The 144179-nt window shown below is 37.0% G+C and overlaps 1 protein-coding gene across 3 annotated transcripts; it reads right to left on the minus strand.

Moving 5' to 3' along the window:
- Nucleotides 1-7177: 7177 nt before the first annotated feature.
- On the minus strand, nucleotides 7178-100617 carry UBE2E3 (ubiquitin conjugating enzyme E2 E3). 3 transcript variants are annotated; one of them, XM_047873039.1, is made up of 7 exons: nucleotides 100427-100616; nucleotides 99983-100014; nucleotides 98718-98936; nucleotides 96855-96905; nucleotides 13303-13435; nucleotides 9807-9954; nucleotides 7178-7816 (listed from the first exon to the last, which is right to left on the minus strand). In XM_047873039.1, the coding sequence occupies exons 3-7, from the start codon at nucleotides 98909-98911 to the stop codon at nucleotides 7719-7721; spliced, it is 624 nt and encodes a 207-aa protein (XP_047728995.1). In that variant the 5' UTR covers nucleotides 98912-98936; nucleotides 99983-100014; nucleotides 100427-100616; the 3' UTR covers nucleotides 7178-7718. The 3 variants fall into 3 exon arrangements, with proteins under 3 accessions (XP_047728995.1, XP_047728997.1, XP_047728996.1); XM_047873041.1 differs by lacking the exon at nucleotides 99983-100014 and having other exon boundaries at nucleotides 100427-100617; XM_047873040.1 differs by lacking the exons at nucleotides 99983-100014; nucleotides 100427-100616 and adding an exon at nucleotides 99568-99749.
- Between the last annotated feature and the right edge of the window lie 43562 nt (nucleotides 100618-144179).

The following is a 144179-nucleotide window of genomic DNA, read 5'->3' on the forward strand; positions in this document are numbered from 1 at the left end:
TGATTCCTTTTCCACACCACTTAGTTAAATGCACCACTAGCCAATCTTGTTAGCTCTACCTTCGATCAGAATCTGATCACTTCTTACCATGTATTATTAGCACCCACTAATGCTATTCAGGTAGGAGTCATCACTAGCCCTTACCTTGCTCTCCCCCTTCCTACTCTCCACCACCAAGGCCCTTCCCTAACAGTAATCAGAGATTCTAATAAAACACATCTTATCTTACCACTTTTTGGCTAAAAAAAAAAAAAAACCTTCCAATGGCTTCCCATCTTATTTAGACTACCCAAACTCCTTACAACAGACTACAAGACCTTATGTGGTCGGTCCAGCTGTCATGGTCCTGACCTTGCCTTCCACGCTTTTCCTAGTTGCTTCCTCTTTCTTCTCCACCTTCCCAACTCTTGTGGGCTTTGTGCATGCACTGGGCATGCTCTCAACACAGGGTTTTTCATTTGCTATTCCCTTTGCCTGAAATACTCTTCCACCATGTGGCTTATCCCCATCTTTAGCTCCTGATTCATCTTTTGGATCAGATCTTCTCTGACTACCCATTTTATGACTGCACTGCAACCTTCCCTTTCCCCTGCCCAACAACACCCTCCCTATTTTACTTCCCTGCTCTAATTTTCTCCATAACACTTACCATCATGGTTTTTGTTTTTAAAACTTTGTTTCCTTGCAATGTCAAGTAAACACCATAAAGACAGGGATTTTCATGTGCTTTGTTCACTGCTAATCCTGAGCACCTAAAAGAAATTTAGGAGAGTATACAACTAGTAACTTATTAACTAAGTGAACTGGATCCTTGATTTCTAGGGGCTCATGATCAAGACAGACAGACCACATACAAACACAAATGAACGTGTCATTAAAAAGAACATCATCTCACATGTATGTTTAAAATGACTTTTGGGGCGCCTGGGTGGCGCAGTCGGTTAAGCGTCCGACTTCAGCCAGGTCACGATCTCGCAGTCCGTGAGTTCAAGACCCGCGTCGGGCTCTGGGCTGATGGCTCAGAGCCTGGAGCCTGTTTCCGATTCTGTGTCTCCCTCTCTCTCTGCCCCTCGCCCGTTCATGCTCTGTCTCTCTCTGTCCCAAAAATAAATAAACGTTGAAAAAAAAATTAAAAAAAAAAAAATGACTTTTACCATTTGGGAGCTGAGTCGCCACAGTTCAGCAGACAGCAAAAGTGCTCTGAAAACATGATTAAGGAATCAGAACAGGGGTACTCGACATGTAGCTTTATTCCCTCACTCCCTCATGTTCTTCATAATTACTCTTCTTCCTCACTTTGTAGATGAAAACATGAAATGCTCATGTAAAGATTTGTCACAACACTCTGATTGTCGGGACATCTCTTGGTGCCCAATAACTCTCCGTAACCCATTTCTCCACAGTTTACCATTTTCCCCTCCTGGTCTGAGGTGGGCCTGGAGCAACAGGCAGCCAGCCTGAGTTCGCTCAGCCGATCCGTGAAATACTCATGTTACGGTGTGCGAGAAGTTGCTGGAATTACATTTCTGGAATTAGGGAGCTTCTACCCAGTCACCTTTCAAGTGTATCTATTGATGCAGAAATAACGGGGCAATAAAGAAAAAAAATGGACCCTTTGATTCTTTATTCTATCCCCTTATCTCACAGAAGCTAGAAGTGAGGAAGAAAAAGAAACAAAAAGACAGAGACTGTATTTCAATAACCACCTTTCAACGCTCAAGGACTGCCCCCTCCATACTATATAGTATACTAATTCCTTTCCCCTGAAATATTTTTTTTTTTTTTTTAATTTTTTTTTCAACGTTTATTTATTTTTGGGACAGAGAGAGACAGAGCATGAACGGGGGAGGGGCAGAGAGAGAGGGAGACACAGAATCGGAAACAGGCTCCAGGCTCTGAGCCATCAAGCCCAGAGCCCGACGCGGGGCTCGAACTCACCGACCGCGAGATCGTGACCTGGCTAAAGTCGGACGCTTAACCGACTGCGCCACCCAGGCGCCCCCCTGAAATATTTCTCTTAACAGAACTTTTCTCAAAGGCTCTAACTTTTCACTTTCCTCTTACAGTCTCCTCAAAGAATACTGTAAGCAGGTATTCCTTTGTATCTTTTTTCTTTTTACCAATAAAAAAGAATAGAAGAAATAGATCAGTTAAGAAGAGAGTTATGGCAATGGAAAATTATGTAAACTTTACAGGACAAAAAGCATTTTGGTATACTTAAGGTCTTTTAAAATTACAAGATTAATTCATTCTCCATTATAAACACGTTATGGGTTATGGCAACAACCCACTGAAACTTCTATTTCAAGTTGACAGGACTATGTCCAACATCTACTACATACTAAGCACTGAATCAGTATAAGGGTGAATTAAAGAAGACATGACTGATTTGCTTCACGTGGTCTTTGGATAACCTTCTGGAAAAGATTTATACCCATAATATTAATTCATGCAGCAAATATATATCATGTTAGATATTAGGCTGAGATAACAGAGACAAAGAGTATACCTATTCTCTTCCAAAAGCTCGCTATCCAGAAATGTGTATAAGGTGTTAAACTGAATGTAATAAAATGCCAAAATGCATGCTGCAGACACTGGGTACTAAGAGTAGTATGAAAGACAGTAATTCGTTTAAAAGCATCAAAAAGCATTAAGTATGTTTAATACCATATAGATTGGGTAAAACTTACCGATTATACTAATATTTTCATAACTAAATCAGCAGGGACATCTGTTCAATTTCTCATTCAACAGAAAATGGAAACACATTAGCAAAGATGTGTTCTCCTTTGCTAAGATGAGGCAAAAATCTTATCTGGGCAGGAGAACGATGAACTATTTAAGGATGTGACAAGGTATTCATCTCTGTATGCATCATAGAGCCCGAAAGGATCTACAATCAGTAAACAATCAAAATCTGTAGAATGAACTGGAGGTCAGTTAAGGGGTTGTACAGCATAACCAACCTCCACCTACCCGCCCCCCATTGGAAGAAAAAAAAAAAAAAAGGAAGAAAAAGAAGGATTCTTCCCGAGGAAGGCACCTGGCACCTGGAAATACACATATGCTTGACTTCCTTTTATTATATCTGAGATCTATGCACATGGGCTCTCTGGAACAGACAGACTAAAAGTATATGATAGTAAAACAGAAAGGCTTCATGAAAGGATGTGGACTTGAGATAAACTTTAGGGATGGAGGACTTCGGGAAGGAAAAAACCTGCTTTTCATGTTTTGTGCTGGGTAGGTTGGCATAATTGGCTTTAGCTTACTGGATTTCAACAAGGTAACCTATAGCTGTGGAAGATGTAAATTGAATTTACACTTGATCATAGCCAAAAGGCCGAGAAGTGATAGATTTAAATTGAATTTAAATTTCTCCAAATATACTCATTGGTAATATCTAGGTTTGTTGAACAATTCCGTTCCTATGTCACTGTGCTGCTCGTTTCTGAATATATCCAGGGCTAGGACGCAGAGCTCTGCTGCCTAATCATAGTCGAATCACTCTTTCTCACATACAACCAAATTAATGATAAGTAATGTCAAGGGATGTTTACACTGTCCTTGTACCTGTATCTGAGTAATCTATTGCCTTTTTTCCCCCCCAAATTTAGCATCTGAATGGTCTTACTAATATAACTTGAAAGACAGTAATTTATTTAGACATGAAACAAAACTATTTATTTATATACTCATCTCAATAAGGAATGCTAACTTTCAATAAGTGGATAATGTAATTATTATAGACTCATTATCTCAGCCTCAAAATAATCTGCAGTGGTTTTATAAAAATAATGTTTTCATATCATGCCATAATTCTGTCTAAAGATCACAATATAAATGTCAAGTGACAATGTGTTAATATACTGCACTAACATAACACAGCTTAATATACAAAGTCATAGGACTACAATTGAATTAAATTTTACATTATAGTCATTCTTGTATTGTTCTAAGAATGTACTTGGACAAATTAGTGGGCAACACCTCAAAGTTCTTATTAGAAAGAGCAGCATATACACGTGGGTCAATTCAAACCACTAGTGCCTAAAGAATTTTATCCCTGTGACGACTTAAGATTTCCTGCCTTAAAAAAAAAAAAAAGGCAATGTCTAATGTCTAGACAAATAATACATCTGTTATTTTGAAACAGGTAATTATTAAATGTTTGACAGACTTATCAATATAAACTTCCTGATGTGGTTTTTTGTGAATGGTAAAAAAAAAAAAAAAAAAAATTAAGATAACATTATTTAGGGGCTGCTGGGTTGCTCAGTTGGTTAAGCGTTCTGATTTCAGCTCAGGTCATGACCCCAGAGTCCTGATATTGACCCTGCTTAAGATTCTCTCTCCCCCTATCACTTCTCAGACTCTTGGCTAAGATCAAGTGAAGATTCTCTCTCCCTCTGCCTCTCCCCCACTCGTGTGTACTCTTTCTCAAAAAGGATAACTTCAGCTCGTGTTCCCAATTTAAAAAAAAAAAAATTTTTAATGTTTATTCACTTTTTGAGAGACAGAGCATGAGCATGAGCAGTGAAGGGGCAAAAAGAGAAGTAGACACAGAATCGGAAGCAGCCTCAAACTCACGAACCGTGAGATCATGACCTGAGTTGAAGCTGCACACTTAACTGACTAAGCCACCCAGGCACCCCTCGTGTTCCCAATTCAAAAAAGGGAAATTAGTAATGTTAAAAGTATTCCTACGACAAATGTCTAAAGTAGAAGATAAATAAACATGCCTCATATTCACTGGAATCAATCAATAAAATCTTATTTTGTAAGGTCACATTTGAAACTTTAAAATAGAGTATTAAAATAAGAATTTGATACAATGCAAATTTTACTTTATCCCATAGTCATTTTCAGAAGTTATCAACCTATATCTAATTTTACATATATACATATATATAATCAACATGAGCTATGATGTTATGCACTGAAACATGGTGAAGAATGGAGACTGTACTTCCTCATCATATTAGCTGTGTAATCTGGGCAAGTTATTTAACCAGTCTATGCATCAGTTTCACTCCATCAACCAAAGATCACTGGAGTGTCTCCTGTCCTAAAGCTCTTTAGGGGATATTAAAGGAGATAAGATGCATCAGTAACTAAGCGGTGCTGGCCTGCAGTGGTATATACCACATGGCTCCTCTGAGGGCACATGACCATAATCAGAACACTCCAGGTTCAATGGGATGCTCAGTGCCTTGCCTACTCTTGAACACTTACAAAGTGACATTTGGACTTTTACTTGTAAAAACTGTTCTTAATGGATAAGAAAAAAATCTGGGTTCTAAAATATCACAGCTTACATCTTAGAGCAAAGTTTCATGGGAATAAAACCTACCCTGTTTGTAGTATACATAGATGAATACTTATGTGACTAAAAAGCGGATCTACAGTTTTCCAGAAATAGAAAACAAGGTAAAAAATTCAGAATTTTAAGGGAACTTGATAGGAAGAAACCAAACAATAATTGTTATTTTTCAGTCCATTGGAAATTGTAGCCTGTTTCCTGAAAGAGAAAGCAGAACAAGTGTAACAATGTTACAGGATTAGAACTACTGAGTTTGAAGAAAATAATCAAATTCAACTTTCGTTTCATAGATGAACAAAATAAAACTCAAAGAAGTTGGGAGTGTTTTATTCAAGGCCACAAAGGTAGCTTGTGAAAGAGCCACAAATATTTTTAGGGAACCAGTTCCCTCTTCTCTGTCCCCAGTGAGTATGGGGTAGAGCCTACACATAGCAAAATAGGTTGGTGGTAGTAATTAGGGTGCTAACAAATAAAGGAAGTCCAATGACAGCATCCCAAACATCCTAATATTCAGTATGATGAAAGCCTTTCTAGCATCAAGACAGAAGTTCATTACTCTAGGATGCAGAATGTACATTACCGGAAGAGGGGAAAAAATAACCTTCTGCAACACACCTACACAGAAAACCTTACAGCTTACATAAAAGGTCCCCGGCTCTCATCACATTGACTTGAATTCCATTATAGATTATTACCACCTAAAATAGTCAAGGCTCAGAGGTTTTCATAGATCCAAGCCTGAATCCTTCAAAACACTACCTATTTGCTTGGGGGGGGGGGGGGGGGGGGGGGTAAGTGAAAAATAGGCATATAAATGTACTTTTATTTTTATACTAATTTAAGACTTCTGTTGACCAATACTCAAGTTGGAGGTCCACTATTCTTAGTAAGGGTGTATGCAACTATAAATGTTTTACTTTATGATCCTGAAGCAATGTATTTTTATGCTAATAACTCCATTCTATAAGTTTTAAAATGGTACTCTAAGAGGCTCCATATTTAGGACTGGAAAAGACATTTGTTCCATATTGCACAACCTTGGCTACAAGACCAGAAAATTACCTCAACAACTATTGTAGGAAAAAAAAAAAAAAAAATTAAAAAGGCACATCTATACTATTTACCAAACTTGAATATTGCAAAGTAATTAACTCCTATAAGAAATCTAACATTTAATAATTGTAACCAAAAAGAAGGAATTTATATGATCTGTAAAACCCTTAAAATTGGTTTTGTTTTGTTTTTTCCAATTGAGAAATAATGCCGCATCTGCACACTAATCCAGAGTTCTAGTCCACCTTCAGGGCAGACAATGGTTTCTATGTTCAACTCTGCCTCTAGCTCTATCTGCTGGCTAAGGGCCACAAAAAGAATGGTAATGCACACCATACACCACAAAAAAGCTAGACAGGATTGGAAGTGAAGTAAAAAATACACCAACACAGAAGCAGTATCAGATTAAAGTTATTTGACAATATTGTCCAATGGTGGATGTTAATCACCAATTTGGAAACAAAATGTTCTATAAGATAATACCAGATTCCTGAGGCAGGATTTCATATTATCTTGTGCTCAAATATGTTCTTATCAAAGTAGAGCTTCATATGTTTTGAGATCAATGGTTTAAAACCCAGTGTTGCATCTTTAAGCTCATTATATTCTTTCATCAGTACTTAAAGGGAAAAAAAAACTCTACACATTTAACAAGATTTCAAATGTTTTCAATTTAACAATTCATTTATTTGTACTGGTCCTTAGTAGTCAATCTTCATATCCGCATTTTTATTTCATCAACAATCATCTCAGACACACCTTCTAACAAGATTGACTTAAAATATTACGACAGGAAACTATGCCTTCAGGAGCATGTTTATTGTGTTTGAGATGATACATCAGGTGCTCTCTGAGCTACAAAGGGTAAAAGGAAATCCTCTCATTACAAACTGACAAAGGTAAAAGGTAAAACATTTTTCACAACAGCATGAACCACATACTCAGAAATAGATCTGGGTTTAATACAAATGACGTAATTCCTAGTCATCTACGGCTACTTTTATAACTTCATACAGATAATGAATTAGGCTAAAATGCACTATAATATTTGGTAGACTTCAGGACCAGTATCCTTAGTACATCACAAAATACATTTTGATATCCCAAAGAAGCAAGACTTGCAAGTAGGCGTTTTAAACATAACTAATCTACAGCTACAAAGTTCTACTCTTGATAGCATTTACCTTTTTGGGGAGGCTCCCAGTCTCCAAAGGATAAAAGCAGAGAGTAGAATCAGTATAACATATACACAGAAGTCCGTATTGTAAAGGCTATAAAGATTTGCAGCACAGTGAGAAGAGGCCCTCTGCTCCTTCACACTGCATACAAATTATGTGAATTATGTGGCGTATCTCTTGGTCCACTGTCTGGCTATCCTGTCATGTTCTGCTCTGTTGGTCAAATACTGAGTGGCTATGCTTCCAACCAGAGGATCCGCTGAAAAAGTAGAAAGAACATTAAAAGATATATTATATTATATGGAGTCTTAATGTCACAGTTTTAAGAGTTGATTAAATCAAAACACTAATTTTCAAGGCAGCACCTCGACAGATATATAATGGCTAAATTTTCAAAATTAAAATATTTAACATCACATAATCAGCTGTATATTTTAATATTCAAATTTAAAAAGCCCTTTTAACTAAAAACAATGCATGTTAAGTTACTAAATTTGATTTTAAATGTATGCCTTTAATAAAATATAAAAACTATTTTTCACTCTTGGCATTTTATTCAGTAATGCTAAGATGATTATATTTCTACCTTCTTATGGATATTTAAAAATGAAATTTATAGGGACGCCTGGGTTAAGCATCCAACTTCAGCTCAGGTCATGATCTCGTGGTTCGTAAATTCAAGCCCCGCATCAGGCTCTGTGCTGACAGCTTGAAACCTGGAGCCTGCTTCAGATTCTGTGTCTCCCTCTCTCTCTGCCCTTCCCCCACTCACTCACTCCCTCTCTCTCAAAAAAAAAAAACATTAAAAAAATTTTTTTCAATGTAATTCTTAAATAAAAACTCAAATCTTATAACATAGTGCTACTCAGAATGTTTCCTTCATTCTGCAATAGTAGGATTCAAATCCTTATCCTTATCTCCATTTGAAAACTTATTTTGTTTTAAACAGAATTCTAAACTAAAAACTGAATCTGAGCTGTAAACTTCTACTCTGAATTTGTTTTTCAAAAAGGTAAATATGTACACACAGCATAATATTTGAAGTGCACCAAAAGAAAGCCAGTGAAAAGTAAAGCCCTCTTCCCTCCCGACTCCCAATTACTCAAGAAGCTTTTCTACCTAGCAAACGATGTCACCTGCTAACAGCATCTCTATCCAGGGACAGTATGCACACGTACACGCATTTAGAACAGGACTGTTACGCATACATACTTTTCTTCGGTGCCTTGCTCTTCCACTTAGTATATCTTAGAAAGCTTTCTGTATCAGCTCATTTAGAGCTGCCTCACTCTTTTTAATCCTGTTTTTCTACCTTTGGCATATGTATAACTGTTGGGTTTCAGACAACAGTAAAAGCCTTTGGTGATTAGCCCAATATTTAGAAAGAGTAATTCTACTTCTTTAAAAATGACCACTTAGTTAGACAGATAACATATGCAAGATCTCAGGATTAAATGTCACTTTCTCAAGTCAACTACACATGTTAATGCATGGCAATTATGCATTTCCCTTTTTTTTTTTTAATGTTTATTTATTTTTGAGACAGAGAGAGACAGAGCATGAACGGGGGAGGGTCAGAGAGAGAGGGAGACACAGAATCTGAAGCAGGCTCCAGGATCTGAGTTGTCAGCACAGAGCCCGACGTGGGGCTCAAACTCACAGACCGTGAGATCATAACCTGAGCCGAAGTGGGACGCTCAACGGACTGAGCCACCCAGGCACCCCTATGCATTTCTTAAAAATGTTATGGATTATATATTAATGACTTTGCATTTCTATAATCATAATCCTAGTCCAACTCTCTCATCAACCATCATATTAATATCTACTATTACTACACCTAAAACAACCAACTGTAAGCCAAGAAGGGAGAACAAGAAGCTCTTCATTACTCATTGGTAGCTTTTAAAGCACATGGCAGCACGGAAGGAGCAAGGAAAGGATGCACTGGTGTCCGAGTCATTATTTTACTCCTGGCAAATATGACCTGTAGAGCTACACTAATTCAGAAAAAGTCCATCAAGGACAGAAAGAAAGTAACTATAGGTAGCAGGCCATTAATAAACTCAAGAAAGTTATTGTGAAACTTCTGGTCTATCTAACTGAAATGGCATTGATCATTTCCTTGCAAAATGCTTTAGGCTGATCTTTCCAGCAGTAGCACTTACTTTCTCAACTCAGTTAAGGTAACCAAGAAAACACGTTGGTTTCTGTAGCCTCACTGTATGTGTTAATAAAGATTTGCTTACCAGGGTTGCAATCTGTCAAAAGCGAACAAATCGACAGCAAAACCTTTGAAATAGTCAAAGCAGGACTCCAGTTGTCTTTAAGGATGTCCAGACAGATGACTCCCTGACTGTTGATGTTGCAGTGATAGATTCTGGTGCGGAAAGTAACCTAAGGACAGTTTCATTAAAAACAAAGAAAATGAATGCTTTATTACCAACTAAAACTCTCACCAACAAAAGTGAAGGGTAACACAGATACTAAATAGAAAATAATTTGACTGAAGAGCTAATTAAACACTAGGTGGAAATAATATCAAAAGTAAACGGTTTCTATTTATTTAATTCAGTTGAAAGACATTTCTTTTACCCAGGAGAGCAAGAACTTTCTTGATTTCACACCAAAGTGAGTAGCTGATTTGGATGGTTTTCTCTAAATGAATGATACAGTAATTATAGGTACCTATGATCATATATGTACCATATACACATACATGTACACACGTGCACATACAGCCCTCTGTTTAAACATGGCAAGTGAGAAGTGTTTTACTGCCAAAGGAAAGAAGGAACTGGTAAAGAATTTTTTTTTTTCACCATAAGACAAAAGTTAGATCAGTTTCTTAGTAGAAAAGATCAATATCAACTCTGCTAATATCCTGTCATGTATCAGAAAATACTGGACAAAGATTTAAAGGAAGGCTGATGAAATCACCAGTCTATTTTTCAGCTTTTCATTTCTCCAGCTAGTTCAATGTCTTATTAGACTAAGAGAATAAAATAAAACAAGCAAGGTACTTAAGATACTGAATAAAGGAAACTAATATATCTCGGAGATATATGAAAAAAGAATAAATCATAGGAATAAATACTGGCAAGTTTCAAAAACAGTCACAAACATTAACAGGGTGGTTAATTCTTAATTTGGAGTTGCAGAGAAAAACAAAACGAAACAAAACAGTTCCTGATGTCTTAGAACTAGCAGCGTACTATGATCACCCACATGGAGTCTAGAAAGAAAATATTAAAAGCCCTCAAAAGTGTATTTCTGATAATGGTGCATAATTAATTAAAAACAAGAAAGACAGCAGTGGTCTAGTAAGGGAGAAGGAAGAGACTGTACTTCTAGAACCTGTCTAATAAAGTACACATACTAGTTATATGGATCTTAAAATGTGGGCTAGTTGAAGTGGGCTAAAAATGTACCATACATACCAGATCGGATTTCAAAGACAGTGCCAAAAAGAGAATGTAAAACATCGCATTAACAATACTGTTACATTGATTTCATGTTCAAATGACAGTATCTTTGGTATACTGGGTTAAATGTTATTAAGATTAATTTCACTCTCTTTTTTTTTTTTAATTTTGGAGAGAGTGGGCGTGAGCAGGGAAGAGGGGCAGAGGGAGGGAGAGAGTATCTTAAGCAGGCTCCACAATGAGCATGGCTCAGCAGGACCCAATCCCCGGACCCCAGGACCCCGGGACCCCAGGACTATGACCTGAGCCAAAACAAAGAGTCAGATGCTCAATCAACTGAGCAACCCAGGCGTCCCTCTATCTTTTTTAATGCAGCTTGTCAAGTATTTAAAACTACACATGTAGCTTGCATTGTATTTCTATCAGACAATTCTGTTCTCGAATATGGGAATAATATGTTTAGATCATTGACAGCTGACTATTCAATAGATATGTGTAGTTTACAAACATGATGCAATAAATAACTTTGAATCCTTTCAGCTATTAATAATCAGTGAACAGAAGATAATTGTACTATTCCGTAGAAGTTCAATACTTTATCTGAACTTCAAAAATAATCAGAACTGTATAGAAATAATTGTACCTAACACCAAGATAAGAGCAGAGGTATTATTTCTTTTTCACTTGTCCAACTACAGATCCAAATAATGCTTCATAATACTGTGTAAGATATCTCAGGCAAGAAAAATGAATCAACATGGAAAGGTTAGAAAATTAAAATACTGAGACTTCAGCAAAAAAAAGTAACATGCTAAAATAAAACATAACCACTATATTAACCAAAACAATTGATAAATCATATACAGAACTATAGTTTGAAACCTGTTAGAAAAAGAAAAATAGACCTCTTTTCCTTTCCCTGATATACAAATATAGTTTTGTAGAAAATAAACCTTGCAAACTTTTTTCTGCTAATTTTGCTACCATATAAAAACCAATTTCAAGAAAAATGAGGCATGTAGAAGTATCACTATTTATAAATACAGCCATGAGCTATTTTGCTAAGGTTTTGTTTTCTGTAATACAGAAAACTTAACCACTGAATGCAAATTGAGCAGTTAATGATATACCAGCATTTAACATGTATCATTCTGAATGCGAATACAATTTGTAGTATTATTAACATGGGGGCTTTGTTCCTTTATTTGATCTAGCAAGACATACTCTACATACTTGGGAACATTAAATAAGACAATCATTTACAGATCTTAAATTCAGATGAGATAGTATAGTATTCAAAACACTGGTAATTCCAGTAGATAGCAAATACCTCTAGGTGATAGGGAACCTTGGTGTCTGTACTTTAAGGTAGATACCACTAGGTGGAACTGTTGTTACATTATTAGATAATGGAGAAATAACCCTGGGTTTAAATAAAAAAATCCTTAATTTTTACTCTCTCTCTTCTCCCACCCTCACCAAGCATGCATGTGCACACAAGCATTAAATTGCTACATGTGTTTTAAATAGTGTAGGGGACATAAGAAACTATGTTGAAAAGAAAAACATTTCATCATAGTTAAAGGCCTGATAACAATATACTTTTCCCTGACATGTCAGAAGTCTCTGTCACTAGACCATAATTATGTTCAGGCTTAATATTGGCAGTTTTTACCTGCTGGCTCTTGACCATTTTATAATGAGAAGAGGAGGAAACCATTCAGGTAACTGTTACATTTAAGACTTGAAAAATAATTGCCCAGGCACAACTCAACCCTTGTGTTACCCATCTAAATTCATACTGAGAGACAACTAAGGCTTAAGCCACCCAGCCCACCCTCATTCTCATTACTACATCCTAACTACAGAGGGCACAAAGCAAGCTTTTTGAATAATAGTTTCCTTCTTCTTTGCTGCGGTTTTCTAGTTTTGCTGTGAAGAGATGGTATTGAGCACAAAATTCAACTTATTTCTTATTTCTGCAAGTTGTCAAACAGCTTTACTTTTAATCCCGACAGGTATCTCCAGGAAGCTTCTTAGGATATTTTCCCTTATAACATAAATCTAAAATTTATCTCCTTTATTGGTGTGCAAAGTGGCATATTTTTATTTACAATTAACAAACTCTTTCTGCTGACTATAAAGTTATCTGTATAAGGCAGAAAGCAATTTCTGTCAGTTTCAAAATTCTTGGTTATAAGAGAGTTTCCATATCAATTCATGAAAAGCAATGCCATGAAAATGATTACATCAGTACATATTTAACCTCTAGAATTTTAGAGAAGGCTAAAGATTAAAGAATGGACTTGTAGGTTCTTACCTTTGGTGGCTTAAATGGATAATCGGATGAAAAAGTGATATCCAGAAAAAACACACCACCTTCATATACAGAACCTGGTGGACCAAGTATAGTCGATCTCCATTCATAAATGTTATCTCCTTTAGGCCCAGCACTATTTAAAAGAAATTAAAAATCAATGTGTATATCTATAAGCAATAAATGTTAACATCTTAAACCAATTAAGTATTAAAGGTAAATTAGCAACCTAGAGCAATAAGCGATAAATATGAAAAGTAAAAGAACTAAGTCCCAATGTGTGTATACATATATGTATAAACTTATTTGCAAACATTTCAAATTTCCAGAAAAACTGCAAAACCAAAGAACACCTGTATAACTTAACCCAGAAACTACCTGTTAGCATTGTACCCCACTAGCTTTTTCATCTTCTCCCTCCCTCCCACACCCTCTCTGTTTCCCTCTCTCTGTATGTATGTATGTATGTGCACATACACACTGACACCCAAGGCTTTATTTTCTGAGCTATTTTAGAGTAAGCTGAATGTATCTGGCCCTTTCCTCATAAATACTTAAGTTTTCACATTTCCTATATTACCCTCCAATATAATCAGAGTACAGCCACAATTTCTGTAAATTAAAAAAAAAAACAAACACTTTAACCAATTACCTGCAAAATAATGTTGTCAACTGACCCAATAATAATGCCTTTTAAAAAAATTTAATTCTCGTCCAGATACAGAATCTACTCTTAAGATCATCTATGGCCTGTGTCTTTAGTTTCCTTTAACATGGAACTTTTTGGCCTTGACTTTCATAACATTAACATTTTTGTTAATGAATACAGTCATCCTCCTTCCCCATCATCTCCTACTTCTTTCAATAGCATGCTCATCTTTTGGGAGTTATCTGATGTTTCATGGTTAGATGCAGACAGGGCATTCCTGGCCAAAACAGTGCAGAAGTGATGTGTTCTCAGAGTACCAAGGTATTCATTCACCTGTCCCTAACCGGTGTTGTTAATTTTCATTACCTGGATCAAGTGATATCTGATTTTCCTAATGCTTACTATCTTTTTCCTACAATAAGCAACCTTTGCTCTTCAACCAAATTTCTCCCCTACATTTAACATCCATTTGTGATTCCTGACTGAACTAAACTTTACTATGATGGTGATAAAAATCATAATTTTCCAACTTCAGCATTGACTCTACATTTACCAGCTGGCCCTTGATTCCTCTCTTCTCCCATTTGTATGAATGTGTGTATTATTCACATGGTCTCATGGATTCTTTTTTTTTTTTTTTTTTTTTAATTTTTTTTTCAACGTTTATTTATTTTGGGACAGAGAGAGACAGAGCATGAACGGGGGAGGGGCAGACAGAGAGGGAGACACAGAATCGGAAACAGGCTCCAGGCTCTGAGCCATCAGCCCAGAGCCTGACGCGGGGCTCGAACTCACGGACCGCGAGATCGTGACCTGGCTGAAGTCGGACGCTTAACCGACTGCGCCACCCAGGCGCCCCTCTTTTTTTTTTTTCTTAATGATTTATATAATTCATTACTGCCTTTAATTGTTTTGATGCTCAAATTATCCCAAATTTGGCTAGTGGGTGCCCCTTCAAAATGGCCCCTCTATTCTTGTGAGAAGTTGCTGTATTTTTATAAATACTTCCTTACTTTCACGGCATAACACGGCACAAAACTGTTCCAGGATCCCAGGCTTGGAATCAGCCATTTCCTCAAGAAGCCCTGGTTCCTTTTAGTCCCACATTTAGGGAATGTTAAAAAAGCAAAGTCTGAATGCTCGATGCTACTAATTCCCAGGTACACTGCATTATGCTCAACAACATCATTTCATTTATAAAATACAAACAAGAAAGATAATTCAAATAAAATCTAAACTCACAATTATTTGCTGGTAAGGCATACCCAATATTCCTTAAATTTTCTTCAAATTTACCTTATAGACTTCCATTTTCCCCTAACCTTTACATCATAAATTATCTTGACTTTGTGAACTAATGTACAATACATCTAGGGCATTTCTTCTTTTAAACTGACCTATTAGTTTATAAATGATCTGCATGTTTGATTTAAAATAAGGGCAAACCAGCATTGATAAATCAACCACTTGATAATCAACCTATTGTATTAATTATAATAGGACTTTCAGGTATAGTCAAAATACTGTGTATTATTAATTCTGTAAAACAAACTGAACTGTAAACATCAGGTAAGTGATGCTATCAAATCAAACCTATGCTCTAAAAAATAGTCCATACAGAAAGGATGTAGAAAACTTAATGGTATAATCAAAATATTTGCAGCATGCTTTAAAAACCTATATTTAAGGCAGGTGCATGAACAATAAAATCTCACTATTTTGGCCCATTTAGGGAAAAATATTTTTTAACATAAATACTGTTTTATACGTCTTAAGTGTACACAGCAACTGAAACTAATTACAGTAATGGCTCACTGTCCTGTCATCATTTGAGAATCAAGTATATTCCCTAAGTGAATTTTCATTGTAACTAAAAACATAATATTGAGCACTAAATTTGTAAACAAACAAAAAAGGGTTTAATCTGATTCAACAGCATTTCCTTTTCCAAGTTAATTTTTCCCTTGGTGGCTTAAGGTAATCATCATAAAATGAAATTATAGTGTCAGAAACTTTTATGGTAGAGCTGCTTCACTAAAATGATTCTAAACTATACATGTCACACACTGGTAATGTTAATAATAGTAGTCGTCGTCATAATAATAATAATAATAATAATAATAATAATAATAACAACATTAGTTAAGATTTACTCCATCCGTATTGCAAGCCAGGCATTGTTCAAAGCATCACAGCATAACTCATTTAATTCTCCTTACAAATCTATGAAGTAGGTACTATTAGTACATTACTATTTTTAGATGAGAAACAAAGGTTCTGAGAGTTAAACAACTTTCCATATGTCCCACAGTCACAAAATGACTCAGAAAGAACTTGGACAAAGTCTGTGAACTAGTCTGTATTGTCTTCAACAGTGTGCTGTATTGTATTTCTAATTTAATTTCCGGTCAAATTTTGCTAATATCTATTTGTGTAAGAACCCAAAGGGAGCTGTTATCCAAAAAACTAAAAAACAAATAATTAAAAAACAAACCATAATACAAAGTTCCTCAGTAATATTTCTTAGTTCTTAGTAGAACTATGTTATGCTTCAGAGAATACAAAGAAGTTGAAGTGGGGTTACTATACTTTTTAATGAATCACAGAATTTCAGACTGAAAAGAATCTGGTTGAAGCCAATCCCATCTCTTTATACTTGAAAAAACCAAGACAGGGGCGCCTGGGTGGCGCAGTCGGTTAAGCGTCCGACCTCAGCAAGGTCACGATCTCGCGGTCCGTGAGTTCGAGCCCCGCGTCAGGCTCTGGGCTGATGGCTCAGAGCCTGGAGCCTGTTTCCGATTCTGTGTCTCCCCCTCTCTCTGCCCCTCCCCCGTTCATGCTCTGTCTCTCTCTGTCCCAAAAATAAAAATAAACGTTGAAAAAAAAATTTTAAAAAAGAAAGAAAAAAAAAAAGAAAAAACCAAGACACAGAAAGTAAATGGTACATCTTAAACCCCCTCTGCCAGTTGGCAGTAAGAGCTGGGATTCCTACACCAAACTCGTATTGGTTCTTAAATTTGCTTTCTTCTCACTTATACTGTTTTGTCCCAGGGCAAAGGAAATGTTTATTACAGCAGAATATTAAATGTGACTTCCCTTGTTGTCTTAGAGAAGACTGGGCAAGGCCAAAGCTTATGGTAGTATGATTCCTTTAATGCTCTAAGAATACTGAGCCTAAGGCAAGCAATGGCTAAAATCCAGCCCTAGTGCTGGCTGCCTTATTTGGAATAAGGACACCCTTTGCCTTCTTAGAAGGTGCCACCTGCAAATCAAGACATTCTTAGTGGTGGTGGGGGGAGGAAGGTGTTGGATACAAGAACTGGCTCCACCCAAATTCAAGCAAAGCATTTTTTACAGGCTGCCTTCCGGTCTGCCACTGAGGCTTCACAGCTGAGGAGAAAATGAGTGATAAATGCTGACAATCTCAAGACAGGTGCTATTCATACCTTTTCACTAGTTAGTTCCATTCTCTCTGTTTTACACAAGGGTAACATTCCAGTAATTCCACATGCCATTCTAGATCATTTGTGTTTCCCTCTCTGGGGAATGATGTTCACAAGAATATCATGATAACATTTCCCCAATCTTTATTAAAAAAAAAACCTCTATTACTCTACCCCTCCCAGCTCCCATCTCAAAGATCTCTTAACAGGCTTTTTACTCCTTATCACTACACTGAAACAGCACTTATCAAAGGTCACCAGTGACCTCATCACTAGACCTAATGCTCATTTCTCAATACTCATCTTATTTGACTGCCCCAGCAACATGTTGACACATTCGATCATTTTTTTCTACTGGATATAAACTTCTGTTTTGTTACTAGAATAACATACTGGTCTTCCTCCTAACTCTCCTGGTCCCTTCTTCTCAACTACTAGTGCTATTCCTTATCTCCCTAATCTATAAATAGAGTCAGTCCTTCAGAACTCAGTTCCTGGACCTCTTGTCTTTTCTTCTCATATCTACCCTTTTGTTGATCTCATGCAATTTTATGGCTTCCAAAAGCACCAGTAGGCTCTTAATTTCCAAATTTGTATCTCCAGCCTATGTTCTTATGCTGAATTTCAGAACTACACATTGAAATGCTTACTAAACAGTCTTTATAATATTTTGAATCTAATAATTTTGAAAACTGCCTCATATTTAACATGTCCCAAAATGAGTTCATGTTCTAACTCCTCCTACAATCCTCCCTATTTCAGTTAAATGCCAACTCCATTCTTCTAGTTCCTCGTGGCGAAAGCAAAGACCTCTTCTTTAACAACACTTTACCTCGTATCCAGTATATCAGCAAATTCTATTGATTTTATCTTCAAAACAAACCCAAAATTCTACCTGACCCTGATTCAAAATACCAGAATCCCCTCCTGGCTAGTTACAATAGCCTCTCTGCTTCCACCTTTGGCCCCACTCCCACCATGGTAGTCTATTTGCAAAAGACAAGCCGGCAAGGCAACAGGCAGAAAGTAAGTCAGATCATGTAATTCTAGTCAAAACTTTCCAAAGGCTTACTACCCTCCTGTTCTGTGTTAAGATCAAAGCCTTCTGACCTACAAGGCACTGTATAATTTGCTGCCACCATTATCACCATCATCCTTCTTATCTGTTTCTCTCTTCCCTGTTCAACTGGCTCTAACAACCTGTTTCTCCAACACACAATGTACAGTTCCACCTCAGGGCTTCTGCACAGATGTATTTCTGCCTAGAATGTTCTTCTTCAAGATGGCAACATGGTTTGGATTCATCACTTTCTGCAGGTCCTGATTGCAAAGTCACCTTCTCAGTGAGGCCTTTCCTGGCCACTCTATCTAAAAATGTCATACATCATCTCCACATATTTTATTATTCATATTTTCTTCTCCATATAATTTATCACTCTCTAACATATAGTTTACTTATTTATCTTACTGTCTCTCTCATCATAATGTAAGCTCCATGAGGTTATAAGATGTAGATTAGGCTTCTTTCAGTGGATGGTACTTTTATGCCTTAAAAGTTAGAAGTATTTTGGCAACTCAAAGTGACTGAAGAGCTATGGGATCTGCCCAAGGTGAGAAGGGAGATCTCAGAGAGAAAGTTTAATAGCAGGGGGAAGGAGAAGGAGGAGAATGAATGGAAAGGGAATGTTTTCTTACCTTACCTCCCTCCGTAAAGAAGGTTCATTTATTTACTTCACTGATAACAGCAAAGTAAAATTTATTCCAGTTCTGAGTCAAATTATGAGAAAACAGAAACAAAATTGTTCACTGACACCTCACCATGCACAAATACCAAAAAAACAACAGAAAAGACTGTTAAATTCCATAATGAGAGCTCAATTTTTTGTTTAAATGTTATTGCGAAAATGAGAAGTACCTTTATTCTATTGCTTTTTTTCCCCCTACAAACATCCATCCCTCCTTTTAAATACCATATTTCCCATAAGTTAGTATACGTTCTACACAAAACAACAAGAGTAAAAAGCATGGAGAAAGTTTAGATTGAGTGACAAACTTAGCCTAAAATTTTTGTTACTAGCTGCTCTTACTGTTAACAAGTGATATAATTTTAAACATTAGCAGCATGAGGACAGATATCTCAGCAAAATTTATTTTCTCATTGCTTGAATATTAATTCAACAATTACTGTTACTGCAAGGGTCATTAACACTGTCTTTTTCCAGCACTGGAATAATTCCCAATACAATGTTTCAAATGCTCAATTTAATAATAGACTCATTTTACAAAAATGCATTTTTTTAACACAATGCTTTCCACACACACAACCTTTTAACCCCTACCAAACTAAATGCCAAGATTCCATATGCTTTCTATCCCAAAGGCAGGAAGTTCTACCTTGAGCTGAACTAATTCAAAGAGAAAAGGACATAACAATGACTTAAGCCAAGACCTGACAGAACTATGAAAACTGTGGTGTAACGGTGAAATGTTCCATTTTAAATAATTAAAATGCTAAAATGAACATTTCTATGCGTGCAGGATGCATTTAAAATGAAAAAAAAAAATCTTACTAATATAAAGTTTCTACTGAAGCATGGGTTACATAATGAAAGACCTTGAATTAAAGACGCCATATTGGCATAACGACTTATCCACCCTCACTGAAATCTATTAAAAATATAAATAAAACTAAAAAGGAACTAAATACAAGGAGAGATACCCTATGTTCATGCATAAGAAGACTCAAATGTCAAGATGTCAGTTCTTCCCAACTTGACCTATGTGATCAATCCAATCCTACTCAAAATCCCCCTAAGTTATTTTGTGGATATCCACAAACTGATTTATAAAGTTTATATATGGAGAGGCAACAGAAGAGCTGACACAATCCTGAAAGAGAACCATGTCAGACACTACCCAACTTCAAGACTTACTGTAAAAGCAACAGTAATCAAGTCAATGTGGTATTGACAAAAGAACAGAAAAACAGATCAATAGAAGAGAAGAGAGAGCCCAGAAATAGACCCACATAGAATCAAGTGACCTCTGACAAAGGAAATAGAATGGAGCTAAGATAAAGACAGTCTCCTCAAAAAAATGGTGCTGGAACAACTGGACATCCACAGGTAAAAAAAAAATAAAATTTAGACACAGACCTTATATCCTTCACAAACATTAACTCAAAATGGATCAAAGAATTACTCTAAAATGCAAAACTATAAAAACTCCTAGAAAATAACATGGGAAAAAACCTTGGTGACTTTAGGTGTGGCAATATCTTTTTAGAGACAACAGCAAAGGCACAGTCCATGAAAGAAATAACTGAAAGTTGGGACTTCATTAAAATTAAAACCTTCTGCACTGCAAAAGACAATGTCAAGAGAATGAAAATAGAAGCCAAAAACTGGGGGAAAAATATATGCTAAAGACACATCTGATAAAAGACTGTTATCCAAGATATACAAAGAACTCCTAAAACTCAACAATAAAAAAATGAATAACACAATTAAAAAATGGGCAAAAGACCTCCACAGACCCTTCACCAAAGGAGATACACAGATGGCAAATGAATTTATGAAAAGATGTTCAATATCATATGTTGTTATGGACTGAATGTTTGTGTATCATCAAAAGTCAGGTTGAAATCCTAACCTTCATGTTGGTATTAGGAGGGAGGCTATCAAGAAGTTATTAGGTTATGAGCATGTGCCCTTCTTAAATGAAATTAGAACCCCAGAGCTCCCTTGCCCCTTATGCTATGGAAGGACACAACAAGAAGACACTATCTATGCATCTGGAAGCAGGTACTCACCAGACACCAAATTTTGGACTTCCCAGCCTCCAGAACGTTAAGAAATAAATTTCTGTTCTTATAATCCACCCAGTCTAGGAGCACCTGGGTGACTCAGTCAGTTAGGCATCTGACTCTTGATTTCGGCTCAGGTCGAAATTTTACAGTTTGTGACACGGATCTCCGTGTTGGGCTCTGCACTGAGCATGGAGTCTGCTTGGGATTGTCTCTCCCTCTCCCTCTGCCCCTACCCTACCCCTCTCTCTTTCAAAATAAATAACTTAAAAAAAAAAGCCACCTAATCTATGGTGTTAGATACATGTCATGAGAGAACTGCAAATTAAACCAACAATGAGGTAACACTATACACCTATTAGAATGGCCCAAATCTAAAACACTGACAATATATTCCTCGCAAGGATGTGGAACAACAGGAACTCTCATTCACTGATGGTAGAAATGCAAAATGGTACAGCCATTTTGGCAGACAGTTTGACAGTTTCTGAAAAACTAAACATATTCTTACTATGCAATCCAGCAATTGTGTTCCTTGGTGTTTAATGAATTGAAAACTTAGGTCCACACAACACCTGCACACAGATGTTTACAGTAGCTTTATTCATAACGACCCAACAAGGTGAATGGATAAACTGTGGTTCATCCAGATGATGGAGCATCATCCAAGGCTCCAAAGAAATGAACTATCAAGCCATAAAAAGACATGAAGAAAACTTAAATGCATATTACTAAGTGGAAGAAGCCAATGTGAAAAGGACATAATGTATGATTGCCAACTATATGACACCCTGGAAAAGGCAAAACTATAAAAACAGTAAAAAGATCAGTACTTGCTAGGGCTTAGTGGGGAGGGAAGGATGAACAGGCAGAGAAGAGATCTTTAGGACAATATAACTATGATACCATGATACTACAATGGTCGTTACACATTTGTCAAAACCCACAGAACGAAGAACACCAAGAAGTGAAACCTAACACAAACTATCAACTTTGATTAATGATGCAGCAAATATAGGTTCATCAACTGTAAGAAACATGTCACTGTGGAACGGTAGTGGGGAGGCTGTGCATGTGGGGACAGTGGGTATATGGGAACTCTGTACTTTCTGCTCAATTCTGCTATGAAACTGAAACTGCTAGTAAAAATAGTTTATTTTTTAAATGTTTGTTTCTTGATTTTGAGAGAGATCAGGGGTGGGGCAGAGAGAGAGGGAAAGAGAATTCTAAGCAGGCTCTGCATGATCAACACAAAGACAGATGCGGGGTGCCATCTCATGACTGCAAGATCATGACCTAAGCTGAAATAAAGAGTCGGACGTTTGAAGAGCCTGGGTGGCCCAGTTGGTTACCTGTCCGACTTCGAGTCAGGTCATGATCTCGCGGTTTGTGAGTCGGAGCCCCACATCAGGCTCTGTGCTGACACAGTGCGGAACTTGCTTGGGATTCTCTCCCCGCCCCCCTCCTTCCCTTGCACGCTCTCTCTCAAAACTAAAGAAAATTTAAAGAAAAAAAAGAGACGTTTAACTGACTGAGCCACACAGGAACCCCTAAAAATAAAGTTTATTAATTTAAAAAATACACATAAAGTTTAGATGAAGTAGATGTTTCTATATTAAAGCAAGAAGTAGAAAGTATTTAAGTGTTGGTCTATTAAAAAGTTTCCAACCTACAAAAGGATGCTTTCCAAAATTTTGTTTTAAAATCAGGTACTTAGGAACTTGAACACATTTTAACTGTGGTAATATAAATGGTGGTTTCAATGTTGGCTCACAAAAGTCAATTTAAACCACTTCCCCCATAACTTTTGAAGGCCACCAAGAATACCTATCCTCCGCTACAAACTGCTAATTCAAACACCCATCATCCTTTTTCCCCCTCCCAGGTACTCTATTACCTTTCAGCTACAGGAAGGGGAACAAAGATAATCTTAAATTATCAATGAGTTCACTTTAACAAGATTATCAATAGTGGTCAGGGCTTTGGAGTATCTCTAGCATGAAGAAGAAATTTAACTACATTAAAGTTCTTCAAATACTAAATGGACATGTGTGAACTAGACTGGAAATCGAAGCAACCTTTGTATTGGGAAAACATGTGCTGTGATAGCAGCTTCAGCAACAACAGCAACTACCCGCACTGACTGAACACTTGTATGTTGCCAGGAGTCACTACGTTAAATGTTATGTATCTCATTTACTCCTCACAGTAATACTATGAGATAGACACTGTAACTATCCCAGCTTCAAAAATGAGAAAGCCAAGGCTCAGAGCAGTTAAGAAGCTTCCCCTGAAGTCTCCAGGTTAGTAGGAAGGCAGACACAGCAAGTATATCTAGAGAACAAATGCAAGCTTAACCACATCTATTTCTTTCCAAACTTTGGGCAATTTAAGTCAACAGGTGCTATTCCTGAGTGCTCTGGAAATAGCCCTATTTCTCTAGGTTGAGCGTAATTAGAAGTTCACAACTTACTAGGGAGAGATACAAAACAATGGAAGAGGGGAGATGGCTTAGGAAACAATACAAGGAAATAATTCTACTAACTAAAAAGACTGGTCTAGCTTTCTGCTAAGCAGTTCACCATTATCTTATTATCTTCCTATCCCCTCCCCCAGAATGACCTCTTTCCAGTAAACATAAGATCTGTGAAGTCTGGTGAAAAATGATGGTACTTACTGCTTATTAACCCATACTGTGCCTTGTTGAGCATATGAATTCACTGTGAATCTGAAAAATGTCTCTGAGATTTTACAATATCAAATTACAGTACTTTGTATACTTTCTACAGAAGATTCAATGGAGAAAATAGAAATAAATTCATTCATTCACTAAAGATTTAAGTGTTTACTATTTTGTGCTGAGCACCTACACTGGAAACTAAAGACACAATGGCCAGTGCCTTCATGGAGATTACCATCTAGCTGGGGATAAGATATTAATCAAAGAAGCGCGCGCGCGCGCACGCACACACACACACACACAAATAAAATAGAAAATTTGCTACAAAGGAGAGTTATACCTTGCTCAGTGTCAGGGGAATGTGACCTAGTTAGGAAGATCAGGGAAGTTTCACAAAGGAAGCAATGCTTGAGATAATATTTGAAACACCTAATGGTGTTTACTAGAAGGCAAAAGGGAAGAGCTGGGGAAGACTGAATAGCAAATGCAAATGCAAATGCCCTGAGGCAGTAAGGAGCAAGGTTGTGTAGCAGGGACTAGAAATAAACCCAAGATGGTTAGAAACAAAGAGAACAGGGGAGAGTGCAATAAAAGATGAACTAAAGAGGGAAGTAGTAACAAATGTCCATGCAGGACCTTGTCAGGCTATATGAAAGGTATCTGGCTTTATCCTAAAAGCAACAGAAAGCCAATAAACATTTTAAGCATGGGAGCGGGTCATACTAATATTCACATTTTGGAAAACTTCCTCAGATTGCTGTGGAGAATAGTCTGGAAGAGGGCCAGAGGGGCTGTGGGTGGACTACTGTGGTAATCCAGGTGAAGATGGCAGGCTGGACTAAATCAGTACTAGATACAAACAGAAAAGGATGGATTTGAGGGGGGATTTCGGAGTTTAAAATCAACTAAAGTTATGTTTTTGCAATATGGGACATGAAAAGAGGATATCAAGAATAGCTCATAGTTTTTTGGAGGGTACAACTGAGATGGATATAGATACCATTTACTAAGATAGGGACCCTGGAAACGAAGCTCATTTTGGACATACTGGGATTAAGACGTCTTAAAGATATACAAGAAATAGCTATCTCAAGGAGATATATGTACCTAAGACTCAGAGGTAAGGCCTGGGCTGTACATACACATTTATGAAACCTTGGTACTTAGGTGGGAATTCAGGTCTTGCAGGTAGGGTGGACCAAACTGAGATAAGGGACACTTGAGATGAGATCATGTGTCACAAAAGGCAGACCTGTAGTAAGTGTATATAAGAGAAGGAGAAAGAAAGTAAATGGAAGCAAAGCAAAGGAGAGATTAATTACCTGAAGAGATGTAAGAACAAACTGGGTTTGAAAAAGGATATCAGAAAGTAAGGAAGACTTCATCTGGTAAGGATAGGATATGGGGATCATACCAACTCACAGTGAGGAAAATAAAAAAGTAATCTAGAAATATCTCCAAGATATAGGTTAAATTTAAAAAAAAAAAAAAAGGAAGGTGCAGAGCATAGGTATGAACTACAAAAGCTTTCTGCCATGTGTATGCTGGCAATAAGAACAGACTCCTAGAAAGATACATAAGAAAATGCTAATAGTGGTTTCCTCTAAGAAGGATCTGATGCTATGGAATAAAAAGGAACCTACTTTTCATTGTATCTTCTTTTCTTTTTTTTTTTTTTTTTTTTTTTTTAAATTTTTTTTTCAACGTTTATTTATTTTTGGGACAGAGAGAGACAGAGCATGAACGGGGGAGGGGCAGAGAGAGAGGGAGACAAAGAATCGGAAACAGGCTCCAGGCTCCGAGCCATCAGCCCAGAGCCCGACGCGGGGCTCGAACTCACGGACCGCGAGATCGTGACCTGGCTGAAGTCGGACGCTTAACCGACTGCGCCACCCAGGCGCCCCTGTATCTTCTTTTCTATTCTTAATTATTTACTTGTTCAAAAAGCATTTAATTTAAAAAAATAAGGGGAAAAATCCCAGTGAGTTTTGTATCACTGAACATCTAAACCAAAAAGGATTTTAAATATGCAGAGTGAATTTATATGATAGGTTTTGTTATCCTCACACTTAAAACTGGAGAATTGTGGTACCAGAGATCCCTAATCCTGAAATAACATAGATCTATTTAAAAAAATGTTTTTATGTTTATTTATTCTGAGAGAGAGAGAGAGAGAGAGAGAGAGAGAGAGAGAGAGAGAGAAACACATAAGTGTGAGCAGGAGAGGGGCAGAGAAAGTGAGAGACACAGAATCTGAAGCAGGCTCCAGACTCTGAGCTGTCAGCACAGAGCTCGACGTGGTACTCGAACCCACGAACTGCAAAATTATGACCTGGGCTGAAGGTGGACACTTAACCGACCGAGCCATGCAGGTGCCCCTGAAATAACATAGATTTAATAAGAGCTTTTAGATATCTTAGCTAGTATTACTTACACTTTCTCAAGTACCTTCCTTCTTTGTACGTTGTAAAATTAAGGGCTCATCCAAAACTTAAGCCACTTTGCCAATATACTGTGAATTCATATCACAATCAATCACATTTGATTGGATCATCTCATTTTTATTTTCCACCTTATACTTTAAGACAGACTATGACTGGGTAAGATACAACTAACAAGATGATGAATGTGCCAAGCTCTAGTCTAGTTTACTGTGAAGTTTAAACGCAGACTCTAAACGTACCTGTTTGTTCACTAGTTTTTCTCTATGTTTTTGCTTTGACACTTGATATGAAGGCCAGGTATGCAAATGCATACTTCTACCAGGAAATGTTTGTGTTGTGAGCTGCATCTTTGTTCAAAACTTATGTCCACACAGAATCCCTACCTGAAAAAGACTTTCAAAATTCAATAAAGCTTATTTTCCTACTTACGTTCGGCTTTACATGAGATCTTTTTCCTCAGTGGATAATGTAATTATAAAGCTTAAGAATACAGGTAGTGCACATAGATATAAAACAGTGAGGTATTCCCAAAACTCAGTGTTAATGATTCATTCTTGTAACACTTACGGAGTACCCATTATGTGTTGGGCACGGACAGGTACTAAAAACAGAGTGATGAACAGAACAGATATGACATCTGCCTCATAGAGAATATGCAAATAGTGAACAAACAACATAAAATTATCAATATGAAATAACACCAGAAAAATGCAAAGTCACTTATGTAAGCAAAGTATCTACCAAAAAGAGTACAAGGAAACAGTACTTAACATATTGATCCTTTGGGTTTTTTGTCCTAACACATCTAAGGCATGGGCTATACTCCCATCAGTTAACACTGGTTCACTCAAGTAGTAAGGGGAAAAGGAAGGAATAAGGTGGAGAAATCTTCCAGGTGATTTTAATAAGCAACCCCTTAAGAGCTACTAAGTTCACCAATGGCATTACCACATCTAAAACCATGGATCACAACTCTGGCTGCGCACAGAGCTTTAAAAATTACTGATTCCTAGGCCCTACCTAGGAGATTCTGATTTAATCAACACAGCTGTAATCCAAGCTTAGAGAAGTTTAAAAACTTACCAGGTGATATAATGTGCAGCTGAGATTCAAAACAACTGGGGGAAAGAGATCTGATACGCAGGAAGAATGGGAAATGAAAGCATGGAAACATAAGAACATATTCCAATTCTCAGGTATGATATAACTATCTGGGCTCTGTATCTGTATCTGTATCTGTATCTGTATCTGTATCTGTATCTGTATCTGTTACTCCTACTGGGCAGACAGATGTAAGAGACTTTAACAACTTTTGCCAAACTCATTACAGTTTTTGGATTATAGTGAATTTACTAAGGTAATGCTACTCTGGCGGGCTCAGCCAGATGCATGCCAACCTCCCTGGACAACTTCCCTAATCACCACACCTTAAAAAGCTGCAGTGATAACCAGGAGAATACAACTTTTTTCCAAACATTGGTCACATAAGGGAAGGTCTCAAAAATATTCTTACTCATATAATGCACAAGTAGTTTTGCCTATGATATATTTGCCATTAAAAAGTAAGATCCTTGCTCTTTCTGCTCTATGCTGTCTCGCCATTTCCCTTTTGGCTTATAAAGCAGAAGCAGACTTAAAAGCATAAACACGAAGCAAAGCTATCAAAATAGGTAAAATCTTATTTCAAAATCCTACTTAAAAATATCTATTAAATTCTCTCACATTACATTCAACATTAAGAAATTTCTACATAATGGGAAAATATATTATTAATAATATGCAATATATAATTATTAAGTCTACAACATTCACCAGTAACATCACTAGTTACTATAAGATCGTTGTGCTACAAAATACTTTTAAAACAGAACTGAACAATTTGAGACCTGTACTTGCCATTCAAGGACTTTAGTAATACCTTATCACCTAAAAAAGCAAAGATTCACTAGGAAGATCAAGAATACATTAATCTAGGGGAGCCTGGGTGGCTCAGTCAGTTAAGCGTTTAACTTCAGCTCAGGTCATGATCTCATGGCTTGGCTCATGAGTTCAAGCCCCATACTGGCCTCTGTGCTGACAGCTCGGAGCCTGGAGCCTGCTTCGGATTCTGTGTCTCCCTCTCTCTGCCCCTCTCTCTCTTTCTCTTTCTCAAAAATTAAACATTAAAGTATTTTTTTTAAATTTTTTTTCAACGTTTATTTATTTTTGGGACAGAGAGAGACAGAGCATGAACAGGCGAGGGGCAGAGAGAGGGGGAGACACAGGATCGGAAACAGGCTCCAGGCTCTGAGCCATCAGCCCAGAGCCTGACGCGGGGCTCGAACTCACGGACCGCGAGATCGTGACCTGGCTGAAGTCGGACGCTCAACCGACTGCGCCACCCAGGCGCCCCTAAAGTATTTTTAAAGAAAAGAATACATTAATCTATGTGACACAGAATAGTTTTATTGGTATAATAGTGGAATACTGAGACTGGGTCAGAAATTTGATATTACAAAAGCAGCCGCTACACAATAAGCAAAAAACAAATACTCTTTAGGATATGCCTTACAGAAAATTTAACCTGCTACTAATGTAAACCCACATTGTCTATCATCTCCAGCATTCCCTCTCACCTTGAAAGATTCTTTTCTCTACTTCCATCCCACATTATCTGGGCTTTCCCTGATTGCAGTTCAGCCTTTGGCTTCCTACTTTTTGCTGTATGTAATGCCACAGATATCATCACCCATCCTATGTATATTTATTGCTTAGACATATCCTCTTTCATAGTTTCTGAATCTTCAATTGTAGCATTATAGATTTGCATTTATCATTCTGCTTCCTCAAGTACTAGACACTGTACTTGTCTGTCCTATTGTCACCTGAAACTCAACGAAGTTAAAATAATTTTCAAAACAAACCTGGGCCTTCTAAAGTCCAAAAATTATATAGCACTTGACAAAAGTGCAGGAGGGACAGTCATGCTTATCCACAACTGGTGGGAGGAGAAAGGAGTACAACTTCCCTAAAAACTATCCTAAGACAATGAACACAGATGTGGATGAAGATTTTTGTATAAGGAGGCTGAAAGCAATATAACAGTAGTGAGACTCGAAATAACTTCAATGTCCAACAAAAAGGTATTAGGTTAAATCATTTGTGGTTTTCAAAGAACAATGATAACTAATAATCAAGTGTTGAAGGTTATTTAGTGGCATGGAAAAATATGATAGATTAAGGTGAGAAAGGTCACAAAACTGTATACCAGTAGTAACCTATGTAAAATATGTATATGAATAAAAACATTAACAGTGGTTATATCTACAGTAAACTCATAGATGATTGTGTACTGTTTTGCCTTTGTGTCTTAGCAAATATTCTATAATAATTATACTTTTATAATCAGAGAAAATGTTTGTTTTTTGTAACGGCACTTTATCACCACCTATGTAGGCATAAAACTAACTGTATCCGAAGGTCATGGAAGTCCTTTAGAATCCTTGCAAAAATTCCTCAAGTCTCTGCTCAAGCCATTTCTTCTCCCTCCCTAATCACTCCTACTTCCTTCAATACTCTTTACCTGAATTCATTAATAAACAGAAGGCCCTCTGTAATGCTAAAAGGGACTCCTCCCTCTTTTTGAACTTATCCAGTACACACTGCTATTTGGCTTTTTGGTTAGGGCACACTGACAGAAGACCAACTAGAAGAAGTGCACAGCAGCTTGCGGTCAAGGCAAAAAACAAGAAACGTGTAAACAACCCCTGAAGGCACAGAATAGTAACATGTTTCAAAATAACAGCCTTGTGTTGATAGGAAAAGACTGAGTGATGTTCAGCACATAATCTGTTTCCTCAGCATATATTCTGTAAAACTTAAAAAGTGCTTAAAATGAACACGTTAGACCAAAAGACAGGACAACTAAATTCAATGTGGTATCCTCAGATGGACCCTGGAATCAAAAAAAAAAAAAGGATATTTGTGAAAAACTGATAAAATATGAATAAAGCCTGGAGTTTACTTACTAGTAAACTAATGTTAATTTTCTAATTATCTAATATTAACCCAATATTAATTTCTAATTACTAACACTACTTAGTTTTGACCAATGTAGCAGAAGGCTTCATAAATACTTCTCATTTGCAACTGCTTTCTACTGCCTAAGGGACAGTCACCAGTACAGTACTAAGGCAACAGTAGTGCAAAGGAAAGCCGGTATGACCCTCCACTCTGGTGGTAGGGATGAAGTCTCCGCCTGGCACACCACGGCTCCCCTGGGCCACAATGCCTCAGGTCCAAGGCTTGGTTTCCATTCAGTTCACGGAATGAAAGCATCAGCCACTACAGTATTAAGAATCTTTGTATTTCACAGCATTCACAGAAAACTCTGGCATCCATTTTTAACAAATAGTATGGAGCTATACTGACCATTTATATAAAAAATATTTCACACTAAGCTTCTATTTCCTGTTCAATGCTCCTATGAGGAGAGGTAAAGGTTTTGTCTCACATTTGACACCCTGTATGAGGACCAAAACCTACTCGAAGGTAAAAAACAGACAAAAAATGCCATTGAATCTTCGTTGTACTTCTTTAGAGAAAAGGAAATGTGCTGAAGCATCAGAAGGAACCGCTAAGAGCCTACTTATGAAAATTCAAGTCTTCCGCTCCCCTAAGGTAAAGAGTATTTCATTTACTGCACAGTCCAACTCTTCTGATCAACTTAACAATATGACAGTAAGGAGAATGGTTTTATAAAAATCCCAGGAAATGTTTTCTTAAATGACATTTAAACTATGATTATTTTGAATAATAGTTGCTGAAGTGATTTCCTTTGTCATCAGACTAAACAGTTTTTCTAGTATTTTTTTAAGCTGCGATCTACCTAAAAGCTCTAGTGAGATTACCTATCCTCATCCTTTGTATCACACCTTACGCTAAACACAGATTACATTTTATTCTAACCTTAAAAGTTTAGATGTTACAACATTTATGTATGTCCCAAAGCAGCTAGCATAATGCTTTCCACATAACACTCAATGGATGCTTGCTGAATAGATGTCAAACATTATAAAAGGCATCATGGCACAAGATTAATTCTTTATAAAAATTGTTTTGTCCTATCCACCAATTTTTTACTTTATGTACACCAGAAGCCAGGTACTGCAGACTGGGGTAAGGATAAATAAGATGCCACCTAAGTTTACAGATATGAAAATGGTTAAACGCAATGGAGTATAACAGGTGCAGAACTAGAGACAGTTCAATGACCCATGGAAGGAGAAGAGGATGTATCAATTGTGTTCAACTGGGTAGAACAGGAAGTTGTATGCACGCTTAAATATACTGCATGCCATTTTCCCAGTAAAAGGAGAAAAAAAGTTTTTCCCAATTTAAGTGTATCAATTTTTGGAATGCCAAGAAAACCGTCACATGGCCACTTAAATTATTTACTAGTTTAGCAACAGATATTTTAAATCACCCAATATAATAATAAATTAACTTGCAAATAATGCTTTTTTCCACTGTTTCATTAAAATTTTATTCAACTCCTTGGGGTGCCTGGGTGGCTCAGTTGGTTAAGCGTCTCTTGGTTTTGGCTCAGGTCATAATCTCACAGTCATGAGTTCGAGCCCTGTGTCAGGCTCTGTGCTGTCACTGTGGAGTCTGCTTGAGATTCTCTCTCTCTCCCTCTCTTTGCTCCTCCCCTGCTCTTTCTCTCAAAATTAATAAATATTAAAAAGATACTTTTATTCAACTCCTTGACGTTAGTGTTATGATCATCACTAGAAGGCTTTTCTAGAGTACATTATCTTCACTTCTAAGTTACTGAGATGCAGCACTTTTGATTCTGCAATTGATGCTGTTAAATTTTATCAGCCAAAAGTACTGTTTGTAAATGTTAAGACCAATGTTTTTTCATTCAGCCTAAAAGGGTGTTCATTATATGCTCAATATAACCATTTATTATACTCTTCTGTTTTAATCAGCTTGGTTGAGGTATAATTTATTTATAATAAAATTCACCATTTTGAAGTAAACAATTTGATGAGTTTTGACAAATGTATACAATCTTATAACATCGCCACAATCTCGATAGGAAACATTTCTACTACCTCAGAAGAGTTCTGTGGTGTTCCTTCTCAGTTAATCTCTTCTCCCCACCCCTTAGCTCCTAGGAACTACTGATCTACTTTCTGCCATTTCAGTTTTGTCTTTTCTAGAACGTCCTATCACTGGTAGCATGCAGCATGTAGAATTCTGTAACTGAGTTCATTCATCTGGCATAATCCCTTTATACTCATCCATGTTGGGTGTGTATCAGCAGTTCATACACTCACACAGATACATCACAATTTATTTATTCGTTCAACAAACTAGTAGACACTGGACTGTTTTCAGCTTTGGGCAATTAGGACCATACAACTGCTATAAATATTCAAGTACATCTCTGTGGAAGTATGCTTTCATTTCTCTTAAGTAAAAGCCCTTAAGTGATATTACTGAGTGTATTAGCTTCCTAAGGCTACTACAACAAAGTATCACAATATGGGTGGCTTAAAACAACAGAAATGTACTCCCTTACAATTGTGTGGGCAAGAAGTGTTTCAAGGTGTAGGTAGAGCCACACTGTCTTGAAGTCTCTAGTACTAAATCTGGTCTTTCCTCGTCTCCTGGTCCTGTCAGTAATCCTTGGCAGCCCTACAACTGCATAATTCTAACCACTACCTTCCATCATCATATGGCATTCTCCCTTTTTGTCTGTCTTTATGTGGCCATCTCTCCCTTCTTTGTCTCCTGTGGCTCTCTCCTCTTATGAACACAAGTCACACTAGATTAAGAACTCCCTACCCCAATATGAGCTTCTCTTCAGCTGCAATGATCCTACTTTTTATTTTTTTGAGAGAGAAGATGGAGTGGCTCGCATTTGGGAGAGGGATTGTGGGGGGGGGGGGAGAGAAAAGAAAGAGAGAGAGAGAGGGAGAGAGAGAGAGAGAGAGAGAGAATGAATATGAATTTCTTAAACCAGCTCCACAGCTCAGCTGGAGCCCAATGTGGGGCTTGATCTCAAGGCCGTGAGATCATGACCTGAGTTGAAATCAACAGTCAGATGCTTAACTGACCCACCCAGGTGTCCCCATTGGTCACATTCTGAGGTACTTAAGGGTAGGACTTAAATATACACTTTTGAGGAACACAATTCAATTCACCGTACTGGGTCATATGGCAAGTGTATGTTGATAACAACAAAATGCAAACCTATTATTCAAAGTGACTGTAACATTTCGCCTTGTACCTCAACAGCAATGTAGGTCAGCTCCACATCCTTCCCAACATTTGGTGTGATCTGTTCTTGTTTTAAAGTCTATGTGTCATTGTATCTCACTGTGGTTTTAATCTGCATTTCCTTCACAACTAATGATGTTAAGCATCACTGTAATTTATAAAGCTTTGTAGGTGACACTCCTATTCAATCTTTTGCCCATTTTGAATTTGCTTTTCTCACAATTAAGATGTAAGAGTTCTTTGAATGTTCTAGATACAAGTCTTTTAACAGATACAGGTTTTGCAAATATTTTGTCTATAACTTGACTTTTAATTTTCTCAACAAAATCATTTTGATGAAGTCCAACTTACCCATTTTCTTTTATTTCATGCTTTTTGTGTCCTAAGAAATCTTTGCTTAATCTAAGGACATAAAAACTTTGTTTTATTCTTGAAGTTTTATCACATTAAACTTTTACATCTAGACCTATTACCCATTTTGCATTAATTTTTATGTATGATGAGTGGCAAAGGTCAAAGCTTGTTATTTTACAAATAGGTATTTAGTTATTCTAGCATCATCTGTTGAAATCTTTCCCCACAAGAATATTTTGGCACTTCTGTGAAAAGTCAACAGATCAGTTATGTGTAGATTTATTTGGGGACTCTCTATTCTGTTCCACTGATCTACATTTATCCATCTGCCAATACCATACTACTGTGATTCCTGTTGCTTTATATGGCATGTGTCAGAATCAGGTAGTGTGAATCCCCTCATTTTTTCCATTTCCAAAAATCAGAATGTCCAAAATGATGCCAGACACAATCCAATCCCTCCATTCTATCCATTTCAATTTACAAAATGTGACATTTCAAAGATATCATCCAAAACAATGACAATCATATCTCTGCTGTTTAATGAATATACTATGTTAATATCAGCTACAACACCAGAGGCTTACTTTATCACATACCAAGAGTTCAATTTCGTATACAATCAATCTTGAACTCTACGACAGCTGACTACTGAAAGATCAAAAGAATTCATTACCAGCTTATATGGCTATTATGTAAGCCTCCTCCTGCCCCCATGTCCCCAGTGCAAGAACCCTGAAAATGTACGGAGTGAGATTTGTATTAGCAATAACAATTATCTAAAACTTAATTCATACTCTTTAAAAACATAAAAAATTCAATAAAATGACAACTGTTGCATATAAAGAAAGATAAGTCATTATAAGGACTGTATAATGACTAAAATACCTCAGAAAAAGAGATAGTATATATAGATCACTATATATACTCTTAAATTATCTCTTAAATTTTATATACTCTTAAATTATCTGTATCTATCTACATACCTACCTGCATACATTTCCATGTACATATTGCATTATACAAATCACAGAATAGGTACCTTAGGAATTTTTTACTTATAGGTTTCACTAAAAACTACTGAAAATGGTATTGTTCCTTAAAGAGAATGCATACAAATACTGAAACAAAACAGTTTTCTGTAATATACACAAATCAGAAATTATGAATACTAATTCTAAAGTACTTAAGTTACTTAGTTTATGAATGGTTTTTATATTATAGATATTATGTAATTTTTCCAAATGAGATTTTGCCATTTACCTAAATAGAATTTATCTATTAGTCAGTTAAGTATCCAACTCTTGATTTTGGCCCAGGTCATGATCTCACACTTTGTGGGATCAAGCCCCACATCAGGCTCTGCATTGTCAGTGAAAAGCCTGCTTGGGATTCTCTCTGACCCTCTCCACTTGTGCTTTCTCAAAATAAACTTAAAAAAAAAAATTAATAACCCAGAATTTATCTACCTAAAATTATCTAAATACTAGCACTTTTCTTTTTTCTCTACATTTCATAAATTGTAAGTATCAAAATTTCTTCTGTGAAAATGTTATCACATATCCTTTAAATGTGTTTAGAAAAATCTCCATGACAATGACAAAATTGTGTTTAAGTTCAAATTCTGATTTTTTTCTATTACTCAAAGCATTTCACCTGTTGAAAGCCATATTTTGTTCTTCTCAATACCTCTTATGAAACATCAATATAAACAGAACTGAAGTACAATGGAGTGTATATACTATAACTTGAGTGGGGCATAAAATAATATTATGACATGCTAGTTCCAGGAAATTTCAGGTAGAGTTTGATAAGGCTAAAATTATGCTTGCCCATAAATTTCAATGGTTCTGAATTATAGTTGGGATAAGGAAGTAAATTTAAAAATTTTATGTTTTCAATCTCATTTTCTTTGTAGGTTCAAATTATAATGATACACTTAAAACTTTATTTTTCAGACTGAATTTTTCTTGAGAAAAATATTAGCTTTAAAAAAAAGCTTTACAGTTAAAAAAATGTATACAAATGAGAAAGTGCTAAGATACAAAGAACATATTCAAAAGCACAGCCACGTTTCACTCTGATATTTTTTTGAAACTTCATTATTTTATCTATATCATCTACACTAGAGAGATTCCCTATGACAGGAGCCATTTGAATAAATTAGCCAAACGGTTTTTCTGTAGTCTATTTATATGCAAGAATAATATACATTTTTATCAGATAGCAGACGCTGACTCTCCAGAAAAATAAATGTTACCACTTAAATATTAATGTTGAATATGTGTTATTTCACGCAATTGCCACCAGATGAATAAGTAAGGCCAAGTTCTGTTTTCCTTTTCTTTTAAAATAATGATGTTCACTTTAGCTTTCATCAGATACTACTTCAACACAAAGCTTCATATTGTCAGAGACATCTCCCAAGGAAAGCTGGGCATAGAATGTGCTCCAAGTAGCACTGGAAGCTTCTGCTTCCTCAAAAGAATAAAAACCTCAGAAGAGTGATCATCAGCACTTTTTGGTTTCCAGGTCTGGCTAATGGGGTACCCGCCTGATACAGGTTGCCCAAAGCAGAAAATAACTTCTGGACGATAAGAACAGGTTACATGGCATTTCCAAGTCGGCTTTTGCTTTAGACAGAAACAACAGCATTTAAAAAGTCATTAGTCTAGAACCATTTAAATCAGGGAAGAAGCTGACCAAGTTAAACTGTTCCGTAGTCCTGTATTATAGGAGAAGGCACTAACATATTAACTTAGGACTCCTTTCAGTAGGCATGGTAAAATTTCAAAAGAACTATAATAAAACTGAAATAGTGTATATCTTCCAAAATGGATATAGAAAAAAAATGTAAAAAAATCTAATAAACAAGTAAAAAGTCTTCAATAAATTTACAAAGGGAGAAAGAAAAAGGGGAGGAAGTAGTAAGGCAGGGACAGAAAAAGAAAAACAGGAAGCACTAAGTAGATGGCAGAAACATACCCTACAACACAATAAATATAAACAGATCACTTTTCAGAGATTGTCCAACTGAATTCACAGGCATACACACACTTACATATACATACAGTAATATGGTATTTTTAAAAGATGAAAAAACAAAAGCTATGAAGATAAATGTTTCAATTTAAAAGCTATGAAGATAAATGTTTCAATTTATTGAGGCGTATATCATTTAAAAAAAATTTTTTTTAATGTTTATTCAATTTTGAGAGACAGAGAGCAAGCAGATGTGGGGCATAGAGAGAGGGAGACACAGAATCCGAAGCAGACTCCAGGCTCTGAGCTGTTAGCAAAGAGCTTGACGCGGGGCTCAAACTCATGAACCGTGAGATACTGACCTGAGCCGAAGTCAGACACCTAACCGACTGAGCCACCCAGGCGCCTGTGAGGCATATCATTTTTAACTTGCTTTTACCTAATAAAATATTGTCAAGATACACCGCTAACAGGAAAGATGAGACAAATGCATACCTTCCTATACTTCTTGTTTTGTTTTTGATAAGTCAAGCAGGGAAAATAAATGAAAATATAGAATATCTGCACCACACAATTAATGCAGACATATAGAACTTTATATAATGGAGACATATAGAACCTTACACCTAACAATTAAAGAAGACACATTTTTCCCAAAGTACTGAAAATACTTACAAAATCTAACCATGTGTTAAGCCAAAAAGCAAATTTCATCAAACATTTAAAATCACAGTATCAGAGGAACCAGTAATTACAGGTAAAGTTACAGTGTGGGGGCTTAAAGTAAAAAAGCTGAAGATCAGCAAGCTAAACACCCTACAACTACAAAAAGAACTACAGTATAAAGCTACAATAAATAAGAAAGGAAGTTACAAAGGTATAAATTAGTGAAGAATAAATTAGTGAAACAGAACACAAACACAAAACACACAATCAACAAAAACACAAAATAAAAAGCTTATGCACAGCGAAGGAAACAATCAGGAAAACTAGAAGGCAACTGACAGAATGGGAAAAGATATTTGCAAACGACATATCAGATAAAGGGTTAGTATCCAAAATCTATAAAGAACTTACCAAACTGTTTTGTTTTGTTTTGTTTTGTTTGGCTAAAACTCATAAAATAGATAAAGCTAAGATAATACTGAATGAGAGACGGCACAAAACAACAGACATGCATAAATCTTAGACAAATGATGCTACTCTTAGAAAAATATAAGTTACCAAAAGGAAGCTACTATGAGAATACTGCTATAATCAATGAAGTAATTGATTGGTAGTTATCCTCTACCTTTTTCTCCACCACAAACGCAAAACTTCCAGTTCCAAGTATTATTTTACAGAGTTCTAACAAATTTTAACAGATCATTCAAATTTCCAAAAAACTCTTCTGAGGCCAATATAACTTTGATATTTAAAAAGGCTTTAAAAAGACTTAAAAGCTAATCTCATTAATGAACACTGATGCAAAACTCCTAATAACAGACCATATACAAGAGTGTTTTTATTAAAAAGGAAAATATACCATAACCAAACTGTGATGTAAGTTATTTTGCCATCATAAAAATATACAAATTTAAATTCTCATATTAACAGATTAAAGGAAAACCATGATTATTTCTTGATAGCAGATAAACATTTGAAAAATTTAATAACCAATAAATATTTTACATAGGAACATCACTAACAAAAAAAAATTTTCTTAGAAAATTAGAAAAAAAGGGGGACAGGACTTTCATTAACTTCTGTAAAGACTCACAAGAAACCTCACATTCAAAGATGAAAATTTGTATCATTCTTTTTTAAAATCTGGAACAAAACAGGAAGCACACCTATGACCTTGTAGACCTGAAAAGTACAGTAAGAAAAAGAACAGAATGGAAAAGGGTTTCAAAAAAATAAGGAAAACGGTCATTCAGATATAACAGGATTGTCTACACAGAAAGCTCAAAAAGTACATAAGCAAATTATTGGATCTGATAAGACTGTAGGTAAGGGTGCTAGATATAGATACAAAGACAACAGAAAAAAAATATCAACTTAATTTCTATATAGCAGGACAGGAACTGAAATTTTTAGATGATGTAATTTATAATACCATCAAAAGTATTAAACACCTAGCAATAAATCTAACAGAAATGCAATATTTATAGAGAACAAATTATAACTATAATCAAAGAAATCCTAAATTAGTGTGCTATGTAAATGTACAGTGAAGAGTCAACATTTTTAAAAATTTTACTTCTCCCTAATTTGATAAACATATTTAATAAAATTTCAATCAAAACTGCAAAAAGAAATTTTCAAGGAGTTGATAAAATGATTCTCAAATTATATGCATGAGTTAAGCAGTTCTTGGTAGAGATGTGGATTCTTGCCCTACCAGGCATGAAGACTCATGAGAACTATGGTAATTAACACAGTATAATGCAGTATTTGTGCAGGGACAGACAACTTGATCAATAAAACAGAAGAGCTCAACATAGAAACACACATGTGGCACAAAAACAGACACATAGATCAATGGAATAGAAAAGAGAACCCAGAAATGGACCCATAAACCTATGGCCAACTAACTTTTGACAAAGCAGGAAAGAATATCCAATGGAATAAAGACAGTTTCTTCAACAAGTGGTGCTGGGAAAACTGGACAGCGACATGCAGAAAAATGAACCTGGACCACTTTCACCATATACAAAAATAAACGGATGAAAGACCTAAAACAAGACAGGAAGCCATCAAAATCCTTGAGGAGAAAGCAGGCAAAAACCTCTTTGACCTCAGCCACAACAACTTCTTACTCAACACGTCTCCGGAGGCAAGGGAAACAAAAGCAAAAATGAATTATTGGGACCTCATCAAAATAAAAAAGCTCTGCACAGCAAAGGAAACAATCAGCAAAACTAAAAGGCAACCGACGGACTAGGAAAAGATACTTGCCAATGACATTATCAGATAAAGGGTTAGTATCCAAAATCTATAAAGAAATTACCAAACTCAACACCAAAAAAACAAATAATCCAGTGAAGAAATGGGACAAAAGACATGAATAGACACTTCTCCAAAGAAGATATCTAGATGCCTAACAGACACGTGAAAAAATGCTCCACATCACTCATCATCAGGGAAATACAAATCAAAACCACACACCTGAGATACCACACCTCACACCTGTCAGAATGGCTAACATTAACAACTCAGGCAATGACAGATGTTGGCGAGGATGGGGAGAAAGAGGAACCCTTTTGCACTGCTGGTGGGAATGCAAGCTGGTGCAGCCACTCTGGAAAACAGTATGGAGGTTCCTCAAAAAATTAAAAATAGAACTACCCTACAACCCAGCAGTTGCACTACTAGGTATTTACCCAAGGGATACAGGGATGCTGTTTTGAAGGGGTGCGTGCACCCCAATGTTTATAGCAGCACTATTGACAATAGCCTATATAGACACACACACACACTCACTCACTCACTCACTCACTCACTCACTCACAAATACAATGGAGTATTACTCGGCAATCAAAAAGAATGAAATCTTGCTGTTTGCAACTACGTGCGAGGAACTACAGGGTATTATGCTAAGTGAAATTAGAGAAAGACAAGTATCATATGACTTCACTCATATGAGGACTTTAAGATACAAAACAGATGAACATAAGGGGAAGGAAGCAAAAATAATGTAAAAACAAAGAGGGGGACAAAATGTAAGAGACTCTTAAATATAGAGAACAGAGGGTTGCTGGAGTGGGGGGGGAGGGGCTAAATGGGTAAGAGGCATTAAGGAATCTACTCCTGAAATCATTGTTGCATTATATGCTAACTAACTTGGTTGTAAGTTAAAAAATAAATAAATTATTAAAAACTAAAAGAGGGAAAAAATAAAATAAATGAAAATAAAAAATAATTTTAAAAAGTAACACACATATACAGAACCATGAAATGACACAGGTGGCACTGCAGACACTGGAAAGAGAATTCAATAAACAGTATTAGAATACTAGAACAGTCACTCAGATGGGGAAATACAACTGGACCACTAACTTACACTGTCCAAAGAATCAATTCTTGACAGATTTAAAATAATATCCTCAAGTCCTTAGAGCAGGTAAACAGTTCTTAACCATGACATTTAAAAAGGGGTTAACTAAAAAAATAAAATAAAATAAAACAAAAAAAAAGGACTAACTATACAAGAGACTGGCAGAAACAAAGTTCATTACACAGAAATAAAAGTTGGAATGGAAGATAAACATAAAAAATGTTCAACCTCATTATCACCCAGGAAAATGCAAAATTAAGCCATGACCAGATACCATTTTTACACACATGAATTAGGAAAAAAATCAAAAGCTCTGAAAATTGCCAGTGTTAAAAAAAGCATACAGAGCAAAGGGATTTACTACACTCTGCTGATAAGATCGCACAATGGTGCATCATCATCTACTTAGCATTAGCTTGTATGGATGAACATAACACATACTCTGTGCCCCTCCCCCACGCACCGCCATTCCATTCCTAGATATACAACTAAAGAATCCACTCACATATACTGGAACACATGTTAAATAATCTCCACATTAAAATTCCTCATGACAAGATATTGAACACCCAATATTCCCTACTACAGTAGACTATATTACGGTATATTCACATAATAAAATGGTATACAGCAGTGAAATTTACTGAACTATATATTTACATGCCATGACTCAAACCATGAAACAAGATTTAAGAGAAAAGGGAGTTTCTCCTCAAGGTAGCAATGTAGGAGGATCCTGAACTCCCCTCCTCCCACGGGCACACTGAAACTACAGCTACATATGGACCAGTTCTCTCTGAAACAAACCTAAAATCTAGCGGAGTTACGCCTATACATTGGGTGAACAAGAAAAAACCCACAATGAAATGGGTATAAGAGGCTGAGACATGGATCTTGCTATTGCTACCCCCCTGGTATGGAAATCCACATCAGGAGAAACCTCACAACTGAGTTTCTCCCTGAGAAACAAAGGGCTGCTTCTCCCTTAAGATCAAAGGTTTGAACCCCACATCTGGCACCACAACATTTAAAACCTGCACCTAAGAGATGGGCCCACAAAACATCAGCTCTGAAAGCCAACAGGACATATATCCACAATACCCACAAGGTTACTGCAAACTAAGAATCAGGTCTTAAGAGGCTCACACATATTCATGGAGGCTACACCACAGGACCCAGAGAAGCAGCTGATTGAAATACCCAGTCTTTCCATGAAAGAGGCCTAAGTGCTTATCTTGAAAGCTTCTAAGGGGCAGGCATCCAATTTAACACCTATCTACCAAAATATTCTCCAAAAAACTGCAAAGGCCAGTGGGCACTCCCTTTACCTCACTCCAGGTCATGGTATCTCCTAGAAAGGAGCTTACGCACATGTCTGGTACCCCCTTGACAGCCCAGCTCTGATGGCCAGCAGGGCTTGTGTTGACAGGTTCAACAGATGGCAGTAAACAAAGAAACAAGTTCTTAATTGGCTATCACCACAGAGCTCAGTATAGAGAGAGCAGAGAGAACATCTATCTCCCAGTGGTTCGTGAAAAGAGGTATAACTGCATACTTTAAAAGATACTACCTAAAAGCCCAGCTTCTAATCAAGCTGAATCCATGTGCTGGCTGAGATCCTCCCCCTTGGAACACTGACAAATGTTAACACACCCTGAATTACTGGAAGCAACTAAGAACAAAGCAGGCTGAATGGACAATCACAAGATTTGAAAGACAACTAAGAGCTGGGAGCTGGGGCAAGGTTTAACAATGGGGTTCATCTAAACTAGGCCATTCCTTTAAAACTGGGGAGGGGGGGGCGGTAGCTGTTTTATCTAATGCATAAAAACCAACCCAGAAAGTCAAGGAGAATAAAGAAACAGAGGAATATCTTCCAAATGAGGGAAGATAAAAACCTCAGAAAGAGACCTTAATGAAATAGAAGTGATAAGAAGTTCAAAACAGCAGTCATAAAGATACTCACTGAGGTCAAGAGAACAATACATAAAGACAGTGAGACTTCCAAGAGAGAATATACAAGAAAATACCAAACAGAGGCACCTGGGTGGCTCAGTCGGTTGAGTGTCCAACTCTGGATTTGGGCTCAGGCAATGATCCCAGGGTTATGGGATCAAGCCCTATGTTGGGCTCTGTGCTGACCATGGAGCCTGCTTGGGATTCTCTCTCTCTTTCAAATGAAAAAACAAGAAAGGAAAATACCAAACAAATCATACAGCTCAAGAATATAGTAACTGAACTGAAAATTACAATGGTGAGTATTCAGCTGACCTTAGGATCAGCCACCTTAAAGACAAAGCAGTAGGACTCATCCAATCAGAGCAACCACAACCGTTGAAAAAAAAAAAAAAGACAAAGAAAAAAGAGTGGAGATAGCTTGAGGAACTTATTGGACAACATCAAGTGTACTAACATTTGCATTATGGAGTCTCAGAAAGAGAAGAGAGAAATACAGAGGCTGAAAACTTTTGTGAAGAAATAAAGACTGAAAACCTCACTAACCTGGAGAAGGAAACAGATATCCAGATCCAGGAAGCCCAAAAAGGTCCAAATAAGATGACTCCAAAGAGACCCACATCAAGACACATCATAATTAAAAGGTCAAAAGTAAAAGACAAAGAGAAAATCTTAAAAGCAGTCTGAGAAAAACAGTTTGTAACATACAAGGATAGGTAACCCCTAGGACCATAAGTGGATTTTTTAGCAGATATTTTGCAGGCCAGAAGGGACTGGAAAGATATAATTCAAAGTGCTCACAGAAAAAAAGAAAAGAAAAAAGAGCCAAACAAGAATACTCTACCAGAAAAACTGTCCTTCAGAATTCAAAAAGAGTTTTCCAGACACGTCAAAGCTAAAGGAGTCATCACCACTAGATTGGCCTTACAAAAAAACGTTACAGGGACTTCTTTTTTAACCTGACACTAGAGGGTGCTAATTAGTAACAGAAACACATATGAAAGTACAAATCTTTCCTGTAAAGCAAATATAAAATAAAATTCAGAAAATTCCACTGTTGTAAAGGTGGTCAGTTGATCACTTGGGAATCTAGTTTGAAGGCTTAAAAGATAAAAGTAGTGGTAACTATAATACTTTGTTAATGGATACACAAGACAAAAAGGTGTTAAGTAGTGGTAACATAAACATAAAACATGGAAAAAGAGGGTAAAAATGTAGACACTTAGAATGAGTTCATTCAAAGTTAACTTGCTATTAAAATGAACTGTTAGAAGTCATTTAATGTAAGCTTCATGGTAACCACACAGCACATCACTACAGGAAATAAATCACAGGAGGCGAGCAAGAGAAGAACAAAGGAATTTACAAAACATCCAGAAAACAATTAACAAAATGGCAGTAAGTCCATACCTATCAATAATTACTTTAAATGTATATGGACCGAATTCTCCAATCAAAAAGCAAAGATTTTTTGCACTAAAAAACCCACAGCTCCCTATACATTCACTCTCAAGATTCACTTTAAATATAATAACAGAGACTGAAAGTAAAAGGATGGAAAAAGAATCCATGCAAATGGAAAGCAATCAGACAAAATAGACTTTAAAGACAAAGAATGCACTAAGAGACAAAGAAGGTCATTAGATGATAAAAGAAAACCCAACAAGAAAATACATTTGTAAATACTTATAAACCAAACATAAGCACCTAAATATGTAAAGCAAATATTAACAGGTACAAAGGGAGAAATAGAAATAAAACAACAGTAGAGGACTTTAATACTCCCTTTTAATCAATGGGCAGTACATCCAGACCAAAAATCAACAAGGAAACAGCAGCCTTAAAGGACAGATTAGACCAGATAGGCTTAGACATACACAGAACATTTCATCCAAAAGCAACAAAATATACCTTTTCAAGCACACATGGAACATTTCTAAGATAAATCATGTTAGGCCATAAAACCACTCTTAATAAACTTAAGACTGAAATCCTATCAAGCATCTTTTCCAACTACAATAGTATGACACCGGAAATCAATTATAAAAAGAAATATGTGAAGATTAAACAATACGCTACTGAACAACCACTGGGTCAAAGAATAAATTTTTAAAAATTTAAAAATACCTTGACACAAATAAAAATGAAAATACAATATACCAAAGCTTATGGAATGCAGCAACACCAGTTCTAAGAAAGAGGTTCATAGCAATAAGTGCCTACATTAAGAAGAAAGAGGTCAGGGGCACCTGGCTGGCTCAGTCGGTTAAGCGTCTGACTTCGGCTCAGGTCATGATCTCACAGCTTGTGAGTTCGAGCCCTGTGATGGGCTCTGTGCTGACAGCTTGGAGCCTGGAGCCTGCTTCTGATTCTGTGTCTCCCCCTCTCTCTGCCCCTCCCCTGCTCACGCTCTGTGTCTGTCTCTCAATAATAAATAAATGTTAAAAAAAAAAAACTTAAAAAAAAAAAGAAGAGGTCAATTAAACAAACCTAACTATACCTCAAAAAACTAGAAAAAGAACAAACTAAACCAAAAGTTGAAGGAAGAAAATAACAATGATCAGAGCAAAAATAAATGACACAGAAGTTAAAAGATAAAGCAAAAGTCACTGAAACTAAGAGCTGGTTTTTTGAAAAGATAAAAAATAGACAAACCATTAGCCAGACTCACCAAGAAAAAGTGAGAAGACTCAAAGTTAGAAATGAAACAGCAGATATAACAATGGATACCAGAGAAACACAAAGGATCATGGGCTAATATTAACAATTATGCACCAACAGACTGGACAAAAAGAAGTGCATAAATATCTAGAAACACACAACCTACCCAAGATGTAATCATGAAGAAATAAAAAATGTGAACAGACCAATTACCAGTGAATTAGTAATCAAAACCTCCCAACAAACACAAGTCCAGGACCAGATGACTTCACTGGTGAATTGTACCAAACATTTAAGAAGAATTCATAACAATCCTTATCAAATTCTTCCAAAAAATAGAAGAGATGGTAACACTTCCAAAGTCATTTTATAAGATCAGCATACTCTGATATCAAAACCAGACAAGCACACTACGATAAAAGAAAATTACAGGCCAATAACCCGGATAAATATAGATGTAAAAATCCTCAACAATACATTAAAAAATCAAATTCAACAATACATTAAAAGAATCACATACCATGATCACATTAGACCTATTCCAAGAATGCAAGGATGGTTCAATCAGTCAATGTTATACACTACATTAACAAAATGAAGGATAAAAATCATTATCACCTTGGGGTGCCTGGGTGGCTCGGTTGGTTAAGCATCTGACTACTGGGCTGACTGTTGGGTTTCAGCTCAGGTAATGATCTCACAGTTGGTGAGTTTGAGCCCCACATCAGGCTCTGTGCTATTAGCTCTGCTTCAGATTCTGTGGTCTCTCTGACCCTCCCCCACTTGCGCTCTGACTCACTCTCTCTCTGGAAAAAATAAACACTAAAATTAAAAAAAAAAAATTATCATCTCAATGGTTGAAGAAAAAGAATCTGATAAAATTCAACATCCATTTATGATTAAAAACTCTCAAGAAAGTGAGTATAGAGATTGTACCTCAACATAATAAAGCCAATAATCTCAAGCACATCGTACTCAATGAAGAAAAGGTTAAAACTTTTCCTCTATGATAATAAGATGATAACTACTCCCACCACTTTTATTTGATACAGAATTTAAAATTCTAGCTAGAACAATTAGGCAAGATTAAGACATAAAAGGGATCCAAACCAGAAAGGAAGAAGTTAAATTGCCTCTGTGCAGATGGCATGACATCATATAAATACAACCCAAAAGATTACACCAAAACACTGTTAGAACTAGTAAGTAAATTCATTTGCGGGGTACAAAAAAAAATCAAATACACAAAACTCAGTTGAGTTTCTATATACTAACAATGATGTAGCAGAGAAATGAAGAAAATAATTCCCATTTACAGTTGCCATCAAAAAGAGTATCTAGGAATAAATTTAACCAGGAAGGTGAAAGACCTTTAAAATAAAAACATTAAGACGTGATGAAAGAAATAGAACAAATAAATAGAAAGATAATCCATGCTCATGGGTTACAAGACTCAAGATTATGAAAATGTCCAAACTGCCCAAAGCAATCCTCAGAGTCAGTGCAATCTCTATCAAAATTCCAATGACATTTTTCACAGAAATAAAACAATCCCAAAGTTTGTATGGAGTAACTTCTAAAGACTCCAAATAGCCAAACCAATCTTGAGAAAAAAGATTAAAGCTGGAGGCATCACACTTCCTAATTGTGAACTTTATTACAAGCTATAGTGATAAAAACAGTACACTATTGGCATAAAAATACACACATGAAATGAATAGAACAGAACAGAGTCTAGAAATAAACCCATCCAGGTTTAGTCAATTGATTTACAACACAGGAGGCAAGAATACACAGTGGGAAAAGGACAGTCTCTTCAATAAATGGTGCTTGGGAAAACTGGACAAAGGCTTGCAGAAGAGTGAAACCATACCGTTATCTCACACAATATACAAAAATCAACTCAAATGGATAAAGACAAGAAGGTAAGACCAGAGACCATAAAACTCCTAAAAGAAAACATACACAGTTAAGTTCCTTGACATCAGTCACCAATAGCAAAAGCAATGATAGAAAAAAATAAACAAGTGGGACTAAATCAAATTTAAAAGCTTCTACCCAGCAAAGGAAACCAGCAGCAAAATGAAAAGGCAAACCACTGAATGGGAGAAAATATCTGCAAATCACCTATCTAATGAAGAAGTCAATATTCAAAATATATAAAGAACTGATACAACTCAAAAGCAAAAGAACTATCTGATTAAAAATGGGCAGAGGATCTGAATTCAGTTTCCCAAAGACAGATGGCCAACAGGTACATGTAAAGAAGCTCAATATACTAATCAGGGAAAAGCAAACCAAAACAACAGTGAGGGAGTACCTTACACCTGTTAGAATGGTATCAAAAAGACAAAAAATAACAAGTGTTGGGGTTGTGGGGAAAAGAGAATCCTTGTGCACCATTGGAGGAAATATAAATTGCTGCATCCACTACAGAAAATAGTACAGAACTTACTCAAAAAAATAAAAATACAACTTCCATATGATCCAGCAATTCTACTTCTGGGTATTTATCTGAAGGAAACGAAAACACTAACTTCAGTAGATATATCCAATCTCATGTTCATTGCAGCATTACTTACAACAGCCAAAACATGGAAGCAAACGAAGTGTCCACTGATGGATAAATAAAGAAAATGTGGTTTATATATGGAAGGGAATATTAATCACCAATAAAAAAGAATGAAATCTTATCTTGTGCAACAACATGGATGGCCTGTCAGGGCATTACACTAAGTAAAATAAGACAGACACAGAAGGACAAATACCATATGATCTCACTTACATGTGGCATCTTAAAACCAAAACACCAAATTCATAAATATACAAGTGTATAAATATAGAGAAGACACTGGTGGTTTCCAGAGGCAAGGGGAATGGGGAATGATCTAAATGGGTGAAGGTGGTCAACAGGTACAAACGTCCAGTTGTAAAACAAGTAAGCCCTGGGTACGTAATACACAGCATGGTGACTACAGTTAACAATACTATATTTCAAATTGAACGTTGCTGAGACTTAAAGGTTTTCATCAGAAAAAAAGATGTTTGATTATATGTGGTTATCAATTATCAATATTAACTAGATTTACTGTGGTGTCATTCTGTAATATGTACATATATCAAATCATTTTTATAAACTTGACTAATATGTTATACATCAACATATCTCATTAAAAAACCTTTTAAAAAACAATGATAAAGTTAAGAAGATTGCAGAAAGTCTACTTCAATCCCATGAATCATGAGATGATGACCTGAGCCAAAATCAAGACTCAGATGCTTAACCAACTGAGCCACCCAGGTGCCCAAGAACCTGTATTTTTAAAAGAGTAAGGAAGTAATTTTTAAAGCTCTCATCTGGATGAGGGGAAGCACAGGACTGGATAAAGATGAACATTGTAGATAGATTCAATGATTTGTTCTGGTTCAAAAGTGAAGAAGTTATCAATGTTTATTATTATGTTCATAACCTGTGACACTTATTCTTTTCTATGCATTATGTGCTGCATAAATACTTAAAAGTATACTGACATACAAAATAAAAGAGTATACTCTTTCTGTAGAATGAAATGACTAAGAAAGTAGAGCTATAGTGATGCTGGAGTGAAAGAAAATAAAAGTCAGCTGAACTACATTCAGCTTCAACAGCGTATTTAAAAATAATAATAGGAACTGGGGCTTGTCTGTCAATCTACAAGACTTGTAAAAGATACAATATTCTCTAGTACTCCTGCTTCTCATAATTGTATGAGTTTTTTTTCCTCAGACCTTCAAATAAAAAAAAATTTCTAGCCTCAGTGATGTATGAGCAACAAAAACTTTTTAAAGTCTACAAACAAATGAAGTCTTGTATTTTTTTTTTTAATTAGAGTTCAGAATTAAATGACTTGACATCTAGGAATTCCTGGTGAAATCTTCTCATTTAATAGGTCAAACAGCTCTCCTTTCAAATTTATTTGGCATTTTTAATTATGGTTAACCATGCCTCTCAATTTTAAACAAGAGGTTTGGCTGGTCATGATACTTACTAGTATCTTATCCAGAAAAACCAAAAGCAGGGCATTAGGACTATAAAACTTGTCCACACTTTTTGTTACAATCGATCTTTCATTTTAAGATCTAATTTATACATACATGCACACACATAAATTATTTGCTACCAATCTGAAATTCACATACATTGCAAAATATATAACGTTTAACTTTAAAAGTTACAGATAACATTTTATTATTTTTTTAAAGTTTATTCATTTATTTTGAGAGAGAGTGCACATGTGGGCGGGGGAGGGGCGGAGAAAGGGAAGGAGAGAATCCTAGACAGGCTGTGTGCTGTCAGTGCAGAGCAGAGCCTGATGTGTAGCAGGATCCCACAAAGGATGAGATCATGACCTGAGCCAAAATCAAGAACTGGATGTTCAACTGACTGAGCCACCCAGGTGCCCCACAGATACTGATTACCAAAAAAATTTCCAAATAAATATTTAACAGACATATTAAGAACATTCCTAAATGAAGTGTAAATAAGAAAGACTAGATAAAATTAGAAGTTTGAATATTGTGCAAAATTCTCATTCACAAATCTTACAAAGAAATAATTAGCTTCATGGACAGAGATATTTGACTGATTAGTAAAATTCAAATTGAAACATTTAAAATAACAATTGCCTGGGTAACTGGTTATCAGCCTTACCTACGCAATAACTATAAAAATTCTACAAAATGCCATATGGTCAACAGACTCAAATTAGACATGGATTTCAATCAATATCAAACTAATAGAAGTTTACTGACAATATATGTACAATACATTAGTAATGCCATTACCACAGGTTTAATTAAACACAGTCAACAGTGCTTGACGCAAAAGACATATGTGTCTCAACTACAAAGAGGCCAGAGACAAACATTTACATTAATGGCATTATTGCAACTTGAAGAACACTAATTAATCCCATCTAGTCCTCATCAGATGCAGCTTTTCCATCCTCTTGTTTCTCAACCTTTGGAGGGCATTTCCATGGATTATCAAAAAATGGCTGAAAGATCTAATAACTGACTGACAGAAAACACACACACACCCCTCTTCCCTACCTTCGAACAAAAGACATACAGAAATCAGCAGAAATCCAAATGCTCTATGACAGAGTATAGTTGTCTTTTCAGGGAAATTAACTGAAGCAGTTACCTATGGTTTATTCAGTGTCTTCTTAAAATTAAAAAAAAAAAAAATTCAGATTACCAAAAAAAATGCCGAAACAATTTTTTTAATGCTTATTTATTTTGGGGGGGGGGTGCGGGGGGGAGTGAGCAGGGGAGGCGCAGAGAGAGAGGGAGACAGAATCCAAAACAGATTCCAGGCTCTGAGCTGTCAGCATAGAGCCCAATGGAGGGCTCGAACTCACAGACTGCAAGGTCATGACGTAGGCCAAGTCGGACACTTAACTAAGCCACCCAAGCACCCACCATAACAATTTATAGAATATGTACTCTATATCTGGAATACTCAAAAACTTGTTTTCTGTTTCCATGAAAATGTCTACAAATATTAGCCTCAAATCATTATATTCCAAATTTTTGACTAATCTTTCAAAGGGTTTGAGTTTGCTTTTTCAGTTTTTCCTATGTTTTAATTAGAACTATTTATGTATTCATTATCCCAACACACTTGATCTTACAACAAGACCTTCAGTTGTCTCTTCAGTTCTTTTTTTGAACAATAGTAAGTTATTTATTTACTTTGAGAGAGAGAGAGAGAGAGAGAGCGAGAGCAGGAGAGGGGCAGAGAGTGTGAAAGAGAGTGTGAATCCCGAGCAGGCTTTCACTGTCAGTGCAAAGCTGGACATGGGGCTCAATCACATGAACCGTGAGGTGATGACCTGAGCTGAAACCGAGTAAGACGCTTAACCTACTGAGCCACCCAGGCGCCCCAAGTCTCTTCAGTTCTATCACCATTTTATGAACTATTCTACGGACTCTCTAAATGAAATAAAATTGCTTCTTGGTATTATTCAAATTTTAACATTTTTGTGAACGCTAAAAATAATCTGTACACATTTCAGACAAAATGTGAGTGCAAGTTTATGTGAAAATTTCCATAAATCCATTTCCTGCTCCTTTGAAAACTGTTTCCATATAAAACTGAACTTAGAGTGTCTTAAAAACAAAAAAGAAAGGGCTATACATTGACATTAGACTTGTTCTCACAGAAGATAAGGTGTGAATTTAAATTTTTTTCTTTTTTATTAACTAACAGATTGTCAATAAAATGCATCTCTACTGCTAATGTATGTAGATGTGATTCTCAAATATTATTAATAGCCAATAATATGATTCAAATCCTGAATTAATTTAATATAATGACCATGTATTTCCATAATTTCTGAGACAAGTTCAATAACACAGCATGGTAGTTGCTTAAATCCAGAAAGTGATGTGGTATTTAACAACCATAATTAACAGTACCTCTAAGATAACTGTTCAAAAAGTGTACCATAAGACGCATACATTCCAGGCAATTATACCTGTTTTCACAATAAATCAGGTAGAAAAATATTCAAGTTATTTTGCCTAACAAGGCTAAACACATTTTAACACCAAATACCAAGGAAAAAAATAGTTAACATCTTCAATGACAAAATCAACATAATGACACCATGAAGTCTATTCATTTGTAAATAAAATGCTGGTAATAAAAATGAAAACATGTTCAGAAAACAAACTCACTTCACTGACTATATGTTATTAAGAACAGGATTTCTGCTCTATTCAGGAGAGTGTCTAGGCTAGTGAATATGGTGAGGAATTCAAGTACCTTGGGCAAAGTGGTCTGGTTGTGTACCTCTAAACAGTGTTGTCCCTAAAAATTATTTGCTATTTTTTATTCTCCAAGATTACTTCCACATTCGGTCCCAAGAACCCTGACCACGTGTGAATGACTGAAGCCACATAAAATGGTTATGCAGGATTCTAAAACTCTAGTTAATAAAACTATTTTTTCTAAATTGGCTACCCTGCCAATGGGAATATGAGAATTAATCTACTACTGTTCTACTTCTATTGATAGAGCTAATGTGAAATAATATTATGTATCACAAAAACCTATTTTTGAAATTGCATTTGAATTACTACATACAGGTGGTCACTGTAAAATTTTTAGTTTTGTGGTAGGTTTTTAACATTTTCATAATAAAATGCTGAGAGAAAAACAGATTTCTAGAACACTGACTCATATCTACCCAGCAGCATGTTGCAATTACTCTTTACAAAATCATTATATATAAAATAGGGGTGCCTGGGTGGCGCAGTTGGTTAAGTGTCCGACGTCAGCCAGGTCACGATCTTGCGGTCCGTGAGTTCGAGCCCCGCGTCGGGCTCTGGGCTGATGGTTCGGAGCCTGGAGCCTGTTTCTGATTCTGTGTCTCCCTCTCTCTCTCTGCCCCTCCCCCGTTCATGCTCTGTCTCTCTCTGTCCCAAAAATAAATAAACGTTGAAAAAAAAAATTAAAAAAAAAAAAACAAAATCATTATATATAAAATATAAAGTTTGAAAATAAATTGAAAAAAATGCAAAGTGTAATTTATAGTTCTATAATTCTATTTTACTGTAGCTTTACCTATCTTGGTTACTGCTCATTCATTCCATGATGACTGAAACTCAGTTTCTAAAATACTAAATATTAAATCTTCTTTTTTGAACACTTTTCTGTATTATTTTTCATAGAAGACAAGTGGATGACAGGATGGCAGGATGGCAGGATAGTCTCACTTTTTCCCTAAACGAAGTCTTAATCCATAATTCACTTTAAGAACCAATCTTATATATACACTGTCAACCATTTTCTGAGAACAAGTCAGTCAAAAGACTAATCTTGGAAGAAGATAGAAGAAGATATTAAAACAAGTATGTTTTGGGGAATGAAAGCTGGTACAGCCATTCTGGAAAACAGTATGGAGGTTCCTCAAAAAACTAAAAATAGAATGACCCTACAACCCAGCAATTGCACTACTAGGTATCTATCCAAGGGACACAGGTGTGCTGTTTCAAAGAAACATATGCACGCCCATGTTTATAGCAGCACTATCAACAATACTCAAAATATGGAAAGAGCCCAAATGTCCATCGATGGGTGAATAGATAAAGAAGATGTGGTGTTGTGTGTGTGTGTGTGTGTGTACATACATACACAATATAGTGTGTGTGTATTCATATGTATGCATACGTACACACACACGTATGTATACATATGTATGAATACACACACACACACACACACACACTACATAGTATTACTCAGCAATCAAAAAGAATGAAATCTTGCCAGTTGCAACTACGTGGATGGAACTGAAAGGTATTATGCTAAGTGAAATTAGAGAAAGACAAAAATCATATGACTTCACTCATATGAGGACTTTAAGAGACAAAACAGATGAACATAAGGGAGCGGAAGCAAAAATAATATAAAAAGAGGGAGGGAGAGGGGCGCCTGGGTGGCGCAGTCGGTTAAGCGTCCGACTTCAGCCAGGTCACGATCTCGCGGTCCGTGGGTTCGAGCCCCGCGTCACGCTCTGGGCTGATGGCTCAGAGCCTGGAGCCTGTTTCCGATTCTGTGTCTCCCCCTCTCTCTGCCCCTCCCCCGTTCATGCTCTGTCTCTCTCTGTCCCAAAAATAAATAAACGTTGGAAAAAAAAAAGAAAAAAAAAAGAGGGAGGGAGACAAAACAGAAGAGACTCATAAATATGGAGAACTGAGGGTTGCTGGATGGGTTGTGGGAGGGCGGATGGGCTAAATGGGTAAAGGGCACTAAGGAATCTACTCCTGAAATCATTGTTGCACTATATGCTAAATAACTTAGATGTAAATTTAAAAAAATAAGAAATAAAACAAGTTAAAAAATAAAAAATAAATAAATAAAAGAAAGAGAGGATTAGGACTTTGCTTTTGTAAATAGGCACAAACACCAAAATTGAAAACTTCTTCAAAAGATACTATTAAGAGAATGAAAAATAGCCCACAGAATGGGAGAAAATATTTGCAAATTATATGTCTGATAAGGGACTTGTATCCAGAACATATAAATAACTCCTACAACTCAACAATAAAAAGACAACCTAATTTAAAAAAATAAATAAAACAAGTATGTTTTAAAAAATCCTTTGGGGGGTGCCTGGGTGGCTCAGTCAGTTGAACATCTAACTTTTGATTTCGGCTCAGGTCATGATCTCACGGTTTGTGAGATCAAACCCCATGTCAGGCTCTGCACTGGCAACACAGGGGGCCTGCTTGGGATTTTCTCCTCTCCCCCTTCCCCTCCCTGACCTGTGCTCTTTCTCTTTCAAAATAAATACATATGGGGCACCTGGGTGGCTCAGTCGGTTGAGCATCCAACTTCAGCTCAGGTCATGATCTCACTGTCTGTGAGTTCAGACCCCACGTTGGGCTCTGTGCTGACAGCTCAGAGCCTGGAGCCTGCTTGGGATTCTGTGTCTCCTGCTCTCTCTCTCTCTGCCCCTCCCCGGCTTGCCCTCTGTCTCTCTCTCTCTCAAAAATAAACATCAAAAAAAATTTTTTTAGAAAGAAAGAAAGAAAGAAAGAAAGAAAGAAAGAAAGAAAGAAAGAAATTGAAGCACAAAGAACTTAATAGACCTAAATGCACACATCAAGTAAGAGATGACACTAAGATACAGCCCATGCTCTTAACCCCTTTACTATACTGAATGTCCCTGATTTTTACACCCAGAAATACCTGGAGGTTGGGAGAGTGGGGTTACTTAAAGAGCATGACTATAACTGAGTAAAGTAGCGTAGGGCATGCTGCATGCTCACTACAATGATCAAAGTCCTCTGTCTTCCTTCTCATACCATACAGTAATTCATGATTAAGTTCCAGATTCCTCATCATCAATGAAAAGGGCAAGGCATTAAATTGTTCATTACAAATATCACTGATAATAGAGATTTTGTTGCTACACTGAGAAATCAGAAGACAAGGAGGATGTACTATTTACCATAAACATAAATTTAGGAAATTAAGATAAAAATTATCTGAATCCAACCATAACAACTTAATAACTCATCATTCTTTCACTGTTCCGTATATAGTTGATCCTCATTCATTCATGGATTTTGAAATTGAATTCACCAACTCCCCAAAATGTATTTATATACTCCAAATAAACACTAGCGGTGTTTTTTCAGTCATTCGAGGCATATGTAGAGTGGCAGAAAATTTGAGTCCCAGCTGAGGTAGAATAAGGCAATACTCTGCCTTCTTGTTTCAGCTCTCATACTATAAGCTGGTATTCTTTTCAAGGTCTACTCAGTACCACATTTTTTGCATTTTTGTGCTTTTCACTGTTTGAAATGGCCCCTAAGCACAGTGCTGAAGTGCTGCCTAGTGTACCTACGTGGAAGAAAGCTCTGGTGCACCTTAAGAGAAAATACACATGGTTCTATCAATAGGCTTCATTGAGGCATGAGTTATATAGTGCTACTGGCTGTGGGTTCAATATTAATGAATTAACAATATGTATTAAATATGGTGTCTTTAAACAAAAACATAGGGGTGCCTGGGTGGCTTGGCTGGTTGAGCGTCCTACTCTTGATTTTGGCAGAGGCCATGATCTCATGGGTCATGAGATTGAGCCCACATTAGGCTCCACGCTTAAGATTCTCTCTCTCCCTCTTGTTGTCACTGTCTCTAAACAAAACAAAACAAAACAAAACAACCTTAAAAAAAAAAAAGAAAAACCCAGGAATATACATCCTATACTGACATGTTAATGAAATGTAACCAGAGGCTCGCAGGAACCTAACCCTGTATTTTTTCTAGGAGGAATGGTTCAGTGTTCACCAATTCAATGTTCATGGCAACATAACCACTGCAAATAATGATAATCAAATGGATTTCCTTTTGTAACCATCTGATAAATCTTCCTGAAATGAAAAGAGCTAGCAAAATTAATCTTATTTTCAAGAGTCTTACCGAAATGCTTAAATTTCCCAACTATCAGATAACAAACATTCTTTTTAAAAAAGGTGGTCCATGGGGCGCCTGGGTGGCTCAGTTGGTTGAGCGTCCAGCTTCTGCTCAGGTCATGATCTCACAGTTTGTGGGTTCGAGCCCCACATTGGGCTCTGTGCTGACAGCTTAGAGCCTGGAACCTGCTTCAAATTCTGCGTCTCCCTCTCTGTTCCTCCCCCGCTCATGCTCTGTCTCTCTCTCGCTCTCTCTCTCCTTCAAAAATAAAATACATTTAAAAAATAAAACAAAGGGGCGCCTGGGTGGTGCAGTCGGTTAAGCGTCCGACTTCAGCCAGGTCACGATCTCACGGTCCGTGAGTTCGAGCCCCGCGTCAGGCTCCGGGCTGATGGCTCAGAGCCTGGAGCCTGTTTCCGATTCTGTGTCTCCCTCTCTCTCTGCCCCTCCCCTGTTCATGCTCTGTCTCTGTCCCAAAAATAAATAAACGTTGAAAAAAAAAATCAAAATAAAATAAAATAAAACATTTAAAATAAAAATAAAAACATTTAAAAAAACTAAAAAAAAAAAAAAAAAGGTGGTCCATGATTCCTAAAGTATTACCGTAACAAACATTAATTGAAAGCTTTCAATACACGTTCCCACTTAAGTTCTAATGTCATTGTTAATGCTGTATTACCCCATCTGTACTGCATCCTAATGATTTCCAAAATGATACACACATTATCTTATCTTTGTAAAAGTTGTAAGTGAGGTAAGGTAGCTTTTACTCTTAATAAAACAACTGATCAAAAGAGAAAAATTGGTGGTTTCACGTACAAGCAACACTAATGTCATGGATTCTCAGGACTGTTACTCTGAATCTGAAGATGCACTTGGAAATCGTTTAAGTAAAAAAATTCCAAAAACATTTTCCAACCTACATATGGTTCCTGAAAAAGATGAAATATAAACCAACAGAAATAATTAGTCTAAAAGAATATTAAGGAATCTATCAGTTCAAATATCACTAATCACTTTACTCAATTCCATGACCACAGATATTAATACATTACATACACAACTAAAAAAAAAGTTGTAAAAATTATTTACAATTATTTTAATAATTTTTAAAATGTAGATTAAGGAAAGTATAATTTAAATGGATATATAATATCAAGAAAAAAACAACACTCCACTGAGATTAATAATCTTGTTTGCCAGTAAAAGCACCACAATCCTTATGTTTGCTTATAAGCAAACTTATGTTTTTTAGTTGCAACTATGTTATTATACAGGCTGGACCACAAAGATTGGTATACTGCTGAAGCAATTATCTACTCCTTATTTCTGTACCCATTAATCCACCTTTCTCCAAATAATTACTGCTTTTTTATGCATGGTTGTCTATAAAACTATTGACAAAGTATGCAACAATCTTTTCATTAATTTCAGAAACATTAAAATACTAAAACATTTCTAAATAAAATACTATGAAACAGGGAAGGATAAAATTCCCCCTTTCTTTTCTGCCTTTTATCATTCTCTAAATCTAAAAAGTTAATAAAAATTATAATCTACCCAGTTAGATTTTATACTAACATCAAGGAATTCCTGGATATATTAAGGTGAATTTAAAATTTGCCAGTTCCAGGGCACCGGGGTGCCTCAGAGTAGGTTAAGCGTCTGACTTTGGCTCAGGTCATGGTCTCACAGTTCATGAGTTCGAGCCCCACACTGGACTCTGCTGACAGCTCAGAGCCTGGAGCCTGCTTCAGGTTCTGTGTCTCCCTCTCTCTCTCTGTCCCTACCCCACTCACACACTCTCTCTCTCAAAAATAAGTAAACATTCAAAAAAAATTTTTCCTAGTTCCTATGACTAATATTTTCTTTATGCATTACATTGAAATCCACTTTTAACTGTTCACCAAAAGTTCTTTCAGCCTTATACAAAAACTAGTTTGAACATTTCCTCTGCATCTACACTAGGGCTTTTATTTGGTCTTAGACACCAGAAACAAAAAAAAGTTTGGTAACATTTGCTCAACATTTGGAAAGGTGGTAGTGGCAGTGTTGAAAGAATTAGGAAATGACAAGTAAAAGGACAATAATTTTGTTTTAGTACATTATTACTTATGATCATAATCTTAATAGTTGTGATGCGTTGAATTGTGTCTTGTCCCTCCCCCCCAAAGATGTGTTGAAGTCCTAACCTGTAGTACTTCAAAATGTGACCATATTTGGAAACAGAATCATTGCAGCAATGTGCTGAGATCATACGTAAGTAAAGTTGGCCCTTAATCCAATACAGCTTCCACCTTTATAAGAAGAGAAGAGACACAGACACACTCAAGAAAGTGGCCATGCGACAAAGGAGGCAGAAACTGGAATGATGTATCAATTAGCCAAGGGATGCCAGCAGACACCAAAAAGTTAGAAGAGGCAAGGAAAGATTCTCCCCGACTAGTTTCAGAGAGAGCACAGCCCTGCCCATACCTTGCTTTTGACAACTTTGGGCCCCCAGAACTGTGAGACAATAAATTTATGTTTAAACCCATCCAGTTTGGGGTATGTTGTTCAGGAGCCCAAAGAAAGTAATACATCAACTTCCAAAACAAAACAAAACAAAACAACAACAACAAAAAAAACCTAACACCTAATAGCAATTAAGTAGACCAAAAAAAATTACTGGTGCGTTATGCCCTGCAATGAAAATGAGTTTTGCTCTAATTACAAATGAAGTTCCCAACTCCTCGGAGTTCTGTGGTTGCCAATGTTTCTTCAAAATGCAAAATTAAAATAAAATCCATGCTGTGTTTTCTGAAGTAACAACCTGAAACAATAAGTTAAGAATGCCACTGTACACTGTATTTTCAAAGTTTGAAAGTTTATACTGGTAGGAGGGAAAGAGATTAATGCAAAGTTAATATGCTTCTGAGTGACATTATGGGCAGAAAATTTTGAGCACTGGCTGAACATGCTCCATGATTTAATGTCTGTCAACTAAGAATTTCACAGACCCATATTCTCATCAATTTTAGAGCAGCAAGGGAACTTCAGAATTTTAGTTTCCAACTTCCTCATTTTATAATGAAAAATCCAAGACCAGGAAACCTAGATCTCTTCTGCTTCTAGCCTAGATAACTGATTCAGGAAAATAATTCTCCCCTATACAAAAGCCATGAGCTCTTCTAGATCCTCCAGATACTGAGGAAAAACAAACAAACAGACAAACACTATGATCGTTTATTGAAATATTACCACTGTATCAAATCAAAGATGAAGAATCCTGGTTGAATGACAAACAAGAATGAGAAAACCTAAACTAACTCCTGCGATTAAAATAACTTCCTTATTCAAGCTCTTCAGAACCTGCTTATATTAAAAGGTCTAGTAAAATAACGAACATTAGAAACTGAAACAAAGGGTGTCTGGGTGGGTCAACTAGTTAAGTGGACTAAGGCTCAGGTTCATGAGTTCGAGTCCCACATCAGGCTCTCTGTTGTCAGTACAGAGCCCTCTTTGGATCTGCTGTCCCCCTCTCTCTCTGCCTCTCACACATGCACACTCTCTCTCTCTCTCTCTCTCTCTCTCTCTCAAAAAAAAGAAAAAGAAAATGAAAGAAAGGAGAAAGGAGAAAGAAAGGAAAGAAAGAAAGAAAGAGAAAGAAAGAAAGAAAAAGGGAGAAAGGGAGAAATTGAAACAAAATGTAAAGGTGTCAGCAATAAGAAAGGCACACAGTTTTAACTACCTACACTTTTTGCATCCTTAGGCCCAAAAGCTAATAATGAATTAAACATCTACATTGAAAAACATATATATACACACATATATATACACATGTATATAAATACACAACACTCCTGTAGATGTACAGTACACACTACATCTTCCTATAGGTCAAATATATTATGTATACAGATGAAAACATTTTTTAAATGGTTATTTTTGAGAGACAGGAAGAGACAGAGCATGAGCGGGGGAGAGAATCCAAAGCAGGCTCCAGGCTCTGAGCTGTCAGCACAAAACCCAACGCAGGGCTTGAACTCACGAACCATGAAATCCTGACCTGAGCCAAAGCTGGATGCTTAACCAACCGAGTCACCCAGGTGCCTATACAGATGAAAATATTAACCATATTTGTAAACATGGGTGCTTACATGTGATATGTATTTATGTATGTATGCATATACAACGCCAGAATACATTCTTCCCAGAGAGGCAGAATCTTTAAATATAAATGGTATTCTTCATATTTTAGTGTCATAAAGTACTACTGTAATATAACCTTATTGGTTATTCAAGAATAGCCATTTTATAAAATATGGCCAATGAAATACCAAAAGCAAACCAAAAGGAAGTCCAATAGGCACCAATGAACCCAAAGCACAGTCAACTTGGCAGTCTCCTTACACAGAACTAGGTAAAAATAAAAGGACAGAAACAAAAACTAAGGTGAACTTCCATGTAGAAAGAGAACGCAGAAAGCAAATACTGTAGAAAGAAAATGGAGAAAAAAGTAAACCAAACTGAGAGGGAACTGGAAGATGACTGTTGACAACATGAGAGGGGGGATTCCTGTGACCCAGAAAACCTGAGGCAGTGGGACACTCAGTGTCTCAGGTCAGTCACTCTCTTTATAGAGGCAGACTATCCCCCCTCCCCCTGCTCCTATCCTCTGATTATGAAAGCCCCCCTTTTTAGCTGGGAGTTGAAAACCAAGGAAAGCTACAGGAAAGTATTATTAAATTAAAGAAAGTTTTAAGCCTTTTTTTTTTACTTAGCACTGTTTATAAATAAAAACATGTTAACACAAGAGACTAGGAACCTCTACACAAAACCAGTCAAGGGAGAAAGCCAGAGCTAGAAGGGACAGATGAATCAACTCTACAAGTAACCATATTTACCAAAAGGGTGGTGTACATATGACTACCACATTGAAAAAAGATGATTTCAGACAGTATACAAATGGTCTTTAAAGAAAATTTCCTAGAACTGTACTACTCATGGTCCAGTCTTAGGAGAAAAACAGTTGGTTTAATACTGGAGAGAATCATACTTGGTTCTCCACCCCTGTGCTCCCAACTCAGCCTCTAGGGTCCCAACCTTAGATGTACCCACACCTAAGCTTTCATTTTGGAACCTCTCCAAACAGCCCTGCCCTTACCTGTCCCACTGATCCCCCCGGAGCCTCAGCCTTCACCCGAGCAGTCCTTCGATCTCTGGAGAGCTCTGGCCACTGCCTAGCTTTAATCTGAGCTCCCAGTCCAATGCTTCTTCCCTACTTCCCAATCCCTGTGTCCCCTCTTCAGGCTCTACCATCCTTCCCTCTCCCAGAAAGTGTTCCATCCCCTCCGTCCCAGATTCTGATAATCCAGGTGCCACTCCTGGCCCAACTCAGTCTCCTAAACCCCACCCCACCACCACCCTATCGCCGTACCCCGCCCACCGCACTCTTTTAAATCAAATGCAGGTGCTCCTGACTCTATTCCCATCTTCTTGTATGTGATACAGTTCTCAAATGGGATCCAAATTGCCAGTCCCAAACCTGCTTCTCTGAAACGTTCTGACATTTCCAGGCTCTGGCCTCCAACTCAGAGAGATTTTTCTCTTTCAGGTCCCTTGGTTCTTCCTATCTTTCAAATAACTTTTTCTTCTTTATTTTTTTCTAGGGAAGGAAGGAGAGCTCCTTGCCTTTTCAGTCTTTCATACCAGTTGTTTAGTTTTATCAGGCAGTTTCCTTCTGAAATAAATTTAAGTAAAATATATATAAAGAAAAATACCAAGTAACAGTAATAGTGACACACTGATAAGACAACAGTTGTTAAAATGGTACAAAATGCATGAAGTTTGTGACACACTAATGCCATGTCAAAACCATCAGTCTGGGGGTCAACAGCCTTGAGTTCTAGCTTTATCACTTGTCAACTCACCCAGCTTCATCTGTAAAATGGAGCTGACATGGGCAGCCTCATGGGGCACTTGTAAGGATTAAATGAGAAACTACTAAGAAAATGACACTGTGCCTGTCACACAGTTGCTGCTTAATAAAGCTGAGTTTTGTCATAGCTCTGACTGAGAAGGTAAAGGTTTGTGCAGCTAAACGAGTAGCAAATTTAGGATTAAAATTCAGTCCTTCGAACACGAAACACGTTACAGTGTTCACTACCACTCATTTCAAAGCCTGCATATGGATGCCAGTGACAGCATGTAGATATTTTATCTTCCTAAGAATTTCTGTAACTTGATAAAACTAGATTAACTGGACAAATTTTAATCTTCACTGGCAATTACTCCAATCTAGTTTTCATAGCTCTAACACGCTCCCTGGTATTTTACAACATTCTCCACAGGGCGAGAAGAGGACCCAACTTCTACTTTGAGCTCTTACAGTATAGTTAGCTGCAATCTCTGTGAATCTTATCTCTAATAAGTGGGGCAAGGTCCAAGTGACCACTTACTGATTATACCCATTTCAGACTACTTTGCATTCTTTTAAGTAATTGGCAATTTTTTGTTACCATTCACTTTTGACGGAATCTGTAGCATCTGTTTTTTAAATGTCTATTATTTCTTGGGGACTTTCTAAGCCAATTAGCTTGTTTTTACCAATTCTTAACTGTTGAAATGACAAATGCAAAGTAAAACATAGTCTTGCCTTTATCATTTAATGGAAATTGCTCATTTTTCCAAGAATGTGGACATTGTCTTTTAACACTGCCACAAGCTTGTTTCCACAAGATTACACTTTACCATTTGTTTCACCACTTGTTTTTTTGTTTTGTTTTGTTTTGTTTTAAATAAAATCCTTTAGGGGCACCTGGGTGGCTCAGTGGGTTGAGTGTCTGACTTTAACTCAGGTCATGATCTCACGGTTTATAAGTCTGAACGTCACATGAGGCTCTGTGCTGACAGATCGGAGCCTGGAGCCTGCTTTGGATTCTGTGTCTCTCTCTCTCTCTCTGCCTCTCCCCTGCTTGCTCTCTCTCCCTCTCTTTCAAGAATAAATAAACATTAAAAAAATTAAAAAATAATAATAGTAATATAATGTTTTACATTTGTACATCTTTATTGCAAAAATCCATCAAGTACTATCTATTCCTGATCTTTTTCAACAAATACTGCAGTTATTGACAAATGCTCCAGATTTACTGGAACCCCCCCCCCCAAAAAAAAACCCAAGAATTTAGTTTGGGAAGAACACATACAAGCTTACAAGCTACATGATAAAGTGAAGCTAGGTAAAAATCTGATTTTGAAAACTGCCTAATGCAGCCACAGGTAGGAGTAGCTTTAAATATTGGGCCATAAACACCTTATTCCAATTTTTAAGTATCCTTCTGCATGCCCCTTTAAACTAAATTGACAAGATATATACAGTTCTGCCCTCATCTTTCTCTCTCTATTGATCCTTAAACATTTAAAGGTGTCGAGCCCCTCCCATTTTAAAAAGGGATAAATTGCATATTAAAAAAATCTCTTTACTTCATATTCCTCTACAGCTACTGGCCTCGGTCCCTCTCCTCCCACACTGACTAAACTTCTTAAGAGCTGCCTCACCAGGCATCTCCACTGCCTCTTTTTCCACTCATTTTTCACGCTACTCCCATTTGTCTTTACCACCAACTCTTCAAAAACATTTTTGCTAAAGTCACCTCCAAGAAGCCAAATCCATCGAGCAACTCACTTGACTTTGATACACCCTTGAAACACTGTCTTCCTTAGGTTTCCTTGACTTCTATCCTTCTGGTTTTTCCTCCTACCTCTCAGGCCATTCTGTCACTCTTATTGCTGATGTAGCCTCCTCCAATCAACCATTAGAAGATGTTATTCCTCAGAGCTCTTTTCTAAAATTTATCTTCTCTGTCTACATTCACCTAAGTGAACTTTACTGATACCTCTACATCTAAAATTGCCATCTATATACCCAACTTTTTGAAACAATTATTTCCAGTCCAGACTGCCAGACTAGCAACATTCCATTTTCAGTCAATGTCTCTCATGTAACTCAAACTCAATTCATTCAAAAACGAACTTAGAATCTTCCCCCTAACTTAGCCCACCACAACCACAACCACAATCACTGAAAACAAAAACAAAACAAAACCTCTATCCCCACTTTGGCCTTTCTTCAGGCTTCCCTATCCCAAATACAGCACCACCTTCCCCTGACAGCTTGTGTCAGACACGCGGGAGCCATACCTAACATACCTCCTTCACCATCTCCTTCACCATCCACATCTTTCCAATCACAAGACTCGGTCCATCTTCTGCCACATCTCTCAGGTATCTGCTTCTTTCCATCCCCACTGCCACCACCATCATCTTTTCCTGAACTACTGGAAGCATATTAACGGGTCTGCCAGCACCTCCTCTTGCTATCTTCCGCAGATTATATTTTTCAAAAATGACCACATCAATAGTTGTGGTGCAAAGGCTTCCTAGAACCTTGTCCCTATTAAGAGGCATGGTCCATCTCTCCTCTCTGGAATTTGGGTGGGACTTTGGAATGAACTTGATGAAGAGAATACAGCAGAAGTGATGCTGTATGACTTCCAAGACTAGATCACAAATGACAACCAGGCTTCCGTTTAGTTCTCTCTCTTACTCTCTCTCAGAATGCTTGCCTCAGTGCTTACTCTGGAGGCAGTCAGCTCTATATTATGAGGACATTTAAGCAGCCTATGAAGAGGCCTATGTGGCGAAAAAATAAGGCCTCCTGCCAACAGACAGTGAGGAACTGAGACCTCCTGCCAATAGCTATGTGAGTGAGCCATTGAGAAAATGGATTCTCTAATCTAATCAAGTCTGCGGATAACTACAGCCTGCTGATACCATGACTGCAACTTGATGGAAGATCTTGAGCCACAACCACTCAGCTAATCCTCTCCCAAATTCTGGACTCATAGAAAGTGTAAGATAATGATGTTTCCTATTTTAGCCTGCTACGTTGTCGGGTAATTTATTAAGTAGCAGTAGATAACTAATACAACCCCTATGGTACACTATCATAACACTTAGTGTTTTTTCTTTGTTACATTTAACATCTTTGCAATTAAAAAAAAAATTAACGCGTATGTCTTCCTAAATAAAGAAGAGAATGTGCAAAGAGACAAAGCTTCACTTGTTCAATGTTACATGTCTGACACCAAGTAATGACAGCAAGTTTTGTCTGATGCATAGTAGGGACTTCAGAAATAGTCAATGAAAAATGTCAACATTTACCAACATCTCTAAATTCATAACTACAAATGTGTTATAACGATTAAACTTTAGTTTAATGTGTGATGTATCAAATGGCTTAATACCTCAATTTAAAACATAGGGGTTTACTTACAAATAAATAACATAGAAATAGAAGTGGGGGGGGTATGTGTGTAAAACAAAATATTCGTATATATAAAACACACTGCACTCATTTTACTAGTTATATCTTCCAAACTGGCTTCAAGCATAACAGAGATTACTTTGTGGCATTAAGTGTTAAATCTCTGATAATGTGTGGGTGTCACATAAATGACTTAGAATGAATTACACACACAAACGTGAACCCATGAAAATGTGTGTACATGTGCATGCGTTGTGTATACACATACACACAGACACACACAAACCCCTTGACCATATGTTTGTTTTTTAAGGGCTAGCAAGGTACCTAACACACACCTAGGACATAATGTAAATCATAAGACAATACTGATTCCAATGACAACTGTAACTAACAACCATCTTGATTTTTTATCAACTGAATAAAACAAAAGAGAATACCTAAGTTATATTACAAATTTACAGCAGACACTATTATATAAGACAGATTTGCTAAAACTAATCTAATTGGTGTTGCTAACAGCACTGCTGCATAAAAAAGGAATATGCATACTATTCAAAACTGTCATGCTTGGCAGGGGGTAAAACAAATCTGTAGCCAGTGACCAATCACATTGCATTTTCTCAAAAGAAAATAATTAATTTTTCCACCTCCCACCTAGTAACTGAGTTCTCTACCTAGCAGTGAAGCAAAACAGAGCTGCCCTTCCACATAAAATGATAGTTTAGTTCTGAAAACACTGAAGTGACAGGAAAACATGATAGAGTCTATGGAGTCCACTTTGCCTACCAAACCATACTCAGCGAATTTAAAAACAAATAAAAATAATTGTCCATAAAGTGTAATTAAATAATCAGAAAAAATGTTGGTCAATCTTTATCATATGTTCTTCCTAAAAGCAGTTAAAAGGAGGACATATGGTATGTTCATTTCAAAAGCTAAAATAAGAACAATAAATAATGGTATGATCCAATTTTTATAACACTACTTGCCAGAGGATCTCAGTGATCAAACTGTTATAGCTCACACAATGCTGACATTAAGATGAAAGCTGAAAAATGGAAGAACATTAAGTGGCAACTAATATAGTTATAAATGACACTTCTATATCATGGTTCCTTTGCAGTCCTTGGGTTATCTTTCTAAAAGAAAATTTTGTTTGAGGAAAACTAGAAATAACACTGGACTGGAGCCTAGAGATCTGGACTTTTGTTCTGGCTCTGATCAAAAATGAGTCAGGATCTTGTGGCCAAGTCACTAAATCACTCTTTGATTTTACTAACAAAGTGAGAGGCTTATAGTGGATAAGTCCATAATGGCCCTACCTGTCATTTGATGTGCAGCTAAAGCCAGTAGTAAGTCTTCAGTAGGAAATTTTAACCCCCAACACTCACTAACAAGGAAATGAGTAGGTTCATTTTTGCAGAGGTGCTCCAAACATACATAAAAGTCTGAGACATTATTTGAATATTGCCAATAAGCACATCCATGTAAGAGTAAAATAAATAAATAAATAAATAAATAAATAAATAAATAAATAAATAGGATGCAACGAAACTGCCAGCAGGAGGTATATATATTCAATACTATAAAACATCATACTTCTTTTTTATCAAAAAGGATTTTTTTTTCCTAACATCAAAGGCTGTTTTATTCTGAAGTCCCACTAGAAAACACTGTTTATCCAAACACAGAAAAGAGAAAGTATAATATGATATTGAGAAAAATTCTACTAGTCACTGTTTCCCTTTTATATCTAACTGTAAAACCAACTTCACATATAACTTCTGAGTCCTTTTTTGGCAGCTACAAAACAATTGCCAAAATCTAACTAAAACAGTGCCAATCCTACTAGAATTTTTACACCATATCAAGGAGAATTTCCAATCTCATAGAAATATTAAAAACTTGCATAGTTTCTGCAAATAATCTGCTTTCCTATTAGCAAAAAGCACACAAAAAGATTAAGGCACATAGGCAAAACTGAAATATATGACTATCTCTTTGACTTCCACAGCTAAGAAAATCAACCACTAGTCTTATTTTAAAAAGGAATCAACTAAGAGCAACTACCTCAAAAAATAACCCTTCAATATTATAAATGATAGAACAAATCAGAAATAGTAGTACAGTAACATGTTAACAACCAGTTCTAACACACCTGAAATTGTACCTTCTACTTACTGTTTTCTTTGAATGAACACAAGAACTACATAGGGAAGCACAACTAAAAAAAATACAGCCTACCTACCACAAATAGGTATCTTCTAATTATTATACCAGAGATACAGTAGACATAATTCTTTGGCAGGCTTTCATCTTATTGTTTCTAGTTCATAAAACATTACCATGATCTAGCTAGGGTTTAAAAACAAAAATGGATGGGGCTGGAATCACATTACAACCACGTATCTGGCTAGAACAGAACAGAAAACAGTAACCGCATGTACAAGATCAAAATGCAAGTACATGAGAGGACAACTAAAGAGTAAACAAATGTATTAAACTGGAATAGTTTATCAAGAAAAATAACAGATTGTACTTTTATGATAAAAAAACTTATAAAGTAGCTAAGCACCAATGTGCTTCAATACCACCTTGCAATTCTAGATATTAACAAATTCTTAAAAAGAATGCTTTGTACATTTCTTGGAGAGATTAGTATTAGCATGTACTTTAGAGTACAGGAGCCATATGAAATTTTCACAATCAACACTTTAGTAGAAGAAAATAAATACTGAAGGAAGAAAATTATATTTGTTCACTGACTCCAAACAGTTCTATACACTACAAATACAATGATAATTTAATAATTCATAGATAGCTTTACAGATAAGTAATAAAAAAGATCATTTACTTTTCAGTTACTTGTTTTGTAATATGCCCAATCTGTCAATATCAAAAATATTACATGCCCAGAAAAAACATCACACTAAGCATTAAATTAACAATTACTGAAGAAACTCAGGGATTAAATAGGATATTCTTTCAAAAGGAGCCGGTAGGTGACACAGTGTCAGAGCTGGCTTGCAGAAATAACTACTTCCTTTGCCTTTTTACCATTTTACACAAATCGTATAAAAATGCTGATTTAGAATAACCATCTTTAGCATTACTACAGTATCTAGTGCATCAAGACCCAATCTTATTCCATTAAAAATTATAGCCTAGGCTGATGAGGAAAGAAAAACACGAGACTGACAGACTTTGTCAAAGACTACCAGGGTGAAACACGGCCATAATCTAACAATTATTTCAAATAATTATTTCAAGCCCTCAAGAAATTAAACCATCACCTCTCAGTAACTGTTTGATGTCTGCTTGTAAGAGCTGACCTGCCTTAAGCATGCCCACTGCTCCCTGACCCACTTAAAGTGTGCCCTTTTTCCCAGCCCAAAGCCACTGAGGAATTCCCTTCCCTCTCCACTACCCTCCTTTACCCCCATACACTGTTGTCAGAGCCAGGTCCACCTCTCACTGCTAGAACCCAGAGCTGCCTGTAGAACTGCCCTCAACGGCTTGGAACTGGGAAACCTTTCCTGACACAATCAGGGCTGTAATATATACCCTTGGACCTCAGCTGGAACAAAGAATGCATTTTTCTACCAGAAGTCAATTTCTATGCATGCAAACAAAATATCTGTGGCCACTTTAACAACTTGCTAAACCAGTGCAATGTAGCAGTTAAACACATAAACTCTGGAATCTGAGTTCAAATCTTGGTTCCACCTTTTACCAATTACATGATACTAGGCAATTACCTTAACTCTCTGTGCCTCAGTTTTCTCATCTCAAAGTGAAAAGAACTTTCCTAACATTCCTGCTATAGACTTGGAACAATGCCTGGCACATAGTAATTATTCAATAAATACTAGCAGAATCATTTGCAAAGCATCCAGCCAAACCTCAGGTAGAAAAATAAAACCCTTATGCAAAATAACTGCCTGTTTGGCATAGCAGTCACATTCGTTTATACTGTAGAGACCCCATGATGTCACAACCAGTAATATTATCACTAAAGCCAAAGCTTTAATGGATTACCTCGGTATTTGTCAAGTCCTACTTTAAAAAGCCAGACTACAGACTATTCAGAATACAAAATACTGTATTTGTATGGTTTTACTTTCAGTGTATGCTTGGGGTATAAGCACAAAATGACTTTTTCATTCCTATAAAGAGTTTGGATAAAAGTTCAAGACTCCATTCACAATATGGCAGCCACTAGCCACATGTGGCTATTAAACGTTTAAGTGAGTAAAATTAAATTACAAGTTCAGTTTCTGAATCATACTAGTGACATCTAAAGCGCTCACTCCCCACATGTGGCAGATATCAAACTTTGCTATCACTGTACAAAGTTCTTTTGGACAACGCTGGTGTAGACCAAGCCCTGAAGCGCTACCACCTGCTCTACCGGCCTCCATTCCTGCTCTTGCCTACCGCTGAGTGGTGGCGCAAAGAACAGGTTGATGCAGTGCTGCTCCTGCAGAAGGAGTAAAGCTGGAGACCAAAACTGATCCAATGGAAGGTCCAGTGGCCTACCTAATTCTAGCTCCAATTTCCATCTCCTCACTAGAGAACAATGTTCTACAGCTAGCTATCAGCCCAGGTATTTCCAAGCACAAAGGAAAAAAGAGATGATCAATTTTTATTTAGTTCAGTTTTACTTAGTTCCACTTCCTCTTCTTTTCCCAGTTCAGTCTATTTGCTTTATAAAACAAAACAGAAGTACTAATCAGGTTTGTTTACCAATGGAGAGCTAACAGCTGGAATTGACTAAGCAGTTGTGTGGGAAACAGGTCGGCCATGTTTCTCCCCATGCCATACCACCCACTGTCCAGATGAAGGAAAAGGGCAAGGAAGTAAGCTGCTCCCATTTGACTCAAGAACTCTGAAAAACTGAAGGATCACTTCTTTTCATTTTCTCATCTTACTGAAAGGGGTGGTGGGCATATAGGATCTGATTTAATCAAATTATAATTCCACAGTTTGATATCACCACAAACTGCAGGAAAAGATAGGATTGCCAAATCTGGGTCAAGAGAGTTAGAACAATTCTGAAACACTGAGGGATGAAAGAGACCTGAGACTATCTGGCTCAAAATATTACATGCTCAGAGATGCCACAAGCTAAGTTAGTTCATTGTTTCATAATACTTTCCTATGTATTATCTTTAGAAAGGAGACTAAATATAAAATACTCTAAACTCTGCATGGCTTTTAAAAGTAATTTTATTCTGAAATTTAGAAATGTTTAAGTACTTTTCGTAGTACTTTCTTCAAAGATTATGATCTTTCCTCAAAGATTATTCTTTCAAAAATCAGTCTCCTATGAAGTGTTACAGCGTCCCCAAAGGGTTTCTAATTAGTATGTATTTTTTGTGAAATACAAATGTTTGGAGGTTGGGTTGCCTTATGATGAAAAGACCCAGAGAGGGCTGCCCGATTTAGCAAATAAAAATACAGGATGATCTCCCTGAATCACTTCTTATAACTGGACACAAATCTACAATTATCTCAAAATAAAACTTTGATTCAAGGAAAACATAGAATAACTGGTTAAATTTGAAATTTAAGATAAACAAGGAATATTTAGTATAAGTATATCCTGTGTATATTTGGGACATACTTATACTAACAAGTTGTTATTTACTTGAAATTCAGATTAAATTAGGTATACTGTATTTTACCTGCCCTTTCTAGACCCAAAGGTATTAGCCTTCATGGAACCTGCAAAGGCAAAGAGTGGAAGCTGATAAAATCTGAAATCACAATCAGTATGTATATAGTAAATACAGATACTACAGAGAGGTGTGCTTTTAAAACAAGTGAAAACATGCCTCTGAGCAAACCCTACGTCTTTGAATCTAATGCCAGTTCAAGAGAATCTTGTTAGAGAAATGTTTTCTACATTAGTTGTGCTCAATTCTAGCTCCCACTCCAGCTCCCACTCTGTTAATTTCATCCTGTTGACATAAATCCCAAATAGTGTCACAGACTTGTGCCTCTCTACCCTCTTCAGTGCAGGGTTGAGCTCAGAGTGAAGGACTCTGGAAATGTCTCCTGATTTTATTCCTACAGAAGAACTAGGCTTAGACCCTCTCCATTCCAGCTATGCCAGACACCTACCCCTCAGCCCATCCATTGGATATTTAGATCAAGAGCTCTTGGTTTAGTTGTAACTATATACACAGGCTGAAATTTTGGCCACAGGCTCTTCTAAAAACCTGTCAGACGCAGTTCAAGACATCTAGCTCAGGTTTAACCAACAAGCAAACTTGTTTTGGTAAAGTCATTCCCAAAACCTAATGAATTCAATTCTCTATACAGGCATACCTCATTTTATTATGCTTTGCTTTACTGTACTTCACTTTACTGTGCTTCACAGAAGCTGTGTGTTTTTTGTGTTGTTTTTTTTTTTTTTTACAAACTGAAGGTTTGTGGCAACCCTGCTTCGAGCAAGTCTATCAGTGCCATTTTTCCAACAGCATTTCCTCACTTTGTGTCTTTGTGCCACAGTTTGGTAATTCTTGCAATATTTCAGACTTTTTCATTATTATTATATTTATTATAGTGATGTGTAATCAGAGATCTTTGATGTCACTACTGTAATTGTTCTGGGATCCCATGAACTGCAACCATGATATGAGGAACTTAATAAATGTTGTGTGTTCTAACTGCTCCACTGACCAGCCATTCCCCTCTCTCCCACTCCTCCAGACTCCCTATTTCCTGAGACACAACAATATTGAAATTAGGCCAATTAATAATCTTACAATGGTCTCTAAGTGTTAAGTGAAAGGAAGAGTCACAGGTCTCTCACTACTCCAGTAAACACACTAATGATAAGAAAGCGAAACAGCCTTATTGCTGATATGGAGAAAGATTTAGTGGTCTGGACAGAAGATCAAACCAGCCGTAACATTCCCTTAAGTCAAAGCTTAATTCAGAGCAAAGCCCTAACACTCTTCAATTCTATGAAGGCTGAGAGAGGTGAGAAGCTGCAGAAGAAAAACTGGAAGCTAGCAGAGGTCAGCTCGTGAGGTTTAAGGAAAGAAGCTGTCTCTGTAACATAAAAGTGGAAAATTAATCACCAAGTCTTGATGTAGAAGCTGCAGCCTGTTACCCAGAAGACGTAGCTAAGATAATTAATGAAAATGAGATCTAGCTAAAATAATTAATGACACTGGCTACATTAACGAACAGATTTTCAACATTGTATGAAACAACCTTTTATTGGAAAAAGATGTGATCTAGGACTTTCATAGCTAGAGAGGAGAAGTCAATGCCTGGCTTCAAAATGTCAAAGGACAGACTGACTCTCTTGTTAGGAGCTAGTGCAGCTGGCCAACCTTAAGGTGAAGCCATTGCTCATTTATCATTCTGAAAATCCTAGAACCCTTAAGAATTATGCTAAATATATTCTGTCTGTGCCCTGGCAAATGAAACATCAAAGCCTAGATAACAGTACATCTGTTTGTAACATGGCTTACTTACTAAATATTTTAAACCCACTGTTGAGACCGAATGCTCAGAAAAAAAAAAAAAAGATTCCTTTCAAAATACTTCTGCTCACTGACAATACATGTAGTCACTCCAGAGTTCTGATGGATATGTACAATGAGATTAATATTGTTTTCATGCCTGCTAACACAATATCCACTCTGCAGCCCATGGATCAAGGAGTCATTTCAACTTCCAGGTCTTACTATTTAAGAAATACATTTTGGAATGCTATAGCTGCCATAAATAGTGATTCCTCTGATAGATATGGTCAAAGTAACTTGGAAACCTCCTGGAGAGGGCTGACCATTGTAGATGTCATCAAGAACATTTGTGATTCATGGGAAGAGGTCAAAATATCAACATTAGCAGGAGTTTGGAAGTTGATTCCAACCCTCATGGATGACTCTGAAGGGTTTCAAGATTTCATTGAAAGAAGTAACTGCAGATGTGCTAAAAACAGCAAAAGAAGAAGTGGAGCCTGAAGATGTGACTGAATTGCTGCAATCTCATGATAAAACTTTAATGGATAAAATGTTGCTTCCTATGGATGAGCAAAGAGAGTGGTTTCTTAAGATGGAATCTATTCCTGGTAAAGATGATGTGAAGACTGCTGAAATGACAGCAAAGGATTTAGAATATTACATGAACTTAGTTGATAAAGTAGATGCTGGGTTTGAGAAAATGGACTCCAACTTTGAAAGAGGTTCTACTGTGGTACAGTGCTATCAAACAGCATCACATACCACACAGAAATCACTTGTGAAAGAGTCAATCAATGCAGCAAACTTCACTGTTGTCTTATTTTAGGAAACTACAATGGGGGCACCTGGGTAGCTTAGTCAGTTAAGCATCCAACTCCTGATTTTGGCTCAGGTCATGATCTCATAGTTCATGAAGCCCCAAGTCGGGCTCCACCCTGGGTGTGGAGCCTGCTTGAGATTCTCTCTCTCCTTCTCCCTCTGCCCCACCCCTGCACACATGCTCTCTCTAAAAAAAAGAAAGAAAGAAGAAAAAAAAGAATTACCATGGCTACCCCTACCCTCATCAACCACCATCCTGATCAGTCAGTAACCATGAACATGGAGGCAAGACCCTCCACCAGCAAAAAAATTAGGCCTCTCTGAAAGTTTAGATGATGATCAGCGTTCATAAGCCATAAAGTATTTTTAAATTAAGGTATGACATTTTTAATATAGTGCTATTGTACACTTAAGAGATTGCAGAATAGTGCAAACAGAACTTTTATACACACTGGGAAACCAAGAAATTCATTTGACTCACTTTATTGTGATATTTACTTTATTACAATAGTCTGGAACCAAATCCCCAAAATCTCAGAGGTATTGCCTATAAGCATCTTTGCTGCTCCACAACTCAAATATATTTATAAGAACATCTAAGACACAGATATCCACAGATTGAAACTATAAAAATAAATCTGTTAAATTGAGAGAAATAGACATTTATATAACCACAAGTTCTTCAATAGTTCTTATACCAGGAAGCTATAAATCAGGGGAATCAAATTCAAATGCTCTCAAGTGCCAAGCAAGTAATGTAAATTAGTTAAGTAAGCCAGCGTACTGGGAAAAGGGAGGACTACAGTGAAACAGAAAATGCCTGCCACCCCAAAAGAGATGCATATTGCATTTGCTACTCAGCTCTATTCACTTGACTTGTAACCCATTCCACATTTGCAGCCCTTCTCATAACCTATATATGGAGTTATACAGGTGGAGTTAATGTGACAGAGTCTCGGGGCCAGAGCAGTCACCTAGGCATGAACCATATGTACATAACATTTCACTCCACTCCACTCACCCCATTGTGACTGATTCAATGATGAATCCAATTAGTGTTAATGAGATGCAATTAGAGTTGTGATGAAAACACTGGAGCCAGGACTCACACTATTTCACACTGCATATGAGCCTGAAGGATGTAACTGGGTGATACCAGCAGTTACCTTGTGAGTCCAACAAGAAAATCTGTCTCGTAATGGAGTCGACCAAGTGGAAGAGGTAAGTCAGATGCCGGGGACATGCTTAAAGGCCAATTCAATCTTGAACTTTTCAGTAATGGGAAACAACTTATTCAGTTGTGCCATTATTCAGTTATACCTACAAACAGGTTTTTCTTAAGCCAGTTTGGTTTGAGTTTTCTACTACTGCAACCAAATGAGTCTTGATACAGGCATTCAAAGTCAATCTTTAAAAATAACACACACAAACACACAGTGCTGAGTTTGGCTTACAGGCTGCCAATATGCAAGTATATGCAAATATAAGCCTTTGGGTTTTATTTAAAATTCTTTCAAAACATTTTCTATACAGTAAGATATAGACTACCTTAAGGTGTAACATACAAACACTAGCCTTCAAAACTACAGTTGGCAAAAGGCCAAGAAGCAAAGGCGGTGGTTGTCACTTACTACATAATATGTATTACTTTTTTTCACAACAGACTACAATGCCTTCACCTCTTTAAAAAGAAACAAGCCCTAAGCATGTGCATTCAACACAAACATAAAATGACAAGTATTCCTTGTCACAGAGTATCGTCTAAACCGATTATCCTTACTCTTTCACCCCTACCCACACACACCTGATGCCATCAGAACATCTAAGGCAGTGTGATGAACAGCATGACCTCTGGGATCAGACACACTTGAGTTTGAATCTTGTTGCCATCATTAATTAGTATGTCTTTAGACAAGTTGCATAAGATTTGAGATTAATAAATCTCAAAGATTTATTCTTATTTTTTTTAATGTTTTTTATTTTTGAGAAAGAAAGAGAGAGAGCACAAGCAGGGGAGAGGCAGAGAGAGAGGGAGACACAGAATCCAAAGCAGGCTCCATCCAGTCTCCGAGCTGAGCACAGAGCCCGATGCGGGGTTAGAACTCACGAACCGTGAGATCAAGACCTGAGCCGAAGTCTGACGTTTAACCGACGGAGCCACCCAGGCGCCCCTATTCTGATTTCTGAAAAGATGATAATAATATCTCCCTGAGAGAAGTGAAAATAATACCTGTAAATTACCTAACAAAGTACCTAACATAGTAAGTAATAGCTATTGTTCCAAATGGGCATGCACACCTGCAACTAGGTGACACTTGTCATAATTCATGTAAAAAGTAAATGGCAATAAAAATGTAGAAGACCAGAAGTCTTGGAAAATACAGTCTGGTTTTATCATGCACTATGTGCAAACAAATAAATTTTGTTTTAGGAAGTTTTTAACATTAAAATTTAGTGTTCAAAAACAACAATTGCCTTATGGCATTAGAGTAGTGAATAAAAACCACAACTAAAAAATGGAACTAATGCTATCTTATTTATAGTTTATATCAAATAAAGTCCAACTATGATGAGATTAAGTCAACTTTAAAACCTGAAACAATGTCATCCCTCCTAGAAGTTCTTAGAAAGACATAAATAATTAGAATTAAAGTTATTTACAAAGTACTTCTATAAATGTCCAGAGAAAATTACATCTGTTCTTTAAAGGCTGTCTGAAACATGAGTACTGCTAAAGGCAAGATTATCTACAACAAGATCAAACATTTATAAATATGTTAGCTCATGTTTGCTTAGAAGGTCTTAATATAAAAAAGTCATACTCATAACAAATGACATTTCAGCTTAGAAAACCAATGAAGCCAATGAAAAAAGAACAGAGAGACTCCCTCTCAATCATGCATATACTACCATAAGATACCAATAATGAAGAATCATGGGCAGAGAGATTTGGGTTTCAAAACAAAATCCTCTGGAAAACAGCTTGCATTTCTGTACTGACTGCTGAACTTTTGGACCTTTCACATCTACCTGTAGCCAAAAAGGGTTATTAATCTTCCTTTTATAAACAGGGGTGTGCCCCAGTTCTTGAAATCTATGTACAGTAAAAAGAGGTAAAAGGGAGTAAAAGACAAGTTTATCCATAATATGTGGATGGACACAGGACAAACATTCTAAATACAGGCTATCCGATACAGTAGCCACTAGTTACCTGTGGCTATTAGGAAGCACTTACAGAGTGACTAGTGTAAACTGAAATACACCAAGTGTAAAATGTACACCAGATTTCAAAGATATTGTACCAAAAAAAGTTAAAATAGTTCATTAATAATTTTATCTTGGTTATATGCTGAAATAGTAATTTTGGATATCCGAGTTAATGAAAATATATTAAAATTAACTTCACATATTTCTTAATTTTTAATATGGTTACTAGAAAATAAAAAAAATTATATACGTGGCTTATATTGTTTTTATTAGACAGCACTGTTTTAAGTCATGGCACCTAAACTTAACAGAAAATTTTCTTCATTTGTAGTTGTCTCTAAACTCGTTTTTAACACAAAGAAATGTACGTGCCACTTTACACAATCTATGTTTCCTGTCCCTGTTCCACACATTTTCATACAACCTCTCAGGATGCCTTCCTAACAGCAGCAAACGATATGAAATAAATGTTAATTAATATGATATAGATTACTCTTGAAAATAGATCAGAAAACATTATGCTGTTACTAATGTACTAGTGGTTTTTATCATGTAGCCAACAACTGATACACATTTTCATTAAAAGAAATTCATGAAAACATCCATTCCAAGAGGTAGTTAGAGAAGCCAACCATTAAGTCAACCCAATTCCTAAAATGCCATCTACCAGCTAGGTGTGGAAGGCCACATATACTTCCAGCTAATGCCAACTGGGTTTCTACTGTATTGACTGTTATGATATTTAAACCCTGGAATCTCCATGTGCAGCAGCTAGAAAAGTACAAACAACTTCCTTGTAAACTTCCAATATTAAAACATAGAGACATGGACAAACATCACAGTTTTATTCTTTAGTAACTAAATATCTCATAGCAAGGAGAGCATCATCTTACTGGAAGATTACAAAAATAAAACTGTCAAATCTCCTCATCCCCATTTGAAAATATATTAACAGATCTGAAGTTGAACTGCATCCAGATCACCCCCCCCCCCCCCCGCCGCTAATCATCTATTTGTCAATTAGTTACCCAAGTCTGTTTAATCACCACAACTCAAGCTGCAGGCTAATCCATTACTTCTAAATCTCAACTCCTCTTTCAATACCCTGCAAAGACTTCTCATGGCCCTTACATATCAGGATCCTTACCTTCAGTTTTGAGAGTTCACAGAGCCACTTCAGGCATGATCTCTACTTTTTTTTCTACTTTTCTGCCTATTCTTTCCATTGTGTTTGAGGTGCTCTTTCAACCCACGCCTTCTCCAAATCCTCTTTTTTATTATATTTCTCCTTCTTGTTCCCTTACACATTCAGAGCTGGCAGGTGGACTTCCAGGACTCAAAGCAAAATATAAGTTTATTTTTCTTTTCCCCAGCTATTTAAGAAGCTCTTTAAATTCTACTTTCAACATGCAAGCTCTCAATTTTCTGGAGGCTATACAGTTAATTCTCTCCCACATATCTTTCTTGGAAAAGTGCCATCTTTTACTTTGTTTCTTTGTACTAATTGACATCAAATGTAATAATTTGTTTATAAAACTCCAGAGCATAGAAAGAACTCTGTGGTCCCCTAAACTTCCTGTAATATCACGCATAAGTATTTTTCTGAATAGCTGCTTCACAGCTTTCAATAGGTTTTTGAAGTAGTCCAAGTAGTGCAACCCCTCCAATGTCGCTTCCAGTTTTTGCCTCTTTTAGAGCTTCTGTGAATTCCTCTTTCACCTGATCGTTACGAATGGTATCTTTATTATAGACATGAGTTCCTTATAATACATATTCTTTACAATGCTGATGCAAGTATTTTTCCTGTGTGTTTAAAGTTTTGTTCTTTTTCACAGCACAAGAACTCTTACTTTACATATTAGAATTTCAATCATGTCCTTAATTTTGCTTATGGATTCAAAACTAAAGTTAATCTTTAGGGTCTAAACATGGCCACCACACTGCACAATTCCAAGGGTGTCACTTATACTAGACTCTGTGCTGTGGTGTGTTGAACAGAATACAGTATAAATGACACTCCCTGGAGTTGCATAATGCGGATGTTCTGGAACAACCAACAATATATATGCCCAGTTTCCAAAGTTTTCCAACACTTTTGACTTTTTACAATATACTTAAGATTTTCATCCACGTGGAGCATATATTATATTGAAAAGTTGTGATTAACAATTTTTTAAAACATTATTTGCTTATTCCAATTTCACTTAATAAGTAATCTTAACTCCATGTTTTGGAAAGTTACTTTATCAGAGTATTTTTAAAGGTATTTGTTTAATACACTAAGTCTCAATCCGAACTTCCATTCAACAGAACTTTAAAAGATACATAACGCCAGGAACTGTGCTAAATGCTGACAATAAAAAATGTAAAAGATGGTTACAGAACACAAAAATCTTAAGTTTTACCACAGAAGTCAATGACTAGAGTGTGTCATTTTCTTTAATTCGGCCCCACTCATCATTGCTACGTGTGGACTAGAAATATTTTTTAAATCTTTGTACATAACTGGGGCGCCTGGGTGGCTCAGTCAGTTGAGCATCCGACTTCGGCTTGGGTCATGATCTTAAGGTTCATGAGTTTGAGCCCCACATCGGGCTCTGTGCTGACAGCTCAGAGCCTGGAGCCTGCTTCTGATTCTGTATCTCCCTCTGTCTCTGCCCCTCCCCTGCTCACGCTCTGTCCTTGTGTCAAAAATAAACAAACATTAAAAAAAAAATTAAAAAAAAATCTTTGTACATAATTGACTCTAAATATCTCATTTTTCAAAGTCCTTTCATAAACATGCTGGTTTACTTTTCCATGTAACAACTGCCATTTACCATTACATGCAACATACACCAGGTACGTAATATCTAATACTAAAAAACAGATGAAGTAGGATTATTACCCACATTGACAAGAGTTCTCTTAATCCTTTATTTAATTTCTATTAAATAACTTGCTCAAAATCTCAGTTACATTGTGGAGCTGGGAACTTATATTTGTCTAAGTCAGTTGGAGTTCCTGGATATATTAAAAAGGACAAGGGCACCTGGGAGGCAGTCAGTTGGAGCCCTGGGTCGGGCTCTGTACGGGCTCTGCATGCTGGGCTGGCCCTGCGGACCCTGCTTGGGATTCTCTGGTCTTTCTCGCTCTCTGCCCCTCCTCCGCTCACGCTCTCCGTCTGTCTGTCTGTCCGTCCGTCTCTCTCTCTCAAAAAAAAAAAAGTTCTACAATATAAAGGACATTTTGCGTGGGGAGTGGGTAGAGGTTCTATCTGTCTTCACCTTCTCAGTATTTATACCTGTTCTTTTTCAAACTTTACATTACAGTCAGTTATTATAAAACTATAATGGGGGCATCCTTGGCTTTACTCCCCTCAAATTAAAAGAACTGTTCACAAGTATTTTCAATAAGCAGAAATTGCCTTTTTGCTAAAGGGAAGGAAGCATATTTTATTATTTTAAGGGAGAATACCTTTCTACTTCAATGTTTAAAGTGGGAGTCAGTTAGAATATACCAAATAATGCACAGTACCACAAGTCATCAGGGAAACAAAATCCAAACCACAATGAGATCCCACTTCACAACCACTAGGATGCGTACAGTCGAAAAACCAGAAGAGGTGTGACAGAATGTAAAGATATTGGAACCCTTCTACACCGTTGGTGGGAAACTAAAATGCTACGGCAGTTTGGCAGTTTCTCAAAAACTTAAACAGAGGCTCACATGGCAATTCCACTCCTAGAAATATACCCAAAGAACTGAAAACAGGTATTCAAACAAATGCTTGTAGACAAATGTTCGCGGCAGCACCATTCACAGTAGCCAAATGGTGGAAATGACCCAAATGTCCATAACTGATGAATGGGCAAAATATACCAAATGCTTTTATTTTGTATTCTAAATTTCAAAATGTTCAATAATTTTTCTTCTGCAGCCTATTGAAGTAATATGTCACAGGACTGGAAGCCACCACTCTGCACAGTCTTGTAACAAGCTCCCTTTGTTTGAGGAGTATAGCCTAATAAATGAATTCTACTTGTTTTCACTGCTGGTCTTCGATGAAATTGGACAATGGTCATTTTGGCAGTGTTGGGTCATGCTTGAGGATTTAGATTATACCTGCCTCAAAACCGGCTTAAGGTAGTTTTTCATGTTTTCCTATGCTCTAGAATAAAAGATAAGAAAATGTCTACGACTTTAAAACATCTTATCCGTAAATCTATAGAGAAAAGTATTCAGCAAAAGTATAAAGTAAGAATTTTTTAAAGTCACTTTACAAATAAACTAATTCATGTTTTCAAATGACTCATCTTCTGTTAATTACCTGAAGATACTGCTGTTGAAGTATTTTATTTTCTTGTTTTTTAAACAGAACCATATGAGTGAGATTTAGAGATATCTCTGGAGTTATTAGCTCAGTCATCTTCTTCCAAAGTTGCATCTTACTAAGTTCTGATTTACTTCTGCTTTCAGCTGTTTTCACTAAAATTTCACGTCCTCAAGTCATTAGTTACACACACACATAGAGTCTTAATGTTTAGCAGACTCCTCTACATACACTTTTGCCAATACTTTGGTATTATGACACCGGCATTTGAAGTACAGGGGATGCTTAAGAAAAGAGCTAGCCATTAAAATTAATTAAGAAATGCACATTTAAAATGTGCACATTCTTAAAATGCACATTCTCAGGCCACCCTTGGAACTACTAAATCAAAGTCTCTGCTTTGAATAATTGATGACAAGAATCTTTCTTCACCAAGCCCAACCAGAACAATGCCCTTGCCCAAGTACAGCATGACCCAATAATTTAGCATACTGACTGGGGCATTTCTGAAAGTGAAAAGAAATGCTATTAATAATTCACCAAGAAAACAGATATAAGCCAGGATGTATGGTCAAAACAGGGTTCCCAAAGTGTTCCAAACTTTGAGAATTTGGCTAGTTTCAGAACCACTTTCAACCAACAAGTTCATTAAAATTATTCTAAGATGTAATGCAAGAATATTACATTCTAAGATGTAATGCAAGAATATTACAAGAGCTGAAAATACACAGAAACCTGAGACCCATACTCAGGTCTGGTGCCCAGTTGGAAAGAAAGGGCAAATGACAACACGTAGTAAGTAGCAGAGAATAAATAATAATACGTAGGCCTCTTAAAAGAGAGGCTTCACAAAATGCAGGACTTGAAATGGGCCTTCAAGGATCACTACTGCTCGGAGGATGAAAGCCAATCGAGGGGATGAGAGAAGATAAATAAAGATTGAAGAGCCTAGAAAACCCATGTCATGCCCAGAAGGTGGGAAACAGACCCACTGTCACTAGAGCACAGGGCTTTTATACAAAACAGAAGATAAAAATAAAGTGAGGAGCCAAATGCAGAAAAGGTTAATGGACAATCCCGGAGATTTCTGAGGAAATTCTGTAATCAAAAGGCCCTCTGACACAATGTGGCATGAGTACCCAGGGGAGATAAGAAGAGATTAAAAAGATACACTCGTGAAAAAAGAATAATACCACATGTAGGTGAAAATACTACACACTTAAAAAAGAGTAATTAGGAGAAGAAAGATTTCAGAAACAACAGAAAAGAAGCTGAAAAGTAAAGAGACATAGCAAGGTGTGTACTGAAAACAACAACAAAGAAATTACAAATAAGTCTTATGAAGAAAACACTGACAGCTAAGATTACCAGAGGACATTTCTGAAATAAAACAGAAGAGGAAAAGCCAGATTACAAAACGATGAAAGAAACACAAAACAGAAAAGTGTAAAAGTGGCTGTATACACGGCTCAATAAAGATGAATGGGAGGCCAGAGAGTAGGTGATACAGAGAAAAGATGACAGAATTAAACAGGCTTTTAGATAATCTCTGAAAAACAGGAAAGATTAATAGAAAGAGATTAGAAATAAAAGAAAATGAAACATTCAGTTTGAGGCAATAGGCTAGCAGAAAAAATCCCATCAGGTAAGCAGGTTTTCCTGTAAATAAAATAAAATTCACTGAACAATAAAAACACCAAAAGAATATTCAGAGACAAATATGTATTTGCAAGAGAGTGTGTTAATACATATGTTAAACTCAGGCACAAAGTTCAAATTTAGTATGAGAGTTCAGAGTTCCGGGGAGCTGTAAAAAGAAAAAGGGTAGAGGAAGAAAACTTCTACTATTTTTTACATAGAAGACAATTCTGGACTCAGCCACCCAGGTGCTCCTAGACCAGTAATTTGTAACTAGAAGTGATTAACCCCTTCCCCCCTCCTTAAGACATTTGGAAACGGGAGAAGGTGGTTTCTGGTGGCCATAACCCTAGAAGGGGCCCCACTAGCATTTAGTCAGCAGAATCCAAGGATGCTCAATGTCTTCCAAGGAAAAGCACAATCCAGCCCAAAATGCCAAGGGGGTCCCTGAGGAGAAACACTGTGAGTAGACAAGGAAGGCTGCTTATCCTGCATATTTTAGATTACAACAGGGTTGATTTTTAAATTCATTTCTTGTGATAAACTAATTTGATTCTAATAAAGGTCCTTGCATTCCAGCTTGGTTTATTTTAATTCAGAACTTAAAAACAGACCTGTTGTTTTAATAAGGGTATTTCAGTCATTCTAATGTTAAGACTTACTAATTACCCATTAACAAATGATAAAGTGTGGCTAAGAGAATGTCACCATTTTAACAATAGCTAAAATACGCATTCCGGTTTTTTTGTTTTTTTTTTAATTTTTTTTAACGTTTATTTATTTTTGAGACAGAGAGAGACAGAGCATGAACGGGGGAGGGTCAGAGAGAGGGAGACACAGAATCCGAAACAGGCTCCAGGCTCCGAGCTGTCAGCACAGAGCCAGACGCGGGGCTCGAACTCAGGGACCGCGAGATCATGACCTGAGCCAAAGTGGATGCTTAACCGAATGTGCCACCCAGGCGCCCCTGCATTCCGCTTTTGAAATAATATCTAGGGCAATGGTTAAGTTGAATCGATTTGCATTGTTTTTTACCACCAAATATGCCCATGCAATTTTTATACACCCAAAGTTTCCTAAGGCACAGCAATTTAAGCTTAAGTTTACTTAAAATTAAGACGGTGTATAAGGATTATAATGGCAATATACAGAAGTACTGCAATGATCTGGAACACAATAAATAATGAGTTCACAATGATTCTGAAAAGGATACTAGGGAAACCAACTATTATTTTGAAAAAAACACTAAAAATAAACTAGTAAACGTAAACAAGGGAAAAAAAAATTAAGCATTTACTCTACGTTCACTAGGTAACTTACCCCATTGGGTAAACAAAGAAATGATGTGGTAAGTTTCTCTTCAGAGATCTATTCCAATGGCTGCTAACATCACAACAAGAAAATCAGATCTTACAAATCTCCTGACAGAAAAGCACACTTATGAGGCAACTGTGTCAAAAAAATAAGAAAGAAAGAAAAGAAAGAAAGAAAGAAAGAAAGATCAAACTTGAATTGGATCAAGCCTCTTGACCTAACTCAAGACCTGAAGTTAGAGCAAATACTGAACCCAAAGAAAGCTTTAAACTACACCATACAAATTCAGTAAGTAAAATCCAGACTCTCAGAAACCCCACCCAGTTCTTTCATTAAATTGCAAAAATAAGAGAATGAGAATTAAGTGAAGAGTCCCTATCTCTCAAAAATGCACAGTGTAATACTTGTCTTTTAAAAATGCATATGAAATGATGTCTGAGATTTGCTTCAATGTAATATGGGAGGGTAAAATGAATGGGATTATAGATGAAACAAGACTGGCCAAGGGTTGGGAACTACTGAAAACTGGGTGAAGGCTAGCTACATCGGGATTCATCATACCAGGGTGTTTACTTTCTTATGTGCTTAAAATTGTCCATAATGAAAAGTTAATTAAAACAAACAAACAACAACAACAACAACAACAAAACTAAGAAACCTCTGCAGGAAGGGAAAGCAATCATTTGCAACATGTTTATTCTAGGGTTTAAAAAATAAGAAAATGAATGCTTGGCATAGTCCTCTAACAGATACTGGGATAATAAGCATCTGGGAAGATAGAAATATCTTTTAAAGGGGCGCCTGGGTGGCGCAGTCGGTTAAGCATCCGACTTCAGCCAGGTCACGATCTCGCGGTCCGGGAGTTCGAGCCCCGTGTCGAGCTCTGGGCTGATGGCTCGGAGCCTGGAGCCTGTTTTGGATTCTGTGTCTCCCTCTCTCTCTGCCCCTCCCCCGTTCATGCTCTGTCTCTCTCTGTCCCAAAAATAAATAAACGTTGAAAAAAAAATTAAAAAAAAAAAAAAAAAAGAAATATCTTTTAAAATTGTAAACAGACACTGGTGTAAATAAAATAAAGAAAATGTAAAGGTATACTAATTAAAACTGTCACTCAATTCCACATGGAACACATGCATCTAAGTTCATGTTCAAACCCATCAAATGCCAGATTTTTCCTCACTGTGATAGCAAGTAAATTTACTACGAGCATATATATCACAAATCCAACAAATATTACCAATACCCTTAGAAACAAGTGTGTAACAAAAATAAAACCATAAAGCCAAGGCCTTATGGTGCCCTCTATATTTTGTTGTTGCTACTGTTTAAATTGAGAAGACTACAGAAAGCAATAGGAAGCTGTAAAAAATATGTAGCCACAATCTTCCAAGATCGATTCTCTTGGGGACCCTGAATAAATGGATTCTTGACCTACTAAAATTTAATGTGAAAAAATGATCCATTTGTAAAGGACCTATAAGATTGTAAATGGCAAAACGAACTACAAATAACCACTCTCAGAAAGGGAATGTATGTTGTTTATAAAAAGTGAGAGGCATGGATGTAAAGGGAGGATCATCATGATGATTTATAAGTAAAGGAAAATAAAATAAAAAGGTAACAAAATTCATGTTTCCCTAGGCCTTTCATTCAGACCAAAACATGTGGAGCTATACTCCCAAAAGCAATTTCAGACAAGAGATGTCTTTATTTTTCCCCAGACAAGCTAGAAGTTAAACAGAATGACAAAGTGTATTTGCTCTGGGACAGTGAAGCAGCGAAGAAACTTTGGAATGCTATAACTGGTCCAAATGCCTCCAAAGCAGGCAGGCTAAACCACAGACAATGAACATGGAAATATTGCAATTCTCTTCAGTATTGTTTGTTGCAAATAACCATTAAATTAAAATAATTACTATATACACCGAGGATCAAGAGAGGACTGAAATTTTTTTAAATGTAATGATCCTAGAAATTTTGCCTTACTGCTGTTATTTTTTAGATTAATCATATCCTATGACTACCACATCCAAAACAGGTGTTATAAATAAGGTTATGCTGTTTATCCATATATATAAAACCAATGAAGTGTCAACAGAGAAAACATGTCAAAACTTCAGAATTTAACTTTAATACTGCCTTTAGACAAAATGCAAGACACAGAATGATACATGAAACTCATTAGTTTCATTAATCTAAAATGAACTATATAAACCTAGCAGGTCACCCTGAGAACATCAGGTCTATTTTATTTTACTAATTGGACCGGCTCCTTTTCTAAAAAGACTCATAAGGGAAAAGCAAATCCCCATACTATCTGGGAAAAATTTCTGTATAAATTCACAAATTTAGGGAAAACAGTGATTAAATGAACTATAAAAAGACAAAATTAAAAGGAATCTAATATGAAGCCAAAGTTGTTAAAAAGTGAGATCTAGTGCCAGTATTAAAAAATAGTAAGTGCACATGCTGCTGAGAAATCAGTATTAAAATTCTCCTAAAATCCTATATGATTCAGACTTTTCTCCATAAAGCCAGAAATTCTTATCTGCAGAGGGATATTTTTCCAACTTCAAAGCAATTCATAAACATGGACTGCTTCACAATACCCTAGAGAAAAAAGGAGAGGTAGATTTGAAGATATTCCTTTGCTCACAGGAAAACCATACACAAAGAACTACATGGTAGAGAACAAAGATTTGCATTTTCCGTTATGATCATAGTCCCTGACCTTCTTTCTTACAGGGGAAGAGAATAGGGCAGGAGAGATGACAACTGGGGGAATGCTCCCTGAAAAGAAACTGCTTAAATGATTCAAAAAAAAAAAAAAAAAAAAAGGGTAAGAAGAGTCTAGTACCCCAAAGCCAAAGAAGGAAACTCTTTTTTTTTTTTTTTAATGTTTGTTTATTTTCAGAGAGAGTGAACATGTAAGCAGGGAAGGGAGGAGAGAGAATCCCAAGCCAGGTTCTGGCTCCATGTTGTCAGAGAAGAGCCCGATGCCAGGCTCAATATCATGAACCACGGGATCATGACCTGAGCAGAAATCAAGAGTCAGATGCTTAACTAACTGAGCCACTCAGGCTCCCTAAGGAAATTCTTTTCTTCTCCAACTCATCATCTGAACCTTATTTGCCAGGTTCTAAACCCTACATGAAGTGTATTCTTGGATCCTTCAAGAAACTATGAATAAATGGGACACACTTCAACTAAGCATGCACCTACAGACCCACAATCAGCTCGAATGTTTTTACCACATTTCTCAAGCAGCACTGTACAAAAGCAAAAGTGCTTACTTTTATATCAAAAAGTAAACCCAGATTTTTGCCCTGCATCTATTATATATATGCACTACATATGTGACATGTAGCAATTTTCTCAACCATTCTAAGATTTAGTTTTGAAATCTTAACAAGAATGATTCTTTATAGGCTTCTTTTGGGAACTGAACAAGTTACTGTATTAGTAGGCACTATGTTATGGAATCCAGGACAGTGTCAGGCTGGATGCCCAATTATCTCCTCTTTTGAAGTGAGAATGAAAGCCATCTATTCTTGGAAGTATACATCCTTTGCGGCAGAAAAACTAATTTCTCATTGAATATCCATATGCTCCCCCCACATTTTCCAGCCCCCTTGCAGTTAGTTGAGGCCATGTGATTAATTCATGTCTTCCTTCCAGACCAGAGCACTTAAAAGCTGGCACATGACCCTCTAGCTCTTTGCCCGGACACATGTTTCAAATGACAGAGCCACAAGATGCAAGCAGCACAAATCAGGAGTCCACACATGGAAGAGCTACCCAGGAGAGCTCCTGAACCTACAGTGGACTTCATATGAGCAAGAGAAATAAACCTTTATATGTTTATGGTTATAAGCCACCTAGATTTGTGAACAAAGCAAAATTTAATGTATCCTCTTATAGTCCAATTATACTCAAATGCTGCAGGACAAAATGCATACATAAAAATGGCAAGTTCTCTGTTTAATATTAAAGGACATCTTGTTTTCAGTATAATTTTGTATATTTAGAAAAAAGGAAATGATTAAAAGATAATATTTAATAATAAACTGGAAGAGGAATCCAACATACACAAACAACTTAAAAAGAAACTGATATTTATAGTTTCACCTTAAGGGGAAAGAATTCTAAAAATCAAGAGTCTAAATTTTTTTCTAGTTAAGCATACAAGTTATACAACATAAACAACAAAAAGCAATTATCCAAAAATAAAAAGTGAAAAACTAAAAACAACTATTAGGAAACAGGTAAGGAAAAGCAGACCAACTTTAAAACACTTTTTCACTGTAACTGGCTGTAGTCAATAGTCATTGTAATAGAGGTAGTATAGGACCACACAAGCTTGCCCACAATTCTGAAATCCCAAAGCCCTAAAAATCAAAGACTTTCAAAATAAGTTTGGAGAAAAATAATTTAGCAGCAACACCAAACATGAACTAACCTGAAACTATTTGTAGTTTCTACTTATCCCATTTAGTATAAATATTCATACATTTTTGGTGTAGAAATATGATGTGCTTGAAGATCCCACTGGGGATGTTACATAAGATACAGCAAACACATCATCATATTCCCTTTCTAAAATCTAAAATTTTCTGTACTCTGAAACACATCTGGCCCCAAGGGTTGGAAATAAAAGAATGTGGACTTAGAACAACAATAGAAGTGAATATTCTCTGTACTGTCTTAATGATGAAAATAAAAACCAAATCAAGAGCATGGCTTTCTAACCTGTTTGTAATTCAATATAAAACTGAATTTTGATGATTTTCCAAAGGTGTTTCTCCTTGATGCATTGTACTTCAATATTTCTGGTAGAACACAGATACAACAGCCTAAAGCTAGATCATGCAGGGGTATAATTAACTGGTAGAAGACAGAAAAGAAATAAAAATACCGCCGAAAGCATTTCTGGCCTCAACAGACCATAATTTAGCAGGTGTTCAAGGTAGCCATTCCTGTGGTTTCACATAAAAAACACACACATATGTCAAAAAATATACAATGAATGTAAACCACAGTACAGGAGGAGCAGAGGTAGAGCCATCAGCTCTAAGGAAGGTGCAGGACAATGTACTAAGCAGTCATTATTAATAAGACAGGAAAATGGTAAAAAGCAAACTATGCAACAACTCAGGAGGCAAGGTATCAGAATAAATGTCTACAGCAGGATTGCTCAACCTGAGCACTACTGACTTTTAGTCCAGATGATTCTTTGCTGTAGAGGGGTTGTTCTACACACTGTAGGACATTTAGCAGCATCTGTGACCTCTACTCACGAAGTATCAGTAGCAACTCCCTCTTTCCCCAGTTGTGAAAGCAAAAGTCTCCAGGCACTGCCAACTCTTCTTTAGGCTTTTTTTTTTTTGGAGGGGGGCAGAGGACTGGCAGGGAGGAGTAGGGAGGCAAAATTTACCCCTAATTGAGAATCATGGATCCAGAAGCAGAAGAAAGATTTGAAGTTTAAAGAGTTTCTTCTTCTAAAGGTACCTGGGTGGCTCAGTCAGTTAAGCATTCGACTTCAGCTCAGGTCATGATCTCAAGGTTCACAAGTTCAAGTCCCGTGTGTGGCTCTGGGCTGACAGCTCAGAGCCTGGAGCCTGCTTCAGATTCTGTCTCCCTCTCTCTCTGTCCTTCCCCCACTCACACTCTGTCTTTCTCCGTCTCTTAAAAATGAATAAATAATAATAAAAAAAAAAACTTAAAAAAGGTTTCTTCTTCCAGATTCTAATAAAATGCCAAATATACTTCCCTGTCAAAAGAAGGAAAAAAAATTCTATTTCTCTCGATCTGTTAAGTGGTTTTATCGTATGTTTTTAATCTCAGTTTTGCAGGGACGATGAGAATGGCAGGATCAAACTCCCCATTCTCAATCTGAATGCCCTTGCACTCTAAACAAGAAAGAGTTGCTGATTTTCCCATAGCTAAACATATCCATCTGTTGTTACAGCAACTCTTTCAAGGAGGGAATGAGATACCAATTGGTTAGCTATAGAAAGAGACAACAATTGGCAGTAAACGTCCTCACTGTTTTCACCTACTTTCTAACTATATTATCTGCTTTGAACATTATATGTCCCTAATAAAAATGTGACCTTTTGGGGGAAGAATAGTGTTTTCAATCACATCATTCTTTTGGAAAAAGTTTTTAGTCACAACAGCACTGGGTCTTCCTGCTGCACCGGCATATAAGAGAGAAAAAAATTAGGCTTACTATGATTATCAATTTCCTTTTATAATAGAAGCAGTAGCTAAATGCCTTTGAATAATATTAAAAATTCTAACTATGAAAAAAAGTAAAGAGTATGTGGGATTTTTCATTGATTTTCTCCAAAGTCACTATTTTGCCTGAAAGTTCTATTCCTGTTGGTCTGACAGATTTCGATTATCTATTAATTTAACAAATCTTCACATGCAAAACACTGTGTAAAGCAAGAGTTACAAAAATGTATAAGACCATCCTCCTTTCAAAGGAACACTTACTCTTACAGAAGGTAGACAAGCAAATAATCACAGTATATAGCATTAACATACTATAGTATTTCAGCTATGCTGGTTAGTATTAGCTTCAAGAAACATAAAATATCACTTAAAATTATGAGTAATGCCCAAGTTTCCAAAAAATCCTCATGATTTTTGAGAGACTGTGCTGATGCCAAAATTTAATAAATAACATCCACAGTGGGGTGGATAATAATGACCCCAGTGGGGTGGTAAGGAAAACAAACACCTTCAATCAGAGTAGCTGTGTATTTATCTGTTTTTTTTTTTTTTTCCTGAAATTTATTGACAAATTGGTTTCCATACAACACCCAGTGCTCATCCCAAAAGATTATCTGTTTTAGAAATCAAGCTTCCAAATAAGATTTAACTTTTATAAAAAAAAAAAAAAAAGGGAGTTCTAGGATTGTTTTTGAAGAGTTGAAAATAAAAGGAATTAACTGGATAAATGGGATACAATTTTGTTTTACAAAATAGGGAATCTTTACCTAGCACACACTAAAATCAACAATAACAAAAACCAAATGTATAAGTAAACAAGAAAAAAAGCTATCTATATGTGGGAGCTTTAAAATCAAGTAGTGTGTAAGCAACCAACTAAGCGATAGATATCACGTGTTGTTTTTATTATTACCTGCTTTCATATACCAATTACAAAAAGCTTCCAAAGTCACAGACAAGGAAAAAAAATTGCTGTTTAGGTAACTGGTAAACTACATCAATTCAGAATCTAATTTTCCAAATATTGATATAATTTCATTCTCACTTCAACTGTAAATTTTAATAACAATATTTAAAAGAGAAAAAATAACATCCTTATTTTAAAATTTTTCATTACCATTTACTACAGAGACAGAGCATTTTCTATGAATTATCATTAACTTTATGCATATTCCTTTAAATAGGATACACTATTTCCTCATCTTTGCCCAATATTCTTAGGTTTTCTTTTTTACTTAAGTTCCAAGGAACTCCTTTTAGTTATATACACATAAATTTTTGCTTATATGTTCTCAAATAAATAGCTGTTAAATTGATTAAAATAAAATTACTCCTATAGTAGGATGTTGATGCACTGGAGAGAATGCTAGCAAGAATGAGGGCATGTGGCTAAACTGCCTCTTTCCCTTTAATCATTCTGTGGCCACTTTACTGACCCAATTTACACCATTACCAAACTTTAAAACATATTAACATTTAATCCTCACAATAAACCTGTGGGAGGGGGGATTATTTTAATCTCCATTTTACATTTAAGAAAACTGAAAGAGAGGGGCGCCTGCGCAGCTCACAGTCGGTTAAGCATCCGACTTCGGCTCAGGTCATGATCTCACAGCTTTTGAGTTCAAGTCCCGCATTGGGCTCTGTGCTGACAGCCCAGAGCCTGGAGCCTGCTTCAATTCTGTGTCTTCCTCTCTCTCTGCCCCTACCCTGCTTGTGCTGTCTCTCATAAATGAATAAATGTTAAAAAAAAATTTTTTCAATGTTTATTTTATTTTTGGGACAGAGAGAGACAGAGCATGAACAGGGGAGGGGCAGAGAGAGAGGGAGACACAGAATCGGAAACAGGCTCCAGGCTCTGAGCCATCAGCCCAGAGCCCGACGCGGGGCTCGAACTCACGGACCGCGAGATCGTGACCTGGCTGAAGTCGGACGCTTAACCGACTGCGCCACCCAGGCGCCCCCAAAAAAAAAATTTTTAAAGGAAAAAAGAAAACTGAAAGACAGAAATACATCCTAACTGATCTAAGATAACACAGCTAATAAGAGGCAGAGCAGGGACCGGACCCAAACCAATGCTTTAGAAACCTTAATATACAAACAATTCCCCTGGGAATCCTCCTGAAATTCAGTTTTTGACTCAGTACTTCTGCAGTGGGGGAGGCAAGATTCTGCATTTCTGACAATCTTACGTATGATGCAGACACTGCTGATCAGAAGATTCACCCTATGGGCGGCAAAGTTCTAAGCTACCCTAGAAAATGGTGGCAAGTGGTGGTAACCCTCAAAAGGAGGTAGAGTTCACCCACTGTTAGACAATGCGAGGCATAGGAGTAAATCGGGTTGCCAACTTCTGATTTAGAACTTAACTGCTTCTTTTATTAATTTTGTTTTTAAAAGAAGGATGTTAGCAAAATTACAAGTACTATAGTACTTTTCAGGTTTTGCAAGTGAACACATTATAATAAATACTTGCTACTATTACACCTCCCTCCAAATAAGGCTTTTCCCACATCTAAAAACTATTACAAATGCCCCTGAGTATCTACCTTTAACACAGATTCAATCTGAACATATTAAAGAATATTTTAAGAGCGTACATTTGTGCTTGCTCATAAATGGAAAGAATTAGAGGTGGAGTTAAAAATCCAGCAACTTCCTAAACTTCTGCCACTTGTAAAAGGGGTTACTGTGATCAGACAAGGGCACTCCCTGGGAAACAGATGGAAGGAACATAAACGTCTTAAGAGCACACTACTCAACAATTCTAGTCAATCACTTTCTCCAAAAACAGGAAAATGCCCAAACACAACCTCCCTCCGTTCTCACTGACATATCAACTATGTATACCATAATCTAGAATATAGTATGCAAACAATATAAACTAAAGCCACTATATAAATATTATATCCCTATGTTTTGAATGCTCTGGCCTAAGGCACTCCAACACCTAAAAACTGAAATGCCATCAAATCATTGGAAATAACATTTCATCAAACTTTTATACCATTAGGAAAAGAAATATCGTTACTATCGAAATATATTCAAATATGTTTAAAGCCACACACTTAATTCAACAGTTAAGTCTATCCTAAGATCACCTATGGTGTACACATGTTAGACACAGCTATATACTAAGGGAATATATAACATAACAAAAAAAGTATTTTATAAATAAAACACAGGAAGGGAGGAAGGGATCTAAGAGAAATCTTAGTCTCATTGGAGTAATTTTGGTTTTGCTGAGTTTTCTTGTATTTCAATCAACTTTTTCCTGAATGTACACAAATATACTTTACATTTCTTCCCTGAGGAAAAATTAAATCCGTCAAATACTGACAAGCTTGTAAAAATTATTTTCGAAACCATAATGGAATTCTGATTAATTAACTACACATGAAAGTCCAACATCAAAGTCAGAAAAGTATTAGGTTTCATAGATTTCAGGCAATATGAATTCACACATTTTAGAATTTAATATAGAATCCCATTTTTAACTATAACAGAAATTAATAAATTTAACCTGTACAATCACTATAAAGCTAAAATTCTCACCCATGCACCTGTGAAGTACAAGAACACCACAATCTGTCACATGTCAGATGTGAAGATACAAATACAATACAAATTCAGACTTAGCTGTCAAAATCCTGAAATGCCTCCACTAAACACTCAATATTCCAAATTCCTGCTCAAGGACAGGACTAGATCATATTCCACCCCCCAAAAAGCTGAAGACACTTAAAATAAAAGACACAAAAGGATCTATTTTGCACATCGGGCGCCTGAATAAGAACGTCCCCAAACTAGTAAGACACAACTTCTGCCAGTTCCCAGTTACGACTCATCATTTTCTGTTTGCTTTCTCTTTAGTCACACAGCCACAAATAAACTCATATATTAAAGAACTAGAGAACTGAAATATATAATTTGCATACTTTACAACCATCCCAAGTTGTGACAAGGGAAAGTGTAGATGAGGTATTCCAGGTTATTGTTTGCAAGCCCACACGTTTGTTCGCTATTTCACTGATCACTAAAGGTGAAGCATTTCATGGACTGAAACAACATATGGTACATAGAAAAATAAACAAGTTAAACTTTCTGCCTCCTAGAACATTCTACTTCCTCTAAAATAATCCTCAGTGACCTTGTGGAACCATTCCCGGGTTAAACATGTAAAGCATACTTCTTCAGCAACTGCAACATTACACTACTGCTCCAAGGGCATTCAACACATTCTCTACTGGGTTCTCTAGACTTAGGCACGTATGCTAGTTTGTGAAACCTTTAAAAATGTTTGACATTACATGCAATTTTAAAACATTTAAGAGTTCTGAATTGATATATCTTTGTATCTTTTATAATGAGAAATATTAGAACACCCTCTGCAAGTTAAGTAATTCTTCAGAGAGCAAATTTAACCTGACCTCGCTAAATCGCTACAGATTTGACAAACCATTGAGAAAGGTGGAAGGATTTATTTATTCTCTAAAGCAGCACTGTTCCATAGAAATATAATGCATGCCACATACATAATTTTAAATTTTCTAACCACATTAAAATGGTAAAAAAGTAAAATTTTAAAACATTCCATAAAACTTATCATATCCAACATATTATCATTTAAACACGTAACAGATACTTCTAAAACCCAGTAAGGTATTTTACATTCTCTGCTTCATACAAAGTTTTCCAAAATCCGATGTGTGTTTTACACTTACAGCACATCTCATGTTGGACAACAATTAAAGCGGTCACTAGCCACAAGTGGCTAGTGGCTGCATTACTGGACAGCACAGCTCTTAATACTTTGAGATCTGACGTACCACTACCTGTTTAAAATTAGTTTACATTCATGTTTACCTTTTGAGCTGACATAGCTAATTACAAATATGAGCAAAACTGTTAATTCACTGAATAAATCAGAAGATCACCTTATCTAAGGATCTGGTTAATACACACACGAGGCAACTGAATTATACCCAATTATATCTCAAGCAGACTTCGGAGATAGGTCAGATCATCACAAGTGAACACAACTTGTAACAAAAATATAGGTAAGACAAGAAAACATTTTCGTATCAGACCATAACACTGCCTGATTTCTAGCTGCCACTCTCACCCTGGAGCACATATCTCTATGCAAATTATCTACACAACTGTCCTTTCTAACTCTGATGTATTTTGGAAGCCATATAGTCACTGGTGAAAAACAAAGCACTAGGTAAGACAAACTGAAAAAACGTTTAACGAAAAAAATTATCAACCAGTCACTTTTAATGCACCATATGCCAACTGACAATCTTAAATTATCCTACAGGAGTTTCACTGAAATGAGTTCTTCCTACAAATTCCAATTCATATACTGCTTTTCACACATGTATTTCAAGGACCAAAATTACCAAGAATTTTCCCAAGTAATTAAGACATTCGGTTAAAATGTAAATAATTCCAACAATGCATTCTCCAGAAAATAACTAGAAGCATTAGCTTAGCACATAAAATTTGTCCTTAAGGCACATTACTGAATAAATCAAACAGAAACTATACCCTTGTTTACTGCATTTACATTTTGTAACACCACATTCAGCAATTTCTAAATTTGGAAGGTCAGTTCAGATTGCACACAAGCAGTAACTTTAAAGCTTAGCAAAATTTTCGAAGTTTCTGCAATATAGTTCTGAATAAACACTCTACAGCAATGTTACAACAGAACAAAATCAGCACCATTCACACTAATCTCAGTAAGAAGCACAAAATCAGTATATTCATAAATTCCAAATGTATGATACATGCTAAAGAGTATTTTCCCCCAAACTTGTTTAATTCACCTTAGACAATTTTTGTTTCATGCACTTGCAAAGCTGAGAAGAAGCAAACATAGCTTCTTCTGCAGCACACATATCCCAAGCCGATACATTAATCTCTTGTTATTTTTGCACATTTTGAAATCAAAACAAAATTTGTTTCTTACCTGCAGTTAGGAGGAGGATCGAGAGTTATTTCAGCTAGCTCCTTCTGAATTCTGTTAGTGAAATGAGAACAGACAAAAAGGATTTGAGATAGTCTACAGAATAACCGGGGAATTACACTGCCCTCTACCACCATGCAGTTAAATGCAAGGCTCGCTTTGCCTTCAGTAATGCTAACATGGCTGCTTCCTCTTTGTTCTCAGAGGCATAACCCAAATCCCTTAACAGAAACTTTGCAGCTTTTTTTCTCACTTGCTACTGTAAATAAGTATGACATTCACACCAGATCTTAGAAATAGTCCTCTACTAGTACTCAATAAAGGCTATAAAATCTATTTTAAAACACTTTTTACCAAAGAAATTCTCTTTTCAAGCTTATATGCAAATGAGACAAGAAGGGAGGAGGGAAAGCACTAGAATTTTTGACAATGACTTTAAGTCACTTTTACAGAGGTAAGAATTAGCAAGCTATTACATGAGCACAGTAACAGTTTTGACAATATTTTGTGTCAAAAAAAAGTTTAAAATTTACAAACATCTTGACCAGTGAAAAACTTCTAAAGGACTCTGACCTTACTTAACCAATTCTGTTTTCCCTAATCTTAAGTACAGCACTAAAATTGAATACATTTGGGGGAAAAGAAATAATAAGATATATAGCCTTGAGTTAAGAGGAGGGGGAAAACAGTTCTCTGATTTTATTCAAATGCAAAATGCTTTCAAAACTTAAGATGTGTATTATATGTCCCTCAACAGGATTACAGCAAATTGAGGATTCTAAATTATTTAAAAGACTGCTATTATTTAATAAAATATTCTCAAGTTATTAATACTTGATTATTGATATAGTAGAGGTGAAAACCCACAGAAAAATAAGAGTTCTTCTAAATCACTTAGAGAACTCAATATTTGAACAGGTTTTATACTTCTTTTTCCTTTCGTTGTGATCAATAAAAATCAACAAAACGTCAATACTGGCTAATACTACAAACATTTATGACGTATAACTAATAGAATGCATGGATATTCCCCTCCCTATTGCTACCAATGGAGTCCCATTGACATAATCTTTTTTTTGCCATCAAAGATAATATAAACCAACAGGAAACAAATGACCTTTCAAATATACCCAACAAAATGTTTCTTCTGCTGTTGAGTAATAACATGTCAAACATATCCACAAGTTTTAGAGTGAAGAGTCACCAGCACAATGAAAGTTTTCAATAGCCAACTGCCACCCAAAATTGTAAATGGCTATGTTTCAGTTTTATTTACACTCACAATAATATAGAGGCATAACCATAAGTTAACTACAAAAAGTAATAACCTGGGATGCAATGACTTAGTCACATTTGTAAAACTGAAAGCAAATTGGGAGCACAATTTTAAATCTGCTCTCAAATGTTGTTAAGGCCTTGAATTTACAAATTTTCTAGCAACCATAATTATTTCTAATCATTAAGTTTCATGAAGAGTGGCGCTGCTGATCTCTAGAAGTGTCAATTTCAATGAAGAAGAGTATGACTCATAAAAAGGAACATCCTCAATGTACCAGCTAATTTGGGCTCACCAAATTTTCCTTGCCAACTCCTAAAACAATCTGTCAAAACGTTGGTCCAATCTCTCCTCAAGGACACTTCTTTACTGAAGTTACCAAAGTAGAGAGTAAGTTTGCTGAAAAGTACAATTACAATTCTAGGGAGGTGGCTTATATGCCACCTAAAGAATGACAACTCATTTGAGTGCAAATAAAAGTGATCACGAAGTAAATATTTTTGAACTGCTGCTACAGATGTAAAACCAACAAAAGCGTCCAACCATTTGGAAGACAACCTGATAATGTGCTTAATCCTTTTACACATTACCTTTTAGCACTAGTGGATAACTTAGCAGTGGTTTTGCTAGAGAGTTTGGTGTTTTTCTTCTGCTGGGTGGCAGAAGGTTTTCTTTCTTCTTGTTCTTCAGGCTCTGGAGCGGCTGGGTCTCGCTGGTCCGCATCTGAACTACCACTGCTGGTGCTGGGGCTCTCATCATCGGACCTTTGCCTATCACTGGACATCTTGGTGAAGTTATTTCTTGGAAAACTTTTAAAGAGAAAAGGAGGAGAGAAGGGAAATGTTAAGTCCAAGAAATAGACCAGGAGCATTTTCTTCTCTCAATATTCACCTAAAATTGTCATTTTAATGAAAACACTTCAAAGTGCTCACACTTATCTCATCACACAGCAAGGTTACAGGGGAGGTGATGTGTCTCACAACGCCAGCGTTCAAGGATTTACCGAACTCAAGTTAGAAAACCCACTCACATTTTTTTCCATCTCTTGGACAATCTATCAATTGTCTACTTTCTCAGAAGGCATGAAGCAGATTTGCCAGGGAACTTAGGCAACGAGCATTAATAACATATGACACACTGTAAATAACAGATCTCGCTGAAAAATGTTAAAAAGTCACTAATAACGTCTAAATATTTACACACTGACATTGGTCAAAGCTACCAAATTCCCTTTCCGAGAGGAAAACATACCCTGTTAATCGCCCATATGCTTATTTAAGGTGGCGATTCCTTCTCTGTGCACGTAAGCCTTTAAATACAACACTTAGGAATTTAAAAATCAACTAACAAGCTGCTCTAGCCGTTTCCACGGCCAGCAGCGAAGATTCATCCGGCCAAGACCGAGCTGCCACCCTGGGAAAAGCAGAATCCAAACTGCACCTTCTGCAAAGCTCCCAATGCCATCAAGGTTCCTCGCTCAATTTTTACATCACGCACCGACATTTTGTCCAAAATAACGAAAAAAAAAATCAGAGGCAAAACAAACAAACAAAGCCCCAAGAAGTGCAACAAATTTCCGCGCCCGCGGAGGCGAGCCGCGGCCGGCGGCGGCGGCCACGCAGCTCCGCGGCCCTTTGTGGGGAGGGCCGCGCGGGGGCCGCGGGCAGCGCTCGCCGCGCCGGGCGCCAAGTGATGCGAGCAGCCCGGCCGGCCCCGCCGCGGCTCGCGGACACCGGCGGCGCGGGCGCCCGGCGCGAACAAAGCTGCCCGCCCCCGCCCCCTCCCCCACCGCCGCCGCCGCCGCCGCCGCCGCCCCGGCCGCCCCCCACGCGGCCCCCCGGCCCCGCCGCCTTACCTCGGCCGCCCGCCCGGCCCGCTCGCACGCCGCTACGGTGTGGGGGAGGGAGAGAGAAAAAAACCCTTCCTTAAGGAAATGGAGGCAGCTGGGGGGGGGAAAGGGGGGGGAGGGAAAAAAAGAAGCCGAGGAGGCTCTGGCCGGGGAGTGTGGAACATTGAAAGTCGGAGGGGGTTGTGCAGTGCCGGGCTCCGGCCGGAGGGTGGCGCCGCCCAGCGCCTTCGGAAAAAAGGGGGGGGGGGGTAGGAGCTCGGCTGGGCGAGGGCGCGAGCTCCCGGCGAGGCGGAGGGGACGCGGGAGACCCCCGCGCGCTGTGGCCTCGCGCCGCCGCCGCCCGGCTCGGCTCCTCCCGGCCGCGCAGTCAGCAAGTTCCGAGGCGAGCGCGGGGGGGGGGGGGGGGGGGGAGGGGCGGGCGCGGCGGCGGCGCGCGTGCTCGCTGCTTGCCTGGCGGAGGGACGCGCGCCCCCGACGCCCGGCGGGCGCGAGCTCTTCCTGCGCGCTCCCGCGCGCTCTCTCCGCGCCTCCCTTCACCCGGGGGGCGCACGCGTCCGCCCGCGCGCGGCCAGGACAAAGAGCGCGGCGGGGACCCAGCGGGCTGGCCCCTGCCGCCCTTGGCCGTGGAGCCCGTGCCGGAGAGGGCGGGGGCGCGGGCGCCGTCTCGCGGGGCCGCTGTGCCGCGGGGTGGCTTCCGGCCTGAGCCCGCCTCCGGAGCGAGGCTGCCCATTGGGCTACCCGCCCCGCAGGCTGGGGCCGGGGTGCCTTAGGGGCAGGCAGGCTGAGGTCATCCCCAGGACTGGCCACATCCCCTCTGCCTGCGCTGGGACCGGCGTGGACCTCGAGGCCCCTACGCTTGGAGAAGGGCCCTGGACGCGTGGTCGGGAGTCCCCCTCTGCCCTGGAAGCCTGGAAACTAATGGGTGTCGTTGACGAGGCCAGGCACGCCCGCGGAGGAAAACTACCTCTTGCCCCCTGGGAGCCAAAGGGGCAAGATGAGGTCTAGGGCATTGAAGGAGGAAAAAAGGATTTAGAGATTAGGGGACCAGTCTCTGCTTCTCTTTGGCCCTCAGCCTACCAAAGGCAACAATCCTTCGGATTGCTTTAAAAATTTTTAAATCCAAAATCCATTATTTTAAATGTGCTGCTCCAGATTTTTTAAAGTGAAGAAAGGGAGTTAGGGGGGCTCAAACCTGACTTTCCTGCGGGGCTATTCTGATGTGCATGCTAGACAACAGTTCTGGAAAAAGAATCCCTGGATGATACTGGGTCAGAACATCCACACAAAAAAACTTCAGATGGGGATAATGAAGGTTAGTTTTGTTCTACCATTCTCTTTTACAGTGTCCAGGTGGACGCTGCAGTTTTTGCCCCAGGCATAAAGTAGCCAGAAGTACAAAAACTTCCTGTTTGCAGCCCAGATCTCCTCCAGCTACTGAGAAGTTGCTCCAGTGATGGAGCCCCAGAGGAATTTGTGGATTTCTCTCCCACAAGTGTCCAGGGGCAGGGGTGCTGGGAGAATGTGGAGTTCACAGAGGGGGTGAGAATGGCAGTCATAACAGATGAACCAGACTAAAAAGAAAAAAAAGGAGGAAATAAAAAAAAGACTAAATGAGCCAACATATTTACTTATTTTTCCTCCGAACAGAAAAGTTTTGGTAAAGGGTTGCTTACAACTCTGAAGAGTAAGTTACATTTCTGTAATTTTCCAAACACAGAGCCATTCAGTGAGCTTTACGGAGAGCTGTGCCGCTAGGTGCTGGACACAAAATCCACTCATTCAAATGCTGTGTGAGACTAAAGCCAGTTCTCTCTGTTCTGTGCCAGAAGCTCCCAGTCCAGAAAGGGAACAGATCATTAAAGTTCCCAGGTTGATAAGGAAGAAGGATACTCTAGTCAGAATGAACAGCATGTCTCAAGAAATGATAAAAAGTATGGTGTGTGTGTTGACAAGCATTTTGATTTGAGTGGATCAAAGGGTGCCTGTGGAAAGAGCTTGTTAGTGTAAATATAGACAGAAGGTGCCCCCCAACTTTTATACTGATGCTACAGGACAAGCCAGCCAATTTGGAGTTTGGGCTTTGTTTGGAAGGGGGAGCCATGAAAGAAAAGATATTTGGGGACGCCTGGGTGGCCCAGTCGTTAAGCGTCCGACTTTGGCTCAGATCTCAGGTCACATCTCCTGGTTTGTGAGTCCCCAGCCCCATGTTGGGCTCTGTGCTAACAGCTCAGAGCCTGGAGCCTGCATTGGGTCCTGTGTCTCCCTCTCTCTCTCTCTCTCTGCCCCTCCTCCATTCTCTCTCTCTCTCTCTCTCTCTCTCTCTCTCTCTCAAAAATAAACGTTTAAAAAAAATTTTTTTAAAGAAAGAAAAACTGTTTGTAAAAGTGAATTCTTTTAGAAAATATGTATCACAGAAATAGCCTGAAGGTCCAAAGGCCCATTGCTGATAGGATTTGGGTGGAGCTAAGAGATTGGGAGATAAAGATATTTAGTTGTGTTTTGGTGGCATCTATTTGGGGCTGAAAAGCTAGAGAACTGGATTCTAATCTCATTCTACCAGGTTTATGTGACCTCTGGTAAGTTACCTGTTCTAACTTAATTTTTCTCATGGAAAAGAAGCTTGTAGTTTGCAAAGTTTCTAAGTACTCTCTTGCTTAACAACTCCATGGTTCTGGGGCACCTGGGTGGCTCAGGCCGTTAAGTGTCTGACTCTTGATTTCTGCTTAGGCCATGGCCTCAGAGTTGGTGGGTTTGAGCCCTGCAGGGGGCTCTGCGCTGACCATGCAGAGCATTCTTGGAATTGTCTCTCTCTCTCTCAAAAAATAAATAAACTTTAAAAAAAATTTTGTTTTGAATTCCATGATTCCTCAATGTGTTTGAAGTCATGAAGTTCCACTCCACTTTCACTCAACGGAATATGGTACTTAGGAACTACCAGATACTAGGAAATTGGAATGAAACATGGGCACTGCTCTTATGGAGCCCAGTACATAGTGGGAGAGTTGGAAATGTAGGCTATGGAGCCCATTAAAGGGGTTAACAGAATTAGTAGAGTGTTACTATCAATTAATGGGTAATGGAATTATTAATTCAGCCTGGGGTTATAAGTCTTGGGTGGGTCAAAAGAGGTAACAGTGAACTGGGCCTGAAGGAATGAATGGATGATAATACAGATAATGCTCTGGGCAAAGTAACTGGGACGTAATAGATGTTCAATAAGTATTACTTACCATATTGTTAAAGTCACCATAAAGAGAATGAATGGCTCCTTAACATTAGGGAGAGTAGTGGTCTGCCCCCAAAATATTAGGTACCCAGTTGCCTTTATTCACCCGACTAAATGACTAAACGTGTCATTCAAGTGATTCTTTCCAGCTCACAGTTCTGCAAGGTAAGATAGCAACTTGTAAATTATGAATTGTTTCTAACATGCAGTTCTTCCTCACAAGACACCTTTGTTTGTAATTATTTTATCTGCTTCTTGTATTTGCCATGTCTACCCTTGAAATTAGGGATCATGTTTTATAGGCACTCCTGAGGGCATATAAATTTGACCTAATGCAAATTATTCCATAAAGTATGTAATAAAAATTTTCCCATATGACCCCTCAAAACAGTACCACGAAGCAGACACCAGCTACTACAAGAGGATTGTTTCCTCTCAGTCTGCTGTTTTTCTCTTGTTGGTATGGAGTCCTGCCAACTTCTTACAACCCTGAGAGAGGTAGAGGTAAGAAGAAAGATACCAAATCCAATGGCAACAGATATTGCCATAATAACCTTCTCTTTTTGTGACCAAAAGGGACCTGGCATTATAAGGACAGAAAAGGCAGGCCCCAGAATCCTTTAGTTTAGAAGATGCTTTCTCTTGAACCTTTCCGTGAGCCTCAGTGTTATATGTGTACATAAGTATATGTGTGTGTAACTAAGAATTTTATAGGAATATATCATTTGCATCACCTAAGCAGTTTCTGAATTGGTGACTTGTATAAGCTTTGGTGAGGCTAACTGATCTTTTTCAATCACACACCATGGCCAGCAGTGTACCTCACAACATAATGGAGATAGGATAAAACTAAATTCGTTTTGTTGTGTTCAGAATGCTTTTGTTCATTTCTTTCCACTCCATATCCCTTCATTTTACCCCTTTCTTTCTCTCAGGCTGTTTCAGAGCCTACCCAGGTACTTGTATCCTTTTGTCCTCTCACTATAATTTTTTTTTCTTTCTATCCATACAAATGGATTGGTTTACAGGGAAGTCATTTCTTGGCCCAGACTTAGTTTCAGAAGCCATGTTTGTTTGCCATTGTGAGTCTCAGTGGCTCTGGCCCTCCAGGATCCAATACTCTGCTTGACATCTGTGCGCTCTGTCCATTGCATCATGGATGGAAAGCCTGCGGTGTGCTAGACCCGAGGTTAGGCCCTGGAAATGGAAAGGTGTTTACACCTTCCTTGGACTCCAAGGACTTCAGGGCCCAAAAACTCAGTGATCATTTCCTGCTTTTCTCCTTTGAGAGAACTCTGATGGAGGGTAAATGCCAAAAAGGCTCATGTCTTTATTCCCTAAAGAGCTCATACACATGAAAATAAAATATAAGCATGTTAAATAGAACTAAAGCATGATCCGAAAAATTTTCAAAGAACTACATTTATTTAACCTTATTAAAAAAAACAAACAAACAAACTCAAATCTTGCTAGTTATCAAAAAGGGAAAATTAAAAAATAATCAACAAAAACAATTTTAGTGATATAATCATTGCAAATTGGTAAAAAAATAAAAATTAAAAAAAGTTCCCTTTGTCCATTTCCAGCGGTAATGAAAGTTAGTACTAACCTTTTGAAAAGCAATCTGGAAGTTTGTGTCAAGAACCTTATATGTGTTCATATCCTTTAACCAACTTGCTCCATTTGAAGACATGTATCTTAAGGAAACATTGTAAATGTGGAAAAGATAACATTAAAAAATTGGAAAAGTCCAATTCTAGGAAAATGATTACTTAAACTGATTCGCATGACGTAATGAAATTTGCAGTTATTAAAATAAGATATATGAAGAGTATGAAAAATACAAAAATAAATTATGATAAAATGTTAATGAGGGCAGGAGTTGTCTATTTTGTGAGGCCAGAGCCTGACTCGATGCCTATTAAGGTATCTGGGACAAAGTAAGTGCATAATAAATACCTATCAAATACATTTGTACCACACCTTTACAACTAGCAAGGCAAAACTATCTGAAAGAAATACTCTCCAAAAGGTTAACTGTGATTATATTTTAGAGTAACTATGAATAACTTTTTTCATTCTATATTATTTTTCTAATTATTTTTAAATAAGCAGGTACTACTTTTATAATAAAAAAAAGATACGAATAATTGTGGATGCATATATTTGGTGAAAATCCTGTTTGAACAGTTTTTTTAATATTTTTATGAACAGTTTTTTAAATTGTTATTTATAAGCAAAAAGAAATGAAAATTCAAGCAGACTGTTTTACAATTTGTCAAAATTTTCATACATGCACCAAGTTGAAACAACGAAATAGACACAATAGTTTGCACTATAAGGTTTAATATAATCACATATAATTCTGTATAGGCTTATAAAATTATCAACTCAGTATAGACAGTTAAAGAACATGTTAGAAATTCGAAGTTATTCATAACAATACGTTGCCTTAAAAACACACCAAAAAAGCCACTAAGAAATGTCTATTAAAGTGAGGCACTACATTCTTGTCCACAAAATTTGCAAATCTAGAAATTCTATGATGTCAAATACCTGTGAGAATATTATGAGAAGAGCACTTTCCTATATTGCTGGTGGCATTGTAAATTGATACAACCTTTTTTTGGAAAGCAATTTGGCAATGTATTTCAAGAGTCATAAAAATGTTCATACCCTTTAACCTAGTAATTCTACTTCTGGGAATCTATCCTAAGGAAATAATCCAAAATATTAAAAAATGCCATATGCCTGACAATGTTTATCCCAGTGTAATTTATACTATATAAAAATGGAAACCACTCAAACTGTCCAACGTAAGGCTATGCTTTAGTAAATTATGGTCCATTCACTCAATGGAATATACATGAATATAAAATAGTGAGCACTGTATCATTTTTACCGTCATATCCTTTTCGTGCTAATCCTTTTCTATGAGATCAGCTCATGTCCTGGTTAGTTAATAAGACTAACAAAAGATGTTGTGCATCAACTTTTTAACTGATGTTTTTACTTAACATTATGTCACTTAAATTTTTCTGAGATGCTTTACAGTATCTCAAGTGTAAAATCAATTTAAGTGTATGCTTTATGCTTCAGAAAACAAAATGTGCAATATGATTGTCTGGAAAATGTATAAAAGAGATTTGGAAGAAAAATGCAAACAATCATTTTGGGTTTAAGGGCCTGTTTACTTGTGATTCTGGCTACTTTTTTTTAATATTATACAAGTGGTTATCCATTTGGAAGAGATTCAGTAAGAAATGATATGCTTTAATGTGGGGCTGCAAAAAAATGGTTTAATTTGACATGATAAATAAGTTTACATTTTAGTTGAATGCCTTTATAACTAAAGAAGAAAAATAATGTATTTTATTTTTTGTTAACTTTTTTTTTTAGTGTTTATTTTTTGAGACAGAGAGACGGCACGAGCAGGGGAGGAGCAGAGAGAGGGAGACAGAATCTGAAGCAGCCTCCAGGCTCTGAGCTGTCAGCACAGAGCCCCACATGGGGCTCAAACTCATGAACTGCAAGATTATGACCTGAGCAAAGTCGAATGCTTAACCGACTGAGCCACCCAGGTGCCCCGAAAAAGAATGTATGTTAAATGGGGATATTAACTAAATATGTTGTGAGTTTTCCTCATTTTTTGGGGGTCCAAATTCTAGAAGTTTGTCATCATTTATCGACGATCTCAAAGGTATACCTAGTAAAATGTCAGAGTGCATATTTTAACTTCGCTGGATTATAATGTCTCAAGATAACTCGGATAAAATAAACATCACAGAACGATATGAGTGGGTTAAAAAAAAAGTGTTAATTTTTAGTGAGAATATATACTCAGTGTTTGGTGGAGGTAAGAAGCATAACCAACTTGGACTCAGAAATACTGTATGATTTCCCTAAAGTCTTAAATGTAGCTCTTGACAGAAATGGAGATAGAACTTTGGAATTTTGTCCCTCTTCCACTATACTGTCATATCCACCAGAACATATAGTCCAGTTTCCCTAGTCACCAGCTCCTGTAGAGATGTCAAAAAGATGTCATCAGAAAGTTCTTTTAAGTGTAACAGACTTTTCTCTATCTTGTTCATAAGCGTGAGAATGATCTCTGACACATTGATATAATATTGGTAATCCTATTATAATCACTCCTAATACCCTATATGTTTTCTATAGTACTTATCACATTTTATAAATAAATATTTATTTGTGTGATTGTTTCTTTAATATGTTTCTCTCCCTGAATGAGAGCAGGGACCATATCTGGTTTTTATGTCCCATACAGTGCCTAGCATATAATATTTAGTAAATAATTCCTGAGTGAATGAATAATTGAATGAATGGATGAATGGGCAACATATCTTCACACTCAAAATCAATGGAAGGGAATGTGATAGAATAACAACAACAACAAGGAACAGAAATTTTTACAGTGTCTAATATACTTATGGATCTGATTTTTAGGAAAAGTAGTATAGGCCGACCACACAGGAATGCAAAAGTATTTAGACAAATTAAAAGACACTAGGATCATACATTCAAATAAATCAAGGGTGTTTGGCATGTGACCCTAACCTCTGAAATACATGTCAGGAGAAAAATGACCATATTTTCTCACCAAACTTCTTACAGAACCATGGTCAGAGAAGGAGTACTGGCTTATACAGTAGGGCAGTAAAATTTTTCTTCCTGTTTATGAAATGTCTACATAGAAGAGATCAAGTCATATGTTCTATAAAGCTAAATTTTAGCAACAAAGATTAAAATCAATCAACCTCAATCTCAGACCCATTGGCGGAGATATTTAAAAGGACTGATGGAAAAATAAAACTGTTACAGATTTGGTCCAACTTTCTCTAGCTCTTAATCAGAACATCGTGGTCATTGACCCCAAAACCTGGCATCTTGGGTTTTAGTTCTGATTACATTGCTTCAGCCTTCTAGATGCCAGTTTCCTCATCAGCAAAATGAAAGATCCCAGAGATTCTTTCCAATTCTGGAATCTGTATGATTTACGCGATTGTATAACTAAGTCCTGTTGAACAAACTAAATTAACTAACATAGCTGGTAGTGCTTTTTAAAACACTAACAGTGCTTAATGGCAAGACTTGTGCCAGCAGTGATTTAAGGCCATATGTATCCACGCGAATTGATTAACTGCTAAAATTCAATTTGGCTTTTAAAAATTTGAACGTCTTTCTTAAATAAAGGCTACAGTAACCAGCCACCCTACTCCACATCCACCCCAGGACATCCCCCAGTTACTTTGGCTATATGAATATATATATATGCATCCAAAGCAACTATTAATTTCACTGGGAAAATATATACCTGAAATTCTAGTTGTTTAAAATTTTGTAAAGAAAATAACCGATGTTATTTTTAAGTATCTATTTTTTAATGTTTATTTATTTATTTTGAGAAACACGTGGGTGTGTGCGCAGGGGAGGAGCAGATAGAGAGCAGAAGAGAGAAAAGCCCAAGCAGGCTCCATGCTGTCAGCGCAAAGCCCAGTGTAGAGCTCAGCCCCACCAACTGTGAGATCATAACCTGACCCAAAATCAAGAGCCAGACTCTTAACCGACTGAACCACCCAGCCACCCTTAATCAATGTTATTTTTAATATGGTTGTTTACATCAGGTGAGATTCCCACTTCCTGGTCAGATTCATTCTAAAATTAATTTTCTTTTGCCCCTAGAAAAATTTTAAGAAGTCCATAACTTACCAATGGCCATTTTTACCACACCCACAAAAACCCCCACATAACTGAACTTAGCAGATACAATCATTTGCATATCTGAAACTTTACTCGTCTAACAAATGGAACATATGCCTTTTAAAGGACAAAACACAGTGCTAGAAGTTACGTGCCAAACAAGATAGGATACCATCTCTGCTATAAAGTTTATAATCTAGCACGATACTTTAAGAGGGAGGGCTTCAAAATCCAAGAGCAGAAGTTTCTTGCCTAAAAAATAACAGCAGAATGTCATTCACCTACTTTTCATGTGATAAGCAACGCCTTGGAATTGTGCTTTTACTGCCTTCAAATACATTACCAGAAGCCAGAGGATGTAAAGGAGGGATTTATATGCTTACTCAACAAACAAACATTTCAAACCTGTTGAACAAATAAGAAAACAGTATTTTTGAATGTGGATAGCATGCTCTTCCCCACAGACACTCTCTCTCTCTCTCTCTCTCTCTCTCACACACACACACACACACACACACACACACACACACGAAGCAGGCTCTGAAGAAGTAGGCACTGGTTGAGTACATGAAAAACAAGTTCTATCTTAGGGTAATTACATGGTGAAAAAAACAACAGTTTTATTAATTTTTGCAATGTAGTAAGTTATTCTCTTGTTTCATTTTGTTTTGTTTTGTTTTGTTTTGTTTTGTTTTGTTTTGTTTTGTTTTGTTTTAGGAGACTATAACTCAGAGTTCAACCTTCCAGCTAGGGTACTTCAGGTATTGGTCTCTTTCACTGACTCCCTCCCATCACAGCTGTATCCTCAGTGCCTAGCACTCTGTTGGAGTTCACTAAAAATTTGTTGAATGATAAACACTTCTATAATACTTACTGTCTTTTATGCTGTATTTTAATATACATTGACTGATTTAATATTCCCAATAGCCCCAATGAGGCAGGTACTGTTATCATACATTAAAGTTGCAGATGAAGAAACTAAGGCACAGAGAGATTAAAGCAACTTGCCCAAAGTCATATGACTACTAAACGATGGACCCTGGCCGGGACCCCCACACTCTTGACCGTTACGCTCTGCTACTTCTAAATAACTAAATGGCATTCCAAGTGACAGGATTGGAGGGAGGAGAAGGAATCGATAGCATCATCATTGGCCCCATAATCAGAAAGGTAAGAATTGGGGCCTCTGGGACAGGCTGGAGACGTTGATAGCCGGTGAAGAATGGAGAAGTGCTATGATTTTAGGATACCAAAGGGGTTACTTTTGGACAATCTATGGATAGTGGCGTTGACAGGGACTGCCCAGTGAGAAAGAGACTTGTAAGAAGCTCCTATAAAAATCAGAAATTATTTGTGGTCCTTCCGGGCAATTTTTCTTCTGACAATCTCCTTCTAGTTCATCCTCCTTCTTCATGCCGTACCCTTTCTTTCCCGTACCCGTCTCTTTCTTCTACTATCCCTTTTAGGCTGTTCTAATGTTGGCTGAAATTTTAAATTATTGTATTTATTAAATGAAATGTATGTATCATCCCACTCTGTCTCTGAACTTCTGTGAAAACCACTGAAGTTATTTCAAAATTATTCCTTATTAGTGCAGTAAATGCAGGCCAATGACTCTTAATAGAAGAAAAGTCTCCCAAAGTAGACTAATTCTTAAAAAGCAAGAGATCATGAAAATAAATCTTGGCACTCCATCAATTCAATATTAGAAGAGATTGCCAAATCTTAAGTACAAAGCATCTCATGTTGAAATTTAACATTTTCTTTTAAGTTAAAAAGTATCTCCAAATTTAGATTTAAGAACATTTTAACTTTAATTAGACTCGTCACTTTTAGAATGGGAGAAAGAGCTCTCTTGGGCCTAACATCAGGAAAGGAATTGTTTATAGAACACTGAAATCTCTCAGTTTCTGAAAAAAAAAACCCACTAAAACACTTATAAACTATATTTGTACACTTAACTATGTGCATGTATGAAAATAATAGTGAGTCATTAAGAGGAGTTGTCTAGAGAAAATTCTCACCATCACCAGGCAATTTCTGCCTACTCTGGTACAAACAGTGTATGGATTAATGACTTAATCTGAACATACTTAGTCTAATTAGTAAAACAGCGCAAATACAAACATACATATATTGTGCATGTGTGCACAGATAGTTAATTTGCCAAAAGAGGAAACACTTGTTTGTTAAAGACTAAAAATAAGGATTAACATCGCAGCATTCACAACCACATAACTTAATAAACTACATAACTTAGGTGCTGCAAACATGGACAAAGTAAAAACCGGTATCGGGGACTGACATCAGGAGCATATGCATAGACTCCACATTGCCTAAGCTAAGTAGCTACAATGTGTTTTGGCATATAATATGTGCGATGTAAAATCCAAACAAAGGAGATCCCATTTTAAAGAGATTGATTTGGGGTGAGGGAAGGGGATGTGATATTCATCTCCGTAGAGCTTCTTAAAACTGATTTACTGCAGTGGCTTGTGGAAGTAACAGATGTTTATTTGAATGAATATTCATTCGCTGACATCAAATCCCAGTAGATGACACTTTCCTCTTAAGAGGTCATATTTTCCTCTTACGGAGTGTTTGCTATTGCGGTTGCCAATTGTCTATTTAGAAGACATAACACTAAGGAGCGATGTAAAGTGGAGTATTGATGTATAATGATGTAGAGTCTGAACCCAAGGTAAATATGCTAATTAGAAACAGTGATAACGCCAGGTATAAACATCATAGTGACTTTACCTTATCCTTCTTGACAGCATCATGATAGCTTCTAATCAGCCAATCATGAATTTTCTTTTAAATTACCTCATTAGTACATTGCTTGAGTTGTAAAAACATTTATTTAACAAAGAACATTACCATGAAGTGAGGTGACTTTAAATCACCATAGAAACAAAATAGAGAACTTTATTGTGAAGAAGCTTTAAAAAAAAATCATAAAATTCTGTGTGAATGGAAATTATTATTATTTGGGGCCTAGCCGCATCTCTACCGCTTGCTGTACAAAATCTTGCTTTTCCCCTGTGTGTTTTCAGAGAAAACAGCAATATCAGAAGTACACATAGCCTATTAGAATTGTTTGTTTCATAAATTTATGCATTGCGGCCAGTTTATCGTACCTAAATTTACTTTGGCTCTGCAAAGGATTATTTTGGCAGAAGTTTTATTAGTGTGTCAAATTGTCTTTTAAGGATATTGGCCAGGATTACTGCCCAAGATGGTAAGTTATAATTTTTAAATCTTATTACTATACACTCCCACTCCCCTCCCCCAAGACAGTAGTACCATCGAATTTCCCGGTGCTACCATTCAAACACAAATTTGTTACAGAATTCCAGAAACAAATAAGATAATTTTAGGAGCAGAGTTACAATGAGGTAATGATCTGGTTGTATTTCTTGGTCCATAAAGTGCCTACAGTATTTAGCAACATAACTAAGTCTCAATTATCTATGATGTTAGGAACAGATATAATCTATACTGCAAAATCTGTAACTAATTCAAAAGTATCACTATAAGCCATTAGAGTCAGCCTTCTTTCTCACACTCACAGATGTGTTTTCTATTATCTAACCCTTTTCTTAGTGATTCTCACCTTAGGCTACACATTAGATTCATCTTGTGATGGTTGGGAGCTGTTAAAAATCCTGATGCACAGGGGCACTTGGGTGGTTCAGTCGATTAAGCATTCAACTTTGGTTTAGGTCATGACTTCGAGGTTCACAAATTTAAGCCCGTGCATCAGGCTTTGCACTGATAGCTCAGAGCCTGGAGACAGCTTCAGATTCTGTCTCCCTCTCTGTCTCTGTCCCTCCCCCACTTATGCTTGTGTACTCTCTCTGTCTCTCTCTCAAAATAAAAATATAAATAAATATATATTTTTTAAATCCTGATGCACAGGTCACACAACTGATTAATTAAATCATATGCTCCGGGAGTGAGATCCAGACATCCGTAGTTTTTTAAAGGTCTCCTGGACGATTCCAATATAAGCTCAAGGTCGAGAACTTTTTAATGGTAGGGATGCTGAAAATTGGTGAAGTGGAGAAAGAAGAAGAAAAGAACCTCTACTTACTAAATTAAAAAGTAAATGTCAGTGATTGTTCAAACTGCTTTACACCAATGATATGTAGGAACAGATTAGGCTTTTTTTTTTTCAGATTACTTCAAAAATCATATCTTCAGTTCCATTTATTTATTTATTTTTAACATTTATTTATTTTTTCAGAGACAGAGACAGAGCATGAGCAGGGGAGGGGAAGAGAGAAAGGGAGACACAGAATCTGAAGCAGGCTCCGGGCTCTGAGCTGTCAGTATAGAGCCTGACATCGGACTTGAACTCACAAACTGGGAGATCATGACCTGAGCCAAAGTCGGATGCTTAACCAACTGAGCCACCCAGGCACCCTTCACTTCCATTTATTATGTGAGAGGTACATTTCTAGATTTTAGAAGTGTTCATCTATTTATTAAGATTGAAATATACCAGTAATATGTTTCCCCTCTATCTCAATGTATAATAATTATTCCTAATTTGTGTCTTTTCCAAAGAAGCAGTTTTAAATACTTACCAAAAATACTTTACTAATTAAAAAACTATATAATATACATACATTGTATAGTCATGATGCAATGATGAAAATGAATATTTTTCAAATGGTAGTTGGAGTTAGCAGTGATGTCCTTAGGAAGTGGATTTTAGCCATTCTCAATTTAGGGGAAAAAAAACAATAAATCTGTATTTTGTGATGTTACTCCTTGAAGTTTAATTATTTTCATAAAGTATGTTTTCTTGAGTTATCTTAAAAGAATTATCCTACAAGGAGGATGAATCACAGTAGAGACAGAAAAATTCCCCCAACTTTAATGTAATGTCAGTAAGTTGCAAGCAGTGATTTATTTACCTAGAAACAATATAATTAATATTGAATGCAGTATAGTACAGTGATCGGATTCAAATAAACCAGGGTTCAAAACCCAGCTCTGCCCCTCCTGACCGTATTTCCTAGAACATATCATTCACCTAGTCCAGGACTCAATTTGCTCTCCTATAAAAGGGGCATATTTATATCTTCTGTGCAAGGTTGTTAGTCCTGGGAAATTAAATGGGGGAATGTTGACAGAGCCCATAGCATAATACCCAGTACATGGTAAGCCCTGAATAAATGGTAGTTATTTTTCAATTATTCAAGCAGGTTTTTTGAAGGCCTGTTTTTCCCCTGAGTAATGCTAGTATGCCAGTTTTGAAATATATGCTATTTTTTTTAAGTACCCACCACAGACTTGACATTCATGAAGGTTACAGGAAATCTTTGCATATTCTTAAATTTAGATGTAGAGTGGCAGGGAGAGTGTGAGTTGCTGCATGGGTGCATTCCCAGCTCTGTGACTCGAGTGCATAACCCACCACGCTCATTCACAAACTGAGGTACTGGGTCTGTGACCAAACAGGAAACATGCAGTATATGTCTCAGCAAAGCCAAAATCATTTCCCATCACAGACTATCTCAGTTACTACTGAAGAGTGGAATCAAGAATGTTAAATCATCATAGTATAGGATCTCCTGATTCTATATATATTGCATTTCATTGATTCTAATGTGCACGTTTTAACATCTCTGAAATCAAAATGTACCATCCAATCAATGATGTCTTAAATCACTCTCAGCCAGGAAGCACTTCTGATGTGGCTGGCATTGCCTGTGACTGCATGAGCTTGGCCATAGCTCTTCTTATTGTCGTGATGCATAATAAATACCCAAGGCCAAGTACATTTAAGAAAATTCTTTAAATAACTAGCAAGTAAAAATTCTAAGTGATAAAAAATAGTGTCATGGTTTAACTGGCAGTACTGGCATAAAATAATAATGCATTTTAGAATCTAAACTTTAATTTGATATAATATTCTGTGTAATAATCTGTGGTGGTTTTTGTTTGTACAGCAATTTGCCAAATATGCTTCAAAGACCTTCACAATGTGCATATATCCAACAATTTCACTGCTTATAATTCATCCTAAATAAATAATCAAAATCAAACCACATGAATACTTCTCTCTCAGTTGCTGTTTAGGCCAAATTTGTTAATCTGATAGAATAATGGCCCCCAAATCCCACACAAAAACAGAGGTCCGTATCCTAATCTTTGGAACCTATGAATATTAAGGTCACATGACAAAGGAAAATTAAGATTGTGGATGAATAAGGTAGCTAATCAGTGGATCTTAAAATAGGGAGAGTATCCTGGATTATCTAGGTGGGCCCAATGTAATCACAAGGATCATTAAAAGTGAAAGAGCGAGGCAGAAGAAAAGGGTCTGAAAAGGAAACATAAGGAAGGAAGAGGTTGGAATAACAAGACATGGTATGAGACTCAATCTGCTGTTAGTGACTTTGAGGATGGAGGAAAGAGGTACAAATCAAGGAATGCAGGAGGCCTCTGGAACCAGGCAAAAAGGCAAAGGCGAGGGGATGATTTCTCCCCCAGAGCCTGTAGAGGAGGATGATATCTAAGCATACCTTGATGTTAGCCCAACAAGATCCAGGTCAGACTTCTAACCTACAGAACAAGAAGATAATAAATGTTTGTTGGTGTAAATCACTACATTTGTGGCAATTTATTATATCAGCAATAACTAACTAATACGGTTGATAAGGTAGCAACATTTTTATGATTGATTATCCGCATTAGGTAAATAGTTACTAGTCTTGTAAATTTAATAGACCAGTAAAAGTTCCAAAACTTGTTAGGGCCAATTCCCAGTGTTTAATTTTGCTGCCTTATTCTAAACTTAACTGCTTAGAATTATAACATGACATCAGCATATTGTCACATAGCTTTACAAAATAAGATAAATATAACATATAGGAGCAAATATTTAACTGAATTTAATTTAGAAAAAACATTCTCTTCCTCACTTGATCCAAGGACCAATAAAAATATTCCATAGCAGCACTATTCTAAGGATCAAACATTTGCAAATCTCCGTATTAGCTGTGTTTTGTTGATTTCAGTGTGAAGGTCTTAGAGTCCTCTAAAAAGAGGGAGATTGGCATAACGACAAACAACAAAATCGCATTTGTGAGGGCTCCACTCTCATGACCTACTCACCTCTTGAAGGCCCTACTGCTATTAACACCAGACTGAGGGTCAGGATTTCAACATGTGAATTATAAAATATGTATGAAAATAACCCAGTTAAAAATGGGCAAAGGATGTGAATAGACATGTCTTAAAAGAAGACATACAAATGGCCAACAGGTACGTGAAAAGAAGCTCAACATTGCTAGTCATCAGGGAAATGCAAATCAAAACCACAATGAGATATTATCTCACACCTGTTAAAATGGCTATTCTCAAAAAGACAAAAGATAAAGTGTCGTGAGGTTGTGGAGAAAAGGGAAACTGTACCCCTTGGTGGGAATGTAAATTAGCACAGTCATTGTGGAAAACAACATGGAGGTTCCTCAAAAAATTAAAAGGAGAACTATGTACCATGCGATCCAGCAATCCCACTTCAGGGTATATAGCCAAAATAAATCTGGATCTCAAAGAGGATAAAAGGGGAAAGAAAAATGTAAATTAAAGTCTGCCTCATCTTCAGCTCTCTCACAATCAGTGTCAATAACTGAGAACATTGAATGACATTTTCATATTTAAAATACTGTAGTATTACAATAAAGAAATAATCTCCACATGTATTCAGAGTGGGAAATGATCACATTTCTTAGCAACACCAAGCATCTGGGTCCCAGTTGCCTGAAAAATCCTAAGATTTTTAGTTCACATGGCAGAGGGCACGCGTTCAATTACCTGACCTTCTTTCTCAGTGCTTCCATAATCCTTTTTCTTTTTCCCCTATCTCTACCTCAAACACAGAAAAAAAAATCCACATCTCCTTTGTGGTCATATAAAAACTACAGCAGTAACTGGAAAATATCAGAATACTGATAATTCTATAGCCCAAAATATCCCACAGATTTTCAGAAAGTTGCCACGGAACAATTTTTACTACTACTGTTACTAATGACCACCACTGCCACATGTAGTGATATTCATAGTATTAAGAATCATATTTGGAGTTGCAACCATTTTTAAATTGAGCACCTACAGTATGCTACAGACTTGGCCTGCATATTCTCATTTTTTTCTCACTATAAATGTACACCATCTCACTATAAATGTTCACCATTTCACAGTGAGACAAACCGAGATGAAAGATTTTAAGTAACCAACGTATGGTCATGTAGTAAGTGCCGAAGCCTACATTTGAAACCAGGCAGCCCTTAATATTCTATGCTTTTTAAGCATTAAACTTAACTGCCCATCAGTGTTCTGAACTTACCAAATGGAACATCTGAAAGCAAATTACATTAGTAAGAATTTTTGTGGTTGCTAATATTATAATGAAAATTCTTTGAAATTATTTTTAAAAAACGTTTAGTGTTTATATATTTTTGAGAGAGAGCGTGAGCGGGGGAAGGGCAGAGAGAGACAGAGACACAGATTTCAAAGCAGGCTCTAGGCTCTGAGTTGTCAGCACAAAGCCTGACACAGTGCTCAAACTCATGAGAGCTGTGAAATCATGATCTGAGCCGAAGTCAGATGCCTAACAAACTGAGCCCCCTGGAGCCCCTGAAATTATTTTTAAACCCTGTACTGATGTAAAAAGTAACATTCTCAAATTAAAATTAATCAGTGTAGATACTTTTAAAATCTACCTCAAAAAGTACTCTTTCTTATTTTTTTATGGCTTTCTTCCACAATTATTTTATTTTACTTTGTTTTGTTTTTAGTTTATTATTTTATCTTATTTTATTATTTTAATTTACTTTTTAAATTTACATTCAAGTTAGTTAGCATATAGTGCTACAGTGATTTCAGGAGTAGAATCCAGTGATTCATCCCCTACATATAACACCCAGTGCTCATCTCAGTGAGTGTCCTCCTTAAAGCCCCTTGTCTGTTTAGCCCATCCCCTGACCCACAACTCCTCCAGCAACCCTCACTGTAAATTTAAGAGTCTCTTGTGTTTTGCCCCCTCCCTGTTTTTATATTGTTTTGCTTCCCTTCCCTTCTGTTCATCTGTTTTGTATCTTAAACTCCACATATGAGTGAAGTCTTGTGATATTTGTCTTTCTCTGACTGACCAATTTAGCTTAGCATAATACACTCTAGTTCCATCCATGTTGTTGCAAATGGCAAGGTTTCATTCTTTTTGATTGCCAAGTTATACTTCATTGCATATATATACTGCATCTTCTTTATCCATTCATCTGTCAACGGACATGTGGACTCTATACTTTGGCTATTGTCGATAGTGAAAAAGCACTCTTCTTTAACTAATTGACAGTTTGATAACCCTACACATTTTCTCTTGGGGTGTAATTGAGATCCATGGTTTTAACTAATGCCAATCCACTGGTGAAACCCAAGTCTTTAACCCTAAGACCAGTTTCTCTTCCTAGTTCCATTCTCTGCATACATTGCTTTGGAACTTTTCCAAGAAGATATTCTGTCATTATCTAAAAAATAAATGTCTAAAAATACAATTTCCACAACAACACTATTATATATAAATCCCCTCAGTGTCCCTTAGCATACTAGTTTTCCCCTTTATTCTTTTTACCACAATTTGTAATTCATATTTATTTGTTCATACGTTTTTCTCCATCACTAGAGTGATTTCTAGTTGAAACAAACAAAGGTCATTTAGTACAAGAGCAAATGAAATCTGTATCTCCTCCTGTGTTCAGGGACTCGGCAAATATCAAGACCATCCACATTCACATGGTCCAAGCCAGAAAATGTTAAGTCAACAAAGACTCGCTCTTCTTCATTTCCACTTTAGTGACAGTTCAGGTCTTTTATTTTCTCTTTGTATAACTTCTATAGCCTCTTTATTGGACTCCTTCCTACTGGCTTTATCTTCAAATGATTTTTCACACTCCCGTCAGAGTGGTCTTCCTAAAGCAGTATTTGTCAACATTGCAACCTATGCCTTCTAAGATGCTTTCTTCCTTTACCTTCTGTGAAGTTCCAGAGATCTTATCAAACTTTACTTTCTGCTGTTATATCACAAAATCAGGAGATATACTCATATGCTTTTAAAAAGCAAATCCTCCAAGATTTGGGCCTTGCTCTCCATAGCCTCTCTCATTTTGAGAAAGAATATTGTTGTTAACATAAGCTTACTTAAAATTTTTCAATGGCTCTACATCGTCTAGCATTGATTTTCAAGTCTGTGATTTTTATGACACTGGTAGTTTTGTTTAAGCTGGATCTCATTTTGTCATTTCATTTTCATAACTGAATAAGATATGTTTATATTTGTATTTTTACTTTCGTGATGATCTAGAGCAATTTAAACAAGTGTAATGTGGATGATCTCAATGACTACCTTATTCAGTGTCCTTGTCTATTTTTATGTTTATGATAACATGCAAGAAGACTAGTATAATTATTTGTGTTGTGGGCTAAAGATGAAAAAAACACAATGAAGTATAACAGAGATTGCAAGTTGCCTACCAATAATCTGTCAATAATCAGTTGTTCCTGTTTCCTCAGTAACAGAACCAAAAGCAGCCTCTAAGAAAGGCTTTGTTTCCCACCATCCCCTGCGGCTAGGTGTGACCCCAGGACATAATTGGAGGTGGCATGTGCAGCCACTGGAGAGCATCCTTAGTGAGAGAATGCACATCCTTTTCCTTCATTTTTCTCTATTCTATGGTGTAGAATATATTCTCATGCCTGAACTCTTCTTAGCTGATGAGATATTTAGGGCTCATTTAGGTCCATTTAGGGCCGGCAAAATGATAGTACAAAAGAAGCCTGGGTCTCTGATACTGTAGAGACTATACCAAACTGTATCACCTTCCCAAACATATACAAGAGAGTAATAAACATCTATCCATTTTAAATTAAGTATTTGGATTTTAATCACTTGTAAATGAACTTAATCCTAATGAGTACATAGATTCAATACTCAAAACATTCTTAAGTGAAGGTCAAATGACATCAAAATGGGTCATATAAATTAGAATTCATAGTAGTTCAAATAGGAAAAAGTGTGGGATAAATGAAGTCATTACATGATGCACAATCATATCGACATGCTGAACTCTGAAGATCTAGTGCTGCGACAGGAGGCAGAGTCATAGTCAATGAGGAAGCTCCAATTGAGCTCAATAAACAACTCCATCCCACAATTGAAATGAGTGTTATTAGATTTAAATTTTACTGGTTTCACAATTTCTTTTTACATTTATTTTCTTTATTTGAGAGAGAGAGAGAGAGAGAGAGAGAGAGAGAGAGAGAGAGAAACCCAAGCAGGTTCTGTGCTGTCAGTGTGGAGCCCAATGAAGGGCTCAATCTTACAAACTGTGAGATCATGACCTGAGTCAAAATCAAGAGTCAAACACTTAACCGAGTGAGTCACCCAGGTGTCCCCACAATTTTTCTTTGAATTTCATTTGGAAATACTGGTGGCCAGTTCCAGTTTGCTTTTCCTATTAAAAACAGTCCCTATATTACACTAATTTTAGAAACATTGACCAGCTTACTATAATGTTTAATTCTGTTTCCAGAATCTGATTAAAGGGGTCTCTGGGGGAATGGGGAATGTGGGAATCTATAACTTTAATAATTGTTCCAGGTGATCCTAATGTAGCTAGTCTTCTGGGAACAAACGGGTTTATCTGAATCCTTAAATTGTTTCACAAATCTTTTTAAGGTCTGCCCCTGCCAACTTTTCCAGCTTCTTTTCTCACGGTCACCACACACCTTTTTCCTTACAGCTACAATAAACAACTTGAAGTGCCTTTAAAATTGCAAACTCTGTTTCTACTGTTCTGTGACATACATCTTCCTTCTGCTTGAAATACTTCCTTCATGCTTTCCTTTCATTGACTAAATCCCATTTATCACTCAAAATCAGTCGTGACTTCTTAAAGGAAGCTTTCTTTTATCACCCTAATGCCCTTCCTCAATGCACCAGCATCAAGGGCCAACTGTTATTTCTGTCAGTCATCACCCTCTGTTATCACTGTTATTTGTTGTCTACCCTGTTAGACCTTAAGTTTCTGGAGGGCAGGATTAGTAATATTCCATTTGGTATCTGGATTGCCTAATACAAGCCCTGGTCATAACAGGGACTCAACAGATGTTTTCTACCTGAATTAATGATAAAGGGAATGACTGAAGGAACGAACAAGCCATATAACATATTCCAAACATATGGAGGTTCTGGACATTTTAAGATTTCACCAAGATCTTTGATATAAATTTACCCTCATCACACAAAACACAATAGGGCATTGTAGTCCTCTAAGGTTAATTATGGAAATCACTGAAAATCAGACTATATAATGATGTATTTATCCACAGAAGACCAAATTTAATATAGTTAGCAGCCGACTCCCAACACCCAAAACTTGACTGGGCAAATTTCAAGACAGAATGAAAACTGATGTACTACATAGCACACAATGTTATGTTGTATTAGTTATTACTGTTATGTAACAAATTATCCTAAAACTCAGTGGCTGGAAACAGCAAACATTTTATCACTTCAAGCAGTTTCTGCGGATCAGGAATCTGAGTAGCTTAGATGGATGGTTCTGGATCAAGGTCGCTCCTAAGGTTGCAAGCTAGCTGTCAGCCAGGGAAGTAGACTCCTCTTGAAGGAGTATCCACTTCCAAGCTCACTCATGTGGCTCTCGGTAGGGGGTCAGAAGATTTACTTCCAAGATCACTCTCATGCACCTTCTTACAGAACAGCCTCACATTATGGCAGCTGGCTTTCCCAAGGTCATTCAAAAGAGAGCAAGATTCAAGGGAGAATGAAAGAGTGAGCAAGAGAATCCAAGACAGGAGCCAATCTTTTTATAATCTAATATCAAAAGGGGTATGACATTACTTTTGTCATACTATATTTGTTAGAAGTGAGTCACTAAGTCCAGTGCATATTCAAAGGGAGGTGATAGAGTGTGGATATCAGGAGGTGGGGATCATTGGGGGCCATCTTACAGGCTGCCAACCAATACATATTCTCTATATTTCAGATATTTTAAACAGAACAAAATAGCAGCATATTTAAAATGCACAAAATTACAGTGGTGAAAATACATAGCAAAGAAGAAAGCCCTTAAAATAATGTTCAAACTATTTTTCCAGTTTTATTGATATACAACTGATCTATAACATTGTATATGTTTAAGGTATACAACATGATGATTTGCTATATGTATACATGCAAAATGATCACCATAGTAGGATTAGTTAACAACCATCACCTCACATAGTTATATTTTTTTTCCCTTGTGATGAGGTCAATTCTTTTCACAATTTTCAAATATGTAGTATATTTAACTATAGTCATCAAGCTGTGCATTACATCCCCAGAACTCATTCATCTTATCACTGGAAACTTGTACCTTTTGGCCACCTTCACCTAATTCCCCCACCTGCCACCCTACCTCTGGCAACCACACAAATGTTCTCTGGTTTTTAGGAGTTTGGTTTTTATTTTAGACTCCACATAGAAGGGAGACAAGTATTTGTCTCCTTAAACTCAAATGGATGTATATTATGTAGAGGTGGCTTTTGAGACAATATACTATGGGCACAATCTATCTAACAGGGGGCACCTGGGTGATTCAGTCGGTTGAGCATCTGACTTTGACTCAGGTCATGATCTCATGGTTCGTGAGTTCAAGCCCTGCATCGGGCTCTGTGCTGACAGCTCTGAGCTTGGAGGCTGCTCTGGATTCTGTGTTTCCCTCTCGTCCTGCCCTTCTCCCTCTAGTTCTCTCTCTCTCTCTCTCTCTCAAAAATAAATAAACATTTAAAAAAATTTAATAGTTATGATTTATGCCTATTTTGAAATTAGAGTCAGGTTAATGCCTTAGTTCCCAACATAAACCAAAAGTTCCTTACCATCAAAATATAATAAGCGAAAACAATCATTTGCTATGGATATTGTATTTAACTATTACCATTAGCATCATCTGACTTCATCTCTTAACTGAAGGGGAAATAATGTTCTTTTAATTATCAGGTTAACCGTAGTCCACTTACAACACTCACATATGTCTCTAGGTGGTTCGGTGTGATTCCTTAAAATAAACTAGCAGTTAAGGTAATATTATCATGAAATAGTAATTTCTTTCTATTTCTGATGGGCTTTAAGAAAGAAATAGGTAAGAACACAAGACTTTCATGTGCCTTGAAAAAGCAGCAATAAACAAATGCCTGTGTCTGAATCATACCAAAAATTTCCAGTCATGATTAAAAGCAATTGTATGTTATTGGCTCCATGCTCTTTATCCGTATTTAATAGAACTAGACTTACAACATGAAAAGCACATACCCATTCTTCAATATTCTTCCTTAAATAATGGTTTTGGAATTGAATACACTTTAATATATGTACCTCTCAGGCCTACATTTTCTTACCCTTCTTGAGAGAGATCTAGTTTTAGTTCTCCAAAGCCCTGGGGGACCTTTGGAAAAGAAGTGTTGTAATTGTCCCAGAGGATGCTGAAGGTGAATACTGAGAGTAAGCATTGGAGTACCTGGCCCAGAGTCAAGTTAGCATCACGGTCGCTACTACCTGGAAATCAGCTAGATCACCTTTCACAAGAGGTCAGTCAGGGGCTCCTATTTCAGGTAAACAAGTAAGGTTTGGTTGACTACTTTCAGGGATTCAAAAAAGTAGAGAAAGATCATGAAGGACACAATTTGGTTGGAGAGACGAGACAAAGCCATAACAAAATGGCAATATGGAGTATCATATAATAGATAATGAACAGCATTGCAATTAGACACCACACTAACTTTTTATCCATTTATTTTACTTCATCATGTCCCCTAAATTATTTAAGGTAGCTTACAAGAGTTGCATGAATATGACATTAAAAAAATAATTATATGAGGCTTCAGAAGAGAAGGGGGTTCCCATAGGTCGGCTTTATAAGGAAAAACTGATACAGATAAGCAGAGAGAGAGATTATTTTAGTCCGGAAATAAGGAAAACAAGAAAGATGGTATTCCTCTTGTATGTCTGAGGACAACAGTTCAATTTATCTCAAATGAAAAATTTCAAGTTAAAAGTTGGTGCTAGTTTGCTGGGATTGCTGTAACAAAGTATCACCAACTGAATGGCTTAAACAACAGAAATTTATTGCCTCACGTGGAGTTCAGAAGTCTGACATGCTCCCTCTGGACATGATAGCAAATGATTTATTCTAGGACTGTCTCATAGCTTCTGGTAGTTCCTTGATTTGTTCTTGCCGTGTGCATATGTCTGGGCCCAAATTTCGCCTTTTATAAGGACACCAGTCATACTGGATGAGGACCCCACCCTGCTCCAGAATGACCTTATCTGAACTATTACACCTGCAATGATCCCATGTCCCCTATTACCAAATAAGGTCACATTCTAAGATACTAGGGGTAGAGACTTCAGCATATGAATTTTGATGGGGACACAATTCAGCCTACACCAAAGCCTAAGAATCTCCCTGAGTTCATAGGCAGTGGTGAGTTACTAAGTGATTTTTTTTTCCAGTTTTCTTTGTGTTAGGAAACTGATGTGTTCCAGCAGATCTTTTGAAAGATATATCTAGTTCTAGTGGGCGAGAATAATTGAAGAGGCTGTAACCCGGAGGCAGAGAGGCAAATTTTATCCTGTTTGATGTCTACAATGTAGTACATAGCCTACAAAGGGCTGGATGATCTGGCCACCCTACCTTGGCAGCCTCAGGGCAAACCATTCTCCTCCTCTCTTTGCCCTCCATCCAACTTGGCTTTGTCCCAGTATTCTGAACGCCCCAAGTCCTTTCCTCCTCAGTTTTCTTGAATACCTCGTTCGTTACGCCTAGATTACTCTCTCCTTGCTTCACTTAGTTAATGCCTCCACTTCAGAGCTCAAAAAAAAAAGGCACTTCCTCCAGCCATCTTCAACCTGAGCTCTGTAGACTAGATATGTTCTCTCTAGTTACTTGCTCTTAAAACTGTCAGACTTTCTTCCATCAAGCATTACCATAGTTGTAGTTGTAGGATTAATTCTGTAATTTGCCATTTACTGTCTATCCACCCTGCTAGACTAGACATTCCATGTAGGTAGGAACAGCCTCTGTCCCAGTATCATAGCCTTGTGCACAGTAGGCACTAAATACATATTTGTCGCAGGAAAGAGGTAATGAAAACCTGTGCTAGGGTGGGAGCCATGGGAATAGAAAAGGACAGAGAACAGGTTCAGTGGTAACTGGATATGGTAGGCAAGAAAGGAGAAGTCAAAGATTGCTCAAAGGTTTCAAGTGTGAGAGATGAATGGTGCCAGTAATAGAAATGATGCTAGTGGGAGGTAGCCTGGGAGTCCCATTTTTGGCACTTCTTTTTTTTAATGTTTATTTTTGAGAGAGAGAGAGAGAGAGAGTGAGCATGAGCGGGGGAGGGGCGGAGAAAGAGGGGAACAGAGAAAGAGGGGTTCTGTGTTGACAGCTCATAGCCCAATGTGGGCCTTGAACTCATGAACTGTGAGATCATGACCTGAGCCGAAGTCTGACACTCAAGTAACTGAGCCACCCAGGTGCCCCTTTGGCACCTTTAATGTAAGGTGGATGATGAGACGCAAGTAGAAACACCAATTAGTCAAAAAAGGAAGGTAGACAGATACTTGAGGTTAATGTGTGCGTCTCAGGCAGATTCCAGGAAGCACTTGATAATCACTCTTGAAGGACAAGATGTTCCATCTTATTTGATCTGCATTTTCAATACTGTATCTTCATATGTGTATAAGTATTTTTTATTATTAAAATGTTGTTCTTTAATGTAGATAATTTGGGCAATTAAGAAAAATATAGGGGTGCCTGGGTGGCTCAGTTGGTTAAGTACCCAACTCTTAGTTTTGGCTCAGGTCATGATCTCACGGTTTTGTGGGTTCCAGCCTGCGTTGGGCTCCGCACTGATGGTGAGGAGCCTCCTTGGGATTCCCTCTATCCCTCTCTCTCTGCCCCTCCCCCACTTGCACCATCTCTGTCTCTCTCAAAATAAATAGATACAATTAAAAAAAAAAAAGAAAAATATAAAAAAGACCTTGTAAGCTAGGTACACCTGAGTAGAAAATTGGCTTGCTTACAATAAAAATACATAAATTGGTGTAACACTCATGGATGGTCGTTTGAAAATGTGATATAAATCATTTAAAAATAACCAGGGGCGCCTGGGTGGCGCAGTCAGTTAAGCGTCCGACTTCAGCCAGGTCACGATCTCGCGGTCCGTGAGTTCGAGCCCCGCGTCGGGCTCTGGGCTGATGGCTCAGAGCCTGGAGCCTGTTTCCGATTCTGTGTCTCCCTCTCTCTCTGCCCCTCCCCCGTTCATGCTCTGTCTCTCTCTGTCCCAAAAATAAATAAACGTTCAAAAAAAAGAAAATTAAAAAAAAATAAAAATAACTGTATACTGGATCGTCTTTATGTTTAGAATTTAATCAAAATAATTAATCAGCTATGTGTATAAGGTTTGCACTCACTTTACCTAGATATGACATGGTTGAATTTTCTTTCAGGAAAACATTTTTCTATGTTGGGTCTTACTGTATGAATAGTTTTAAAAACTCAGGCAGGTCATGCAATACATACTATTTCAAACTTTACCTTTCCGCCCTATCTTTGGTCATAATCACATACATAATAACCTAATAATTAGAGGTTTTTTTCATTATTTCTTTTATAAACATACTATGATAAACATCTGTATACAAATCTACTTTACCCAAAGATGATCAGCTGTGAGCACAAAGTACAAGTGCTGTGTTTTTTAAAGACTCTTGATGCATCGTCAAATGATCTTCCAAAAAGTTGAACCAACTTATACTCACACTAGCAGGATAGGACATTTTATAGTGATAACAAATTCTGGCCAAGTTTACAGTTATCTCTGATCAGACCTAGATGATTCACTGGGTCCATTCAATGTCAAATAGTCATTGTCTGGGCTTGAGAAGGAAAAGAAGGAAAGGAGATCACCACCACACATTGGTCATTAGTGACATAAATTTAGGGTAAATGGACTTCAAGCAGTGTGATATATATTTCAGTCTACTTACTTCAGTTGCTTTGAATTGAACATAGGTATAGCTTGAATATAGAACCAACATCTATCTTGGAAATGTCACTTGTTTGCCCTCCAGTTTTATTTCTCAGAGAAATATTCAGTTTTTGATTGAGGCATTATAGCACTGTATGTGCTATAGGTGAGTATCAGGGTCTTAACTGTGTATGTTGGTCTCTACTGGATTCCCCTCTACTCTCTGCTGCATTTAAAGGAGAGGATCCAGCAGTATTAACAGTTACCAAAAGGAAACTATTCTGAAAAGATTTTTCTTCCCAAACTGGGATTCAGACTAAATAAGCGATGCTCAAACGTTTTATGCAAGGGTTATTCTCCAATGAACTCTTACACATTATTTCATCATAGATGTTTTTAAACTGGGAGCATAACTTATTGAATTGCATTTGCTGCACTAGAAACCATGAAAAGCCTCTTTGCAGAGACAAATGAGAATCCCATTTTCTAGAATAGAGATACATAATGTTGGGCAATTTGGGAAAAAAAAATCTGCCACTCTTATAAAAATTCCATTCTGAAATGGAGAAAAAAAATTAAGTCAAACAAAAATAGAGAAAGACAGAATGGAAACTGAAGATCACCTTAGAAAAGCAGCAGAATCAAAAAACAAAATAAAACTAACTTAAAGGGGCAAGTAACTCTGAAATTAAAATGTTTTTTAAGTTGAAAAGTCCTTTACATTTTATTGCCTCAACTAAGATAATTTTACAATTTTTAAATTATGCCCTTTCTCTCTCCTCGAACACTACAAAATTAATCTTCCATTCATGAAAAGCTTTTATATGAACATCAATGAGGAGTGTTTTTTCTGCATGGATGAAGAAATTTGGCTTAAAAATTTGATTAGTTATACATGTTTGGAAACAGCTTATGTGTAATACAATGGTTTCCACTTAAACATGAGGTTGTGATTACATACATCCCTGCAGATGTGAAATTTAAAAATAACAACATTTACTGAATGACACAATACATTATTTAAAAACCCGTAGCAGACTGAACTGTACTTTGCTATTTTAAGACTTTTTTGTAAACGTTAAGAATTCATTGGTAGAGCCAATTCTATCCGAGTTTTGATGAAGGTTTTAGATGAGTGTAGTATATTTTTATCCAACCAATATTTATTTTCCCCTTCATCCTTACTAATGAATTCTCATTTTGTTCAAGGCAACAAAGTGCATCACTAAAAATACTGACTTCCTGATGCTGCCATGGCATGTAGGGTAGATAACGTGACACTTCTGGCCAAAGGCAGACAAGTGTCTGCTGTGCACCTAATCTCCTGAGATAGGTACTACTCCTTCACCTTTCCATCTCATTCTTTCCTGAAACGGATGTGAAGTGTGGTGGGGTAAGAATCATCTTGCAACAATGAGGCAACAAGCATGATAAGAATGGCTAAGGATAGAGGAACATGAAGATGGAAGGAGACTGGGTCCCTGATGATGTCACTATGCATCATTACATCCAAGCCTTGGAATGCTCATATCTAGTCTGGTTTAGTGGGTTTTTTTGTTTTTGTTGTTTTTTTTAATGACATGAAAAACATTTCTGTTAAGCCCCTGTGGTAGAGTTTTCTCTTATTTGTAGCTCTGCACATTCCTAACTCATGCAGTGACCGGTTCTTTTACAGTTCTTTGTTTTTTTTCTGTTTAGGTGAGCAGTACCAAGTATACTTATGAGAGAGAGAGACAGAGAGAGAAAGAGAGAGGCATTTTAATTAAAATAGAAAACAATTCTATGCAATTTGTAAATAGCCACTACCCCAAGCCTTCCAAATGCCAGACACTTGCCCTAGTAATCTTGGTTATTTCCCTGAGGGCTATTGGATTCTCTATCGTCTCCCATGGATCCCAGCTCAATGTCAGGCACAGCAAACGGCCTCCAGAACCTTGCTCCACTGGGCCCTGCATCCTTCAATATAGGTCTTCCTTCTGCCTTAAGGTTGTTAAATATTTTTGATGTCATCTTAGATAAAACATGATTTATTTATAAGAACAGCATCAATGATATTTTACATACCTTAAATAATATATGCTGTATTCAATTCCCACTTACTGTTCTTATAGAAAACTTTCAAAATTTCCCTCTTTTAGTTTTAATCACATATCCATACATTTATTTTCTTTTATGGTAGATAACCTGGATAACAAGCTTTTGTTCACTTCTAGACCTACCAATGCTTTTTTGATTTTCTGTGCCTATCGTTATTTAATCTTATGCTCCAGGCACCTGCATCATTGTCAGGCCTCCTCATCTGCTTTGTCTTACCACCTTATTGCCTTAACTAAGGGACGCAGAACAACTTGGATATTTGTACTGGAAAAAACTGTGAGTCATCTGTATTTAATATATTCATCATCATAGAGCAGGTATTTCTTACTTTCTTTCCAAATACTCAGTTTTATAAGGTCTCAGCTCTTTCTATGATCACCTCAAGCCAAAGAACATGTATTTGGCTTCCTTCCTTTCTCCTTACAGATGTCACAAGGAGGCAATCTTAAAATCTGCATTTACTTTTCCTCCTCTTCTCTTTAAACTTTATATTCCATTATGGAAAGGGAAGCCCATTTTTACTTCTCCAACTCTATTTTGTGTCTAGTCTCTATTTTCCTTTCCCCAATTTTACTTTATGTAATTAGATGCAAAGGGAGGGGTTCACCATTGTCTTACATTAGAATTGAAATCCTCACAGTCATTGAAAGTCTATACAAAGGGAATTTCGTGGTTGGACAGGGTTAGGAAGAGATCACTAAACTCAGTAAGTTGCTTGCTCTGTTAGGTAATATATTTTTAGAATTATTTTAAATTATAATATATATGTATTAAAGGATAGATTTAAAAAAATCTTTAAATGTTAATTTACTATTGAGAGAGAGAGAGAGAGAGAGAGAGAGAGAGAGAGAGAGAGAGAGCATGAGCAGGGGAGGGGCAGAGAGAGGGGGAGACACAGAATCCGAAGCAGGCTCCAGGCTCTGAGCTGTCAGCACAGAGCCCGACGCGGGGCTCAAACCCACAAATGGCAAGATCATGACCTGAGCTGAAGTTGGTTGCTCAACCAACTGAGCCACCCAGACTCCCCAAAAGGATAGATTTTTAAAGGATAAAATCATGTCTCTCATACAAACAAAAATGAACACATGTCAAAGATTTTATGTAGTTTAAAAGACAACTTATAGTCAGATGAGAAATGCTGAAATGAATATATATATAAATAAAACACAGGCTAAAAGAAGTCAATGTCTAGAGAGCAATAATCAATATAGCATTTTACCAGACAATTTGCATTTCTATGGAAAAGAATTATTGCATTATTATTCATTTTGTACAATTTCTATCTCTACAAAAGTGTAAAATAGTCCAGTAAAGACAAGCAAAGGTGATCACCAGATGTATAAACTAGCAAGGATGCCCCATAATTTTAGTCCTTCAGTTTTTCCTTACATAGGTAACCTGGTGAGACATAGCCAAAAGGTTGTGCTCTTTCTCAACCTCCATCCTTGGGAATAAGCTTTTTAGACTTTCCTAGGAGCAGATAAAAATAAGGGTGAGGGAGGGCAGTTTTAAAGGATAAGACTAGGAAACTGAGTAAGAATGAGACAAATTGTCCTTCTTGCCCAATTAGGGGTAAGTGTTCAAAGCTTGGGCCACAGTTTATGGTTCAAAACCACAGTTTATGGTTCAAATCCCATTTTGGGGCACTTACCTATATGTCACCTCCTAGGCAAGTTACTTCGTCTTTCGACTATTTTATCTGGATAATGGGATATTTAGTAATTCCTTATTGATAAGTTTATTGAAGGAACCAAGTGAGATGACCTAAGTGAAATGTTTAACATAATAACTGGCATGGCAAAGTGCCCAGTGTTAGTTGTCATTGTTAATATTTTTGTCAACATTATAATTTTCTCTTAAGTGAAACGAGTACGTCCAAGTTAAACTAGCTCAGAAATATATAGCATCAAATTATTTTTTTAAAGTTTTATTAATGCATAATTAGTATATAATAAACTGGATATAAAGTTTGCAATTTAAGTTTGATATATAAGTACTATGAAACCATCACCATAATGAACATGTCCATCACCAGGAAAAGTTCCTTCATAACTCTGTAATTTCTACCTTCTACTGTACTCTGTTTCCCATCTCCATCTCCAGACAACAACTGATCCAATTTTTGTCACTATACATTAGTTTGCATTTTCCTTATTTTATTTTATTTTGAGAGAGAGAGAGGGAGAAAACGTATGAACAGGGGAGGGGCAGAGAGAGAGAGGGAGAGAGATAATCCCAAACAGGCTCCATGCACAGCACAGAGTCCACAACAGGGCTCAGTCTCACAACCGTGAGATCATAACCTGAGCAGAAATCAAGAGTCAGACGCTCAATTGACTGAACCACCCAAGTGCCCCTACTTTGCATTTTCTAGAATGTTTATAAAAGGAAACATATGGTATGTATTCTTTTTTTGTCTGGCTTCTTTCACTCAGCTAATTCTTTTGAGATTCATTCATTCTATACTCTATTAATAGTTCATTCTTTTCAATTGTCAAGTCGAATTCCATTGTATATATATATATCACAATTTATTTACCCATTCAGGTGTTGATAGAATTTGGATTTTTGGTCATTACAAATAAAACTGTCATAAACATTCATGTACAGGTGTCTATATGGATGAATGCATTAGTTGGGTAAATACCCAAGAGTGGAATGGCTAAATCATATGTAGGTACCTAAGTATTAACTTTTTAAGAAACTGCTAGGCTATTTTCCAAATTGGTTGTATGATTTTTCATTCCTGCCAATGTGTATGAAAAGTCCTCTTGCTGTACCTCCTTGTCAACACTTGGTATTGATCAGACTTTTAATTTTAGCGATTCTAATAATCACATGGTTAACACCTCATTGTGGTTTTAATTTATACTTCCTTAATGGTTAATAATTGAACATCTTGTCCTGTGCTTGTCATGTACTTCTGAGTTTAATATGAGGTGCTTTGCTAAAACTATTGTGGGACTTTGGTCAGTTGGGTAATAAATTCATGTGTAATACACTTCATCTTGTTGAAACCCATAGCCATAACAGATGAAATGTAAAATCCGTAGACAGAATCCACAACATGTAAACATCTACATGGCTCATAAACCAATAGAAATATAAATAAGTGGGACCAAAGTTGAAGGCCTGCCAGATGATGAGTCTGGAAACAGAAGTGGGGAAAGGATGGCTCCCATTGGTAATGAAGATTAAAAATCCTCCATAGGAGACAGGGGACCTGGGCTGACTCATAGCTTAAAGCCAGTGGCTGGAGTGGAAACTTTCTTACTCACCCCTATGAAAGGAAGCTGAAATAGGAAAGGCGCCATATTTTTATCCTCCACCTTCTTGCTGCTGACCCTCTGTCTGGGGCTCACAGGAAGGTGTAGCTAAGCAAGCAGGAAGCAAGGAGACTTGTGACTGGAAATTGAGTCAAGCTGTCCTCTGGCCCTGGGCCTAAATCCATTATAAACCCATAGGTCGTAATAGCGTGAGATCCCAAAACACATTATAAGACTCAATTCTGGACCAGAGGTCTGAAAGAATGGGAGAAAATGTAAAAGTAGGATAGGTGGAAGAGAGAGATTGAGGACTGAAACAGCAAATCACAACAAAATCTAACCCTCAAAATGAACCTCATGAAAAAAGTAAGGATAAGAACAAGACAGCCAACAAAGTTAACAGGCAGAACATACATTCACCCAAAATGAAATCAGTTCCATGGCACAAGATGACAAAGATCTTAAATAAGTTTGTTCTTTCAAAGAAAGAAATAAAAAATTACATTCATTACAAAACAAGATTTTATGATACAAAATAGGCATAAAAAGAGAATATATGGATATGATAAAAGAGTTACAAATATTAGAAATGAAAAACTATACTTGCAATACAAAATGTAGATGATGAATAAATTCTAGCCAGGTATGGGAAACTGTGAAGAATGGCCATTCATTTTTTTTGTAGCTCCTGCCATCAAAAGGAGGAGTCTACTTCTCTGTGACTTGTTTTAGCCCATGGATCACTAGCAAAATTGATGCAAGTTGAGACCTGGAAAGTATTGGGTCTTACATACTCATACTGGGAACACTAAAGCCACCATGGAAGAAGCCTTGGTTACCTCCTGGGCAGGGAGGGATCACGTGGAATGAGAGGTTGAGCCACCTCAGCTGTCCCACAGCTCAGTGAAGCCAAGACTCTAGCTGACCTGCCAGGTAGCTGTAGTGCATGAGGGGGTCCAGACAAGGCTATCAGAAAAGCCACTTCGCCAACCCACTAACTCACGAAGCAATAAATTGTTCTTATTTCAAACCAGTAAATTTTGAAGTAATTCTTTAGACAATAGATAATTGACATACTGGCATAGGAAAAGACAGAATTAGGGAATGAGAAGATAGCCTGCTGAATTCACCCAAAACACAGCACAGAGGGACAAAAGAGATTAAAATATGAAAAGGCAAGGAAGAGATGAAGAGGACAGATTTGAAGATTCTAACTCCTTCTAACAAGAGTCTTAGGGGAAGAGAATGGAGGGACTGGCAGAGAGGTAACACTGGAAGCAATGATATCTTGGAATTTTCTGGAACTGAAAACACTCATGAGTCTGTAGCTCCAAAACTACTAAGGTATATTTTATGGAGTTAATAATTTAAACATAAATTAAAACTTACCATTCTTATAAGCTGTTTCCCTATCAACTTGAAGAAAATGTGAATCCTGCTCAAGTTAAACTAAAAAGGGGCAGTTTCTCATTTTAAAATCCAAGCTTTTTTAAATTCGACAAGTGGCCAGGATGGTGGTGGGGAAGGCCTCCTTGGAGCATGTGCGGGCATCCTGAACATGTTTGGTTTTTTGTCAAGCCACTTTCCCACAAGCCATGTGGTTTCCATTGTCTCTACATGAAAAATCCTCAATTCTAGCCCCACCAGTGAAGGGAGAAGGTATGAACCAAGATACTCCACAAACAGTTTTGTCACTCCCAGGAGTTAGACACTTCAAATAAAGTCATTATAAAAATGCCATGCATTCTTGTATTGTACTCATACAGCATATATTTCTTTCATTTCTAGGGATTTGGGAAAGGAAGCTGAAGCACACACATGCGCTCTGTCCACCGTTTTGATTTCATCTTTCTTGTGTGTTCTTATTCTGCTTAAGTTATCCATTTTTCAAAACCGCAACAGATAAAAAAGCAGCAAACTTAATGTCAGGAAAAAAGGCTGCCAGAGATAGATTTATTAGCAGCATTGAAGAATGACAGACTGGAGTCTGATAGTAAGGAAGAAAACCAGAAAACTTTAAAAAGGAGACGCTATTAAAACCACACATTAAGAGCATGCTAATGTAGGGGGGCACCCGGGTGGCTCAGTCGGTTAAGCATCCGACTTTGGCTCAGGTCATGACCTCACCATTCGTGATTTGGAGCCCCACATCAAGCTCTGTGCTGACAGCTCAGAGCCTGGAGCCTGCTTCGGATTCTGTGTGTGTGTGTGTCTCTCTCTCTGCCACTCCCCTGTTCATGCTCTGTCTCTCTCTGTCTCTCTCTCCAAAATAAATAAACATTAAAAAAACTAAAAAAAAAAAAGATCATGCTAATGTAGGGATATATATATGCTTCAGAAGAGTCTGAGGAACTCCATGTGAGTTGACTATACAGCAGTAGTTCTGTGGGTCATTAAGACATTAATTATTATTATTATTTTTTGGCATTCTCTGTTAAGGCAGGAAAGTGGCAAATATACCCATATATTTGTAAAAAGACTTCTATCAAAACAAAACTTTTAGTGCTTAAAGGAATGAACACTCATGTGTAAAATTTATTCCATAAGGACCTGAGAGATTTTACTCCATTAGCTAAAATCTGACAGTTCAGAAATTTATCAACATTTTTTTGGGTTTTTTTCACTTTGTCATGCTCATGTTTTCATAAAAAACACTCTAGAGTCCCATGCTGATAAAAATATAATGTTTCTCTTTGCTTGATATGGTATGTAATATTTTCAATTTTATCTAAGGGAAATTTCTCTTCTCTGTGTAATTCAAAATAGCTTTATTTTTCAAAAGGGAACTGTGTGTCATGTTAGGTTCTTTGTATTTAATGCACTGACTACTGATTGTTCTGAGTCACAAGAAGATCAGGACCTAGTTATTTTTGCTACTAGAAAATTGAGTACAGCCTTCCCCAAGTATGCTCTTTCAGACATTTTTTGAGTTATGTTAAAAAGCGTGCTGGGCAAAGACTCATTTATCAGATTAGGAAAATAAAAAGATGAAACAAAAGCCCAGGGATCCCAAGTTAGCTACCTACCCAGGTTAACTAATTTAGCTGTCATTTGGTACTACCCTTCTTTTAAAGCAGGGATGAAGCTCCTGTACAAAACTCTGATGACTGACATCCAGTCTCTGCTTCAATGCTTCCGGTTACAAGGGGTTCCGAACTTTACAAGGCAACTTATTTTACCTCTAGACAGCTCTCATTGTTAGAACACTATGTTGCTTATACTGAAGCAAATGTGCCTCCCTGTAACTTAGACCATTGAATTCAAAATCGTTCTTTTTGTTTCTACGTGTGAGTCCTTAACCTCCATGAAGACAATGGTCATGCTTCCCCTTCTGTTTTCATTTGTCTAAAATAATTTTCCCTAATTTCTTACATAGCCATCTTTTCACAAATGAATGAAACGCAAGCCTTCTTCTTCCCTCTCTCTATTCATCCCTCCTTCACTTCCACTTTTTCTTCCTTTTTTCCTAATTCAGTCCAAAAGCCATGAGTTGCAGCTAAGTCGGGTAGAGGTGTACGTGGTGGGGAGAAAGGTGATGATAGAACATAGGGTATTGGAGCCTAAATGAGATGAGGACACTAGGGCTTGACTGCAGATATACAGTCAAATGATCTCACCAGGTACTCCCTCCATCTCTTGGCTTCCACAAAGGAGCAATGTAACCACTCTAGCTCTAGACTTATTCATACAAAAGTCTGGGGTTTGACTCTCTCAATCCTAATGCTGATTCAATGTCTGTGGCTGGCTGGCAATACAATGATTGCTTGAGATTAGGTCATATGCCAACTTCTTTGTTGAACTTGGGTTTGAGTTCATTCTACCCAGTCATTGAAAGAGGATAAGAGAGGGACAATTGCAAAGTCTAGGTCCTGATATTAGGAAAAGGAGAAATAGATACTGGGTAAACTAAAACAACATGTCCACTCTGGTATAACACTCAATATTTTGAGTAATAATATCTAGACTTAAATTTTTTTTTCATTTTTATTACTTAAGCAGGGAAGAGGGGCAGAGGAGAGAGAATGCCAGGCAGGTTCAACACTCAGTGTGGAGCTTGACATGGGGCTTGATCTCATGAACCATGAGATCCTGACCTGAGCTGAAATCAAGAGTTGGACTCTCATACGACTGAGCCACCCAGGGGCCCCCTAGATGTTTTTTTATATATGTATGTTTCTTACAATGGGATCATTCTCTGGCAATTCTACTTTGCGACTTGTTTTTATTTTACTTAGAACCAATAATAAAAATATTTTCATGTTAATGAATATTCCTTTAGAAAATCATTTTGATGGCTATAAAATATCAATTTTATGTAACATTCCTTTACATTTGAACAAGTAAGTTCTTTGCCTATTTTTCTTTGCTAAATAACACTGTGAAGATTCTTGGCTTTTTAAAAAAATAATTAGTTTATTTAAAGTGGGCTCCATGCCCAGTGAGGTCTTGAATTCACGACCCTAAGATCAAAAGTCACAGCAAGGCACCCCCAACACAGTGAAGACTCTTTGCACACAATCCTTTGTGTACTTATCCAGGTATTTTCTCAGGATAAATCCTTACTGGTAGGCGCATCAGATCAAAGAATATGTTAATTTTCAAATTTTCAACCAATTGTAGGTACCATTCTTCATTTGGCATTTGAGAAACACTCTGCACTATCTGTTGTCTATTATCTTGCCTACATACTCCAGTTTGTCAATGCCTCTCTGTATCAGTGTCACAAAGAAGCATAAAACTCCTAATATACATACAGATATTAGGGCGAATACTTCCTTTTTATGAAAAGCATACATTTATTTTTCCACTGTTTATAATTGTATTGATCTGTAAATTTAACAATACTGGTATTTACACCTTTGTATTGTCCCTTCACATGTTTTATACAAATTGGCCTCTATGACCAACAGAATACAACAGAAATTATGCATGTTCAGTTCTGAGATTCAGTTACAAAAGAGATTATGGGTATCTCTCTGTATATCTTATCTGTATCTGTATCTATCTGTATCCCTGTCTTGTATCACTCACTCAATGGTAAGCCAGCTGCCATTTTGTAAGGACAGCAGTTAGTCAGCCTAGGAGAAGCCCACAAGGGGAGGAACTGCCAGTCAATGACCAGCGAGTCCTGCCAAAGACCTGTGAATGAGCTGAAGGTGGATTCTCCAGCTGAGTCTTCAGATGACTGCAGCCTTGGCTGACAGCTTGACTGATATCTCGTGAGAGGTTCTGAGCCAGAAGCACCCAGTTGAGCTGCTCCCTGATTCCTGACCCACAGAAAGCATGAGAGAGTAAATGTTTGTTCTTTTAAGCTGCTGAGTTTTAGGGATACTTTGTTAACACAGCAATAAAAAGGTAATATACCCTACGTTGTTAAAAGGATTGAACTTTTCATAAAAACCTTTCCACAAAGAGAACTTCTGACCCAGATGTCTTCACTGGTGAGTTCTATCAAACATTTAACTAAGAAATAATATTAAGGGGTGCCTGGGTGGCTCAGTCGGTTAAGCGTCCGACTTCAGCTCGGGTAACGATCTCGCGGTCCGTGAGTTCAAGCCCCGCATCGGGCTCTGGGCTGATGGCTCAGAGCCTAGAGCCTACTTCCGATTCTGTGTCTCCCTCTCTCTCTGCCCCTCCCGCATTCATGCTCTGTCTCTCTCTGTCTCAAAAATAAACAAACGTTAAAAAAAATTTAAATAGGGGCGCCTGGGTGGCGCAGTCGGTTAAGCGTCCGACTTCAGCCAGGTCACGATCTCGCGGTCCGTGAGTTCGAGCCCCGCGTCGGGCTCTGGGCTGATGGCTCAGGGCCTGGAGCCTGTTTCCGATTCTGTGTCTCCCTCTCTCTCTGCCCCTCCCCCGTTCATGCTCTGTCTCTCTCTGTCCCCCAAAAAATAAATAAACGTTGAAAAAAAAAATTTAAAAAAAAAAATTTAAATAAAGAAATAATATTAAGCTTACATGACTTTTTCAGAAAATAGAAAAAAAGAAAAACACGTCTCAATTTATTTTGTAAAGCCACCATAATGCTGTTACCAAAACCAGATAATAAATGCCACAAGAAAAAAAAAAACAACTAATATTGCTTCTAACCATAGATGTAGAAAACCTTAACAAAATATTAGCACATCAAATTAAGTAATATATACTAAAACCATAATAGATCATGACCATGTGGGGTTTAGACATAAATGCAAGATTCTTTTTTAAAATGTTTATTTATTTCGAGAGAGAGGGAGAGAGCACAGACCCTGATGAGGGGCTTGATCTCACCAACCATGAGATCATGACCTGAGCTGAAATCAAGAGTTGGACACTTAACTGACTGAGCCATCCAGTCACCCTGCAAGATTCTTTTAACATTAAAAAATTGACGTAATTCAGGTTAATAGTTTAAGGTAGGAAAAAACCACAGTCACTGCAAGAAATGCAGAAATAGTATTTGGCAAAATTTAGCACATATTCATAGTAAAAATTCACAAAAAATTACAGATAGAAAATTCACTCATCTGATATGACACATTTATGAAAAGCCTACTGCTCAGTGTTGCAATGTTAAAACTTTCCCCACTAATGTTCAACATCGTACTATTTAGGCATTCTAGCTAATTCCATGAGAAAAACAAAAAGACAAAATTTGATGGCAAACGTAAAACTATTTTCAGATGATATGATTATATACTGAAAATCCTAAAAAAAAAATCTCCAAATACTGACTAAAAGTAAGTGAATTTAACATGCTGAGAATCCAAAATTAGTATACAGAACTCAATTATTTTTCTCTATAATAGCACTGAACAATTGAAAAAGGATTTAAAAAACAATCAGCATTTGTAGTAGCATCCAAAATCATAAAATACTTAGGAATAAACTTAACAAAAAATGTGTAGAACTTCTACACTGAAAGCTACAAAACACTGCTGAGAGCAACTGAAGCAAACCTAAATAAATAAAGATATACTATGTTCTTGGACAGGAAGATTCAATATTTTTAAGATGTAAATTTTTCCCAAATTGATCTATATATTCAATGAAATCTTAATGAAAATGACTATAAGACTTTTTGAGAAATTGTTAAGCTGGTTCTAAAAGTTTTGTGAAAGATTTAAAGAATATAAAATGGCTACAATAGTCTTAGAAGTTGGAGGGCTTAACATTACTTGATTTCAAGACTTATCTAAAGGTATAGTAAGCAAATCTCCTTATGAAAGTATAGTGATATAGTGTGATATTGATCAAAATGTAGACAAAAGGACCAATGGCACAGAATAAGGAGCCCCCAAATAGACCAATGAATGTACAAATGACTTGATACAAAAGTACCCAAGTGGTTCTATGCTGAAAGTATGTTTTTGATCAATGTTATAGGAATATTTGGATATCTAGATGGGAAAAAAATGAACACACCTACACTACCTTTTCCACATTATACACTAAAATTAATTCAAGAGGACTTATAGACTTAAATATAAAGGCTAAATTAATAAAGTTTCTAGAAGCATTCATTATAAAATAGCTTTGCAACCTTGGGTAAAATGAAAATCTCTTAGCAATGACACAGAAAGCATTAATCATAAAAGGAAAAAATGTTAATTGAAGTTCAGAACAATCAAAAACTTCTGTTCTTCCAAAGACACCACTAAGAAATGAATAGTCGATTCACAGACCCCGGAGAAAATATTTGTAATTCTTTGTAATATATCTGACAAAAATACTTATTGCTCAGCATTATCAAGCACAGGAAAGCAAATTAAAACCACAAGGAGATACCTCTTGCCAGAAGGGTTAAAATGAAAAAACACCAAAATCTTGCAACACCAAATGCTGTCAAGGATATGGAACTTTCAGAATTCTCACAATGCCAGTAGGAATAAAACTTTCAAACCACCCTGGGAAATAGTGTGGCAATTTCTTATAAAGTTAAAAATTATATATTTACATAACATCATGCTTCCTGATGTTTATCTGAAATGAAAATATATATCAATATAAAGCCAAGTAGAAGAACGTTTATAGCAGCTATATTCATGATAGTAAAAACTGGAAACTGTCCACGTGTGTGTCCATCAACAGAGAATAGATAAACAAACTAGTATATTCATACAATGGAATATTATTCAGAAAAAAAGGATTAAATTAGTGTCACACTCTGCAGTATGGATGTAGCTCAAACAATACTATACAGTGGAAGAAGCTAGAATCCAAAAAGTAAGTATTGCCTGATTCCACTTACAGGATGTTCTAAACCAAGTGCAATTAATATTTTGTGATAGGAATCTGAAAAATGTTGCTTTCTGGGTGGGAGGGATTGACTGGGAAAAGGGCACAGGAACTTCCTAAGGAGAGCAATGGCCTATATCTTGAGAAATGTGTGGATTACATGGGTGTCTACATTTGTTAAAACTGAAAGTACTCCTAAAATCTATGCATTTCACTGTCTTAGTCATATATCAATAAATTTTAAAAGGGCACAGAGCATGTTAATTGTTGCTCTCCGGTATAGCCTCCCTTTACCATTTCGTTAGTTAGCACACATTGGGTAGGGCATTTCAATTGCCAATGAATCAATCCATCTTTATTCAGTCAATGCCCATTGTTTCCAGGGATATAATGAGTTACTTCATCATGTTAAATAAAGCTATGCTGTGTTTGTAATTCTCTCCAATATGTTAATAGAACCAGTCATTCTAACTACTGATGAGATTAGACACAGAAGTCAGTTTTAAGTTTCATAACTCTTTGCCATTTTTTTGTACTTATTTTTTTAGTTCTTATCCCTTGTGCTATATTTATGTTATCTACTGTGATATATAACTCCTTTAATACATCATATAGTGATTACTGCCTGGCAACTTGGTTTTTGTTCCAAAATGTGAAATAGGAGTAAATATAAAATCCTTCTAAATTAAATGGTGGGGGTGCTGGGAGGAGGAATATTGGAGTGGGGAATTGAACAAGAGAGAGACTGAGTTAGGGAGTCACCAGATGAGATACTTAAGGGGTTGTGCGAGGAGCTGTCCGAGGTCTGAAAGAAAGAGTTGTCATAGAGCCACCTTTTCCAGAATGGTCAAAAAAATGGCAGAAGACATCATGAGGAAGAAGCCTTCACTTATTTACAGCAAGTCCATTACAAACCTCTGCAGTTAAAGAGGCAATTATGGCAAAATACTGTTATCCAAAAATGACAAATATTCTTTGTAGAGGCTTAACTCAACTAAAACCATATTACTGGAAATATTCCTCTCTGTAACTGCTGTACAGATTTTTTTGTTGTTGTTTTAGTCGTTCTTGAGTTCAGTCAATGGCTGTCAATGTCCAGCTAAAGGGCATTTGTGTATTACAGGTAATACTATTAAGTATTAAGTATGTTCTCTTATTTTAGAATCTAATTATTTTAGTTATTACTGCAATGTATAAGAATTATTTATAATGTTGATGATGATGATGATGACAGCTAATGTTCCTTGAGTTCTTGATAAGTGGTATTAAAATACTTTCCATGGATTTATCTATGTAAATCTTGGCAACACTAGGACATAGCACAGCAATTATTTCTATATTACAGATAAGGCAAGTGAGCTACAACAGCATGTGACACACATTGTTACTTAGCTAGCAATGGTGAAATCCAAATCTTTCCTCTTAATCAATATACCATGATTCAAAGATGTTAATTTATCTTATGTGGATCCTGAGAAACTTAACAGAAACCCAAGGGGGAGGGGAAGGAAAAAAAAAGAGGTTAGAGCGGGAGAGAGACAAAGCATAAGAGACTCTTAAAAACTGAGAACAAACTGAGGGTTGATGGGGGGTGGGAGGGAAGGGAGGGTGGGTGATGGGTATTGAGGAGGGCACCTTTTGGGATGAGCACTGGGTGTTGTATGGAAACCAATTTGACAATAAATTTCATATATTGAAAAAAAATTTAAAAAAATAAAAAAAACCCAAAGATGTTAATTTACATATAATTGAACACTTATATAGATGCTCTTTTCTTTTAAGAATACTCTATGCATAACATGTTGCTGTTTTCAAAGCCTTTTTTTCCTCCTTAGGGTTGTTTATTGTTTATTTGTGACAGCATCTTCAAAGAACAGGGACAGCAGTCTTATTTCTATGTTCTTCAGTGTAGAAATGAAGCTTTTAGCTTGCACAAAAATATTAATACAATCTTTTCTCAGAGAGATAGATTATCAGTGAAGGTAAACGACAACATTCTCTGGCAATAAAAATAATGAGACAGACAGGACAAAAGTAATGACATCCTCTAGCATAATCTTGGCAGAAAATAACTAAATCACCTTGAAGGAGATAAATTGTTACAAAACACTATCCTTGTCTAATATGGATTGACAGGGAATGACAGTATCCTTCAAGAGGATGGCAGCCCACAGGCCCATGTGCTTTCAAGGGATCAAAGGGACTGACACTGCCTGCCAGCCCCATCTAAGCAGAAAACAACTAGATTCTTTCCAGATGGATATTTACACTAAGATATTATTTCTGGGAAAAGATAGCTTATTTGGAAAGGATGACAGCATTTTCCCTACATGTATTGTCATCTGTTACAGTAGGACTGGAATGGGGGGGGGGGTGGATGTAGGGGGAAATCTACCAAACCTGTCCTTGGGATCCAAATTTGTCATAAATCTTTAGCAAGCTAGGAAAATTGAACTATTCTATAACAATTGTTTTAAACATAGAACATGGGGAGCATTTGGTTTACAGATTGTTATTAACTTCCCTTCTATCAATATAAAACTTTTAAAAAAGTCTTGAACTTTCAAAAAATGTGACATGAAATCCTAATCCCTACAAAAAAGACTGATTTGACTACATAAAATTGTAAGGCATGATTTAAAAGTTGAAGAAAGGATAAACTAGTAGAATCAACATTCATGATCAATATTAACATCAGTTACTGTTATTAACATAATAACTTATAAATTATTAAGGAAAAAAATGACACCCAAAATGGCAAAGTATGTGAACAGACACTTTACAGAGAATGAGATTCAAATGGTTACCAAATATATGAAGCGATATTCAACCTATCTGCTAAAGCAAACCCCAATAGCAAAGAGATCTCATTTCTTATCAGATTTGCAGTCAAAAGAGGGACAGTGTACATTGATGTCAAAGTGTCAGAATCAGACTATCTCCTATATCATTTGTGGATTAGCAAATGGCACATGGGAGCAAGATAGAATTTTTTCAGTTTCTCTAAAAACCCAGAATGTGTATATTCTTTGATTTATCAATTCCACTTGGAATTGATGTCATAGTAACAGCTTTAGAATGATACAAGAGTGTACATACCTTGATGTTCACTAGAACACTATTTACAAAATTTACTCTTGGCATAATCTGAGGCTTACAGAAAAATCACAAGAATAACCAAAGAATATAACTTTTATCCCAAATTCCCAAATATTAATACTTTATTACATTTGTTTTCTTCTCTTCTTTTTCTCTCTCCACACACCCTTATACAACTTTTTTTCCTGCACTGTTTGAAAGTCGTAGACAGAGTATTCCATTACTCTTAAATACTTCATTACATATTTCCTAAAAATCCAGAACATTTCTGTATAATCTCAGTACATTTATCAAAGTTAAGAATTTAATAATGATATAATACTATTATCTCACCTAGAGAACTTATTCAGATTTCTTCAGTTTTCCCAGTAATGTTCTGTAGGGCAAGAAAACCCATGGGTTGTGTTCATTGTCATGTCTCTTCAGTTTCATTTATTCTGGAACTGTTTCTGTGTCTTTCTTTGTATGT

The sequence above is a fragment of the Prionailurus viverrinus genome, chromosome C1 (genome assembly GCF_022837055.1).
Source record: "Prionailurus viverrinus isolate Anna chromosome C1, UM_Priviv_1.0, whole genome shotgun sequence".
NCBI classification, from domain to species: domain Eukaryota; kingdom Metazoa; phylum Chordata; class Mammalia; order Carnivora; family Felidae; genus Prionailurus; species Prionailurus viverrinus.

Coding starts and splice junctions, on each gene's coding strand:
- UBE2E3 (XM_047873041.1), bottom strand. CDS start 98,911: ATGTCCAGTGATAGGCAAAGGTCCGATGATGAGAGCCCCAGCACCAGC. Junction 96,906..98,717: donor TTATCCACTAGTGCTAAAAG/GTAATGTGTAAA, acceptor TTTCACTAACAG/AATTCAGAAGGAGCTAGCTG. Junction 9,955..13,302: donor ATCCATTTAAGCCACCAAAG/GTAAGAACCTAC, acceptor AACTGTCCTTAG/GTTACTTTCCGCACCAGAAT.